Source organism: Mastigoproctus giganteus, chromosome 11, assembly GCF_048544385.1.
Source record: "Mastigoproctus giganteus isolate SK-2022 chromosome 11, ASM4854438v1, whole genome shotgun sequence".
Classification (NCBI taxonomy): Eukaryota; Metazoa; Arthropoda; class Arachnida; order Uropygi; family Thelyphonidae; genus Mastigoproctus; species Mastigoproctus giganteus.
This window is the reverse complement of record NC_143585.1, coordinates 41065292-41172849: the sequence shown is the minus strand read 5'-3', so window position 1 is coordinate 41172849 and position 107558 is coordinate 41065292. Positions and strand designations below refer to the sequence as shown.

At 37.5% G+C, this 107558-nt stretch overlaps 2 protein-coding genes across 4 annotated transcripts in view; one reads left to right on the top strand and one right to left on the bottom strand.

The window, feature by feature from the left end:
- Window positions 1-17603: 17603 nt before the first annotated feature.
- Window positions 17604-77752, top strand: LOC150077944 (uncharacterized). Of its 3 annotated transcripts, none has more exons than XM_090384884.1 (4): window positions 17604-17677; window positions 17885-17963; window positions 23709-23829; window positions 58620-58768. In XM_090384884.1, the coding sequence occupies exons 2-4, from the start codon at window positions 17886-17888 to the stop codon at window positions 58766-58768; spliced, it is 348 nt and encodes a 115-aa protein (XP_090241010.1). In that variant the 5' UTR covers window positions 17604-17677; window position 17885. The 3 variants fall into 3 exon arrangements, with proteins under 3 accessions (XP_090241010.1, XP_090241011.1, XP_090241009.1); XM_090384885.1 differs by lacking the exon at window positions 58620-58768 and adding an exon at window positions 77592-77752 and having other exon boundaries at window positions 17608-17738; XM_090384883.1 differs by having other exon boundaries at window positions 17608-17738.
- A 17325-nt stretch (window positions 77753-95077) lies between these two features.
- LOC150077943 (ADP-ribosylation factor-like protein 3) overlaps window positions 95078-107558 on the bottom strand; it is a 39329-nt gene continuing 26848 nt past the window's right edge. Inside the window, exons 3-4 of the mRNA XM_090384824.1 lie at window positions 95947-96128; window positions 95078-95644 (exon numbers count right to left, since the gene is read on the bottom strand). Of these exons, the coding sequence (XP_090240950.1) occupies window positions 95450-95644; window positions 95947-96128 (377 nt within the window). The 3' untranslated portion in view covers window positions 95078-95449. The remainder of the gene's footprint in view (window positions 95645-95946; window positions 96129-107558) is intronic.

Genomic DNA, 107558 nt, shown 5'->3' with positions numbered 1-107558 from the left:
TGATCAAAAGAAATGCAAAGGCTATCCCTGGATACAAATAGAAACGTTTCAGAGGTAAGATGAACTAAGCAAATTATCCTTTCCTTCACCCTTAGTTTACAAATACCCAAGATATCTGTATTGAATATAATCATCAAAATCCTGAAATCTTAAATAAGAACCTTTATAAGTTCAAAGTAGTTTAAAGGTTGTTCTCTGAGATGTCTATCTGAATTTTACATAATTGTGTATTGGCCTTTGCATTATATAATGGAAAATGATGCAAGAAAACAAGCTTATGAACATAGAATTTGAATATGGTGAGTACAGATAGGACAAAAGGAGTAGGGTTATCCTCTTGGTTTTAAGAAGAACAAATACTAAGGCACTACACCCACTTAATATGATTGACCAGTACAATATAGAGTCAGCTTGGTATGACATAAACATTGTTGGCACTAATGATATTAAGAGTAAGAGACCGGCAGAATTACTTAACAAGTACAGGTCACTGTTGAAAAAAAAGCTGTGAATTAGGGTTGAATTTGAGAGTGTCTGCAATTCTGCCCAAACACGATAGGAGGGAGTATATGATGAGAGCCTTGTCGATCAATTCAGCCCTGGAAAGATTGTGCAAGGCTCAAGGGGTAGAATTTTTTTCAGCCTGGTCTGTACTTGTTAACAAAAGGGACTGATTCTACAGGGATGGGATACACTTAAATAGAAAGGGTGCAAGAATATTTGCTGATGCTATCGAGGCAGTATTAGGTGGGTCGGAAAACTGCTAGCTTGGGGGAATACAAGGATTAATAGATTAACAGTAGCCACTGGCAGAGGTAAAAGTAATTCTTGCACTGCTTCTATTGGAATGGGCAGAAGCCTGGAAAACAAAATGCAGGATATTTCAGAGACTGCTGGGAGTCATTGTGGTACAAGTAAACACATGGGATGTGTTAGGGTAGCTAAGAAAAAGAACAGGTGCATGTATACTTGCGTGTACGCCAATGCTAGGAGTTTGGTAAATAAATTTTATGAATTTGAGGTATTGCTCAAAGCATCAAAGGCGGATATTGTTGGGATATCAGAGATGTGGTGTCACACAGATATAAGGAATGAAGACCTGGAATTTGCGGAGTACAACATCTATAGGAAGGGAGGAGGGGGTTATGCTATTAATTAAGAAACATAAAATCCAAGGGAGTGAAGCCAGTTGATATCGCTGGACAGTGCAGTGTCGAGTCAGTTTGGTGTGACTTCATATAATGGGCACAGATGATTTAGTCATGCGCAAGGTAATTCGGAGGTTAATCCTACTTGAGGGAGATATAACAGTCACTTGGAGACCAAAATTGAGGTTAGGAGTGTGCTATAGGTATGGTGAGTATAATGAGAAAATGTACAGGGAAATAGAGTGAGCCAGTAAATCAGAGAGTCCTATAATGGGGGATTTTAATTTCCCAGATATTGACTGGAATTTGTGGGTTGGTCACTCACACACTAGCAAGGCTTTTGTGGATTTATTGGATGATTGTTTTCTACATCAGCATGTTTGGGAGGCAACTAGAGGGAGTAATACTCTTGATTTGATTATCAGTAGTGATTCTTCATGCATTAAGAATCTGCAGATAAAGGAACCACTAGGCGGCAGTGATCGCAGTGTGCTGAAGTGGGATTTACTCAAAGAGAACTACCATCAGGGGTAAAGGGAAAGGTTATTGCTTTCGTAAAGGCGACTACGATGGTCTGAGACAGTATTTAAATTCTATACAGTGGGACCAACTGATGATGTTACCAACAGCAAATTCAAAATGGGAAGCATTCAAAGAACTTATCTTGGAAGCTACTAGGCTTTACATACCAAATAAGAAATAGTGTTCAGGGTTTAGGCCTAAATGGATGTCAGATGAACTAATGAAACATATGACAGAGAAGAAAAATGCTTGGGATACATCTAAATTAACACTTGACACAGAAGCCTATGATAGATATAAGTTATCTGTAACCAAGTTACAAAGGAGGTTAGGCAGGCGAAGGCAGATTACGAGAAATCTTGGGCAAAGGATGCATAGAAAAAGAGTAAAGAGTTCTTTTCTTATGTAAACTCTAGAAGGAAGGGGATAATTCAGATTGGTGAACTTGATATCGATGGTTCAACTGTTGATGATCCTGCTCAGGTAGCTAACAAACTAAATGAATATTTTGCATCGACATTCACACATGAGTTATTCAGTGAGGGGAATGCCAGAGGTGTATTCAACTCTTGATGGTGAATTGGTGAACTTGATATCGATGGTTCAACTGTTGATGATCCTGCTCAGGTAGCTAACAAACTAAATGAATATTTTGCATCGACATTCACACATGAGTTATTCAGTGAGGGGAATGCCAGAGGTGTATTCAACTCTTGATGGTGAATTGGTGAACTTGATATCGATGGTTCAACTGTTGATGATCCTGCTCAGGTAGCTAACAAACTAAATGAATATTTTGCATCGACATTCACACATGAGTTATTCAGTGAGGGGAATGCCAGAGGTGTATTCAACTCTGGCAGTAAGCTAGATAATCATGTAATAACTGAGAGTAAAGTGGAGGAGAAATTGTTGAAAATAAACACAAAGAAAGGCACCTGGGGTGGATGGGATCTATCCAGTTATATTAAAGGAAGTAAGCAAACACTTAGCCATAATTATGAGATCTTCCTTGGACTCAGGGGAGATACCCATAGACTGGAGATATGCAAATGTGACCCCAATTCACAAAGGAGGATCAAAGGCTGACACAAGTAATTATAGGCCTGTGAGTTTAACTTTTGTTCCAGGAAAATTAATGGAGGCACTGGTTAAAGAAGCACTGCAGGGTCATGTAGACAAGACTTCAGTTATAGCCCGGACACAGCTTGGTTTTGTTAAGGGGAAGTCTTGCCTGACCAATTTGATTAGATACTATGATGCAGTCACAAAAGAACTGGATGGGAAATAACTTTGATATTATATACTTGGATCTTAGAAAGGCTTTTGATACTGTTGCACATGGAAGACTGCTGCACAAATTGGAGCAGTGTGGCATTGGAGGCAAATTGCTGCTATGGATAAAGGGGTGGTTGAGGGGAAGAAGACAGAGTGGTAATCAATGGACACTGCTCATCGTGGACTAATGTTATTAGTGGAGTCCCTCAGGGTTCAGTGTTGGGTCCATTATTGTTTTCTGTATTTATAAATGATATATCAAGCTTAATGTCCAAGTTTGCAGACGATACGAAGGTTGGCAGGGTTGTCAAGGACACTACTGACACTATGCTGCTGCTGCAATAGGATCTGTAAAGGCTGAGCAGATGGGCTGAGAGGTGGCAAATGAAGTTTAACATTGACAAATGTAAAGTACTACATATGGGAAACAGCAACCCCAGAGCAAAGTATCAACTCTCTGATACTACTCTGACAGTGGTAGAGAATGAAAAGAACCTGGGGGTAATTGTGCAGGCAGAAGTTCTCTGAGCAGTGCAGATAGGCTGCAAGAGTAGCTCATGGTGTCTTATGAATGATATACAGGAATTTTTCTAGCAGGGATAGGGAGGTGATTATTCCCTTGTATAAGGCAATGGTCAGGCCACACCTTGAGTACTGTATACAGGTCTGGAGGCCCTCAGGGTTCAGTGTTGGGTCCATTATTGTTTTCTGTATTTATAAATGATATATCAAGCTTAATGTCCAAGTTTGCAGACGATACGAAGGTTGGCAGGGTTGTCAAGGACACTACTGACACTATGCTGATACTACTCTGACAGTGGTAGAGAATGAAAAGAACCTGGGGGTAATTGTGCAGGCAGATATGAAGTTCTCTGAGCAGTGCAGATAGGCTGCAAGAGTAGCTCATGGTGTCTTATCAATGATATACAGGAATTTTTCTAGCAGGGATAAGGAGGTGATTATTCCCTTGTATAAGGCAATGGTCAGGCCACACCTTGAGTACTGTATACAGGTCTGAAGGCCTCATTTCAAGAAGGATGTAGAGATGCTGGAACGAGTACAGAGAAGGGCAACAAGATTAGTGAATGGAACAAAGGGTTGCTCTTAAGAAGAAAGGCTTAATTTTTTTGCAAATTAGTGTCTGGAGACTAGGCACCGGTGAGGTGATCTGATAGAGGTGTATAAAGCCTTGAATGGTTTGAGCATGCTCAATGCTGATAGGATTCTGCCTCTTGCACAAAATAATCACCTGAGAGGGCATAAATTCAAATTGAGGAAAGACAGATGTAGGATAGATGTCCGGAAATTTGTCTTTAGCCAGCGGGTGGTAGGTTGGTGGAACGTACTTCCATCCCTTGTTGTGGAAGTTTATAGCCTAAATAAATTTAAGGCTCAGCTGAACAGGTATTTCGAATGAACGGAGGGGTGAAGTGGGAGTTTTTTTTTTTTTTTTCTGTTCTGGCTGATGCTGCATAAGCTTGCTTTCTTGCATCATATGGCTCTACTAATGCTAATGCTAACATCAGAAAAACAAAAATGAGAATAGGAGTTATAGGCCCAAATGACTGATGAGTAAAATGATGAGCTACACACACACACAGTGGACCAATAAACCAGAATGTCTCGGTGGAAATTTTAGTTTTCCAGATATTGACTGGAACCTATGGGTTGGTTGCTCGCACAGTAGCTAGACTTTTCTGGATGACTTGCTTTTTAGATATTTTGATGTGGCATTTACTTAAAGGTGTAACTAATGTCAAGAGTAAAGGGAAGGGATTTTATTATGTAAAGGTGAATACAGTCATCTTAGTTTTTAATTCTTTTCAGTGGGACAAGCTGATGATGTTACCAACTGCAATTCTAAGTATCATTCAGGGAATTAATCATAGAAGCTAAAAAGTATTTCATACCAAGAAATGTTCAGTGACAAAGCTACCATGCTGCCAGATCTGCCACCATGGGGTAGAGGGTTGCCAAGGAGTTAAGGGGCCCAACAACTCTGATTTGGTATGGCTGCTAATAGTCACATGAGTCTGTTAGGCAATCTAGAAACAGAGGGGTCGAATTTATAGTTTTGCCATTGGAGATATTATTCAAAGTTTGAACCAAAATGGATGTCAGATGAACTGATGAGACTAGTGGTAGAGGAGGAAAATTTATGGCATGGTTATAAATTAGCAGATATAGGAACATACAGCAAGTACAAACTAGCCTTGCAGTCAGGTTTCTAAAGGGCAGTTAGGCAGGATAAGGCAAACTGAAGTATTTGGCTAAGAATGCAAAGAAAAGAACCAAACAATTTTTTGCTTATATTAACTGTGAAGGAAAGGGTTGAACCACATTGGACATAGATGTGAATGGCATAATTATTGGTTGCTAACAAGCAAGTACTTTGCATCAACATTCACGTGCAAAGAAATTTTTAGGGATGGGGATACTATCCCTAAACATTTTGCAGGAGTTCACCTGATATAATACAATTTAGAGTAATTCCTTTACACTTAGGTTTTGTTGCTTTTAACCTACAATCAGTGCGAAACCTACTTTTAAGTAAGTTTCACACTGATTATGAATACCATACTTCCACAGTATATAAAAAAAAGGCCTACAAGACATTTTTTTGTGGTTTAATTAGTTTGGAGCAATGTTCCCATGGGTTTTATTCAAGGAACTTGGAGATTCTCATCCAGTAACAAATAAACTGACCATGGTGTACAAGTGGTTTGCTATGCAGAGTACACTAATATCTATGGATCTGGCTGTCTTTGTGAAAAATCAAAAAGGAAATTTGCTTTTAAAGCAAAAAACAGTACATATATTACCCATGATTTATACATTGGCTTTGTCATACTGAAAGATGCTGGGACCCTTGCCAAAAGGAAGTGGATATAACCACTTTCCTCCCCACACTGGGTGGAAAACGCCCAGGTCCGAATACTATCGGTGACAACGATTTTGTGAGCTTAGCTCACAATGTGGCTGAATTAGTCGACTTCTGGCATGGGCTACATCTTTTTCCAAAGGTAATGTGGTTTTTTTATCCAGCAAACAGGGAATCGAGCTCGATACATGCACTTTACGGACAACATGCAGATGCCTCACAGCCTTAGTTGCTCTGTTACAATGTGCAGGATGGTGGGTGCATTTGTAGAAGTTAGTAAAAAGGTAGAGAGTGATTTTTTCAAACTTTTTGGGAAGAAGGCTCAAAACCAGCTACACACACACACACAAACAGCAGTTAGTCACATGAACATCAACAACTTTGAGAAGCTTATTCCAGACCATTGCATATCTGTGTGAAATCTCACAATAAATGAACATGGGTGATGTAAAGACTCATTTACAATCACTTATCTTTCGAAAAGCATATGCAAGATAGTTGCAAAGAGGATAAAATTTGATAATAGATTGAGTGGGTTTTATTACTCGTCTAAGCATCGTGAACATCAGAAAATCAAATGGCAGGCATGAATTTTGGTCACATGATTATTCACCGAAAAGCTCATTAATAAAAATATCTTAATTGCAATATTCAAGTAAGTACATGACATTATCGTCGCACATGGCAAAGTGGAATAATGTTCAGGTGTGCTTTTTTTCAGGCTGATCCCTTTCTCATGATACATATTGGAGGACAAAAAAATACCACTGCGTGGATAGCGGCGATACCACTACATGAGTAGCACAGTGGTATCATCACCGAGTGGAAAATACCCGGGTTCGAATCCCATCGATGATGCGAGGAACTTTAATGGGCTTTTTTCACTCCGTGACTGAGTTAGTCTCAGGCATAGATAGCAAGGTTTTTTCCCCCAGAAACCCGTTACTGGGGGGAAAAACCCTTGTCTGTTTTTCGTCCAGCAAAACAGACAAATCAATCATAGAACACACTCAATTAACAGACATAAGACACATAGCACAGCAGATGAATTTAATTATTCAGATGGCCTAAAAATAATAGTGTTATCCCATTTAGGTCCACCTGAGAATCAACCTCTGCATATTATGCCTGTGAAATGCATGTTTTCTGGTCAGTTTGCCTGTTTTATTGAACAGAGTTTCCAGGGAAGAGGAACCATGCTGGTTATGCCTGAGACAGGGAAAGAGACAGAGTGGAAAAGCATATTAGCGTTCCTCTCGTCGTTGACGGGTTTCCAACATGAACCTCTTCCACCCAGTGTGAGGAGGACAATGATTATGACCACTGCTACCTACTTGGACACCGTTAGAGAACAGTATACTTTTTGTATAAATGAACTAGCAGCTGATAAAAAAAAACCATTGTTTTTCTTGAAGCATAGCAGGAATCACGGTTAAGAGAGCACTAAGCAGGATATTTAGGTTATTCATGAATTATAATTTATTTGGGAATATTTCTTAAATTGTAGTTAGGACAAAATGAGGACTTGTCCATTGCCAATTACTTTTCAATAGAGGCATATACTTTCTCAATTAGTGGCAATTCACAAAAAGACCTGTAAAGTTCATTTTGAGATTGATCCTTATAAAATAAGCAATTCTGCAATTCTGCCCAGACACGATAGGAGGGAGTATATGATGAGAGCCTTGTCGATCAATTCGGCCCTGGAAAGATTGTGCAAGGCTCAATGGGTAGAATTTTTTTCAGCCTGGACTGTACTTGTTAACAGGAGAGATTGCTTCTACAGGGATGGGATACACTTAAATAGAAAGGGTGCAAGAATATTTGCTGATGCTATCGAGGCAGTGTTAGGTGGGTCGGAAAACTGCTAGTTGGGGGGAGACAAAGACCAATAGATTGACAGTAGCCACTGGCAGAGGTGAAAGAGATTCTTGCACTGCTTCTATTAGAATGAGCAGAAGCCTGAAAAACAAGATGCATGGTATTTCAGAGACTGCTGGCAGCCATTGCGGTACAAGTAAACACATGGGTTGTGTTAGGGTAGCTAAGAATAGAAACAGGTGCAGGTACACTTGCGTGTACACCAATGCTAGGAGTTTAGTAAATAAATTTGATGAATTTGAGGTATTGCTCAAAACATCAAAGGCAGATATTGTTGGGATATCAGAGACGTGGTGTCACACAGATATATAAGGGATGCAGAAATGCAATTTGGGGAGTACAACGTCTACAGAAAGGATAGACAGGATAGGAAGGGGGGAGGGGTTATGCTATTAGTTAAGAAACACATAAAAACCAAGGAAGTGAAGCCAGTCGACATCGCTGGACAGTGCAGTGTTGAGTCAGTTTGGTGTGACATGAGCATTGGGAGATCAAAATTGAGAGTAGGAGTGTGCTATAGGCCTAATGACTCTGATGAGTATAATAAGGAACTGTACAGGGAAATAGAGTGGGCCAATAAATCAGAGAGTCTTATAATGGGAGATTTTAATTTCCCAGATATTGACTGGAATTTGGGGGCTGGTTACTCACACACTAGCAGGGCTTTTGTGGATTTATTGGATGATTGTTTTCTACATCAGCATGTTCGGGAGGCAACTAGAGGGAGTAATACTCTTGATTTGATTATCAGCAGTGATTCTTCATGCATTAAGAATCTGCAGATAAATGAACCACTAGGTGGCAGTGATCACAGTGTGCTGAAGTGGGATTTACTCAAAGAGGTAACTACCATTAGGGGTAAAGGGAAGGGTTATTGCTTCCGTAAAGGCGACTACGATGGACTGAGACAGTATTTAAATTCTATACAGTGGGACCAACTAATGATGTTACCAATAGCAAATTCAAAATGGGAAACATTCAAAGAACTTATCTTGGAAGCTACTAGGCTTTACATACCAACTAAGAAATATTGTTCAAGGTTTAGGCCAAAATGGATGTCAGATGAACTAATGAGGCATATGGCAGAGAAGAAAAATGCATGGGATACTTACAAATTAACACATGACACAGAAGCCTATGATAGATACAAGTTGATATGCAACCAAGTTACAAAGGAGGTTAGGCAGGCGAAGGCAGATTACGAGAAATCCTTGGCAAGGGATGCAAAGAAAAACAGCAAAGAGTTCTTTACTTATGTAAACTCTAGAAGGAAGGGGATGAATCAGATTGGTCCACTTGATATTGATGGGTCAACTGTTCATGATCCTGCTCAGGTAGCTAACAAACTAAATGAATATTTTGCATCGACATTCACACATGAGGAGTTATTCAGCAAGGGGAATGCCAGAGGTGTATTCAACTCTAGCAGTAAGCTACAGAATCTTGAAATAACTGGGAGTAAAGTGGAAGAGAAACTGTTGAAGATAAACACAAGAAAGGCACCCAGGGTGGATGGGATCTATCCAGTTATATTAAAGGAGGCAGCAAAGGAAGTAAGCAAACCCTTAGCCATAATTATGAGAGCTTCCTTGGACTCAGGGGAGGTACCCATAGACTGGAAATGTGCAAATGTGACCCCAATTCACAAAGGAGGATCAAAGGCTGACACAAGTAATTATAGACCTGTGAGCTTAACTTCTGTTCCAGGAAAATTAATGGAGGCACTGGTTAAAGAAGCACTGCAGGATCATTTAGACAAGACTTCAGTTATAGCTCAGACACAGCATGGTTTTGTTAAGGGGAAGTCTTGCCTGACCAACTTGATTGGATACTATGATGCAGTCACAAAAGAACTGGATGCAGGGAATAACTTTGATATTATATACTTGGATCTTAGAAAGGCTTTTGATACTGTTGCACATGGAAGACTGCTACACAAATTGGAGCAGTGTGACATTGGAGGCAAATTGCTGCTATGGATAAAGGGGTGGTTGAGGGGGAGAAGACAGAGAGTGGTAATCAATGGACACTGCTCATCGTGGACTAATGTTATTAGTGGAGTCCCTCAGGGCTCAGTGTTGGGTCCATTATTGTTTTCTGTATTTATAAATGATATTGATGATGGTATATCAAGCTTAATGTCCAAGTTTGCAGATGATACAAAGGTTGGCAGGGTTGTCAAGGACACTACTGACACTATGCTGCTGCAACAGGATCTGGAAAGGTTGAGCAGATGGGCTGAGAGGTGGCAAATGAAGTTTAATATTGACAAATGTAAAGTACTACACATGGGAAAAAGCAACCCCAGAGCAACGTATCAACTCTGTGGTACTACACTGACAGTGGTAGAGAATGAAAGGGACTTGGGGGTGATTGTGCAGGCAGATATGAAGTTCTCTGAGCAGTGCAGACGGGCTGCAAGAGTAGCTCATGGAGTATTGTCAATGATATACAGGAATTTTTCCAGCAGGGATAAGGAGGTGATTATTCCATTGTATAAGGCAATGGTCAGGCCACACCTAGAGTACTGTATACAGGTCTGGAGGCCTCATTTCAAGAAGGATGTAGAGCTGCTGGAACGAGTACAGAGAAGGGCAACAAGATTAGTGAATGGAACAAAGGGGTGCTCTTACGAAGAAAGGCTTAAGTTTTGCAAATTACAGTGTCTGGAGACTAGGCACCAGCGAGGTGATCTGATAGAGGTGTATAAAGCCTTGAATGGTTTAAGCATGCTCAATGCTGATGGGATTCTTCCTCTAGCTCAGAAAAATCACCTGAGAGGGCATAAATTCAAATTGAGGAAAGACAGATGTAGGATAGACGTGCGGAAATTTGCCTTTAGCCAGCGGGTGGTTGGTTGGTGGAACAGACTGCCATCCCTTGTGGTGGAGGTTGATAGTCTAAATAAGTTTAAGGCTCAGCTGGACAGGTATTTTGAACGAACAGAGGGGTGAAGTGGAAGTGGGTTTTTTTTTTTTTTTTGGCTGATGCTGCATAAGCTTGCTTTCTTGCATCATATGCCTCTACTAATGCTAATGCTAATGCTAATGCTAAATACACTCACTGGCCAAAAAATTAAAAACCTTTGTTCAGTACTCAGTAGAGTCACATTTTATCCGAATTACAGCCTGTACATATCGTCGCATGAATTCAACTAGTTGTAGGAAAGAGTCTAGCTCTAGTTTTCTTCATTCTTCCATCAAGGTATTTGTCAGACGCTCTATTGTGATTGGTAGAGAACTGCGAACCCCAACTACCCCTTCCAACATATCCCATGCATTCTCGAATTGAGATCTGGAGAATTAGGCGCATGGTAGATGTTGGAAATGTTCTCGAAATTCAGATAAACTATTTGCACGCTGAATAGTTGTGTCGTCGACTTGAAACAATCTATAGCAATCCGGGTAAAATGAATCATTGCAAGGCGAAGTTGATCCGATCTGACAGAAAGATATTCATTAGACGTAACTCAACCTTCTAACGGTACAAGCCGACTTAGTCCGGAATAAACTAACATACCCCAAGCCGTGATACTACCCCCTGCCACTTGAGTAGTGGAATAATACACTCTGGATGCATGGCTTTATAAGGTCCACGCCACCCTTTCACCCTATTATTGGTTCACAAAAAGTGTAAATCGAGATTCGTCAAATATTTGTTCACTATTCATTCGAGCTTTTACAGCTTCGTATAGGAAAGTGATTACCAAATTCCAGGTTCTGGCCCTCATGGATAACATAATTGGTATAATCACTGTCCTTCCCACATTGTGTGTAAAAGACCTAAGTTCGAATATTGAGTCGAATTCTTAAGAGCTTTTTTCGCAATCTCGCTGGGTTAATCTCTCACAGCCGAGGACAGCGTGGTTTCTTCTCCCAGAAACGTAGACTTTTCGTCCAGAAACAGAATATAGACCACAGAATTTATAGATATAATACATATGGCGCATTGTGGTCTAAGTCACTGATGCCCTCCATGGTCTCCAAGGTGGAGGTGCCCAAGAACATGCAGTTACTGTTAATTGAGGGTTCCTGGACCCGAGGCTACCTAAACCTTCATGGGAACCAACGCAAAAACTGAGTAATTTATAAAAATGCAAACATTTTTACATCGTGATACATTCCCATAAATAGCCACACATTACTTTTGCTAGTCACTATATGTGTGTGAAGTAATAAGGCCATGTTGAAAGTTGTTTTGTCTAATTCTATTTTATCTCCGCAATAGGAAAGCAGTAATCGAGTTTCCATCTCATTCCCATAGCTTCGGTCAATCCACTTCATGGAAGCGACACTCGATAGGGTCAGCTAAGCGTCGCGTAAGTATAGCTCAGGTATACGGTGGCAAAATCTGTGGGTGCCAGTGAGTAGACCGGAATTAGGAAGGTACTTTTGAGTAAAATTCGAGCTGATTTCTGCGAGTTGACTCTTGTCAGGAAATGGACAGAGGTGAATAGACTTTGAATGTAGAGAATGCCTTTGTACAACCCACCGCATATCGATTAGTAATTTGCTCCTCTCTCTCTCTCAATAGATTTCTCAAATAAAACGTGTCTAATTACGAGGACAAGGGAGCCTAGATTTGCTTTTCCCTACAAAAATAGCCTGTTAACCAATCCAAAGATTTCCATCAAAAAGGGGAGAGGGACATATATAAATTGGGAATAGGGGGAAAATGGGATTCAGGAAAAGTTAGCTTGTGTAGGTACATACGTATGTGTAAGAGCGGAGAAGAAACCTGGTAAAAAGAGAAGTTAGATAAGGACGTCTTCAATGGCCAATGTTAGAGAGTGCGTATTGCCCTGCCAGTCACACTGGAGTTTTTTGGGTAAGTCCGTCCCCTAGTTTATTGACCGGTTACCTGGAATTATTAAACAGCCACATCTACTATATCCCCTGCCTAATACAGCATACTAACATCTCTCCTCCCAGATACATACACTGAGTAATGTTCGCTTCACAATGAATTACTGTTAGAGAATATTGTCAATTGTACTGACTAATGATAGTTATATTTTCAGCCATTAAAAAATTATATGACATGTCAGCCTTACAGTTACCTATACATTTGTATTTACAATAGAAACCTATCTATGATGAGACCAAGAAAAACTAATTGTTTACAGAAGATCAGATGAAGAACACGGACGTTTTGGGGAAAAAAAAAAAAAAAATATATATATATATATATATATATACATCATGATACCTTTATTCTTTACCTGGTAAAACTTAAAACTATGGCAATTGAATTAGTTACTTTTACAAGACATAATTATTAAGTTGTTAAACAGCTATTGTGTAATTTGTGCATATATAATAAACCAAGTTTTATTTGTTTACCCCTTTTGCCTCTTGACTATTTTCTCAATACAAGCAACTCATAGTGCTGAATAAGTTAATTAAAAGAATCATGATTACGCTGTGCTTTGGAGCCCAATTATCTAGAAAGGAGCCCAAAGTGTAGTCACAACGCAATCTAGAATAATCTCCGATGTTGCAGATTATTCTCGATGTCAACCGAGTAAGGCCTAGAAAACGAGGTTTGTCCTAAAAGAAACCATTAGACTTCCATATTAATCCAAGTCCTTCTGGATCTAATATTAGTGTTTGGGGTTTGCCGAAAGTAGTATGGTGTCCGGCAAATGCTACACTATAACAGAAACGACTTCGGAACAAATTTTTCTCTAGGTCAAAGTAGGAGCTATGAACTCAGGCAATTCTATTCCCCCTCCATTCGAAGAAAAGTCCTGAGTGCATGCTAGCATCATTGTCCCAAGATTCTCTTTGTTGAAGATGCAAGAGGCCATACTGCACATTTAAAATTATTGTTTATGAGATAAGTTTCTAAGCAACACTGACTATAAGCGAGAAAACATTCATTAGAAAGTTGAAGAAATTATCTGGATTTGCTTCGTTTCCTAAAATGTGCTGCAATGTTGAATTCATGTAGACGTCTGAGAGGTAAAACTGTTTTTTGTCTTTCCTGTCGAGAAAATAGTTAAACAAGTAAAATATGATAATGGATGAACAAGCTTAATGAAGGATCTGGTAAATTAGTCATCTTTGAGACTTTGGGCAGTTCCTGTTACAAAAGCTAATCAGATTTAGTATATTTCAATATAAGGAATTCGATATTAGCATTATTATTGGTAGTAATAATTGATACAAGAAAGCAATATAAAATATCAGACAAAAAAGAAACTTTTTATATCGCTTGTTCATCCCCTCCAGTAGCTTGGCTACTTCTTCCTTGAATTTGTTCAAACTACCCACTTCCACAGCAACGGATAGAAGTTTGTTCCAACAGTCAACCACCCGCTGGCTAAAGGCAAATCTCCGCATATCAGTCCTGAAACCATCCTACCTCAATTTGAATTTATATCGCCCGACATGTGTAGTCTGAGCAAGAGCAAGAATGCTGTCAGCATTGAGCTTGCTCAATCCATTCAATGCTTAAACACCTCAATCAGATCACCTTGCAGGTGATCTGACTGCTTAGTCCCCAGACGCTGCAATTGGCAAAAATGAACACTTGAGACCTTGAAACCAAGAGGCATGATCACCCATTTGTTCTCCTCACCTAACTTTTTTTTTTTCGCACGAGAAACAAAATTAAATTTGGAGTCGAAAATGATTCCAAGATCCCTATATGAATTTACAGTTGGAATTGCAATCTTGTTGACTGTTATTACCAATTTGAAGGAGGGTTTCAAATTCAACTAAAAGTATTAGCATTAGTTGAGGCATATGATGCAAGAAAGCAAGCTTATACAGAATCAGCCAAAAAAAAAAAAAAAAAAACCCTTCCCATTTCGCCGATTCGGTCACTCCAAATGCTTGTCTAGTTCAGCCTTATTTTATTTAAGCTACCAACTTCCACAACAACACAAATGGAAGTCTGGTCCAGCAATCAACTAACAACTACTTGCTGGCTAAAGGCAAACTTCCGCACATCTATTCTACAATTGGAATCTATGCCTCTTCAGATTCTTAACCTGAGCAAGCGGAAGTATCAACATTGAGCCTGTTCAAACCATTCAAGACCTTATACACCTCCATCAGATCACCTCGCAGATGCCTAGTCTCCTGTTTGTATGTTTCCGATTGTCAAAATATGCTTTAATGTAAGAACATTAAGGTACTGAGTACACTGCTAACGGTTTCATTTCTGAGAAGGTAAGGATAAATTATATGAGTATTTCCGATATGCTCTAGTATGGACAACTTTTTCACTTAATTGATTTCCAGCACTGCAAAGCTTCGAAGACTAACTTAGCCTTAATGTCGGACAAAAAAAAAAAAAAAAAACAGCCCTGAGTCACTTCCCAGTTTTGTGTAACAAATATAACTCATGACCTTGAATGCCTTTAACTCATGACCTTGAGTGTCTTTAACTCATGACCTTGGTAATCAGAAATTAAAACTTGGAATTAACCCGGACTTTACGGGTAGCCCGTGTACATAATCACTCTCCTCCCCACACCGGGTGGAAAATGCACTGGTTCGAGTCTCTTCAATAACGCGAGGAATTTTTATGGGGTTTTTTTCTGGAACCATTGTCGCGACAGCCTAATTCAGTGAGGTTGAACAGATATTTATTTAAAGTATACCCAGTAAAATAAAATAAAATAAAATATAATTTTATTTTATTTTACTGGGTATACTTTAAATAAATATCTGTTAAACTATGGACCCCAGTACTCCAGGCCCATTTGTCACTATTCAGTGAGGTTGAGTTTGTTGGCTTCAGGGGCGGATTACCTGGTTTAAATCTCGGAAACTCGGATTTTTCTTCAAACAAACAGATTCTGTCTACCCGTTTGTTCGACGAACAAAACAAAACAAACAGGCAGACAGAAGCATACAGGCAATTTGCGGACACCATATCTGTATTACCGCCTCATATCCTCACTTGCTTTGGTGCTTAAATACAGATATGTCATATACAGTATACACTGGTGTTCAAAGAAAGTGCATCACCTAGGTATTTCACATTCCTAACCCTTTTTCGCGATGGTATGTTATATTAATGACTAGGATCACAAATGGAAATATAAACAAAAGATATTTATTAATAGTTGAGGCAAAGCTAAGTAATATTTGACAGATGTACTCTCAAATTATTCCAAAATGAGCATTTGCAAGCGTTATACAACAGCTTTAGTAAACACGACAATTATGGCTGAAATGTTATCAGAAGCCCTCAATTTGCTTCAGTTTACCATTTTAAATGGAAAAAAAATGAAAAGTTCACCAGGTGCAAACTAATATTTAGTTGAACTGCCTCTGGCCCTGATGACAGCAGCACACCATCGAGGCATTTAACAAGATCAATTTCTGAAGATAATCAACTGATAGTTCGTGGTTTCAAACTGGAATTATCGCTTCCTGAAGTTCAGGAAGGGTCTTTGGTTTCTTTCTGGCGACAGCAGATTCCACACGATGCCAACAGTTCTCTATAGGATTCAGGTCCTGGCTGTTTTCTGGCCAGCTAAGAGTTGTAATGGATCATTCTTCCAACCATTTTTTCACCTGTAACAAATGTAAACACATTGCTGTCGAACCTCTAATGAAGAAATGAAGCTCAAGTAACTGCAGAAGTGCCTACTTACACTTTTCGTCCGATGACAAGGAGCAGAGTAGTCCTGAAAGATGCAGTTACTTGACAGGTTGAAATGGTCTCTAATTGTTGGCAGCAATTTTCCTTCCAATATTGCCAAGTATCCATTGGCATTTACGGAACCTTTTATAAACTGCATGTGATCTATTCCGCGATACGAAATGCACCCCATATCATTTGGCTGGTGGTAGGGAATTTCACTGTAGACACAATACAGTCTGGATGGTATTCTTCACGTCTACGGCGAATCGTTTTTCTCCCATCAGAGCCGTGCAGTTTGAATTTCTTCTCATCCGAGAAAATAACTGACTTCCACTGCTCGGAGGTCCATTTGACATGCTCCTTACACCAAAAAAATCGTGCCTTTTTCATTTTTTGTGTGAAGAGAGGCCTCGTCTTAGGACGACGGGCTACATATCCATTTTTGAAGAGGCATCTTCTGACTGTTACTGCAATTGCTACCACTTCTGTATGTTCTTTCCATTCTCTTTTCAGTTCACACGAAGAATCTTTATGGGTTTTAAGGCATAAGCCCTTCAAAACGAGGTCCTGCTTTGGCGTAGAGACTCGCTTGCGTCCGGTTCCTTTTTTCCTATTAGCAGAACCAGTACTCATGAGTTTGGATAGAAATCTACTCACTGTCGACTGACTACAAGATACTCTATAAGCACTATGACGGGAAGAACATCCTTCCTCATGTAAAGCAACAATTGCACTCTTTCTTTGTGGCGTCAACTGCACGTAACTCGCCATCCTGACACAAGCTAGGAATGACTGCAACTTTTGCAGAGCGTGCTTATATGCCAAAGGTAACAACTGATGCAATAATACGCCATCACCTACGTGTGTCAATCTTATCTGGTGAAATCTGTAAGAAATATTGTCATATACTTGTGTTATTCGGACGACAATTACAATTTTAAGAGGTCACGCACTATCTTTGAACACCAGTGTATCTATGAAAGGCGCCTCCATAGCCACGTGGGAAGGAGCTGCAGCAGCAGCAGCAGCAGTGCGTAGCATACGCTTCTTGATTAGACCGGGGTTCGAGCCCGTCACCACCAAATACGGAGGATGAGGAAAGGTCAGAGAATGACCACCGCATTTCCCCGAGCAATATGGCCTTAGTTGTTAATGCTCCTAAAAACCAAATAACTAACTATCTATGAAAACTGTTTAGAGACAGTTTATATTATTTATTTATATTTTTTTTCTTGTTTTCATAGTGCTGCCATCTTCCGATTTTATTGTATTAGTACTTCTGTAAACAAATAACGTAATAACGCGTGAAGCTTATTTTTCGAACCAGGTGATCGTATGGCAATCACAAACCGGACACAGAAATGTGTGTAATGTGTTCATTTGTGAGAGATTAATAAATTAAGCCAGTATGATTTTATAATTAGGTATTGATTTTTAATGGATTAATTGATGATAATTTTAGTAATTGCATAACAGTTCTGTTAATAAATTGCTAGTATATATGCAGTACATTGCACATCACCTACGTATATATATATCTTATTTTTATTTTTTATGCTGTCTTGTTTAGAATGGCTGAACACCAATCTTCTGATCTGACTAATGAATCAAGAAAGGATTCTGAGAACCCTCAGCCAGAACAGAGTGAGGTAATAATTTGTTTTTTGTGCATTAGATCTTTTTGCAGTATCGCGCGTTAAATCAAGGGCTCACAGAATAGGTGCAGTTATACACAGCCTTGCACTAACGTCTTCAGGTTCTGAGTTCAATTTGAAATTTGGCGACCAACGTTTTCCATTCAACCCTGTCTTCTGCACTAACAGGTGAATAAATATATTATAAGATAATTTCATCATCGCCCAGCATACCAACCGGCAGATGAATACATAATGTTTGATTTTTTTTTAGTTGTGTATTTTATAGTGTTATTTTTGAATTTCATTCAGGGTTATTCATTTTATTTTTCATTCAGTGCGATTTAATTTTCTAAATTGAAAGTAATAAGACTGAACTACTGTTGTACAAGTTCCTAGTTCACGAATATCCAAGCCAGACCTGCTCTTCATTATATGATTTTATTTTATTTGTTAATATTATTATATTAGTATATGCTTATATTTAACTTTTAGTTTCACTTAATATGCAATTCCTACACCCATTACATTTATTCAACTATATTAATTAAACTACAGTTCTCCAGTCGGTGGGGACCTCCCCTAAGTCCAAGGATGCTCTCATAATTATGGCTAAGGGTTTGTTTAGTTGCTTTGCCGACTCCTTTAATATAACTGGATAGATCCCATCCACCCCAGGTGCCTTTCTTAGGTTTAACTTCAACAATTTCTCCTCCACTTTGCTCTCAGTTATTACAAAATAATTAAGCACTCTGCTACAATTTGAATGATTGATAACCTATTCTGTGAGCCCCTGATTTATTCATACCTATTAAGAAATATTATTCAAGGTTTAGGCCTAAATGGTAATCAAATGAACTAACAAGACTCGTGACAGAGAAGAAAAATGCATGGGATGCATATAAATTATCAAGCAACTCAGAAGCCTATGGCAGATGGCTATGGCTAGTCTGTAATCAGGTCACAAAGGAGGTTAGGCAGGCAAAGGCAGATTATGAGAAATCTTTGGCAAAGGATGCTAAGAAAAACAACAAGGATTTCTTTACTTATAAACTCTAAAAGGAAGGGAATGAATCTGACTGGTCCACTTGATATCGATGGTTCGACTGTTGATGATCCTGCTCAGATAGCAAACAAACTGAATGAGTATTTTGCATCTACATTCACACATGAGGAGCTATTAAGGTTTGAAAATGGCAGAAGGTTATCAAATTGTAGCAGGGTGCTTAATGATTTTGTAATAATTGAGAGCAAAGTGGAGGAGAAATTGTTGAAGTTAAACATAAGAAAGGCACCTGGGGTGGATGGGATCTATCCAGTTATATTAAAGGAGGCAGCAAAGCAATTAAGCAAACCCTTAGCCATAATTATGAGAGCATCCTTGGACTCGGGGTAGGTTCCCACAGACAGGAGATGTGCAAATGTATCCCCAATTCACAAAGGGGGATCGAAGGGTGACACGAGTAATTACAGACCAGTTAGTTTAACTTCTGTTCCGGGTAAAATAATGGAATCACTGGTTAAAGATGCATTGCAGGATCATCTAGACAAGACTGCAGCAATAATTCAGACACAACATGGGTTTGTTAAGGGAAAGTCTTGTCTGACAAATTTCATAGGATATTATGATGTGGTTACAAAGGAACTGCATGCAAAAAATAAGTTTGATATCATATATATTTGGATTTCAGGAAAGCTTTTGAGACTGCTGCGCATGGAAGACTATTGTACAAATTGGAGCAGAATGGTATTAAGGGTAAGTTGCTACAATGGATAAAAGGATGGTTGAGTGGAAGAAGACAGAGGGTGGTAATCAATGGGTGCTGCTCTTCATGGACTAATGTTATTAGTGGAGTCCCACAGGGTTCGGTGTTGGGTCCACTGTTGTTTTGTATATTTATCAATGATATTGATGAAGGTATATCAGGCTTAATGTCGAAGTTTGGAGATGATACAAAGGTTGGCAGGGTTGTTAATGACAGTAATGGCAGTGTGCTACTGCAACAGGATCTAGAAAATTTGGGCAGATGGGCTAAGAAGTGGCAACTGAAGTTTAAACTTGACAAATGTAAAGTACTGCATGTGGGTAGAAGTAACCCCAGAGAAATGTAACAACTGTGTGGTACTACACTTAAGGTGGTAGAAAATGAAAAAGACCTTGGAGTAATTGTGCAGTCAGATATGAAGTTTTCTGAGCAATGCAGACAAGCTGCCAGGGCAGGTCATGGGGTTTTGTCAATGATATATAGGAATTTTGCAAGCAGGGAAAAGGAGGTGATTGTCCCTCTGTATAAGGCAATGGTCAGGCCATGCCTTGAGTACTGCTTACAGATCTGGAGGCCTCATTTTAGGAAGGATGTCAATTTGCTTGAGCGTGTACAGAGAAGGGCAACAAGATTGGTGAGGGGAATGAAGGGATCCTCTTACCAAGAGAGGCTTAAGTTCTGCAAATTGCAGTGGCAGAAGACTAGGCACCTGCACGGTGATCTGATTGACGTGTATAAGGCTGTGAATGGGTTCAACATGCTGCATTCTGATGGGATCCTTCCACTTGTTCAGATTATGAACCTGAGGGGGCATAAATTCAAATTAAGAAAAGACAGATGTAGATTAGATGTGCGGAAATTTGCCTTTAGCCAGCGGGTGGTTAATTGCTGGAACAAACTTCCATCTGTCATTGTGGAAGTTGATAGGTTGAATAAATTTATGGAGGAACTGGACAGGCATTTGGAGGGAATGGTGTGATTTTTTTTTTTTTGGCTGATGCTGCATAAGCTCATACACTTGCTTTCTTGCATCACATGCCACTTCTACTACTATGGGAATGGTAAGCCACACCTTGAGATCTGGAGACCTCATTTTAGAAAAGAATGAGTACAGAGAAGGGCAAATGAGCAACTGCTCTCTTCCAAGACGAGCCTTGGAAGGAAAGAGTCGCTCATTTTTGTAACCAGATTTACAAGTTACCTTCGTATTGGCCCGTTAATAGTATTGCACAGTTAATCCAGAAACATGGCCAGTGCAGTGGCAGGGTGTGTGTGTGTGTGTGTGTCTTGAATATTTTCCTTGTAAATCATGTCACTTAAAACTCCACGTAATGTCTGTTATGCATTACATTACGTACGAGTTCATTGGGTTTGCAATGGATGCTGATTAATTGGTGTATGAGTTTGGATCAGTTTAAGAGAAGGAATAGGAGAAAGTAGATTTATGAGTGTCAGTTCAAAAATAGAATTGAAATTAAAATATTTTTATCACGGGCTAGTTTGTTGTTTGGTTGTTTTATGGGACTTTGACTACTTTATTCATAGTACACCAGTTTATTATAGATGGTAGCATTTTATATCTGAATAAGTGTGTATTCACAAGCTGATTTACATATTGTGCAGACCTAAAAATTAAATTATAGTTAAAGCCTGTAGTCAGTAGCATAGCTAGGGTTGTCGACACCCAGGGGCAACATGCCTTCCTGGCACCCCCCCCCCCCCCGAATGTGATAGATAGTTTCTTCAGTTTGTGCCTCTGAAGCTCGGCACCTGGAGCAGTTGCCCTCTTCTGCACCCGCCATTGCTACTGCATGCCTGTATTATCAATATGTTAACAAGAAATTTTATAAAATCCTTGTCAGTTTGACATTCACCTTTGTAAAACCATATGTAAATCTAATAGCAGTTGTTTAAAGTGGGATTAGAATAGTGAGAAATTAATTCTGTAGAATATTCCAAGGTCTGTCCACTTCCTCCTTCCTAGTCAGAAAGTGAAGAGCAAAAATTCAAATATATCTCAGAATCACTTGATGTGAGCTGCTGCATTATGAATCTAATGCATATATAAATGAGCACAGATTCACAGGTACCATGGTGCAAGAATTATCAAAGCAAAAATGTCCCAATTTTGTTTTTGATAAATACTGATAGAAAGAAAATTAAATTATATCAAATAATAATATTATATAATAGTAGAGAACCACCATATGCTATTTCTTACATTTCTGACAAAAGTGACTAGCACTGAAAGGTCATTTATTAAATTAAAAATAATAAAAGACTACAAAAGAAATTCTAGGGCAAACCACATTAAACATCTTGCTATACTAGCTATTGAACACAAAAAAACTGCCAAAATGAACCTTAAAGAACTAATTTGTGATTTCAAAACATAAAAGCAAGGAAGATGAATTTTTAAATAAGATAGTATAGAACAGGGGTTTTCAGATTGTGATACTGCAACACACTAAAATTCTAAATGAATTTTACAACCCCCCACCCCCTTCCTCCATGAGTATTGTAAACTGTCGATTATATTGAGGTTAAAATTGGTAATAAATAAATAAATAAATATCCCAGTAACTTTGATAGCTAAGATTTTACTGAAAATAAACCAAAAATATCAAATTTAGACTCCTGTAGTAAGAAATATAAATATGGTTAGCAGACATCAAATAAAACTTCATTAACCTTAGATTTTTTTTACCATGACTACACCTACCAATACTATGATAAAAATAAAAACAAAACATAATAGCATAAATAGCATGTGACTGGGAAAAGGAGCTTGTGTCTTGTGATTTGGTTAATGAAGTGAGTGTTAATACATATCTGAGATTTAACTCTTATTTTTAATGTGAACGAAATTGATTTTTTATACATTACACATTTAATCATATCTAGCTGCGACCCCCCCACGGGGATCGAATCCCACAGTTTGAGAAACACTGGTATAGATTATTGATGTACCAACTTTTTTAACGGCGTTTTATCATTTTTGTTTTTTGAATATTACTTAAAATGTGCATTATAAATAATATTTTAAGAGTAAGAGATCGGTGTTTCATGTTAATAAAAATAGAGAGAGGCTCTTCAACAGTCTTTGAATAGGAGCCTAAATATTTCAGCTTTGCCACTGCATAGGCATCAATGTATCTTGCTTTGTAGACCCACTCTGTCATTAGCACCCACTCTGTCATTAATTGACAGATATGAATTACATGCTGTTCTCTGTCATCACAACAGCAGTCTTATCAACTATCCGTTTAGAAACTGGCCATCTTCCTCTGCTGTGGCATACAAACTACCTGTCTTCTCAAACATGCGTCTTGCATAACTAATTGCTTAACAGAAGCCCACATTTTAATCTTTTCTTCTGGCAGTATTCATGAAGAGCAACCAGAGTTGTATAATAGAGCTTAATTAGCAAAGCTCACTCCTATAATGCAGATTTGATGAATTTCCACTTCAGTTCTTTTTTCACCCATTTAGGCACCTCCGTAGCCAGGTGGGCAGGAGCAGCAGTGCATAGCACACGCTTCTTGATTAGACCGGGGTTCGAGCCCGTGACCACCAAATACGGAGGATGCGGAAAGGTCAGGGAATGACCACCGCATATCTCCGGAGCAATATGGCCTTAGTTGCTAATGCTCCTAAAAAACCAAATAACATTTTCGCCCATTCCCATAGCTCATCCCCAAAGCATATCGTCAGATTGTAATAATTTGCATAATTATTCTGTACAGCACCTTTTCCTCCTACTGGTGCTTTACAGAACTAACTTTTTCACATTATTCCTTTCTGCATTGCCTGACTATTGTGTATTCCAAATTTCAGTTCTCTCTAATTAGTAATTTTCTGCCTTCGGGCCTTCAAAACAATGAGTTTAAGTATAATTGCTGTATACTAATTAAGTCAGACATTATGTTATAATCTGGTTAAAATGTATTTTAGTGACATAATAATTATCTTATTTCACATGATATTATTTCAGTTAAAGAAGTACAGTGCAAATGATGACAGTGAAGAATATAGCCATACCAAGTTGTTGGCTGAAATTGAAGTAATGACTGCACAGCTCATGGAATTACAAGAGGAAGTGAGCAAGCAAAGAGGTAATGCCTTGTCAAAAAACCCTTGAAGGTTGGGAATAGGATACATCACAAATTCTTGTATGACCTGATCAGTACATTTACTGAAAGAGCAGGAAAGAGTAGATGGTGATAAAATCAGATGCACCAGTTCATTCTAAACTACTGTAAATAATAAAGTAGCATACGTTATTTAAAGTAGTATTTAAAGTATGCTACTTTATTATTTAAAAAATTAAAAATTATAAATAAAATATAAAACCATAAGAACTTGCAACAGATTTTTTCTCTCTTTAACAGCTGTATAACACCTTACTACCTCTTAACTCTTGAGTGAGTACACTCAAAAACATAACATGAATAATTTTTCATGAATAATAAATACAACTATGAATATTTTTTTAAATTTAAAATTTTATTTTAAATAAATTTTAAAATAAAAATGTGGACTAGCACACCTTGTTCTAGTGGCTACTGCTATAACTTGCTTTGAGTAGATAGAGAATATGATAACAAAAAGTTAAGTGTGCATCATATATTTGGAACACTTCAGCTTTGTTGTGGTCAAAATTCAAATGATGATGCATGGACATTAACTTTAAATTTATATTTAATGACTGAAGAATTAACTTAAAGTACATATTTATTCAAATTCCACAGTTATTAGATCTAAGCTCTACACTTAAAACCCAGTCAGTGTCTGTGTGGCATCTCTTGAATTTTAACCATAATGCAACTTACATGTTGTTTATATCAAATTTATAAGACCTGCCTGCATTCACCTTAGAAAAATGCTCCTAAATTCTCATATCATTTCAAGAAATAGTTTAAAATTGTGCACTTTACAGTGTCATACTCTATTTTAAAATTTTGAAGGATACAACTATGAATAATTTTTTTAATTGCAAACATATATTTTTAAATAAATTTTTAAATAAAAATGTGCACTAGCACACCTTGTTCTAGTGGCCACTGCTATAACTTTCTTTGAATAGATAGAGAATATGATAACAAAAAGTTAAGTGTGCATCATATTTTTGGAATAAAGGCAAAAAATTGTCTGAAATTGTGCATTTTGAATACCATTGTTTATTGTAATAATATAATGGATCCAAGTACAAACTGAAAGCAAAACAAAAACTAAAAGTGTTCACTCTGATATCCCTCTAGTCTGCTGTGTCGGCGTAAAATTCTGAAGTATAAGCATAAAATAAATCTGCAAAATGCATGTAGTACAGGAAACTTGAAATTTCTCACCGTTTTTTTTTCCTGGTCAATAAATATTTATATATTATAATTATAACCTTAGGTTTTTTTTAATTATATAATTTAAATACTGATTTTCAGTTGCAATTGCCAATTTTACCTACCCACCCTTCTTTAAAAGTAAATTATCATGTGTCTAGTCATAGCAGTACATTTTTGGAAAAAAAAAGCAAAACATTTTTTTAGTAATATATGTACTATTATCCTTCTGTTCTAACCACTTTCCTAAAACATTGCCTTTCAAATAAAATGATAAGAATACACACAGATAATCTTCTTTAATAAGAAAAAGGAAAAGTAACCATTTCTAGTAGCAGAGCTTAGTGTTTCACCCTAGCAACAATTCAAAATTTCTCCTTCCTATATGTGGTCTCTGTCACTTAGGAAGTGGTAATAATCACTACACTGCAGGAAGCATAACTAAAATGATTGATAACAACAAATTTCATGACAGAGGACATGCTTCATTTCACTGTTATGCCACCAAATGGGTTTCATATAGTTTTTGCCAAAAGTAAGTTTACTTGTTATTTGATTTTTCTGTGATAATATTTTTGCAATCCTAACACAATCAGTGATACATATCAAAAGTAAAAACATAATTCAAGGAATGTTAAAATTGATGTTACCGTAATAGATATATTGTTTAGCTATTTATTTTTTTGGTGCACTTTATGTAATTTGAGAAATGAAATACAGGAGACTGATGTGAAACATGCATATCTGTTAAAGAAATTTAAATTCTCAACAGGTTCATCATCATCATCAGCCATTTTCAATCCACTGCAGGATGAAGGCCTCTCCAGCAACTTTCCAGTTCCTTCTGTTTTGAGCACTGGCCATCCATTTACTACTCAAAAACTCATGAATTTCATCTATCCATCTCCGCCTTTGTCTTCCAGGTTTTCTTCTAGCTCCTCTTGGGTACCATTCTGTTATTTTCTTAGTCCATCTGTCATCATGTCTTCTAGCTATGTGTCCTGCCCAAGACCATTTCAGTTCTTTAGTTTTGATAAGAATGTCCTTTACTTGAGTTTGCTGCCTAATCCATGTGTTTCTCTTCTTATCTAACAGTCTGATTCCCAATATAATTCGTTCCATTCTTCGCTGTGTAGTTCTTAGCTTCTCTTCCATTCTTTTGGTGAGTGCCCAAGTTTCACTTCCATAAGTCATGGTGGGGAGTATACATTGATTCATTATTTTACGTTTCAGACAAACTGGGATATTTCTCTTCAGTATGTGACTATATTTCCTGAATGCTATCCATCCAAAATTTATTCTTCTCTTGACTTCCAGCCATTTATCATTATTACAGCTAATAACTTGTCCCAGATAAGTATATGACTCCACCTTTTCAATTACTGCTCCTTCAATCATTATTTCCCTTTCCGTGGCATACTTGTTCATCATTACTTTTGTTTTAGCCATATTCATCTTTAGTCCAAAATCCTTACTAACTGTGCATAACTGATTAAGATTTTCCTCTAATTCTTTGGGATCGTGGCTTATGACCACAATGTCATCTGCAAATCGTAAATGGTTTAGGTACTCTCCATTCACATTGACTCCTTTCTGCGACCAGTCTAATCTTCTGAAAGCTTCCTCAAGGGCAGCAGTAAACAGCTTCGGAGATGTGTCTCCTTGTCGAACTCCTTTCTCGATTTTAAATTTGCTACTGTCTTTGTCTAGTCTAATAAAGGATGTAGCACTCTCATATATTTTCTTCAAAATCATAATATATGGAGTATCTATGCCTTGTCTTTCCAGTGCCCGAAACATTGCCTTATGCTGTATGGAGTCAAATGCCTTTTCATAATCCACAAATGCCAGGCATAATGGTGTTTTATATTCATTTGCTTTCTCCATTAGCTGTGATATTACGTGAAGGTGATCCATAGTTGAGAATCCTGTCCTAAAGCCAGCTTGCTCTTTCGGTTGATTCTCATCAAGTATTCTTTCTAATCTGTTAGTAATGACCCTTGTGAACAACTTGTAGATATGGGATAATAAGCTAATTGGTCTATAATTTCCAATTTCTGATTTATCTCCTTTCTTATGCAGCAAAACTATGATTGCATTATTCCACTGCTTAGGCATCACACCTTTTCTAATGCACTTTGTGAAGAGCCTTGCCAGTTTTTGTGTTATGTCTCTTCCTCCCAATTTTAACACTCTACAGTAACTTCATCTTCCCCCGGAGCTTTCCGATTCTTCATTTTCTTCAATGCATGTTCTACCTCATCAGGAAGAATATCGGGTATGTCGTATGTGTTGCTACTTTGCAATCCATCTTCCCCACTGCTGGTATCATTCCCTCGCTCCTTGTATAATTCTCTATAGTAGTCTTCTGCTATTTGAATTATGCCTTCTCTGCTGTTTATAAGTACACCATCGCTATTCTTCAGTTTCAGTATCATTTGTCTTTCTGTATTACTGCTCATGGCTGCTGATTTAAATCCTTTGTTTTCCCTTAATGCTTGTTCTACTTTTCTTGTGTTAAATCTTCTTATGTCCTCTCTGAGTCTCTTTCTAATGGCTTTGCATAACTCAGTATACTCAATTTTCTCCCTGTCAGTGTTTTTCTTGCTCTTCATTTGTCGTCTTTGGTTCATCATGACAAGTGTTTCTTGACTAATTTTTTCTTCTTTGGATTTCTGTTTCCCTATAGGTTTCTTGGGCTTTATCACTTTCAGAAAGTTGTAATAGTCCTCGTCGATATCTTGGTCTTGAGCAGTCTGCAGAAGCTCAAACTTGTTCTTCAGTTCCAGTACATACTGCTTTTTCTCCTCCTCTGTTATTTTAAAGACCTTTGTATTATTTACTCGAGTCAGTTTTTTCCTTTCCTTTCCTACATCTATATCAAGTGTACATCTTACCATTCTGTGATCACTTCCAACATTTACCTTATTCAGGATGGTAACATCATTCACAATATATCTTCTGTTAGTGAGGATGAAGTCGATTTCATTAGTTGTTAATCCATTTGGACTCTTCCATGTCCACTTTCTGTTCACCCTTTTCTTGAAAAAAGTGTTCATTACTGACATTCCTTGAGATTCTGCAAATTCCACAAGTCTTTCACCTCTTTTATTTCTTTCACCAATTCCAAAATTTCCTATAGTTCCTCTTTCTGCGCTGTTTTGCCTTTTTCCAACCTTAGCATTGAAGTCCCCCATAATAATAGTGTAGTGGGTTTTCTGTTCATCTAGAAGACTCTCAATTTCAGTGTACATTTCTTCAACCTCTTCCTCATCATGGCTCGATGTTGGTGCATAAATCATTATAATCTTTAGCTTGTACCTCTTAGAAATCTTGAGTATTAGTCTTGATACATCACAAATACATCAAAAATTCACAAATACTCAACAGGTTATTCAACATTAATACTGATTAATGTCCACATATCATCATCAAGATATCCTTATTGATGTATGTAACTGCCTTTTCTATGTAACAAGTCAGTCTTCTTGAGCCTGTTTAGTCAAAAAAAAAAAAAAAATAGATGAAGGGCAGACCTAAGTTTGGACTCTATCAAGAGGCTCAGTATTTTTCTGTAGATGTAGCTTCTAAACTTAAACGTTATATTGCAATGCAGTCAGTCTCACTATTGACTTATATAATGGGGACTGTAACTTCCTCTCTAGATGCCAAGGTAAGGTAAATCATTAATAAAACCCATACCTTCTCGACCACCTTTTTTTACACAGAATGGTTACCTTCATTTCTGATAACATCACAATAGCCACATCTCACTCCTTAGCTACACCCTTCAGCTCTACCCTATGTGTTTTATAAGTTGTATTCGAGTTATTTCCTAAATGTAGAATTTTACATTTGGCAACATTAAAATGTGACTGCCATTTCTTTGATTATGCATGAGGCCTCTCCATATCACTTTTATGGAGTTCACCCTGACTTATATCAGCAAATTTGAACATTCTCTTTTTCTTTTGGGAAAGCCCAAAAGGAAAATAGAAAAATAAAAAAGTTACATAAAAACTTAATAAATTATATTACATCAGTGCCTAAGCTTATGATTGGTTAGTCAATCCAGGTGTATCTGTCCTATTGTGTTTTTCAACTAACTCACTCTCTCTCTCTCTCTCTCCCTCCCTCTCACACACACACACACACACACAGCCTACTGAGTCCCTGTCTGCCTTTGAAGCCCATTTTAAAATTTGTATCAACAGCAATAAAATATTTTTACCTGCATGACAAATGCAATTTAAAAGTTATCTTTTGATTTGACTGCGCTGTTTGCTTTATTAAAGCACCATTGATGTAAGAAGCTTATGTAATCCTTTCAGCTAGCCTTATACCCAATTTTTTGTACTATTATTATAAACAGTATGCTGTGGCATTTGAAATGACTGATTGTTTTGTTTAATGATATCATGTATGTTTACATAAAAAAATTCATTCTGCAGTTCTTACTTGCACATGATCTGTAGTAAATGATAATCACTGAGCATAACATATTTTCTTATTTGCCTGTTTATTCATATGATTATTGTGGCAGAGTATTCATTAGATATTGATATATGAAGCCTCTGAAAATGTAGATTAAATGATGTGAGGAAACACTATTGCCACTACGAGTATAACATTTGATTTTTGCAATGCCTGTGGTACTCTTAACCAGTAAAAAAAAAAAAAAAAAAAAAAAAATATATATATATATATATATATATATATATATTAATAGAAACTATTTCTGAGCAATCATGTTATAAGCATTATGAGATCGGTTTTATATTGGTTTTATAAAAAAAAGGTAGCTACTGCTGTTGTGATTTTTCATTTTTATAATTCTCATAATATCCTTTACTAGAAAAAAAAAAGTATAGAAAATAATTCAAGAACAGATAATTAACTGATGATGTGGTATATGTTTCTGAATTTTGTGGTATAAACATCACCTACATGAGAAATTTTTTATTTAATTTTAGTAACTACAGTATTACGAGAATTATATTTTAGATTTTTTAGAATTAGAGTGCATGTAGTGATACTGAATAGTAACAAAAAAATTGAATAATCTTCATATGCAGCTGCACTATTGAACATTTCAACTTTTGGTAGAAAACTATCCCACATGTCTACTTATGTTATGAAAGTTAAGTTTTTTTTTTAATAGCTATTTCTGCTATGAATAAGATATTTTAATGTTTGTATATTATTTCTGATCAAGGAAGGAAAAAATAATCAGAAAAAAATCTATTTTCTTATCAACAACCACATTATGTTTGCAGCAGTTGAGGTGCAAAAATCAGTTAGTATGATCTGACATGTTTGAAGACTTAATTTTTTTTTAATTACTATTGATGCTATAAATGTGATATTTTATTTATAGCGTTTATGAAATTGGCAAATAGGAAAAAAAAAAAAAATTATGAAAAATATTCTAAAACAGATGAACTATATAAGATGTGATCAAAAGTTTGGGAACTGACTTTGTATCTTAAAACAATGGTATTGTAGCAAGTTTCAACATGTCAGGTGACTCATCTAGATGTAGTAACACGAATCACCTATTTATCTGCAGTCAGTCTGGATTAGCACGTGTTGAATAGGTTTATTTCATCGTGTTTTAAAAAGAGTGATGTTACTGAGCAGTGAATTTGTATTAAATTTTGTTTCAAATTAGAAAAAAGTGCAACAGAAGCTACTGAAATGTTAAACACAACTTTCAGAGAAGATGCTGTCTGTCGTTTAAAGACTTTTCAGTGGTTCACAAGATTTAAAGAGGGATGTTTGTCCATTAAAGGTGATCTGCTCTCTGACAGAATTTCAACACCTAAAACGAATGTTGTGATCAACACTAAACTAAACTATCTCAGAAGTTACTAGTAAAATTGGTATTTATTATGGGACACAGCAATCAATTTTAACATTTGATCTGGAAATGTGGCACATTTCAGCTATGTTTGTGCATTGCATCCACACTGATGATCAGAGAGCTGCAAGTTCTCCCATCTCAAGATATGACTCTAATGTATGTATGGCTATGATATATCTATGGCTGTGACACAGAAACAGAGGTCCTCTCAGTGGAAGACTTCGTCTTCTCCAAGGCCCAAAAAAAAACAAGCCAATACATATGATATTCTTGTAGCCACTGACCTAATGGCAAATAAAGCACAAAGTTTATTGTCAACAATACCAAATTTTAAAGAGATAACTAAAGTCTGCCCTTATATAAAGTAAATAGAGTAAGTATAGGAAAACTCCAAAATGTCATTCAGACAGTAGGTCTCTTTTTCAGACAAAGTTATCACAAATGAATTACACAAAAATCACTGGAAGAAATTTTCAAAAGTGAAAAATGTAATTTTTAAGTCTGAAATAGTATTAGTAGTGGCATGTGATGCAAAAAAGCAATTGTATGAGCTTATGCAGCATCAGCCAAAAAAAAATCACACCATTCCCTCCAAATGCTTCAACTTCCGCAACGACAAATAGAAGTTTGTTCCAGCAATTAACCACCCACTGGCTAAAGGCAAATTTCTGCACATCTATTCTACATCTGTTTTTCCTTAATTTGAATTTATGCCCCCTTAGGTTTGTAATCTGAACAAGTGGAAGGATCCCATCAGAATTCAGCGTGCTCAACCCATTCAAGGCCTTATACACCTCATTCAGATCACCGTGCAGGTGCCTAGTCTCCAGCCACTGCAATTTGCAGAACTTAAGCCTCTCTTGGTAAGAGGATCCCTTCATTCCCCTCACCAATCTTGTTGCCCTTCTCTGTACATGCTCAAGAAAATCTACATCCTTCCTAAAATGAGACCTCCAGATCTATACGCAGTACTCAAGGCATGACCTGACCATTGCCTTATACAGAGGGACAATCACCTCCTTTTCCCTGCTAGCAAAATTCCTATATATCATTGACAAAACCCCCATGACCTGCCCTGCCCTGTCTGCATTGGTCAGAAAGCTTCATATCTGAGTGCACAATTACTCCCAGGTCTTTTTCATTTTCTACCACCTTAAGTGTAGTACCACACAGTTGGTACGTTTCTCTGGGGTTACTTCTACCCATATGCAGTACTTTGCATTTGTCAAGGTTAAACTTCAGTTGCCACTTCTTAGCCCATCTTCCCAAATTATCTAGATCCTGTTGCAAGGATCTAGATTATTGTCAGGGAAACGGGGAACATGCTTTGTAAAAGAGATAGGTGGAACAGGACCAGGGTATGTCTGCCAGGGGCAAAGGTTGATGACGTTGTAGAGCGAATATCATCTTTTAAGGGCACAAAAGGTGATATAGTTGTACACGTTGGTACTAATAATATTAAGAGTAGGAGACCGGCAGAATTACTTAACAAGTACAGGTCACTGTTGAACAAAAGCCGAGAATTAGGGTTGAATTTGAAAGTGTCTGCAATTCTGCCCAGACACGATAGGAGGGAGTATATGATGAGAGCCTTGTCGATCAATTCGGCCCTGGAAAGATTGTGCAAGGCTCAAGGGGTAGAATTTTTTTCAGCCTGGACTGTACTTGTTAACAGGAGAGATTGCTTCTACAGGGATGGGATACACTTAAATAGAAAGGGTGCAAGAATATTTGCTGATGCTATCGAGGCAGTGTTAGGTGGGTCGGAAAACTGCTAGCTTGGGGGGAGACAAAGACCAATAGATTGACAGTAGCCACTGGCAGAGGTGAAAGAGATTCTTGTACTGCTTCTATTAGAATGAGCAGAAGCCTGAAAAACAAGATGCATGGTATTTCAGAGACTGCTGGGAGCCATTGCGGTACAAGTAAACACATGGGTTGTGTTAGGGTAGCTAAGAATAGAAACAGGTGCAGGTATACTTGCGTGTACACCAATGCTAGGAGTTTAGTAAATAAATTTGATGAATTTGAGGTATTGCTCAAAACATCGAAGGCAGATATTGTTGGGATATCAGAGACGTGGTGTCACACAGATATAAGGGATGCAGAACTGCAATTTGGGGAGTACAACGTCTACAGAAAGGATAGACAGGATAGGAAGGGAGGAGGGGTTATGTTATTAGTTAAGAAACACATAAAAACCAAGGAAGTGAAGCCAGTCGACATCGCTGGACAGTGCAGTGTGGAGTCAGTTTGGTGTGACATAAACATTGGGAGATCAAAATTGAGAGTAGGAGTGTGCTATAGGCCTAATGACTCTGATGAGTATAATAAGGAACTGTACAGGGAAATAGAGTGGGCCAGTAAATCAGAGTGTCTTATAATGGGAGATTTTAATTTCCCAGATATTGACTGGAATTTGGGGGCTGGTTACTCACACACTAGCAGGACTTTTGTGGATTTATTGGATGATTGTTTTCTACATCAGCAGGTTCGGGAGGCAACTAGAGGGAGTAATACTCTTGATTTGATTATCAGCAGTGATTCTTCATGCATTAAGAATCTGCAGATAAATGAACCACTAGGTGGCAGTGATCACAGTGTGCTGAAGTGGGATTTACTCAAAGAGGTAACTACCATTAGGGGTAAAGGGAAGGGTTATTGCTTCCGTAAAGGCGACTACGATGGACTGAGACAGTATTTAAATTCTATACAGTGGGACCAACTGATGATGTTACCAACAGCAAATTCAAAATGGGAAGCATTCAAAGAACTTATCTTGGAAGCTACTAGGCTTTACATACCAACTAAGAAATATTGTTCAAGGTTTAGGCCAAAATGGATGTCGGATGAACTAATGAGGCATATGGCAGAGAAGAAAAATGCATGGGATACATACAAATTAACACATGACACAGAAGCCTATGATAGATACAAGTTGATATGCAACCAAGTTACAAAGGAGGTTAGGCAGGCGAAGGCAGATTACGAGAAATCCTTGGCAAGGGATGCAAAGAAAAACAGCAAAGAGTTCTTTACTTATGTAAACTCTAGAAGGAAGGGGGTGAATCAGATTGGTCCACTTGATATTGATGGGTCAAGTGTTGATGATCCTGCTCAGGTAGCTAACAAACTAAATGAATATTTTGCATCGACATTCACACATGAGGAGTTATTCAGCGAGGGGAATGCCAGAGGTGTATTCAACTCTAGCAGTAAGCTACAGAATCTTGAAATAACTGGGAGTAAAGTGGAGGAGAAACTGTTGAAGATAAACACAAGAAAGGCACCCGGGGTGGATGGGATCTATCCAGTTATATTAAAGGAGGCAGCAAAGGAAGTAAGCAAACCCTTAGCCATAATTATGAGAGCTTCCTTGGACTCAGGGGAGGTACCCATAGACTGGAAATGTGCAAATGTGACCCCAATTCACAAAGGAGGATCAAAGGCTGACACAAGTAATTATAGACCTGTGAGCTTAACTTCTGTTCCAGGAAAATTAATGGAGGCACTGGTTAAAGAAGCACTGCAGGATCATTTAGACAAGACTTCAGTTATAGCTCAGACACAGCATGGTTTTGTTAAGGGGAAGTCTTGCCTGACCAACTTGATTGGATACTATGATGCAGTCACAAAAGAACTGGATGCAGGGAATAACTTTGATATTATATACTTGGATCTTAGAAAGGCTTTTGATACTGTTGCACATGGAAGACTGCTACACAAATTGGAGCAGTGTGACATTGGAGGCAAATTGCTGCTATGGATAAAGGGGTGGTTGAGGGGGAGAAGACAGAGAGTGGTAATCAATGGACACTGCTCATCGTGGACTGATGTTATTAGTGGAGTCCCTCAGGGCTCAGTGTTGGGTCCATTATTGTTTTCTGTATTTATAAATGATATTGATGATGGTATATCGGGCTTAATGTCCAAGTTTGCAGACGATACAAAGGTTGGCAGGGTTGTCAAGGACACTACTGACACTATGCTGCTGCAACAGGATCTGGAAAGGTTGAGCAGATGGGCTGAGAGGTGGCAAATGAAGTTTAACATTGATAAATGTAAAGTACTACACATGGGAAACAGCAACTCCAGAGCAACGTATCAACTCTGTGGTACTACACTGACAGTGGTAGAGAATGAAAGGGACTTGGGGGTGGTTGTGCAGGCAGATATGAAGTTCTCTGAGCAGTGCAGAAGGGCTGCAAGAGTAGCTCATGGAGTATTGTCAATGATATACAGGAATTTTTCCAGCAGGGATAAGGAGGTGATTATTCCATTGTATAAGGCGATGGTCAGGCCACACCTAGAGTACTGTATACAGGTCTGGAGGCCTCATTTCAAGAAGGATGTAGAGCTGCTGGAACGAGTACAGAGAAGGGCAACAAGATTAGTGAATGGAACAAAGGGGTGCTCTTACGAAGAAAGGCTTAAGTTTTGCAAATTACAGTGTCTGGAGACTAGGCACCAGCGAGGTGATCTGATAGAGGTGTATAAAGCCTTGAATGGTTTAAGCATGCTCAATGCTGATGGGATTCTTCCTCTAGCTCAGAAAAATCACCTGAGAGGGCATAAATTCAAATTGAGGAAAGACAGATGTAGGATAGACGTGCGGAAATTTGCCTTTAGCCAGCGGGTGGTTGGTTGGTGGAACAGACTTCCATCCCTTGTGGTGGAGGTTGATAGCCTAAATAAGTTTAAGGCTCAGCTGGACAGGTATTTTGAACGAACAGAGGGGTGAAGTGGAAGTGGGTTTTTTTTTTTTTTTTTTGGCTGATGCTGCATAAGCTTGCTTTCTTGCATCAAATGCCTCTACTAATGCTAATGCAATAGCATACTGCCATTACTGTCATTAACAACCCTGCTAACCTTTGTATCATCTGCAAACTTTGACACTAAGTCTGATCATCAATATCATTGATAAATATACAAAACAACAGTGGACCCAACACCGAACCCTGTGGGACTCCATTAATAACACTAGTCCACGAAGAGCAGCACCCATTGATTATCACCCTGTCTTCTCCCTCTCAACCATCCTTTTATCCATTGTAACAACTTACCCTTAATACCATTCTGCTCCAATTTGTACAATAGTCTTCCATGCGCAACAGTGTCAAAAACTTTCCTGAAATCCAAATATATATGATATCAAAATTATTTTTTGCATCCAGTTACTTTGTAATCACATCATAATATCCTATCAAATTTGTCAGACAAGACTTTCCCTTAACAAACCCATGCTGTGTCTGAATTATTTCTGCAGTCTTGTCTAGATGATCTTGCAATAATGGTCTTTTCTATTCTCTTTTGGTCTCATATATATTTTTATGTTGTTGTATGATCACCCCCTTAGTATATCAGACTTGGTTGCACTTTTTGCATTTTACCTGGTATTTTTTTCATCTGTTATTTTTTGTTACATTTTAAAATTCTTACTTTGTTTCCCCCTTTTAATAATATCATCTACAGTTTGAAATACTTTTTAATTCTGAAGTTTGTAATATTTGAAATAAAAATTATTAGATACTTTATCCTCACTAGAGGTGCTATCTGTAGGTATTTATATTTCTGTTGCTCATTTATAGTTCATTTTTACAGTTTTAGTTGCTTCCTTGAACAAGAATTTATTGCTGACTTGTTACCAATAGTGTATAGGCTACAGCCACTTAACTTGGATCTTAGTATTTGTAATGGAAAATGATGCACAAAAGCAAGCTTATAAAGTATCAGCTAAAAAAAAAACCTTCTCCATCATCTGTCCATCCAACTCCAATAATTTGTTTAATTCTTTCTTGAATTTATTCAAACTACCAATCTCCTCCACAACAACATGTGGAAGTTTGTTCCAACAATCAACCACCCACTGGCAGAAAGCTAACTTCCACACATCTAACCTACAACCATCCTTCCTCAATTTGAATTTATGTCCCCTCACAAGTGTAGCTGAGCAAGAGGAAGAATCCCATCAGCACTGAGCTTGGCAAACAGATCACCTTGCAGATGTCTAGTTTCCACATGCTGCAGGTTACAGAACTAAAGTTTTTCTTAGTAAGGCCACCCTTTTGTCCCCTTCACTAATCTCATTGCCCTTCTCTGCACCCAATCCAGCAGAGCTACATCCTTCCTAAAATGAGGTCTCTAGACATGTTTCTTGCACTTAAGATGTGGCCTAACCATTTCCTTATACAATAGGATAATGACCCCTTATCCCTGCTAGCAAAGTTTCTGAATATCATTGACAAATTCCCATGAACTATCCTGGCAGCCTCTCTGCACTGTTCATAGAACTTCATATCTGAGTGCACTATTACTTCCAAGTCTTTTTCATTTTCCACCATACTACACTAATATACCCACTGTGTGGTACTACACAGTGGATATGTTAATCTGAGATAACTGCTACCCGTATGCCGAATTTTTCTAGATCTTGTTGCAGTATCATACCGTCATTACCCACTTGCAAACCTTTGTATCATCTGCAAACTTGGATGTTAAGCCTGATATAAATTCATCAATATCATTAATAAATATAAAAAAAAACAATCAGCCTAGCATCGAACCCCGGGAGGGTCCACTATAACATTAGTCCACGAAGTGCTAATGTTATTAGCAGAGTCCCTCAGGGACCATGTGATAATGTTACCAATAGCAAATTCTATGTGGAGGTGATTATCCCATTGTACAAGAGGGCACATTATAGCCTTAGTTGCTAATGCGCCAATAAAACCCAAGAACCAACCATTGTACAAGGCAATGATTAGGCTGCATCTTGAGTAATGTTTACAGGTCATTTTAGGAAGGATGTAGAGCTACTCGAACTGGTACAGAGAAGAGCAACAAGATTGGTGAGGGGGCATCGAACCCTGGGAGGGTCCACTATAACATTAGTCCATGAAGTGCTAATGTTATTAGCAGAGTCCCTCAGGGACCATGTGATAATGTTACCAATAGCAAATTCTATGTGGAGGTGATTATCCCATTGTACAAGAGGGCACATTATAGCCTTAGTTGCTAATGCGCCAATAAAACCCAAGAACCAACCATTGTACAAGGCAATGATTAGGCTGCATCTTGAATACTGCTTACAGGTCATTTTAGGAAGGATGTAGAGCTACTTGAACTGGTACAGAGAAGAGCAACGAGATTGGTGAGGGGGAACAAAGGAGTTCTCTTGCTGTGAAAGTCTTCAGTTCTGCAAATTGCAGCATCTAGAGACTAAGGCTTTGAATGGATTGAGCAAGCTCAGTGCTGATGGGATTCTTCCTCTTGCTCAGATTACGCACAAGGGGGCATAAATTCAAATTGAGGAAGGATGGTTGCAGAAGCATAAGAATTGGTGTCTACACTTTAGAAGATTACTTTGAAGAAAATCCATTCGAATAGCTGGTAAGCTTTTTCATTTTCCAAATATTTATTCAGTCCCCAAACCTTTTATTACATTTTGCATGTGTTGAAATGGTGGATTAGAAATAAGCTTTTTCAAAAATCCACAAGGCTTTAATAACAAAGGAATGTGCACCTGATTTTATTACCATCTACTGTCTTCTATAGTTGGACAGTACATGCAAGAATTTTTGAGGTAATCCTTTTTTACTATGTATTATATATAAAATAATCAGTATATAATGTAATTTGGACTAATGCAATTTATATACTATTTTATTTAACTCTTCAGGAGATAACAGAGAATGTTCCCAGCAATTTACTCCCACCCCTTTCCCCTGTGAAAAAATATCTGATCATAGGTGTGTATTTAACTTCCAGATGTGGTATGAATTTTCAGTTGACAGAAGTGACATTTTTTTACACATGGTCGGGAGCAGGAACAAAATCAAAATGATCACAGCTCTGAAAAAAGCATATCTCCGATGATTTTAATCACTGGCAAGATTTTATAACTTGCAGTAGAAAAGAAGTTTGTTATTGATTTCTTTTTTCAGTACCATATTTGCAGTGCATATGAAGTGTACTCTGGTACCCTCAAAAGGGGTGTTTTTGTTTTGATATACCACCTAGAAACAAGATGGTCATCACAGTTTTTTTTTTTTTTTTTTTATGAAAACACCAAACAAAAGGTATTAGAACCTATTGTACTTAGTACTATGCATGGGGTTGACAATGAGAAGACAGAGGAACATATTTGTTGACATTAGACATGAATTTCTGTATATTGTATATTTCAGAAAATACATGTGAAAGAAAGTAGTTCCAGAAAACAGAAGTTGAAGGGATAAATGAGGAAGAAGAAAAGTTCGTTCTGTGAGTTTGAAGTTGAACAGTGAATGGGCATTGGTTGGTAGTAGCACGTGAAGACTGATTTGGAAGAGAAAGAGAGGGAATTACAGAAAGCAATTCAGAAGAACAGTACATCTATGAGACAGAGAGAGAGAGGAGAGACTTTGTAAGAGACACATCATTAATTAATCTGCCTGCTCTCTTTTGAATGGAGTCTAGAAGCCTCAAAGAGGTTTGGGTGCACCCAGTGGCGTGCTGGAGCCGGCTCGCGTTGTTAAATTTTCAAGAATTTTGTGATCCAGTTGTTAAACTGATAATGGCTATAAACTGTACGTCGGCACGCATTTCATCCACATTGGCTAGCGGCATTTGACCGATAAGTTTGTATAAGGTGACATGGAAAATTCAGCCAAGGTGTGCTTATTTTGGTACCCTTTGTGTTTCCTTTCCCCTGCTCCTAATATTGGTTTTTACAACTAAGGTTGAGACTGATATACTAAATGAGAATTGGTTGCATATGGATGAAAATCCGGGTGGCAACTGAGATGGAAGCTCACTCAAATGAAAAAAAAAAAAAATCCTTTCCCCTGCTCCTTTACACAGTAGCCTGTATAGGGATTATCAACACTAGCAATTTTACAATAATAATATTTCCAAAAAACATCCAATTAATTTTGCTTGGGCAGCTTCTTCTTCAGGTAATGACATTCCCATGCTCGACATCTGTCAAGGTTTCCCATTTCTGGAATTGTTGTGAACCCCATGAGGTCATTACCCTAAGAAGAAGCAGCCCAGGAAAAATTTAGTGGATGTTTGCTGATAATGAAATTTGTTTATACTTTTAGGGGGGTTGTAATTCACACAAAGGGAGAAACTGCTGCACGGTTTCCAAAGAGGGCAGGGGTTGTTAAAATAGGGTGAGGCAGTTGCTAAACATTTATCAGCACACCACTGGATGCACCACTAAATGTGAGAAAAATATTCCAGGGTAGGGTGGATTTGAGATTAGTACAGAGTGAATAGTTGTTTAAGAGAAAAATAATACCAAGAGCAAAACAAAAACCCAATCTTTTAGCTGCATGGGAAGCAATATTTGTGATGCACATATAATATCAAGTCAGGGTAATCATTAATAGAGATATGTGATAATGTCTAGAAATCTGAGTGTCATCAAAAATAAACATAGGAGCAGTAGAATGCTCTTTGCAAGATATAAGATAGGACTCAGTTTTAGGATTGAAACTAACTAAAGTTATGTTTAGTTAAATTACCTGTAGATCAGCATTTAAGGAAATGGTGGTGAATGTACAAGAAGTTGAAGCTGTTTTTTTGTTTTTTTTATGTAAACCCCAAACACGAAATGTATTAGAACCTATAGTACTTAGTACCATGCTTGAAGATTGAGAAGACAAAAGAAGATATTTGTTGACATTGGACTTCAACTTCTGTAGACTAATTTTCAGGAAATACGTATGAAGGAAGGTTGTTCCAGAAAATGGCAGTTGAATGAATAAACAAGGAAGATGAAAAGTTGGTTATGCAAGTCTGAAGTTGGACAGTAAATGGATGTTGGCAGTACCTGTTCAGACTGTTTTCAAAGAGAGAGTTCCCACATCTGGGAACAATATTCCATAGTAGGGCGGATTTGCGATTTGTACAGAGTGAACAGCTGTTTGGAAGAAAAGTATAACGCCAAGAGCAAAAGAGAAAACCAAGTTTTTTAGATGCAGAGGAAGCAATATTTGAAATGTGCTTGTGCCAAGACAGATTAGAAGTCAGGGTAATCCCCAAAAGAGATACATCATTTTGCTTAGAAATCGGAGTGTCACCAAAGATAACTATAGGAGCAGAAGAATCCTTTTTGCGAGATATAAGAACAAGACTGAGATTTAGAAGGATTTAAATCAACTAAGTTGTCTTTGCCCCACTGGAGAATTACCTGGAGATCGGCATTTAAGGAATTGGTAGCAAATTTTCGAGAAGTTGAAGCTGATTGAGCAGAGCAAGGTTTCTCAAAATGGAAAGTGGAATGCAACGTGCCATCATCGGCAAAACTATGGATAGGATTTCCAGTCAATGGAAGAAGGTCATTAATATACAAGAGGAAAAGAGTGAGGGCAAGAACTGAACCTTGGGGGGACACCGGCATTAGTGGAGAAGTTAGAAGACAGAGAGCCATCTACCATCACCCTCAGTGAGCGATCAGAGAGAAAACTGGATAACCAATTACAAAAAACAGTTGCCAAACCATAAGATGGAAGCTTGTTTAGAAGACCTTTATGCCATACATGATTGAAAGCCTTTGAGATGTCAAGAGCAACTGCTTGTATTTCATCGAACTTTTCCATTGAAATAGTCCATAAATGGATAACATAAGCCAGAATATCACCAGTGAATCGACACTGACAGAATCCATACTGGCGATCTTTGATCAGACGGAAGGTTTCTAGGTAGTTTAAGAGTTGGCGGTTAATTGATTTCTCCATTTAGAAAGAGTAGAAGTAATTGGATGGGAGGGATTTGTCACCCTTTTTATGAACTGGCTGGATATGAGCAAATTTCCAAGCAGAAGGAAAAACACCTTTGGAATAAGAGAGTGAAAAAAGGCAGCAAAGAACAGGAGTAAGTTCAGAAGCACAGGTTTTAAGAACAAGTGGAGAAATACCATTGGGACCTGGAGCTTTCTTAGCATCAAGATTCATCAAAATCATTAGAACCTGAGTGGAGCATGGTGGGAGGTGTTTTACCAAGATCATTAATACATGAGTTGGAAGAAAAATGGAATGCTAGCAGGTCAGCTTTATCCTTGGCTGAAGTGACAACAGAACCATCTTGTTTGGACAGAGGTGGGAGCAGAGATGGGCAAAAGTTACAGCCAATAGCTTTGGCAAGAGACCAGAATGCTTGGCTACCATTAGGGCAAGAAGCAAGTTTTCTACTCTTAGCCTGTTCAAACTCTAGTTTGGACTGATTAATAACTACTTTACAATTGTTGCAAGCTTTGGTGTAGGCAGAAAATGAAATTGAAGAATTAGAAACAAGCCAATTATGATATGCAACAATCTTTTCTTGAACAGCCTTAGCACATTTATTGTAAAACCAAGGTTTAGATAAAGGACGAGATTTTAAAGTGGAGTGTGGGATAAAGGATTCTATTCCTGCAAGAATAATTTTACTGACACGATCTGAGCAAGCGTTGACATCAGAAGTTTTGAAACAGTAATCCAACCAAGGAAAAGAAGAAATCTCGCAGGTCATCCCATTTTGCATTCTTGTAATACCAAACAATACGAGTTTGGGAATAGCCAAGAGATAAAGGCTCCATTGGAGAAGAGAATCACCAAGTTGTGATCTGAGGTGCTTAAAGGACCACTCACTTCGACCATGTACTTAGAAGGGTTGTTTGTGAGAAAAAGATCAAGAGTGTTGGCTGTATGGTTAGGATGGTCTGGTATTCTTGTAGGTAAATGAACAATCTGTGCAAGGTCATTAGTAATTGCAAAAGCCTCAGCATCTCGACCAGCTGAGTCTGCGTGACTAGAAAATGGAAGCCAGCTGGAGTTGTGAACATTAAAATCACCAAGGAAAATTACTTCACTGTCAGGAAAGTTGGACTGGAGAAAGTCAAGTTGCAAAGAGAGGAAGTCAAAGAGCTCCAAGTGATTAGTGGAGTTGGGAGAACAGTAGAGACAACAGATGAATTTGACACAATGAGGTAGAGAGATTTTAAGCCAGAGAAGATCGAAAAGAGGAGATTCCAAATTACCAAGTCTCTGACAGGGAATATCAGAATGGGCATATGCACAAGTACCACTTTTGAGGCGAAAGGAATCTTACAGCAAATAATTTGGGCAACTGAGATGAGCAGTAGTTGAATCAACCGATAACTGAGATTCTGCCAGAAAAAGTATATGGGGTTTGGCAAATTGCAAGTGGAAATGGACATCGTTGAGATTAGATTTGAGACCATGTATATTTGTGAAATGAATTAGGAAGTGTTTGGGAGGTTTAGATATTTTTGCAGATAAGCTTACGCTATTAAGTTTTGACAATTCATGGTGTATTCAATAGTAAGAAAAAGTGGGGACATGCTGTATGAAGTAATGAAATCTTTGGATATGGCATACACATGGTAAGAATATACCCAGATCCTTGACATAACGTGGCCTTGACAATGCCCCCCCCCAAAGAAAAATGCATGCAATGCATATAAATTATCAGGTAATACAGATGCTAATACTAGGTATAAACTAGCCTGCAATCTAGTCAAAAAGGTGGTTAGGCATGCTGAGTTAGATTATGAGAAGTCTCTGGGAATTCCCAAGCTGGGAGATCAAAGAATGAAGTGGGTAATTACAGAACTTTAAGCTAGACTTCTGTTCCAGGGAAAATAATGAAGTCACTGATTAAAGAAGTAATGCAGGACTATCTAGAGAGGAATGCAGTTGTAGTCACAGCTTGGATTTGTTAAGCATAGATCTTATATGACCAGTCTGGATGGATACTATGATGCTTTGTTACTGCATTGTTGTATTCACTCAGACGGTGAATGTAAAAAATGATTTTGACATCATATACTTAGATTTCAGAAAAGCTTTTGATACTGTTCCACACAGAAAACTGCAGATTAGAGCATTTTGACATTAGGGACAAATTACTGCTATGGATAAAAGAATGGTTGAGTGGAAGAATTCAGAAAGTGATTGTCAATGGGCACTGCTCTTCTTGGACTAATGCTATTAGTGGAGTCCCACAAGGTTCAGTGCTGGGCCCATTGTTGTTTTCAATGTTTATTAATGATACTGATGGAGACATATCAGTCCTAATGTCTAAGTATGCAGATGATACAAAGGCTGGCAGGGTGATTAAGATACTAATCAGGGTGTGCTACTGAAACAAGATGTAGAAAAATTAGGCAGATGGACTGAGAAGTGGCAATTGAAGTTTAACATTGACAAATGCAAGGTACTGAATAAGGGCAGCAGTAATTCCAGAATAACACATCAACTGTATGGTACCACACTCAAGGAAGCATCAAATGTAAAAAGACCTGGGTAACTATTCAGTTAGACATGAAGTTCTCTGAGCAATGTGGACAGGCTGTTAGGAAAACTCATGGAATTTTATCAATAATATACAGGAATTTTGCCAGCAGAGATTATTCTATTGTAAGGTGATTATTCCATTGTGTAAGGCAATAGTTAGGCCAAATCTTGAGTACTGTATACAGCTCTGAAAGCTTCATTTCAGGAAGGATGTGGATCTGTTCTGTTGAAACAGGTGCAGAGAAAAGCAGTGAGATTAAGTGAGGCAAACAGAGGGGTAATCTTACCAAGGAAGACTCTTTCTGCAAATTGCAGCATCTGGAAACCAAGAAATTACAAGGAGATCTGGTTGAAGTGTTTCAGACTTTGAATGTATTGGGGAATTGAGGAAGGATGGTTACATGGTAGATGGTGAAAATTTTCTTTGGAACAAACTTCCATCTGCAGGTGGTGTTGAATAAATTTAAGGAAGACTAGATAAATTATTAGAGGGGACGGACAGGTGATGTAGGGAGTTTTACCTTTCTTTTTTTTTTTTTTTTTTTTTTTGCTAATGCTGTCTAAGCTTGCTTCCTTGCATCATTTGCCACTATTAATCACTCAGAGTAGTAAAAAATGAAAAAGACCTGGAAGTAATTGTGCAGCCAGATATGAAATTCTCCAAGCAGTGCAAACATGCTGCCAGGTTAGCTCATGGGGTTTTGTCAATGATATACAAAAACTTTGCTAGTAGGGATAAGGAGGTCATTATTCCTTTGTACAAGGATCACTCACCTTGACCACGTACTTTGAAAGGTTGTTCATGAGAATAAAATCAAATGCGTGTGGATTGTTTGGTATTGTAGTAGGTAACTGAACTATCTGTGTGAGGTCATTAGTAATTACAAAATCCTCAACATCTCAACCAGCTATAATTGTCAATATTAAAATCTCCAATGAAAATAACCTTGTATATAAGATCACTCAGCCATGATTAGGCTGCATCTAGAATATTGTATACAGGTCTGAAAGCCTCCTAGGCACCTGCACTATGATATGATTGAGGTTTTTAGGTCTTGAATGGATTGAGTAAGCTGAATGCGAATGGCATTCTTCCTCTTGCTGAGACTATACATATAAGGGGGCATAAATTTAAGTTGAATAAGAATGGTTGCAGGATAGATGTGTGGAAGTTTGCAGCAAGTGGTTGATTGTTGGAATAGGCTTCCATCTGTTGTGGAAGTGAATGCTTTGAATAAATTCAAGGAAGAACTAGACACATTCTTGGATAGGTAAAGGTGGGTGACGTGTGGGTTTTTTGTTTTTTTTTTGGCTGTTGCTATATAAGTTTGCTTTCTTGCATCATTTGTCACTATATACCCAGCTGCATAACATAACATGGCCTCACTAGTACTCCCTGCATACAAAATACTTGCACCCCCTTCAGGCACTATCTGGCATAGCAGAGGCAGTGAGATTATACACTAGCTGATCCAAATTCCTCCTAAGAAGTTACCAGTAGGTTCAGTGGACTATTTAGTAGCCAGCCTATGAACACTGTTTTAGTACTGTACCCTAAAAATGTAATGAAGATGGTATCTCACCATGATGCCCATCATAACCTCAAAAGACATAAATCATACTGCATAATGGAAGAGATGGGGATTTCTGAAGCTTTGCTGTGGAGATTAAACATGGGCTTCACCACTTCAAGCTTCCAATAAGCAAAATGGTGGTACTGCACCAGTTGATGAGAGGACCAAAATAATAAGCCTTTCAAGTTTTACCATATGGCCACCACTTAAATTATAAACACCACCTACACAGAACTTGTGTTTACAGTACATGCAATTTTATTATATGGTATCCAGATGGAGATGTTTTTTTTCAATGTACTCTCTTAAAGCAAAATGAATACCATGAATTATAATATATACTAAATTTACAGTATATATGAGAGTATCCAAGCATAACCAGATGAGGATAGTTTTAAATTGTAAAACAGATTTCAGTTAGAAAAACTCTATTGATGCTCAAAGTATAAACACCTAAAAGGTGTGATGGTAAATTACAATCAATTTAGTCAGAATAGTTTGAGAAAAAAAAACCAGTATTATTGTGAATGACATATTTTATACATGGAGGTAATTATAGTATTGTTGGCCAAGAGGAAAGGAAAGAAAATAGTGATAAATGTTGATGTGCTACCACTCAGTAAACACTCTAAACAATTGAGTAATTTTTTTATGCTTACTAGTAATATTTATGGTTATATATGAATGTATATTATTACTGGTGAGGGAGAGAGGTATTGGAGTTTAATCTCACCAGAGATTAAAATGATCACAGCTATACAAAAAGAATAGCCATGATCAGTTTATTCTCTTCATATCATCTCGATCTTGCCCCTGACCATGTGTAAAAAAAATGGCTTTGTTGTCAACCAAAACTGTATCATACCTGGCCACAATACCAAATTTCACAGTCTGGGTTCAAATCCTGTTACAAACTAGAGGAATTTTTAGGCCTCTTCAATTGCTACTGTAGGTTGGCAATCTCAAATGAGGATAGATTTTTCTCCGTGAGTTATTCTGAGGTTTTCAGCCTACTCAACATTCAGGTTAGCCTATAAACATAGTCTGTTTATGCAGACATAACACACTGGTGAAATGAAGCCTAAGATGCTAATGTATTGTAAAATAAATTTCAGTCAGAAACCTCTATTTGGAAGCCACAGTATAAGTATGCCTAAATGAAAATCAGCCTGTTCAGTTAAGTTACAGAAAATTTTTGTGGAAAAAAAACTATTACTGCGATTAATTAGATGTTATATAGGCTCGTTAACTGTAGGAGGGTGAGAATTAAAAAAGAAATTCATAAATAGCTGCCACTCTAAATAATCAAATTTTGGGGTCATTTTGACTCATGTGGCAACTTACATTTCAAAAACTGACACACACTTACACTTGGAGGATTAGTATTATTAATTATTTAATATCCCCCTCCTTTCTGAATTAATAGTCAGTTTTGTAAAGTTCTAACTGAACGAACTTTCTGTTTTGCTAAATGCTTCTATAGAGTAATGGCTGAGATAAGCACTTCATATTTCTTTCCATTTTTGTACTCTTGTGAATAACCAGTTGACTCAAAATTTTTTTTTAGAAAGTGTACTCTGTGTGGGACATTGGTATTGTTGATGTATATAATTCTTATTATTTTTTTACATCACTATTTATATTTTGCTATATAAAATTTAAAAATGTAATTATTAAATATCATTTTATAAATATACTGTGTGATAAATCATAACTTGGTGCTGGACTAGTATAATCTTACAACCGGTATTTTGTTTCTGTATATTTTTCTCCCTTAGCATAACGAATATATTATTTATTATTTCAGTAACGGTAAGAGATAAAAATGTATTTACAGTAGATCAGTGGTTCATAACCTTTTTTTTACTCGCCAACATTAAACCCCTTTCAATCTAATATTTTTTATCGCGAACCCCTTTCACAAAATATTTTTAATTCGAACCACTAAGCCTATATTCTCTGAAATCGTATAATACTGTATTTCTGAATTTTTATTATAAAATATTTCCAGTACTACATTTTTATTAGCGACATTGCATAATATTAAAAATTATTATTAAGCCACTAAAACAGGAGCTTTCGGCAGCAGCAGCTGCCGAAAACTTCTGTTTTATTTATTATTATAAGTATTATTTATACTTTGTAAAGCAGTTATTAATAAGTCCAAACTAGATTTCAAACAGGTCAAGAGTAGAAAACTTGCTTTTAGTCCAAATGGTAGCTGAGCATTCTGGTCTTTTGCCAAAGCTATTGGCCGCAATTTTTGCCCATCTCTGTTCCCATCTTTGACAAAACCAGATGGTTCTGTTGTCACATCAGCCAAAGATAAAGCTGACCTGCTAGCATCCTATTTTTCTTCCAACTCATGTATTGATGATCTTGGTAAATCACCTCAAACCATTCCCAGCACACTCCATTAAATGCCTCCTGTCGGCTTCCATCAAAAGGATGTCAGAAGGATTTTGATGAACCTGATACTAAGAAAACTTCAGGTGCTGATGGTATTTCTCCACTTGTTCTCTAAACCTGTGCTCCTGAGCTTACTCCTCTTTTGTGTCGTCTTTTTTTACTTTCTTATTCCAAAGGTGTTTTTTCTTCTGCTTGGAAATTTGCTCATATCCAGCCAGTTCCTAAAAAGGGTGACAAATCCCTTTCATCCAATTATCGTCCCGTTGCGATTACTTCTACTCTTTCCAAAGTAATGGAGAAATCAATTAACTGCCAACTCTTAAAACTATCTGGAAATCTTTCATCTGATCAACAATCGCCAGTATGGATTCCGTCAGTGTCGTTCCACTGTTGATATTCTGGCTTATGTTACCCATCTATCGACAAATTCAATGGAAAAGTTTGTTGAAACTCAAGCCATTTCTCTTGACATTTCAAAGGCTTTTGGTTGTGTTTGGCATAAAGGTCTTCTAAATAAGCTTCCATCCTATGATTTGCCAGTTGTTTTTTGTAAAGGGGTATCCAGTTTTCCCTGTAACCGCTCACTGCAGGTGATGGCTCTCTGTCTTCTAACTTGTCCACTAATGCTGGTGTTCCCCAAGGTTCAGTTCTTTCTCCCACTCTTTTCCTCTTGTATATTAATGACCTTCTTCCGTTGACCGGAAATCCTATCCATAGTTTTGCTGACGATAGCACATTGCATTCCGTCTTCCAGTTTGAGAAACCTTGCCCTGCTCAAACAGCTTCAACTTCTTGAGTATCCACTGCCACATCCTTAAATGCTGATCTCCAGATAATTCTCCAGTGGGGCAAAGATAACTTAATTTCAATCCTTCTAAAACTCTGTCCTGTCTTATATCTCGCAAAAAGGAGGCTTATCTTCGATGAAGCTCCAATTTCTAGGCAAGATCTTGGGGATTATCCTGACTTCTAATCTCTCTTGGCATAAAGCACATTACAAATATTGGTTCCTCTGCATCTAAAAAACTGGGTTTGCTCTCGACGTTACTTTTCTTCCAAACAGTTGTTGACTCTGCAGAAATCACAAATCCACCTTACCATGGAATATTGTTCTCACATCTGGGGCGGTGCCCTGAAAACCTCTTTCAGGCTTCTAGATTCCATTCAGAAGAAGGCAGTTAGGCTAATTGATGGCTCATCTATACCAATCTCTCCACTCTCTGACTCATAGACTTTCTGTTTCTGTTGCATGCCTTTTCTATAGATACTTGCATGGCACTGTTCTTCTGAATTGGCTTCTATAATTCATGCTCTCTCTCTTTCAAAGCAGTCCGAATGGGTGCCACAACCAGTCAACATCATTTTGCTGTCCAAGTTCAAACTCACAGAACCAACTTTTCTTCCTCATTTATTCATTCAACTTCTGTTTTCTGGAACAACCTTCCTTCATACGTATTTCCTGAAAATTACAATCTACAGAAGTTCAAGTTTAATGTCAACAAATATTTTCTTTCAACTTTTCAACCCATTCAGGACACTAAATACTATAGGTTCTAAAAAAAAAAAAAAAAAAAAAAGTACCTACACATAACAATGATCCTTGAGAATGAAGAAAAATTTAGTATGGAAAACATATTTAACATGATATACTGTAAGATAGTAAACTAATTATAAGGATTTATGGGGGATGTGGTTTCCTTCTTTGGCAATTTTTGCTTTTTATTTAATTTTATTTTACTTTATTGTTTATTATTAGTTATATTTTGTAGTTTGCTTAAATGCAAATTTAAGCAGATGCTATTACAGAATTTTTATTGCGAACCACCAGTTGGGAACCACTGCAGTAGATGAACAAAGTGTGGTGACTGTGAAGGCCCACTAACTTTATAAATTGTGTACTTTCATACTTTTCAGTCATCTCTTGAAGTGTTATAAAAATCACAAATAAATTCCACAAAGCCATGTCTAATTTCAGATACTCATCCTCATGTTGACTGTGGTTAAACAGTTGAGGAGGCTAATTTAAATGACACAAGGAATGTCAGGACATCACCTAGTATTTTTGCAAAATTTGAAGATTGTGCCTGGAAAAAAAAAAAAAAAACTACATATTAGTATTGGCCATATTATGCAAGGAAGTCCCAGGCTTTTGCTGCACCAGCCAGAAAAAAAAAAAAAAAAAACCATATTATTATTATTATTAGCCATATGGTGGAAGGAAGCCTTGAGGCTTTTGATGCACCAGCCAAAAAAATTCTGAGTTACCTTGACAGAGAGAGAGAGAGGGGGGGAGGGGGAGAACAAGAGTCAGAAGTAGAAGGGAATCACCAAGAAAGAGAAGAATGATGATATCCAGCTCAGGACCCTGGGTGTGCCATGCCCATACTTACCAGATATGAGCCCCTGGGATTAAATATATATACATAAATAAATAAACCACCTATGTGATTCCCTCCTCACCTATGTATCTATCTAGCTGACCTTTGAATTTCCCCAAGCTGTTAGCCTCAACCACCTATGGAGACAACTTATTCCAGTAATTAACAACTCATTGATTAAAAGAAAATACCTTCCCCAATAATCTGAATTTATGGTTCCTACTTCTGGAATTATAACAGTGAAAAATTTACCCTCTTTCATTCTACTTATTTTCTATTTATTTTCATGCTCTCAGAGCCTTATAGACCTCACTTAAGTTCCCCTCTAAGGTATCCAGTTAAGTTCTGTATCCCATAAATTCAGTCTTTTCTTATACGAGTGCTCTTTTGCTAATCTCACGAGACATTTCCCTATCTTTGGTTCCTTTCAAGAAATCTGATGTCTTTTTTAGATGCAGTCTCCATAATTGGACACAGTACTCCAAGTGCAGTGTTACATTTATCTCTAAACCCTGCCATAGGTTTGGGCTTGAACAGCTGTGGTCCTGTGATGCAAAACCTTTGATTGTGAAGTACTTACTAAATCAAGAACTGAAAAAACTTAAGGATTAGGTCTCAAACCAAGCCACTAAATGCTTCCAGATAGCACCCTATTAATGAAAACTACAATTATAATCATTTTTACATTGGAGAAAATGCTTAGCAGATATTTATTCAGCCCATACTTTTGAGCCATTAGCTTTTTACATCCAGTTCAGTCTTCCATTGGCATTGTTCTTTTCCCCACCACAATCTGAGATTCTCTATTCTAAGCATTTTAGCTGGCTACTAAGGGATTCCAGGTTATATTTCACTTATTACAGTTTTGTTTATTATTGGATTTATTCTTTAAATTCATAGAGTCTGAGGTTTCTTCATTTCTAAGTATTGGTGTATAGTTGGTTAAAAATTAGCATTAGCATTAGCAGAGGCATATGATGCAAGAAAGCAAGCTTATTCAGCATCAGCCAAAAAAAAAAAAAAAAAAAAAAAAACACCCACTCCCATTTCACCCCTCCGTTCGTTCGAAATACCTGTCCAGTTGAGCTTTAAATTTGTTTAGGCTATCAACTTCAACAACAAGTGATGGAAGTCGGTTCCACCAACCAACCACCCGCTGGCCAAAGGCAAATTTCCGCACATCGATCATCATCCGTCCTTCCTCAATTTGAATTTATGCCCTCTGAGGTGATTATTCTGAGAAAGATGAAGAATCCCATTGGCATTGAGCATGCTCAAACCATTCAAAGCCTTATACACCTCTATCAGATCACCTCGCCGGTGCCTAGTCTCCAGACTCTGTAATTTGCAAAACTTAAGCCTTTCTTCGTAAGAGCAACCCTTTGTTCCATTTACTAATCTTGTTGCCCTTCTCTGTACCCGTTCCAGCAGCTCTACATCCTTCTTGAAATGAGGCCTCCAGACCTGTATACAGTACTCAAGATGTGACCTTACCATTGCCTTATACAAGGGAATAATCACCTCCTTATCCCTGCTAGAAAAATTCCTGTATATCATTGACAAGACACCATGCGCTACTCTTGCAGCTCGTCTGCACTGCTCAGAGAACTTCATATCTGCCTGCACAATTACCCCCAGGTCCTTTTCATTCTCCACCACTGTCAGTGTAGTACCGCAGAGTTGATACGTTGCTCTGGGGTTACTGTTTCCCATATGCAGCACTTTACATTTGTCGATGTTAAACCTCATTTGCCACCTCTCAGCCCATCTGTTCAACCTTTCCAGATCCTGTTGCAGCAGCATAGCGTCAGTATTGTCCTTAACGACCCTGCCAACCTTTGTATCATCTGCAAACTTGGACATTAAACTTGATATCCCATCATCAATATCATTCATAAACACCGAAAACAACAACGGACCCAACACTGAACCTTGAGGAACTCCACTAATAACATTAGTCCACGTTGAGCAGTGTCCATTGATTACCACTCTCTGTCTTCTGCCACTCAACCATCCCCTTATCCATAGCAGCAATTTGCCTCCAATGCCACACTGCTCCAATTTGTGCAGCAGTCTTCCATGTGCAACAGTATCAAAAGCCTTTCTAAGATCCAAATATATAATATCAAAGTTATTCCCTGCATCCAGTTCTTTTGTGACTACATCATAGTATCCAATCAAATTGGTCAGGCAAGACCTGCCCTTAACAAAACCATGCTGCGTCTGAGCTATAACTGAATTCTTGTCTAGATGATCCTGCAGTGCTTCTTTAACCAGTGCCTCCATTAATTTACCTGGAACAGAAGTTAAACTAACAGGTCTATAATTACTTGTGTCAGCCTTTGATCCTCCTTTGTGAATTGGGGTTACATTTGCACATCTCCAGTCTATGGGCACCTCCCCTGAGTCCAAAGAAGCTCTCATAATTATGGCTAGGGGTTTGCATACTTCCTTTGCTGCCTCCTTTAATATAACTGGATAGATCCCATCCACCCCAGGTGCCTTTTTTATGTTTATCCTCAACAATCTCTCCTCCACTTTCCTCTCAGTTATTACAAAATCATCCAGCTCACTGCCAATGTTTACTTTACCTACATCATTCTCCTTCCTGAATAACTCCTCATGCGTGAATGTAGATGCAAAATACTCGTTTAGATTGTTAGCCACCTGAGCAGGATCCTCAACTGTTGAACCATCAATATCCAGTGGACCAATCTGATTCATCCCTTTCCTTTTCGAGTTCAAGTATGTAAAAAACTCTTTTCTGTTTTTCTTTGCATCCTTTGCCAAGGATTTTTCATAGTCTGCCTTTGCCTGCCTAATCTCCTTTGTGACTTGGTTACAGACCAACTTATATCTATCATAGGCTTCCATGTCACCCATTAATTTGTATGTATCCCATGCATTTTTCTTCTCTGCCACATGTCTCATTAGCTCATCTGACAACCATTTAGGCCTAAACCTTGAACAATATTTCTTAGTTGGTATGTAAAGCCTGGTAGCCTCCAAGATTAGTTCCTTGAATGCTTCCCATTTTGAGTTTGCTGTTGGTAACATCATCAGTTGGTCCCACTGTATAGAATTTAAATACTGTCTCAGACCATCATAGTCGCCTTTACGAAAACAAAAACCCTTCCCTTTACCTCTGATGGTAGTTACCTCCTTGAGTAAATCCCACTTCAACACACTGTGATCACTGCCACCTAGTGGTTCATTTATCTGCAGGTTCTTAATGCATGAAGAATCACTACTGATAATCAGATCAAGAGTATTGCTCCCTCTTGTTGCCTCACGAACATGCTGATGTAGAAAACAATCATCCAATAAATCCACAAAAGCCTTGCTAGTGTGCGAGTGACCAACCCACAAATTCCAGTCAATATCTGGGAAATTAAAGTCCCCCATTATAAGACTCTCAGATTTACTGGCCCACTCTATTTCCCTGTACAATATCTTATTATACTCATCAGAGTCATTAGGCCTATAGCACACTCCTACTCTCAATTTTGATTTCCCTATGCTTATGTCGCACCAAACTGACTCGACACTGCCCTGTCCATCGATGTCGACTGGCTTCACTTCCTTGGACTTTATGTGTTTCTTAATTAATAGCATAACCCCTCCTCCCCTCCTGTCCTGTCTATCCTTTCTATACACATTGTATTCCCCAAATTCCAGTTCCGCATTACTTATATCTGTGTGACACCACGTCTCTGATATCCCAACAATATCTGCCTTTGATGTTTTGAGCAATACCTCAAATTCATCAAATTTATTTACCAAACTCCTAGCATTGGTGTACACGCAGGTATACATGCACCTGTTTCTATTCTTAGCTACCCTAACACAACCCATGTGTTTACTTGTACCGCAATGACTACCAGCAGTCTCTGAAATATCCTGCATCTTGTTTTTCAGACTTCTGCTCATTTCAATAGAAGCAGTGCAAGAATCACTTCCACCTCTGCCAGTGGCTACTGTTAATCTATTAGTCCTTGTATCCCCCCCAACTAGCAGTTTCCCGACCCACCTAACACTGCCTCGACAGCATCAGCAAAAATTCTTGCACCCTTTCTATTTAAGTGTATCCCATCCCTGTAGAAGCAATCTCTCCTGTTAACAAGTACAGTCCAGGCTGAAAAAAATTCTACCCCTTGAGCCTTGCACAATCCCTCCAGGGCCGAATTGATCGACAAGGCTCTCATCATATACTCCCTCCTATCGTGTCTGGGCAGAATTGCAGACACTTTCAAGTTCAACCCTAATTCACGGCTTTTTTTCAACAGTGACCTGTACTTGCTAAGTAATTCCGCCGGTCTCCTACTCTTAATATCATTAGTGCCAACGTGTACAACTATATCACCTTTTGTGCCCTTAAAAGATGATATCCGCTCTACAACGTCATCAACCTTTGCCCCTGGCAGACATACCCTGGTCCTATTCCACCTATCCTTTTTACAAAGTATGTTCCCCGTTTCCCTGACAATAGAGTCACCAACAAATACTAGTTCCTGTGGGACCAGCGCATTCTGCCTAGGGGGCTGCTTCTGTGTTGCCTGATGACCAAGTGCAAGCTCTGGCGTTGATGTGGGCAGCTGAGAGCTTGATGGGCCCCTCAATTTATTTCCTTCGAGGGCATCCACCCTGTCCTTCAAGCTCTCATAAAGGCCCATAACAACGCTGAGTTGTCGCCTGATTTCCTTGCACTCCTTACATCGTGCACACACAAAGACATCCCCCTTGGCAGTATCATGTCCCGTACCCGACTGCTCCGCAAACATCAAGCAAACAGTGCATTTTAATAGACTGTGATTCAGAGGGCAACTGCCCCCCTCAGTTCTCCCCTGAACCACAGCACTCCCATTAGCTTGAGCCTTTTGCTTTGCTGCTCTGGTCAGAGTCATGATTCCGATTTAATTCAATAAAATTCAAAACAAAAATTAAATCCTTAAGTTATATCCCAAAACAGTTATGTTATATATATATTTTTTTCGGTATCTAGTGTTTTCTACGAGTTCCCTTTATACAACTTCCGTATCACGTGTACCACTATAGTTATGTATTAATTATTTGTTACGATTAAGTCGTTATATATATATATATATATATATAGAGTTAAAAGTACAATTTAATTGACAATAAAGTTTATCAAGATTAATAGATTTACTGATTAATTGACAATATTATATTATGCACTATACGACACTAAGCTTATGCTATCGTGTAAAAATGGCGGGAATCACGAACGGTATTTCTACGGACTCGTAAGTATTGATTAGCTACCAAATCTCGCTATCTCAATTTAGAATAAACTAAGGATCCTGACTAGGTCTATAATCTACTTATAGATGATAATTTGATATAACAGTTGGTTAATAAATCGACTAAATTTGGTTAAAAAAAAAAAAAAAAAAAATTTGGTTTGTGACACGTGGATTTGATACCGTTACCGATACTAAGTAATATCTACGAAATCTCTGTCTAAGTTAAACTTTAAACTAAGTATCGTAACTAGGAATATAAAGCTACTCTAGAAAATAAGTTAATATGACAATTTAAACTAATAAAGCAGAAAATAAATCAGGAAAAACTTCTCTGTTTGAAGAGCTTTAAGGAGCAATGTCCGCACAGGCTAACCTCGCACCCAGCCACTCTGTTCACCCAGCCACCTATCTATAAAATGAGTTCCATGTTCTACGTGTTTTTATTACAGGTTTATTTTTCTTATTTTTTTATTTTTTTCAGGCCTAATTTTCTAGCTGGGGTGGTCTGACATAGCTTGTCCAAGACATTACTTAAGCATATAACTTTGCATTAATACTAAGCAATATGAAGTATAGTACATTAAGCTTAGCATTGTAGTGTAATTTGTGGTTCTTACCACAAATTACAATACAACTTATAATAAATTATAAGTCCAATTTATTATTTATCACTTTTATCATAGATCCACTTTAATTCTTTATTTTCTGTGTATTTTATTTGTTTATTTATTTTTTTGTTATGAGTGGTACTATGATGAGTTATTGTTCTTCCATTTTAATTTACATTCCTTCAATCAAAATTTACATTTTGATTGAAGATTCCACTAAGAGGGTGGTGTTTGGGATATTTAATAGCTTGTTTCAAGGCCTTTCTTTCTTTGAGTTTTTAGTTCTCAAATAGTACTTTGTGATCATAGCCCCACAGCTGCTCAGCCCAGATTTAAGGAATTATTGAAATACTTTCTCTTTGGGGATTTTTTTTTGTTAATTGAGGCCTTATGATTCTTCATGAAGTGGTGAACCAGAAAATGAAATGCTTCTTTATATACAATTTATAACCTATTTTATTTGATTTGTGGTGTCTATCTTTATTCCCAAAATTTGCACCCTTAAAAAACATTGACTGCAGAAAAAACAAGAATGTCTAAGCAAACAGTGTGCACTTCATTAGTGTCTTCCTCCTTTTGATTTAAATGCAGTTGTTATTTGGTTTTTAGGAGCATTAGCAACTAAGGCCATATTGCTCTGGGGACATATGCGGTGGTCATTCCCTGACCTTTCTGCATACTCCGTATTTGGTGGTCATGGGCTCGAACCCTGGTCTAATCAAGAAGCATGTGCTATGCACTGCTGCTCCTGGCTACGGAGGTGCCGTTAAATATGGTGTGGTGAAAAATATGTACAATCATACAAGCCCATGCAATGGGGAAAGAGAAGGACCTGACGGAGTTTGAATAAGGAATAGTTTGCAGCAGTAGGAAAGGGGGAGCCAGCATCTCAGCAACCACAGACATTATTGGTGTTTGGGAGCAGCTGCAGTGAAGGTGTAGTGGAAATAGTTCAAAGAGGAACAAACAACCACCCAACTTGCTTGGAGTGGGAAATCACCACTGGTTGACAGTTGAAGTGAACAGCAGTTGGTATGTGCTGTGCAAGACAACTGACAGCTCATGAACCCGTAATTAATGGTAGACTACAACCAGGGCACATAGAGAAATATTTTTGAGCATGCCATCCAGCTGGCACTCTTGCAGATAGGCTTATGTAGGCAACCTATTCGTGTACCTACGTTGTCCAACCATCATCGACATCTCTGGCTGCGGTGGACATGGAGCGCTGTTCCTGGATATTGTATGACTGGAAAAGAGTTGCCTGGTCTGATGAATCAAGGTTCCAGCTCCATCATGCCAATGGATGGGTGTGTATTTCACAGAGAGCAGGTGAACATCTGCACCCAGACAGCATGGTTGGCCAAAAACAGGCCAGCAGTGGTGGTATTGTAGTTTGGAGGATGTTTTTACAAACATCACTGGATTCCCCCTTGAACACTGGCAGATCCTAGCTTAACATTGTTTCGGGCCAGGTTTTGTCCTACAGGGTAACTGTGGACTCTTGGACCCTTTCAACAAGACTGCCCCATGTCACAAGGCCCACATGTTGGCGCCTCCATAGCCAGGTGGGAAGGAGCAGCAATGCATAGCACACGCTTCTTGATTAGACCGGGGTTCGAGCCCGTCACCACCAAATACGGAGGATGCGGAAAGGTCAGGGAATGACCACCGCATATCCCGGAGCAATATGGCCTTAGTTACTAATGCTCCTAAAAACCAAATAACAAACAAACAAGGCCCATAATGTGCAGGAGTGGTTCGAGAATCATGTCCAAGCATTTCGTGTGCTTCCCTAGCTGTCAAATTTCTTTGACATCAATCCCATCAAACATTTGTGGGTGGAACGCAACATCTGCCAGTCCACACAAGTGCCTTGTGCTCAGTTATGTCCAGCTGGTCCACGATACCTGACACCTGCTATGGTCTCATGCAATCGATGCCATGCTGGGTGCAAACAGTTATCAAAGTGAAACGTGGCCCAAAATACTGTAGATAGGTGGTCGTAATGTTTTGGCTCATGAGTGTATATATTTCATATAGTCCCTGATTTTTGTTTTTCATAGCCTATTTTTATATTATTTTAAAATTACCCAGAGGTGTGAATAAATTACTTAATTTAAATATCGAATTTTAATATCTTATATGTAACTTTTCTTTCTATGTCCTTCTCTTTCAATGTCATTAAAGTGGATTGTGCTCTTCTGAGTGTTGACTTGGCTACCAGAATGGATCCTCCTCACATGAGGGAAAAATTAGCTCAACTTCAGCACAGTTATCAGGAATGTGCTGATTGCATACTTAAAGAAAATGAAGAACAATCTGATAAACAAACATGAATATATCTATTTTACTCTTTTTTATTCTGAACTACTATATATGTTGCTTATTAAAAAAAAGCAAAATATGACATTTATTATATATATATATATATATCTCTGCTTTAATACCCATTTAATTTTTTTTTTAATTTATTGCTGTACTGCGCATTTCATTTAGCTTATTAATAAAAATAAAGTGTTAAGTTAAATATTAGTCTCTTCTTCAACATACTATAGATAGCATGTTGATTTATTCATAATTAAGATTTATTCATAATTCTTTATGATTATAAATATGAATAAATCTTTCAAAAAAACAATGACAGGGGCTTGCCTTTGATTCAACTGTGTACAAGTGGAGTTACAGATGAACTAAATAACTAGAAAGATGGTTGATAGATATAGATTTACAGTTCCAGATCATGAATAAAATTAGAGTAGACTACATGTGGTCATGGGTTGTAATCTAATGCACTACTTATTATGCAAGACTGTACGAGTATCTGAATGTAAATGAGATAGTAGGGCAAATTCTTTTTGTTGTTTTGCAGTGCAATCTGCTCACATGTGGCAGCTTATATGAAATCTCAATAGTAGTAAAAAATTAGTATTTTACATAAAAGCCTAGAGGAGGGGTGGGCTAAAGGCATTAATCCCATTTCTTTTTTTCAAAATTAACTTTTACTTAACTGCTGTTTTAGAGAAATGGGATTAGACAAAAGCTAATCCAATTTTTGAGCACAGAATGGGATTAGAAAAAAGATACATAATTTTTCATTATTTTCATAACACATGAGAATATGTATGAATGAATTTTGCTTATTGCTTGTTTTTTGGATAAAAGGTTCCTAAAATTATTTTAACATACACAAAAAAAATTTATGTGTAAAGTAGCTCAGTTTGTGATTTTTTTTGTTTTTCAATTGAGAACCTTGACAGCTTGCACAAATATTCTTCAGGTAATGTATTTCTTGCATGATTATTTGCTTGTGTCATTTTTCTCTAGATGAATTTGTTATGGGAATTGTGAGAATTGTTGGAGGAATTTGGTTGGTTCTGGCATTTAAACAACTGGTATTTCAAAAGTTGTGGTACAGCTCTTGTGACGTTTGCATCAGTGAAGGCATATTTTATTTCAAACTGTAGATGCTTCATGTCTGTTAAAGTACCATAAGTACAGGTTAACTGGTTGAAAAAAAGCAGTTGTGAAATGTTCTGAAAACACTTTGAAACAAGAAGCATCAAGAATGAAAAAAAAAAACAGTCAGAGACATCAAATATTTTGTTCACTGATTAAAATATAATGTCATTGTTTTGTACGCCAAAGTTTTGTAGCCACATGCTCCTCTAAGCTTTTTATGAGGCTTTGATAATAGATCTGCTTTACGAATTTTGTCTATCACATCTTTCTTTTGCATGTTTAACTCTTCATCCATTCATATATTCTTGAGAAAAGTACAAAATGACTTTTCATGTCCATAAATTTTAAATTGCAGAACATTAAAGAGGATGGAAATGTGGTCAAATAACTTTTGATAGATACAAACAAACTAACAAAATTCATAGTTTTGAAGTAGTTCAGCAGGCCTTCAGCTTCAGACAGAGTCACTCTATTTTAGTTATCAGCATATCTTCAATCACAAAATTGCCGAACTTTTGATAAAAAAAATTCAAGTCTTACTGATTTTAACAGGAGGCCTTTCTTTTGCTATTCACTACCAATCAGGCAATGTATGTTTATTGTGTCATGTCAATACATAGTGCTTAACCTGCCAGCAGATGCACTCCAAGTAGTAAAAAAAAGGGAGGCACATGGGACTTGCGAGGATCCCCAACTTTGTTTTTTTAATTTTGAAAAAAACATTTTTTTTTTTAAATTCTTCTTGAGTATACCAATGTATGATCTTTTTTGAATGGATTGCATTAATTATTATATGTAATATTTTATTTTTAATTAAAAATCTTGTTTTTTTAAACTGTCATTTTCACTGAAAGAAAAATTTTTATTAGTTCTAAAAATAACTAAACCCTCAAAAACATAAACATGGAAGTATTAGTTACTTCCATTTTCCAGTTTATAAAATCACTGAAGGCACAAAATTTAAAGGCATAATTAAATTTTGTGCTGTTATTTCTGCTTATATATTACACGCATGACCTGAAATAGGCAGAAACTTTTATTAATATTTAACTAATTTATTAATTTTGTCAATCAGTTCTGCCCTGGACAGATTATGCAAGGCTCATAGGGTAGAAATTTTCTCAGCATGGTCTGTGCTTTTTAACAGGAGAGACTGCTTTTACAGGGATAGGATACACTTAAATAGAAAGAGTGCAAGAATATTTGCTGATGCTATCGAGGCAGTGTAAGGTGGGCCAGAAACTGATAGCATGGGGAATATGCAGACTAATAGATTAACAATAGCCACAGGCAGAGGTGAAAGTGATTCATGCACTGCTTCCATTGAATTGAGCAGCAGCTTTGAAAGCAAGCTGCTGGGAGTTATCATGAAACAAGTAAATACATGGTCTGTGTGTTAGGGAAACAGAGTAAGAACAGGTACATGTACACCAATGCTAGGAGGATGGTAAATTTGATGAATTCAGTGTAGTAGTAGTAGTTGTGGCATGTGATGCAAGAAAGCAAGTGTATGAGCTTATGCAGCATCAGCCAAAAAAAAAAAAAAAAAAAAATCACACCATTCCCTCCAAATGTTATTATTATTATTATTATTAGCCATATGGTGCAAGGAAGCCAGAGGCTTATGCTGCACCAGGCAAAAATTTTTAAAAGGAAGGCATTTTGACACCACAAATGACGTTATCAGTGCGGCTAATGCCTGGTTGGAGGAGCAAACTTCGGACTTCAATTCCAAGGGACTAAAATGCTTGGAGGACTGATGTAAAAAGTGCATTGATATAAGGAGGGAATATGTTGAATAAAAATAGCTTTGATTTTTTTATTTCTTTTTTTTTTTATGTTAGGCTAAAAACTTTTCGACCCCCCCCCATAAGCTAGTCTGTAATGAAGTCACAAAGGAGGTTAGACAGGCGAAAGCAGATTATGAGAAATATTTGCAATGGATGAAAAGAAAAACAGCAAAGTGTTCTTTACTTATGTAAACTCTAGAAAGAAAGAAAGGGATGAATCACATTGGTCCACTTAACATAAATGGTTTGACTATTGATCATGCTCAGGTAGCTGATAAACTGAATGAGTATTTTGCATCTACATTCACACACGAGTTATTCAAGGAGGGGAATGCCAGAACCGTAGCAAACTCAATAGGGAGATAAGTGATTTTGTAATAACTGAGAGCAAAGTGTAGGAGAAATTGTTGAATATAAATATAAGGAAGGCACCTGGGGTGAATGGGATCTATCCAGTTATATTAAAGGAGGCAGCAAAGGAAGTAAGTAGACCCTTAGCCATAATTATGAGAGCTTCCTTAGATTCAGGGGAGGGAGGTTCCCATGGACTGGAGGTGTGCAAATGTATCCCCAATTCACAAAAGGTGTTACAAGTAACTATAGACCTGTTAGTTTAACTTTTGTTCCAAGGAAAATAATGGAGTCACTGGTTAAAGAAGCATTGCAGGATCATCTAGACAAGACTGCAGTAGTAGTTAAAACATAGCATGGGTTTGTTAAAGGGAGGTTTTGTCTGACCAATTTGATTGGATACTGTGATGTGGTCACAAAAGAACTGGATGCAAAAAATGATTTTGATATCATCTACTTTGGATTTCAGGAAAGCTTTTGATACTGCTGTACAAATTGGAGCGGTATGGCATTAAGGGCAAGTTGGTACAATGGATAAAGGCAGTGGCATATGCAGTAGGGCTCACAATACCAGTCAAGATCTTAATACTGGTATTTCTGTATTTTTAATTTATGAAACTGGGATACCGGTATTCCAAAAAAAAAATAAAAAATTTCGCAATAAATTTTGATGACAATCAAGTGTAATAAAGTAAAGAAAAAAGAAATAATTACATGAATTCGTGTTTTTAATCAAACTTTTATTACAATAATAAAGATTCTAACAAAAAAATTATATTATTAAACATACAGTTATTCTAAAAACAAAAAAATATACATATTGAGACTAAATTTGGTTATGTCTAAACATCCACACTACCTGTCTGAATAAAGTGAGCTCTTAAGAAACATAAGCAATCAATAGTGTTAATTTTAAATATATATTATATATTTAAAATTATATAATATAATATAGCTAAAATTATGTTAATTTTAAATATACTTATTTAATTAGCGGCAGAAAACGTCCTTTTGGATTCTGTGCTGGTTGGTGCTATTGTACTGAGATAGTTGTAGTTGAGTTGCAGTTTACCCTCCCGCCTTATTCCCTCATCTTCAAAAAATCTTATTTCCTTTTTATCAAATATGAAAAATATTTCCTTTTTATGGCACTATATCTGTATTAACGAAAGAATGAGACTGACGTTTAAGCTTGGTGAGTAAACCAAATCTGAGTTGTTGGGGAGTTATTTATTAATTTTTATTTCCCTGTACCTTACTTAGTATTGCTGTCAATGGCCATTATTATGATTTTTGTACAGCAGCCCCCCTCAAGTACTAAGGCCCACAGGCTACCTGACTGCGTTAAAAAATGAGAATATCCAGGAGCTGAGGGATATTCCCACATAACACACACACACGAGTATATATATTATGTGAGCTGTCAGTTTCTCAAGAGAAATGACACAAATATAAAACAAAAGTCATTTATCATACAAAACTACTTACAAGTATATACATAACTGGTATTCATTTTTCTCATTTTATCTGTTAATACATGCTACCATTTTCATAAAATTTCTCTCAAATAACAATATCAATTCTCTTCACAACAGCAATCCATAAGTCGCTAACTTAATACTAACAATTCCATGTAATTTCTCTTAATTTATCAATATCAATTTTTTTTACAACTTCAACCAATAAGCCAGCTCAATACTAAACATTTCCTTATTTCTCGTAATTTCTTCAACTTCAACCTTACTCTAAAATAATCTACCACTTTATCTAAGTACCATTTCCAATACATTAGCATTAGCAGAGGCATATAATGCAAGAAAGTGAGCTTATGCAGCATCAGCCAAAAAAAAAAAAAAAAAAAAATGATCCCATTTCACCCCTCCATTCGTTCCAAGTACTTGTCCAGCTTGGCCTTAAATTTATTTAGGCTATCAACTTCCACAACACAGTTCAGACTCGCAGTGGCATATCCAGATATCATCTTAAGGGAGGGCATGAAGTTCTCTGAGCAGTGCAGACGGGCTGCAAGAGTAGCTCATGGAGTATTGTCAATGATATACAGGAATTTTTCCAGCAGGGATAAGGAGGTGATTATTCCATTGTATAAGGCGATGGTCAGGCCACACCTAGAGTACTGTATACAGGTCTGGACGCCTCATTTCAAGAAGGAAGTAGAGCTGCTGGAACGAGTACAGAGAAGGGCAACAAGATTAGTGAATGGAACAAAGGGGTGCTCTTACGAAGAAAGGCTTAAGTTTTGCAAATTACAGTGTCTGGAGACTAGGCACCAGCGAGGTGATCTGATAGAGGTGTATAAAGCCTTGAATGGTTTAAGCATGCTCAATGCTGATGGGATTTTTCCTCTAGCTCAGAAAAATCACCTGAGAGGGCATAAATTCAAATTGAGGAAAGACAGATGTAATATAGACATGCGGAAATTTGCCTTTAGCCAGCGGGTGGTTGGTTGGTGGAACAGACTTCCATCCCTTGTGGTGGAGGTTGACAGCCTAAATAAGTTTAAGGCTCAGCTGGACAGGTATTTTGAACGAACAGAGGAGTGAAGTGGAAGTGGGTTTTTTTTTTTTTTTTTTTTGGCTGATGCTGCATAAGCTTTCTTGCATCAAATGCCTCTACTAATGCTAATGCCGGCCAAATTTGAGTTTTTTTTTTTTAGAATGCCTTCTGCATTAATTTTCTTTAATTTTGAATTTTTGGTTAAGGGTGGCATATGCCCTCTCTGCCCGCCCCTGATTCAGAGGACTTACCTTCCTTCTCTTTCACAGCAGGATTCCTTTGTGCAGATTCCTTCCACAGAGTGCAGTGATATCTCTCTCTCTTCTTAGTTGTACTCTGTGTTCTGCTGTATAGCTCTTCCAGTACTGTCTTATTTTGGGAACAGTTCTCTGTTAATACTGAAGGAAATTACCACAGCAGTAGTAGAAGCCAGTGCCCTGGCTTCTACTACTGCTGTGGTAATTTCTGACTGGCTTGTTATTCAACTTCCTGATTAACTTCTAGCACAAGAACGTGCCCGGCAGAACTCTTCTCTGTATAGCTGGACACTCCCAGAACTGAAACCAGAACTACCATTGCAAATCTGCAACCCCTCTGAACAAAAACCACAAACCCCTCTTTTTGTGCGAGCACCTTATTTATTTCCTTCTCATTTATTTATTTATTCAATTGATTGCAAGTTACAATCGCTCTTTGTACAATTTTTTTTTTTTATACGCAAGCTTATGTGCAAACCCCTCTGGAGTTTGTTCGCATTTACGTATCTCTCAGGCGCCTCCATAGCCAGGTGGGAAGGAGCAACAGTGCGTAGCACACACGCTTCTTGATTAGACCGGGGTTCGAGCCCGTCACCACCAAATACGGAGGATGCGGAAAGGTCAGGGAATGACCACCACATATTCCCGGAGCAATATGGCCTTAGTTGCTAATGCTCCTAAAAACCAAACAACAAACAAAAAAAAAAACAAACGTATCTCTCCCTATCTAATTTAAACTTGACCTACTCTTCTTCCTTTGGTGAAAAAAACAGAATATTTTTGCCAGACAATGAAACGCTTTCATCTTTTACCTTTAGATCACCTGTTCACAATATTTTTAAACTGCTCCATACCGACACCCTTTCCTAAAATGCACTGTGTCGCATCCTCAAGCAGCGGCATAACAGAAGGATTAAACTATTGTTCAAAAGCTTTTAATTTTAACCCTTCTGCACCTGCCATGCCATTGTTCACCATATTCCTTGATTGCCTTACCAAGCCTACTCCCACTAATGGAAATATTTCCGCAATGATGTTTTCATTATTCCTTAAGTGCTTTACTTCCACACACACACTATACTTACTATATTTGTATGAGAGAAATATATTTGTAAGATTTTTGTCTTAGTTTCATGACGTTTTCAGGTTTCCGTTGCATTTGTATTGTGTATAACAATCCTTGTGTAACAAATTCTGTGATATTAATGATTTATTGTTGTTGATTTTATAACCTTTACATGAATAAATCATAAACAATTATTTTTTAAATTAGTACCAAAAAAATGGTATTTTTGTATCAATACTGGGATTTCAAATCCTAAATAAAATGACAGGGATCCCGGAATCTCATTATTGTAAGCCCTAGTATCCAGGTATCATCGTAAGGGGGGCATGCCGACCAGGCTTTTGGGTTTTATTTTTTTAGAAAGCCTCCTGCATTCGTTTTCTTTAATTTCAAATTTTTGGTTGGGGGGGCATATTGCCCCACTGCCCACCCCCGAAATATGCCCCTGGATAAAGGGTTGGTTGAGTGAGAAATGACAGAGTGCTAATCAATGGATACTGCTCTTTGTGGACTAATGTTATTAGTTGAGTTCCCCAGGTTCGGTGCTCGGCTGATTGTTGTTTTGTGTATTCATCAATGATATTGATGAGGGTATATCAGGCTTAATGTCCAAGTTTGCAGATGATACAGAGGTTGGCAGGGTTGTTAATGATAGTAAAGATAGCATGCTACTGCAGGATCTAGATAAGTTTGGCAAATGGGCGGAGAATTGGTGAAATTTAATATTAACAAATGCAAAGTATTGCATATGGGTAGCAGTAACCCAAGAGAAACATTCCAACTGTGTGGTACTACACTCAGGGAACTGGAGAGTGAAAAAGACCTGCAGGTAACTGTGCCGTCAGATATGAAGTTAGCTGAGCATTGCAGGTGGGCTGCCAGTGCAGGTCATGGAGTCTTGTCAATGATATATAGGAATTTTGCTATCAGGGAAAAGGAAGTGATTATCCCGTTGTACAAGGCAATGGTCAGGCCACACTGTGAATACTGTGCACAGGTCTGGAGGCCTCATTTTAGGAAGGATGTAGAGTTGCTAGAACAAGTACAAAGAAGAGCAACAAGATTGGTGAGGGGGAACAAAGGGGTGCTCAAGATAGGCTTAAGTTCTGCAAATTGCAGCACCTGGAAACTAGACACATGCGATGTGATCTGATTGAGGTGTATAACACAGCATGGGAATAAAGTCTGCTGACAATTATTTGAGGCTTCCTGCAAGAAACTTTTGAGAACCATGCTCTCTCCCTTCTTCCTTATTCAGGGAACCTTGCTCCCTCCCTTCCTTCCTTATTCACAGGAACCATGCTCCCTCCCTTATTCTTGCTTTTTCTGCAAGAAACCTTCCTCGCAAGGTTTCTTGCAGTTCTAATATTAATATCAATTATGTAAGGTAATACAAATACAAAATGATAAAAACAAAAGTTTAGAATAAATGAGTTTATTTACTTAAAAAACTTATATTTATATACTAATCAGAGACCATTGCCAACAGGCATACTGTATAAGAAGTTCCTGTTTCAGAAACACTGTTCGATTAACTGAAAAACTCCAATAGCATTGGCTGTCAGGCTTCCTTCTTCATTTCATCCAACATTAGATTATATGGAGCCAGCGCGCTGTTAATGTCTCTTTTCATTGAATTTCCACGAGCATAGTCAGCATTAAGATTCTGCAAAAAGTCAGTGCAATATCATCCTCTTCATGACTGTTTACAATTTCCATGACGTCATTAGGCAGAAAGTCAAAAGTCATAGTGTTTATTGTCAAGCTGCACTGGGAGTCATCGAAGCCATCTCCCAAGTGATATCTTCAGCAATATCTTCTACAACTGCATCTTGGATGTCTACTGCTGGCTGCAGCATGTGAATACATTCTGGCCACAGTATCTTCCAACAAGCATCCACTGTACATTCTTTTATGTCTGTACACGCACCATGAGTGTTGTTAATTGCATCCATGAATGTGTAAGACTTCAAAAAGTCACAAAGATTTACCTCTATATTTTCCAATGTTGCATTAAAGGTCTGCTTTAAATATAATATTTTAAATGTGGAAATGATGCCTTGATCCAATGGCTGAATTAACAAAGTTGTGTTTGTGGGCAAAAAGATTTTCATTCATGATTTCATTTTCATTTCACTTTCATTCATGATTTCCAAGTGCTGCAAATGACTTGTGGAATTATCAATTAACAACAGTGCCTTGTATTGCAAATTCTGCCTTTTACAATATCTTTTAACTTGGAAAAAGTCCTTTACAAACCAGTCATCAAACATTTATCCTGCCATCACCCAGCTATGAACCTCCAATGGATAGGCAGGCTACTTTTTTAACATTTTTCAAAGCTCTGACATTTTCTGATTTATAAATTAAAAGTAGCTTGCACTTAAAATCTTCTGCATTTCCCAGAATAGCAGATTTAACCACTCATTAGAGACCTTAAATCCTGAAACCTTCACTTCCTCCTTAGAAATAAAGATCCTTGCTGGCATCCTCCTCCAGTACAGACCCATCTCATCTGCATTAAATACCTACTTCAATGAGTAGCCTTCCCTCTGGATTAAATTTAACAATTCAGCAGAATATTGGTTGGCACTTGCATATTTGCTGCTAAACTTAATGTTGTGCATATTATAACACTTGCAAAACTTGTCAAACCATCCCTTGCCAAAAAATGGTGTGCACCTATGGATTCATTGATTCCAAATGTACATCCTAGAGCCGATGCATTTTCTCTGGCTTCAGTCCTTGAGATAATTTCAAGCTTCTCCAAGCTCATCATCTGCCTTTTCTCCTTCATAGGTCCAGGAATAGTGGTCACATTTGTAATTTTTACTAGATGCAGAAATTACATAAAACAATTTTAAATATTACACATGGGTTTAAAAACAAAACACTTATGATAGGGATGCTCAATGATGGCTAGACTAGGTCCTCTTAAAAACTTGACATTGCTCATAAATCACAGACCAAGCAAGTACATAATGAATTATTTCTCATTCAACTGTATGTCAAACACCCTCAGTATCATGTTCCAATAGTGTTATTAGTACGATTAGTCACTACATATTTTGAAAGAGCGGCATGCAGTAATTTATGTTATGTGGACAATTTTTTAACCATGATTTCATTTGCCACTTTTTTTTTTATAAAATTCATGTATATCTGAATTTGGCTTCAAATACAAAAATACAGATATCTAAAAATAATTCAGGCAAATTTGAACTCAATCACATAGATCTCGCACACATGGACTGTCTAGTGTATATTGTGTGAAGAGCATTGCATGTTATGCAGGATTATAAACAGCATAAAAGAAAAAACAAGACTACATAGAAAAGTACAAGAGAATTTTAATAAGAAAATAAAGCAGTTACATAAAATTATCTTTGGAGGGGTTATTAACAACCTGACATTTCTAGAGAAGGAAGCAAGGCAGTTATCAAAATGATTAATAATAAACTCTCTCCTCCCAAGATCATTTTATGTAACATCTTTCTTTCCTTAGTAAATTTTTCTTATGATTTCTACCTAGTCTTGAACCCTACCTCCCAGAGGGCAGCCTATTACAGACCTTCATCAGAGTAGGCAGTCCTAGCTGCACAGAAGGGGTGGAAGCTAGTTGAATTTCCAGGTGATTTTCTATTGGCCGGTTGTTGTTGTTGTTATTTGGTTTTTAGGAGCATTAGCAACTAAGGCCATATTGCTCCAGGATATGCAGTGGTCATTCCCTGACCTTTCCGCATCCTCCGTATTTGGTGGTGACGGGCTCGAACCCCAGTCTAATCAAGAAGCATGTGCTACGCACTGCTGCTCCTTCCCACCTGGCTACGGAGGTGCCCCTATTGGCCGGTTGCTAAGAGGCCAGTCATACAACACAACTGGCTATGCAGGGATGCTACATCAAAGATGAAATTGGTAGATTATAGGAGAATCCCAGGAATCACCCAACCAATGAATACAGTCCCATGCCACAAGGAAAAAGGCTCTTACTGTGGAGTAAGTTGTTAAAAATATGGAATTCACTTCAAATTATTGTATTTATTACTGCAGATTGCTTATCTCAGAATATTAAAACAAATATTCTTGGGAGGGGTTCTAGGTGTCCCTTAAAACCTTACAGCAGAGTAAGCCCCAGGGCACAAGTTTTGAGAATAAGTGGAGAGATTCCATCAAAACCTTAAAATTTCTTGGCATCAAGTGCATTCAGAATTCTTCTGTCCCATCAGAAGACCATGGGAGGCATTTATTTGAATGTGTTTTATGGTTGATTTACCAAGATCGTTGATCGTTATGGTTGATTTACCAAGATGGCTATGGTTGATTTACCAACATCACTGATGCACGGGTCAGAGAAAAATTAGGATGCTGATAAGTTTGCTTTATCTTTAGATGAGGATGCATCAGAATGCATTGGAGGTGAGAGTATGGATGGGCAGAAGTTGTGACAAATAGTTTTAGTTTAGTTGCTTCCAATAGTTGTGACTAGCAACCAGAATGTTCAACTACCATTTGCACAAGAAGCAAGTTTTCTGTTCTTAGCCTATTCCAAATTGAGTTTAGATTGATTAATAATATTTTCATAAGTGTCGTGATCTTTAGTCTAGGCAGAAAATTAAGAAAGTAACAAGAAAAATAACAGTCTAATTATGATATGCTGTGTTTCATCTTGAACAGCCATAGAACATTTTTTGGAAAACCAAGATTTAGATAAAATACCATCACTATAGAAATAATTTCACTGGCATGATCTAACCAAACATTAGGATTAGTAAATTTAAAACAGAAGTCCAACCAAGGAAAAGAAGAATATATCGCAGCCGACCATTAACATTATGTACTTAGTGCTAGTGGTGACAAATGATGGAAGACTACAAGCTTGTATTATTTTTTACTTGTTATTATACTTATTTTTTTTTTGGCATCAGCCAGAAAAAAAATAACAACTTCCCATATCATCTGTCCATCTCCTCCAATAGTATATCTAATTCTTCCTTGAATTATTTTGAATTCTTCCTTCCTTGAATTGAGTTATTCAGACTACCCACTTCCACAATGCCCTCATTAGTAGCACACTTGGTAGGATCGCCATCCTCCCCACACCGGGTGGAAAAGACCTGAGTTTGAGTCCTGCCAATGACGAGGAATTTTTGTGTGCCTTTTTTACAGCATGGCTGAGTTAGTCAGTCAGTCTCAGGTAAGAGTAGCATGGTTTTTTATCCCAGAAACTCAGGTTTTTCGTCCAGCAAACATAAAATCAACCTCAAAACACAATTTACAGTCAATATACAAGGAGTAATATGGCCTTAGTTGCTGATGCTTCTAAAACCCTACTACTACAACAACAATGGAAGTTTGTTACAACAATCAACTACCAGCTGGTTGAAGGCAAACTTCTGCACTATCCTTTCTCAGTTTGAAATTGTGCCCTCCCTCCTCATGTGTAGTCTGAGCAACAGAAAGAATGCCATCAGCATTGAGTTCACTCAATCCATTCAAAGCCTTAAACACTACAATAAGATCACCTCACAGGTAAATAGTCTCCAGATTATGCAACTTCCTGGACTTAAGCTTGGCTTGGTAAGACCACCATTTCATTCCCTTCACCAAACTCACTGCCTTCTCTGCACCCATTCCGGCAGGTCTACATCTTTTCTAAAATGAGGCCTCCAGATCTGTATGTAGTAACCCAAGATGTGGCCTAACCATTATCGCATTTGGGGTCAATGTACGAAGTTTGTAGGGTTGCTGGTGAGGAAAAAATTAAGGGTTTTGGGAATGTGATTAGGTTATAAGGTATTCTAGTAGGTAAATTAACAAGTTATGTCAGGCATTAGTAATAACAAAAAACTCAACATCTCTACCAGTTGGGTTCATGCAGTTAGAAAATTAATGCCAGCAGGAGTTATGAAAATTAAAATCACCAAAGAAAATTCTTCACTGATAAGAAAGTTCTACTGGATAAGGTCAAGTTTCAAAGAAAGTAATCAAAAAAGTTTCAATTTGTAGGGTTGAGAGAACATGAATTTCACAGAATGGACTAAACTGATTTTAAGCTGGAGGAGATTCCAGATTAGGAAGGGTTTGGTAAGGAATGTTTGGGCAGACATACACTTAAGGACCAAATTTAAAGCAAAACAAATCATAGAGCAAATATTATGACAAAAAAAGAGTGGCAGTTGAGTTAACTCATATTTGAGATTCAGAAAAAATAAATGGGGTTTGGCAGATTATAGGCACAAATGGACATCACTGAGATTACAAATATTGGGTGATGCCTGTCATAACCAAAAAAGACACGGCCCATACTGCATGGTAGAAATGATGGGGAGATGTTGAGGCTTTGTTCTTTTTCACTATTTCAAGCCTCCAATAACAAGTGGTGTTACAACCAACTGATGAGAGCCATCTACAACCTAGTAATGCCTAGTGACACAGACATTCACAGCTGTTCTTCTGTCTTGACCTCTGCATACATTGGTTCATAAGAGAATTTTTAGGCACACCGTTCTTAGATCTGAATGAATGAAGGAAAATTTTTCATTGTATTAAATGATACTAGAATGAAGGGGCATGTTCCAGTTAAAGGGGAAGAATTATAGACTGGATTATGGGATGCTTTCCTTTAGCCAGCAAGTTGTTAATTATTAGAATTTTGCCTTTATCCAGAGCCTTTGTTCATAGTTGAAATGAGTTTACACCTATTGCATGTGTGCAAGTAGGAAGTTTGAATAAATTTCAAAATGGATAGGGCATATTATTAGAAGAAATGGGCAAATGAAGTTGGTAATTTTTTTCCCATTGATGTTTTGTAAACTTGCTTCATTGCATCATTTTGCCAATACTAATACTCATTTTAAGGAGATTGGCATGGTTCAGATATCAGCTCTGTCAATGGTTTTGGGCACTATGACATGCAGACTTTCTAGCCATAGCCTCAAAGAATAACCCCTCCCCACAAATATATTGGTATGTTTTCACTGTATTATTATACAGGCCATAGGATGCACAAAAGTTAGCCTTTTGTTACATCAGCCAAAAATAAATAAATTTTGTCCATATAACCAGTATCCCTTTAAATCACTTTTTTTCCATCTCCAGACGGTCCTGATTCAGTTTCCCCTTAAGCCTCACTGTCAACCTCAACCATCCTGAAGGCAATTATTCAAGTAGTCAGCTGATGACAAACTTCCCGAGATGCAGTATATTAGTTTCCCCAAAAATTTATATTTATGCACTCTGGTTTTTGTATTCTGTTTCACTCTAAAAATTCCATCATCATTTAATTTGTCCCCCACCCAAATATACATCAGTCAGATCTCAGAGAACATTTTTCCAAGCTCTGTAACCCATACCAAATCTCTCTCATATGGATACCCCTTTGCTATTTTGCACTAGTGAGCCACCCATCTTTGGACTCTTTCAAAGGCCAGTGTCTTTTCTTAAGGCAGCCTTCAAATCCAAACACATATTTCAAATGAACTCCATTACTTTCCCTGCTGATGAGGTTAAACTGTGCTTGTTGTTTGGATTTTAGGAGCATTAGCAACTAAGGCCATATTGCTCCGGGAATATGCGGTGGTCATTCCCTGACCTTTCCGCATCCTCCATATTTGGTGGTGACGGGCTCGAACCCCGGTCTAATCAAGAAGCGTGTGCTACGCACTGTTGCTCCTTCCCACCTGGCTACGGAGGCGCCGAGGTTAAACTAAGTCTATAATTACACATATGATTCTTGGGTGTCCCTTTGTGTATTGGTGGGGTTGGCACTTCTCCAATCCAAGGAGATTACCCCTGAATCTAACTGTGATCTTAACAATTAACTCTAAAGGTTTGGGACATTCTTTTCGGCCCCTCTTTCAAAAAGATTAGTAAATATCTTTGTTACTTGGGGCCTTACCCACTTTCAAACTCAGTATTTTTCATGTGAAACATCCTTAGGTGCATCAACTGAGTAAATCTGATTGATCATGGAAAAAAAATGCATCACAAAAGTGATGTTATTCGCAGCTTCTGCCAGATGCACTTCCCACACTCCCACCACTAGTCTGTGCCAAGCACTCACTAGTAGTGAGATTAGAGTACATGACGCATTTTTTGTTACTGGTATATCCTTAGGAAGAGGTTAGTGAAATCCAAGCCAATTGACCATGAACGACCACAGTGAAATAGCCTAATTACCCATTTGATTGTAGCCATTTGTTGAATAGTATGACTGTAACAATACAAATATTTGCAGGGGAGTTTCACATAAAAGCATCTAGTGCACGTGCTCTGCACTCATGTTTTTTTTTTTTTTTTTTTTGTTACTGTCTTGTGTAATATTACATAACCTACAGTGTTCAGATATATTACTCCAATATCCCAAACCCCAAAAGGGTCTTTTTGCTTGAAGATCAATTTAAAAGTATCTGTTCAACTCACCAGAAATGTCTGCTTGATTATCTAGGATTCGATTCAACAAAGATCCTATCTGGTTTACTCTACTCCTTTCCTTTTCGTATTAGATAGCAATGAAACTCCTTATTCCCATTTTTTTTTTTTTTTTTGGGTCTTTTTAGCTTTCTCGTCCTCAGCCTTTTCCTGCCAACCCCCCCACCCTGGGTGGGGGTTTGGCAGGAAAAGGCTGAGGACGAGGCAGGGGGTTTGGCAGGTCTTGATATAAATCAAATTATAATTATTACACAAACCTGAGCTGCTCGTTACTCTATAATTGCCCTGTCCTACCTTTTCCTGTTCTATCAAACTCACTAAATTCTTTTTCATCCACCTTAGCATCCTCCTTGTATAGTACCTCCTTAATGGAATACATGCAATAGCGGTTTTTATGGCACTTAAAAAGGATATATGAGGAAATACTCATGCAGTAAATAGTAAATATATCACAGAACCAGCAATGTTATCACACCTATAGTTATTTAAATTGCAAAATAATTTTTAGTTGTATTCTGATTTATAATGTAAATGGACACAGTTTCCAGTATGCAAATTACCATCTTCAGATTGAATCCTTGTGATAGAAGAAATTATTCTAAAAGTTTAAGTGCCTATAATGCAATCATTTCTCTATTTTATGCATGTCAATTTTATTTTATTTAATGCAGATTTTTCTCTATTTTGTTAATTTAAAATATCAAAAATGAATCATTCCGTATACTTCATTATCAGATGGAGAGTTGGACACAGAGTTTACAAACTTATTAATTCCTAATAATCTTTCTTCCCAAATTTTTGAGGAAAAAAATTACCATAATTTCACTAAAATTACAAGACTATTTTCTGCTCTTATTTTTGATTAATACAGCTCTTATATTACATATTAGCATTAGTAGAGGCATATGATGCAAGAAAGCAAGCTTATACAGCATCAGCAAAAAAAAAAAAAAACCTTCCAAATTTCTGCACATTATTCTACAACTGTCTTTCCTCAGTTTGAATCTATGACCCCTCAGGTTTGTAATCTGAGCAAGAGGAAGAATCCCATCAGCATTGAGCCTGCTCAATCTATTCAAGATCTCAAACACCTCAATCAGAGTGTCTTGCAGGTGCCTAGTCTCCAGAAGCTGCAATTTGCAGAACTTAAGCCTTTCTTCGTAAGCGCACCCCTTTGTTCCCCTCACCAGTCTTGTTGCCCTTCGCTGTACTTGTTCTAGCAACTCTACATCCTTCCTAAAATGAGGCTTCCAGACCTGTACACAGAACTCAAGGTGTGGCCTGACCATTACCTTATATAAGGAGATAATCACCTCCTTATCCATGCTTGCAAAATTCCTGTATATCATTGACAAGCCCCGATGACCTACTCTGGCGGCCTGTCTGCACTGCTCAGAAAACTTCGTATCTGACTGTACAATCATCCCTAGGTCTCTTTCATTCTCCACTACCCTGAGTGTAACACCACCCAGTTGGTACATTTCTCTGGGGTTACTGCTACCCATATGCAGTACTTTGCATTTGTCAACATTAAACTTCAGTTGCTACTTCTCAACCCATCTGCCAAAATTTTCCAGATCCTGTTGCAGCAGAATACTGTCATTACTGTTATTAACAACCCTGCCAACCTTCATAACATCTGCAAACTTTGACATTAAACTTGATATACCTTCATCAATATCATTGTTAAATACTCAAAACAACAATGGGCCCAACACCGTACCCTGAGGGATACCACTAATAACATTAGTTCACGTACAGCATATCCCTTAATGCCATACTGCTCTAATTTGTACAGTAGTCATCCATGTGCAACAGTATCAAGAGCTTTCTTGAAATCAAAGTATATGATATCAAAATTATTTTTTGCATCCAGTTCCTTTGTGACCACATCATAGTATCCAATCAAACTGGTCAGACAAGACTTCCCTTTAACAAATCCATGCTGTGTCTGAATTATTACTAACATCTTTCAAACTGATTGTTTGTTATTTGGTTTTTAGGAGCATTAGGAACTAAGGCCATATTGCTCCGGAATATGCGGTGGTCATTCCCTGACCTTTCCGCATCCTCCGTATTTGGTGGTGACTGGCTCGAACCCCAGTCTAATCAAGAAGTATGTACTACGTACTGCTGTTCCTTCCCACCTGGCTACGGAGGCGCCTTGAATTATTACTGCTGTCTTGTCTAGATGATCCTACAATGCTTCTTAACCAGTGACTCCATTATTTTCTGCTTGGAACAGAAGTCAAACTAACAGGTTTGTAATTACTCGTGTCACCCTTTGATTCTCCTTTGTGATTTTGAGATACATTTGCACATCTCCAGTCCATGAGGACTTCCCCGAGTCCAAAGATGCTCTCATAATTATGGCTAAAGGTTTGCTTACTTCCTTTGCTACCTCCTTTAATATAACTCGATAAATCCCATCTACCCCAGATGCCTTTCTTATGTTTAACTTCAACAATTTCTCCTCCACTTTGCTCTCAGTTATTACAAAATCACAGCTCCCTGTTAGAGTTTGATAACCATCTGGCCCTCTTCTCCTTGAATAACTCCTCATGTGTGAATGTAGAAGCCAAATACTCATTTAGTTTGGCAGCTATCTGAGAATGATCATCTACAGTCAAATCATTGATATCAAGTGGACCAATATGATTTCCTCTTCCTTTTAGAGTTTATATAAGTAAAGATGTCTTTGCTGTTTTTCTTTGCATCCTCTGCCAAATATTTCTTGTAATCTGCCTAACCGCCTTTGTGACCTGATTACAGACTAGCTTTTATCTACCATAGGCTTCTGTCGCCTGACAATTTATGTGTATCCCATGCTTTTTTCTTCTCTGCAACGAGTCTCATTAGTTCATCTGACATCCATTTGATAGTGTAATTAATTATTTTGAATAAGTTTATATAAATAAAATTATGTTGAAGTTACAGGAAAATTTACCTAGAACAGTATTTCTTAGTTGGAACAAAAAGTTTAGTAGTTTCCAAAATTACTTCCCTGAATGCTTCCCATTTAGAATTTGCTGTTGGTCCCATTGTATAGAACTTAAAAAAATCTCTGAGACCACTGTAGTCACCTTTACTTTACGAAAGCAAATAATTATATATTATTTTTTTTTTAAGTTCTTTTTAGATTCAGATTAGATTACATTTTAGATTAGCACTTAATTATTACCTTACGAAAGCAAATTATATATATATATATATATATATATATATATTAATTAATTACATGTTATACATATATGAAAAAAACTGATAAAAATTTCTTGCCTTTTATCTCTAGCTGCAGAACTGAAAGAACCCAAAGAATAGCTACATACAGAAAGAACTGAGAAATAAAACAGACATGAAAAGGGAAAATTTGCCAAGGAAAATAAACCTCAATTTTCTTCATACCTTATTTTCTTTGTACATTTCTGACTTGGAAATAATTAGGAGGCTATATTGTAGGCAAAAAATTGTTAGCTTTTTAAAAATATATAATGCAAATATAAAATTACAATTGCTTTTTCATTGGCTATTTATTACAATTACATATGAAGTGTATATATTATATGCTTAGAACTGTACCTGTGTAAATATTGCCTCTTAAAAAACAATAAACGACATTTGTCAAGCAACTTATGAAAGAAATCTATAAAAGGAAATCACATGGAAATTAATATGAAGATCCAGGCTTAATTTCAGCTCACAAGACTCCCAACCTGGAAAGTATATTAGATTATCTTGGCTAACAACTGGATTGAAAAGTTTTATTTTCTGCGATATCCAACATAAATGCTCCATTTACAACTGAGTTTGGTATGCTGCCTAACTAGGTTTGTATAAATTAAAAGATGCCCACTTTTTGCACTAAAATATTCCTACATATTGATATAGTAAACCTTGCTTTAACTAGGACTATACAAGGGTAAGCCCAGTCCACCAAAGCCAACTGTTCGTTAAACTCAAAAGAAATATTGCTGCCAAGTTGTTAGAATGATATGAAGATTCTTAGCACTGAACTATGAAATAAAAACATTAAATGTTGTTGTAATACTAATTTTACTGCACTTAATGGTTGTATGGAGAAGAACTTGAAATTTTGCCATGTCACATAATGGCAACTTAACTAAAGCTCATTTGATTCTGAGGAGGTACTGCAGACCCTTGGTAGAGGGCTAGTAGATGTCACCCTGCTAGCTGAACTGTTCAGCAAGATGATGGAAGGAGACAGGAAGAAAATTTTTGGCTCCCAGACTGAAAGTATTTTAACTAATGATAAATATAAGCAGACTGAGGCAATTACATCACTGGGTCCTATATAGATAGAAAACTTGCTTCAGTGGGTGCTGTCCATTATTTCAGAAGTCTGTTAGATTGAAGTCCATTAAAGCAAGGATTATTGTATTCATGCATCTCAAGTTTAATGCTAAAGTAGTGATATGTCATTATTTCGCCAATGAACTTAAAATGCTCTTGGATTCATTGGATTAGCTATCCATTGCCTAACAAAAAAATCAGGTGGAAATAAACAAAGCTCTCTTTATTTAATGCTTATATGACTGTACTTCATAATCAAAGAATTCATGGTGGAAATTATCTAACGTATAGTACATGGAAGTCACTTGTGAAATCTGTCTTCTTTTTCAGACTTTACAAATAGAATAGTTTACTTCCAACCAAAATCTAATGTGGAATTGACTGTTAATTTAATTAGCTGCATTTTAATAGGAATGCTTTTAAGTTACCTTTGTAAAAGAGTTTCTGGAGCTTTACCGTGCCTACAAATACTAGTGTGTGTGTATTGAAATTGAGGTCACACTTTTCTCTACAGAAGCAGAAAAAGTTAATAAAATTTAACATAACCTTTAAATTTTCTATATTGTCATGAATGACTAACTAAACATAATAACAGATATCTTATATCTGGCTTCTTCAAAGTTTAACTTTGCTACCCATGATCATCTCTACATGTGATTTAAGTAAATAAACCAGAGGTGAATTTAGAAATATTTAAGCAGCCACTGAAAAACTTATTTTTAATTGATAGTGTAATTAATTATTTTGAATAAGTTTATATAAATAAAATTATGTTGAAGTTACAGGAATATGTGTTTTTTTTTTTTTTTTTTTTTTTTTAATTAATAATTTTCACTAAAAGAATCAAGCTTGTGTTTATTGTATTAACTCAAGTTTCCATATGACATTGCATACAAGTCTGAAGAAGATGATCACTTGCCTTCTAATTAACTAATTTTTAGCAACTTACATTTTTACATTTTCTTGAGGAATACCTGCAATAAAGCTAGTGGAAAATTTTAAGTTTTTCTTGTGCTTCACTTGGTTCAGGAGTGCTATGCTGAAATGCACAAGAAAAAACTTTCAACATATTAACTGGCATACTATAAAAAATGGCTTTTGAAACCACTGCCTTTTACAATTTTGTGTAAGTAATTTTCAAATCTGTAAAGATAACTTCAAGACCAAATACAAGCTACTTTTAAAAGTAAAGTACAAGAGCCATACCACAAAAGCAAATGCATGGAGTTAAGATTCAGCCCATGGGGTTTCATGCACTCAGCATCATGAGTTATATTACTCACACAGTAATTAACATAAGAAAGCACAAAAATTTTACCAAAATAAGTGGTATAATTAAGTGGGAAGACTACGAAGAGATGATTTATAGGTATACTGTGGGCTGAGCATTGTTATTACCATAACAACCAGTTATGCAGAATGATTCATAACCTGTAGTGTCTTAGCTTTCCACTAATCCATCTGGTTGTATTACCAAACTGAATTTTCCACATGATAGTGGAATAAAAACACAACTACATGTTAAAGGCTGCTGACTGGATTTATTAATATGGAATTCTGATATTTACAAAGCTTTACACTGGAGCAGCTTCTTTACTACCATCTTCAGAAACTAAACAATTAAATTTATTTACACTTGTAATATAATAATGTAAATTTATTTACATTATTAAAGACCAAAACAATATGGAAGTATAAAAGCAATAAATTACAGTTATATCAAACTGTAAATTACAACATCTGGAAACTAGGTACCTGTGAGGAAAGCTGACTGAATTGTTTAAAACTTTAAATGGGTTTTTGAGTAAACTAAATGCTGATAGCACCCTTATTATTTCTTGGATAACATATGCAAGAAAACAAATTCAAACTGGAAAAGAATGGTTTTAGGATAGATATGAGAAAATTTTCTTTTCAGTCAGCATAAATGATTGTTGGAACAAACCAACTGGTGTTGTAGAGGAGAGTAGTTTGAATAAATTTAAAGGATTGAACAAATTATTAAAAGGGCTGAGTAAATGGAGTAGTGTTTTTTTTTTTGGTTAATGCAATATAAGCTTGCTGCCTTGCATCATTTTGCCACTACTAATACTAATATGTAAAATATTTCCTCACATCCTGCAAGAGTAAGGAAAGATAATACGGTCCTTATTGCATGCTGTCAAAAGAATTCCAGGTCTGAGATGCAGTTTACAGGCTGAAGTGTCAGTGTAACAAACACCACGTTAAGCAGTACTACCCCACCCAAGGCTGAGATCTATAATCAAAGGACACTCCAGGGCAAGGTTCGGGAATCTGGCAAGGAGCAGTGCTAAACTTCAGTTGCCACCTCTCAGCCCATCTGCCCAACTTTTCTAGGTCCAGTTGCAGTAGTGTAATATCATTAGTGTCATTAACAACCCTGCCAACCTTTGTATTGTCAGTAAACTTGGACACTAAGCGTGATATATCTTCATTAACATCGTTGATAAATATTGAAAACAAAATGGGCCAAAAACCCTAGGGAATTCCACTAATAACGAGTCGATTCCCTCAAAGGAATTAAAATGGGGGAGCCCATCAAGCTCTCAGCTGCCCAACTCAATGCCAGAGTTGGGTAGCTGAGAACTCTTGTACACCAGGCAACACAGTTGCAATCTTCAGGGCAAAATGTACTGGTTCCACAGTAGTTATTGTCAGTGACTCAATTGTCAGGGAAACAGAAAATATATTGTGCAAAAAGAATAGGTGGAATAGGACCAGGGTATGTCTGCCAGGGTCAAAAGTTGATGACGTTATAGAGCAGATATCATCTTTTAATGGCACAAGAGGTGATATCATTGTACACGTTTGCAAAACATTAAATGCAGGATATCTGCAGATTTACTTAACCAATAGGTCAATGTTAAAAAAAAAGTCGCGAGTTCAGGTTAAATTTGAAAGTATCTGCAATCCTGCCCAGACATGATAGGAGGGAGTATATGATCAGAGCCTTGTCAACAATTTGGCCCCGGAGAGATTGTGCAAGGCTTATGGGGTAGAATTTTCAAAAAGTCGGCAAAACACATCTCACCACTGGGTCCTACTGTGTACACACACACAGGGTGCAAGAATATTGGCAGATACTACCAAAGCAAATGTTAGGTGGGTCAGAAAACTGCTAGCTTGGAGGGATTCACAAACTAACAGATTATGTAGGCAGAGATGGAAATGATTCTTGGACTGCTTCTATTGAAATGAGCAGCAGCCCAGAAAGCAAGTTGCTGGAGATTTCAGGACCTGCTGGTAGTCATGAAACAAATAAATACATGGGCTGTTGCACGTACACAAATGCTTGGAGTATAGTAAATAAATTTGATGAATTTGAAGTGCTGGTCAAGACATCAAAGGTGGATATTGTTGGCATATATCAGAGACTCGGTGTCACACAGATATAAAGAATGCAGAATTGGAATTTGGGAAGTACAATGTGTACAGAAAGGATAGGCACGGAGGAGGGGTTATGCTGTTAATTAAGAAACAAAATCTAAGGAAGTGCATCCAATTGACATAGATGAACAGTGCAATGTAGAGTCAGTTTGGTGTGACATAAGCAAAAATAAGAGTAGGAGTGTGTTATAGGCCTAATGACTCGAATGAGTACAATGAACAATTATACAGAGAAATAAACTAGGCCAGTAAATCAGAATGTCTTATAATGGGGGATTTTAACTTCCCAGATATTGACTGGAACTTATGGGTTGGTCACTTGCACTAGCAAGGCTTTTGTGGATTTATTGGATGATTGTTTTCTAAAGCAGCATGATAGAGAGGCAACAAGAGAGAGAGAGAGAGAGAGAGAGAGTTGCCTCTCTAACTCTTGATCTGATTATCATCAGTGCTTATTCGTGCATTACCAATTTGCAGATAAAGGAACCGCTGGGTGACAGTGATTACAGTGTGCTGATGTGGGATTTACTTGTTGTTATTTGGTTTTTAGGAGCATTAGCAACTAAGGCCATATTGCTCCGGGAATATGCAGTGGTCATTCCCAGACTCTTCCGCATCCTCCGTATTTGGTGGTGATGGGCTCGAACCCCAGTCTAATCAAGAAGCGTGTGCTACGCACTGCTGCTCCTTCCCACCTGGCTACAGAGGCACCCAGGGATTTACTTAATATCAGGGGTAAAGGGAAGGATTTTTGCTTTCATAAAGGTGACTACAGTGGTCTCAGTACACAGTTTTTAAATTCTATATATGGGCCAACTGATGATATTACCAACAGCAAATTCTAAATGGGAAATATTCAAGGAAATAATCTCTGAAGCTACCAGGCTCTTTATTTCAGCTATTAACAAACACCCAAATGTATGTTCATATGACATACATTTGGGCATTTAGGCCCAAATGTATGTCAGATGTACTAATGAGACTCGTGGCAGAGAAAAAAAAATGCATGGGATGCATATAAATTATCAGGCGACACAGAAGCCTATGGTAAATATAAGCTAGTCTGTAATAAAGTCACAACTGTAATAAAGTCGCAAAGGAGGTTAGGCAAGTGATGGCAAATTATGAGAAATCCTTGAAAAAGATACAAACAGCAAAGACTTCTTTACTTATGTGAGTTCTAGAAAGGAAGGAGATGAATCAGATTGGTCCACTTGATATCAGTGGTTAATTACTTAAGTAAAGTATTTTGCATCTACGTTCACACATGAGGATTTATTCAAGGAGGAGAGGGCCAGATGTTTAGCAAACTCTAACAGGGAGTTAAATGATTTCGTAATAACTGAGAGCAAAGTGGAGGAGAAATTGAAGTTAAACATATGAAAGGCACGTGGGTGGATGGGATCTATCCAGTTATATTAAAGGAAGTGGCAAAGGAAATAAGCAAACACTTAGCCATAATTATAAGAGCATCCTTAGACTCAGGAGAAGTCCTTACAGAATGGAGATGTGGAAATGTATCTCCAATTCACAAAGGGGGATCAAAGAGTGACACGAATAATTAGAGACATGTTAGTTTGACTTCTGTTCCAATTAAAATAATGGAGTCACTGGGTAAAGAAGCATTGCAGGATCATCTAGACAAGACTGCGTAATAATTCAGACACAGCATGGGTTTGTTAAGGGGAAGTCTTGTCTGACCAGTTCAATTGGATAATATGATGTGGTCACAAAGGAACTGGATGCAAACAATTATTTTGATATCATATACTTGGATTTCAGGAGAGCTTTAGATACTCTTACTCAAGGAAGCCTACTCTACAAATTGGAGCAGTGTGGCATTAAGGGCAAGTTGCTGCAATGCATAAAAGTATAGTTGAGTGGGAGAAGACAGAGTGGTAATCGATAACACTGCTCTTCGTGGACTAATGTTATTAGTGGTGTCCCCCAGGGTTCGGTGTTGAGCCCATTGTTGTTTTGTATTTTTATCAATAATATTAATGAATGTATGTCAAGCTTATTGTCAAAGTTTGCAGATGATACAAAGATCGGCAGGGTTGTTAATAATTGTACTAACCATATGCTGTTGCAACAGAATCTGGAAAAGTTGGGTAGATGGGTGGAGAAGTGGCAACTGAAGTTTAACATTCATCAATGCAAAGTACTGCATATGGGTAGCAGTAACCCCAGAAAATGTACCAACTGTGTGGTACTACACTCAGAGTAGTGGAGAATGAGAGACCTAGAGGTATTTGTGCTGTTATATATGAAGTTTCCTGAGCAGTGCAGACAGGCTGCCAAAGTAGGTCATGGAGTTTTGTCAATGGTATATGTGAATTTGGCAAGCAGGAATATGGAGGTGATTATCCCCTTGTATAAAACAATGGTCAGGCCATTCCTTGAGTACTGTATATAGGTCTGGAAGCCTCATTTTAGGAAGAATGTGGAGTTGCTAGAATGAGTACACAGAAGGGCAACAGACTGGAGAGGAGAAGAAACAGATGATCTTATGAAGAAAGGTTTAAGTTCTGCAAATTGCAGTATCTGGAGACTATGCACCTGCAAGGCAATCTGGTTGAGGTGTATAAGGCCTTGAGTGGATTGAGCAGGCTCAATGCTGATGGGATTCTTCCTCTTGCTCAGATTACAAACTTGAGAAATAAACAAACTCAGATTACAAACTTGGGGGAATAAACTGAAATTGAGAAAAGATAGTTGTGGAATATGTGTGTGGAAATTGATAGCTTAAATAAATTCAAGGCAGAACTACACAAACATTTGGAAAGAACGGATAGGTGAAATTGGAAGGGTTCCCCCCCCTCCTTTTGGTTGATGCTGTATAAGCTTGCTTTCTTACATCATATGCCTCTACTAATACTAACATTAGTAGAGGCAAATGCTAATGCTAACATTAGTCCAAGTAAAGCAGTGTCTTCTCCCACTCAACCATCCCTTTATCCATTGTAGCAATTTCCTCTTAATGCCATACCTCCAATTTGTACAGCAGTCTTCCATCTGCAACGGTATCAAAAGGTTTCCTGAAATCCAAGTATATGATATCAAAATTTATTTTTGCATCCAGTTCCTTTGTGACCACATCATATTATCCAATTGGACTGGTCAGACAAGACTTCCCCCTAACAAACCCATGCTCTGTTTGAATTATTACTGCAGTCTTATCTAGGTGATCCTGCAGCACTTCTTTAACCAGTAACTCCATTATTCTCCCCAGAACAGAAGGTAAACTAACAGGTCTGTAATTAATCATGTCACCCTTTGATCCCCCTTTATGATTTGGGTATACATATGTACATCTCCAGTCTGTGAGACCTCCTCTGAATCCAAGGATGCTTACATAATTATGGCTAAGGGTTTGCTTACTTCCTTTAATATAACTGGAATGATCCCATCCACCCCATGTGCCTTCAACAATTTTTCCTCCACTTTGCTCTCAGTTATTACAAAATCATTTAGCTCCCTGTTAGAGTTTGATAAACTTCTGTCCTCCACTTCCCAACATATTTCCTCATGTGTGAATGTAGATGCAAAATACTCATTCAGTTTGTTAGCTATCTGAGCAGGATCATCAGCAGTCAAACCAATGATACCAAGTGGACCAATCTGATTCATCCACTTCCTTCTATAATTCACATAAGTAAAGAAGTCTTTGCTGTTTTTTGTTGCATCCTTTGCCAATGATTTCTTGTAGTCTGCCTAACCTCCTTTGTTACTTCATTACAGACTAACTTATATCTACCATAGGCTTCTGTGTCACCTGAAAATTTATATGCATCCATGCATTTTTTTTTCTGCCCCAAGTCTCATTAGTTCCATTTGACATCCATTTAGGCCTAAACCTTGAATTTTAGTTGGTATGAAAAGTCTAGTAGCTTCAAAAATTAATTCCTTGAATGCTTCCCATTTAGAATTTGCTGTTGGTAATATCATCAGTTGGTCCCATCTATAGAATTTAAAAACTGTGTACTGAGACCACTGTAGTCACCTTTATGAAAGCAAAATCTGTTCCCTTTACCCTTGATGGTAGTTACATCTTTAAATAAATGCCACATCAGCACACTGTGATCAATGCCACCAAGTGGTTCCTTTATCTGCAGATTCTTATTGCATGAATAATCACTGCCAGTAATCAGATCAAGAGTATTACTCCCTCTAGTTGCCTCTCAAACATGCTGCTGTAGAAAACAACCATCCAATAAATCCGCAAAAGCCTTGCTAGTGTGCAAGTGACCAGCCACACATTTCAGTCAATATCTGGGAAGTTAAAATACCCCATTATAAGACATTCTGATTTACTGGCCCACTCTATTTCTCTTTACTGTTGTTCGTTGTACTCATCACGGTCATTAGGCCTAAAGCTCTCCTGCTGTTATTTTTGCTTTCCCAGTGCTTATGGTCACACCAAACTGATTCAACATTGCTTTGTCCACCCATGTCAACTAGATGCACTGCCTTTAATTTTGTTTCTTAACTAACAGCATAACCTCTCCTATCCTGGTGCCTCCATAGCCAGGTGGGCAGGAGCAGCAGTGCATAGAACACGCTTCTTGGTTAAACCGGGGTTCGAGCCCGTGACCACCAAATACGGAGGATGCGGAAAGGTCAGGGAATGACCACCGCATATCCGTGGAGCAATATGGCATTAGTTGCTAATGCTCCTAAAAACCAAAATAACAACAATCTCTTATCCTGTCTATCCTTTCTGTACACATTGTACTCCTGCAATTCCAATTATGCATTCTTAATATCTGCCTTTGATGTCTTGACAAACACTTCAAAATCATCAAAGTTAATTACTATACTTGTAACCTTGGTGTACATGGAAGTATACATACACCTGTCCTTAGTCTTAGTTACTCTTACACAGCCCATGTATTTAGTTTTCTATAACGACTCCCAGCAGTTCTTGAAATCCCCTTGCTTTCAAGGCTGCTGCTCATTCCAATAGAAGCTATGCAAGAATCACTTTCGCTTGTGGCTATTGTTAATCTATTAGTCTGTATATCCCCCCCCATGCTAGTAGTTTTCTGACCCACATAATACTTCCTCAATAACATCATCAAATATTCTTGCTCCCTTTCTATTTTAAGTGTGTCCCATCCTTGTAGAAGCAGTCTCTCCTGTTAACACTCTGAGAAAAATTCTACTACCCCATGAGCCTTGCACAATCTCTCCAGAGCCAAATTGATTGACATCCACAGTAAGCTGGAGGAAGTGAATATTGAACTAGTTGTCTCTCTACTGCACTGGCAGTAGAAGGACACTACAGATGCAATTGAACCAAATGATTCCATAAAACAGCTCTGAAGGAGTTGGAAGGTACCTTTTTGAAAAAAGCAGTGGTTTAAGATGCAGTGTGTCAGTTCCTCTCTAAATTGCTGCTATGGATAAAGGGGTGGTTGAGGGGGAGAAGACAGAGAGTGGTAATCAATGGACACTGCTCATCGTGGACTAATGTTATTAGTGGAGTCCCTCAGGGCTCAGTGTTGGGTCCATTATTGTTTCCTGTATTTATAAATGATATTGATGATGGTATATCAAGCTTAATGTCCAAGTTTGCAGATGATACAAAAGTTGGCAGGGTTGTCAAGGACACTACTGACACTATGCTGCTGCAACAGGATCTGGAAAGGTTGAGCAGATGGGCTGAGAGGTGGCAAATGAAGTTTAACATTGACAAATGTAAAGTACTACATATGGGAAACAGCAACCCCAGAGCAATGTATCAACTCTGTGGTATACACTAACAGTGGTAGAGAATGAAAGGGACCTGGGGGTGGTTGTGCAGGCAGATATGAAGTTCTCTGAGCAGTGCAGACGGGCTGCAAGAGTAGCTCATGGTGTATTGTCAATGATATACAGGAATTTTTCCAGCAGGGATAAGGAGGTGATTATTGACAAATGACAATATTCTTTGAGAACTCAAGAAGTGCAGCTATCATCTCTGCTGTGGTACCTGAAAAATGTGCACCAATTACACCTCTTTGGAAGCCCACATGATCATTTCTCACTGCTAATTACCTTATTTCAGCACTAGCTGGGTCATGTGGCTTTATAAGTCTTTCCTGTGCACACCATGTGATCTCTTTGATTTACATATTTTTGCATAGATTACTGAATATAGTCCAAATTGCCATGGTACTAATCAAGTGGACAGGCAGTGTAACAAAGTAATAGTTGAATAATCCAACATTTAACACACCAGAAAATACAATATGCATATAAGTGAGCCAATTTGCACACTACGCATTTCCTTTCTGCTTTGATATGCCAATACTGTCAGTGATATGTCAGTGTTTTTATAATCACAATAGGTCAAACAGGTTGCATTCAAAAATGTTTTTAACTTATTTCTCAGAATGCATTTTCCCACATAAAAGTGATGTTTCAATACAAAATATTATTTTCATGAATGTTGATGTGCTAGATGGAGATTGCACCTCAGAGCAATAAAAATTCTTACCATACTAACCTTGAAGTAAACACAGTAACATATAATATGCAATTTTTATAATTAAGGCATATTTGCATTGTGTAATTTACATAAATTATGAGACTATTGCTAGCCAAGAGTAAAATCAGGGAACACTGATAACATTATGTAAGAAAATATGGTTCTTTATATTTAACTGTTTCTTATTGTGCTTTGTATGCTGAATATAATATCATTGGTTTTTCTCTGGTGTCAACATTTTAGCAGTAATTGAAGGTTTTATGTTTCTGCAACATTTATATGTATTATATCCAACCGAGATTTGAATAGGCTGGTCAAATATAATATTACAGCTGTTTCTACACGAGAGAAGATCTTTATCTCCAGATTAGGCCCTGCAACGCAGCCCAGTAACATTAAAGACATGCGTAAAACTGAGTTTGGATTAACAGTGGAAGTTAAACAATTAAAGACGAGGCATCCTGCTTACGCCTCATTTGTTGTCACATGCCCAATGGGACAGTCCTTGTTGCTACTGAATTTTCAGGACTGGCGGTAGGATCACTGGTTAAACCATACAGGGATAGATGGATGATAAGATCAAATAGACCTTCTGAAACGTCACAGTAGCAACCAAATCCTCCCCATTCTCTGAGATGGGCCAGGACTGGCAGCCTGCGGTGTTTTTTCCAGAACGTTCGAAACATTTCCAACAAGCTTCCCGCACTACAAACCTGCATGATTATGGCTGACTTTGACTACATTTGCCTTGTTGAAATGTGGTTATGTAATAACAGACAACTAAACATTCTCACTAATCCGCTTAAATACAAATGTATTGGCACTGGAAGAACTAAAAAATGGGGTGGAGGAACCATGATCCTGTATAAAGATGAATATCAGTCTTCAAAGGAACACCTCTCCAAATCAGATAATTTTGAAGCCACCTGTGCTACCTTTTTCAATGGGAAAATAAAATTACAAATCTGCCTTATATACTTGCCTCCTGAGCACACCAGAGATTCAAGAAATGAACTCCTTGCATGGCTTACCATTAAACTCAATCCAGCTGTAGATACGATCCTTTTAGGAGATGTTAACATGCCAATTCCAAAACATACCGACACAAAAAGAAATCTTGACTATTCTTGCACAACTAAATCTCAAACAGCTGGTTACTCCAGCAACTAGAGAGAATCAGCGGTTATATGTTGTCTATTACAATACACTCAGCATTAGATTAGCAGATAACTTGTTTCGCTTTAAATCAGACCACAATCCCATAGCTGTAGAGACCACACTCAATGTTACTAGAACCAATCAGAGGGACAGTGGAAATTTAACGGCATGCAGAGAACGACCTTTTCTTTAAAATACATCAAGCCAAACATCATTCTCAAAGAACTTCGAGAATACAAATGGCAAGAACTAAGCACGAAGCCAGCAGAGGAAGCTCCCCAGCTACTGACCTTAAAGCTCACAAAAATTGCCTATGAAGAAGCATCGAAGGTTATAAGGATAACCGGGAAATCCAAAAACTGGTTTAATCCACAGATAAAATATGTTTTTCGTAAAAAGCAAAGACTTCACAGGAAGTGGCTGAAGACAGGACATCCTAACGATCACATTCTGTACAAAAAAGAGAGTGCTCACTTTATAAAGCTGAAAAGACAAGCATTACGCAGATGTACTATCAAAGCTCAAACAAGGAAAAAGGATTGTTCGGGATAACAGAAAAAAGGGTCTCATGACTGCCAAGGTACTTACCGAATGGTCCAAGAAGACATTTGGACAACCTCCCGTGCCCAACCAATTAGCAACAGAAGAAAACAGGAAGAGGATAACTGATCTCCTTCACCGAATCGTAAAAAAAGAAGAATCCGTTTCAAACTTACCAGGAAAGACACCTCTAATAACCATCACAATTACCAGAGAAAACCTCATGAAAGCCATAAATGAACTTCCTAATAAAGCAACTGTTGGTCCTGATAACTTCCCTCTTTTCATGGCAAAAATCAGCAGCTCTTACATTGAGGTGTTGCATCACACTTTCAATCAAATCATTCAAAAAGGTACTCTCCCCTGTATATGGAACAACTACATAGTCAAGCCCATTCCCAAAATAAAGAAACCAAAAAACGCCAAAGACTATAGACCCATAGCCATAAGTTGCACCATCTTGAAAATTTTTGAGAAGACCCTTCTCTCAGTTCTCACCCAACACTGCTTCGGGTATCGTCCTCTGCACCTACACTCCATCTTATCTGGAAGATCAACCATCACAAATCTCCTTGAGACCCTTTTCCAGATGCAGAAAGCTCTCAACAATAAGGAACAGCCCGATATTATCTTCCTAGACATATCCGCAGCTTTTGACAATATCTCGATAACGGCTCTGGAACAAATTTTATCTTTCTACTTCAAAATACAAGGCAATCTCCTGAAGATTTTATGTAGCATTCTGAAGGAAAGACGCCTCATATTCCGTAATGACGATTTTATTGCCCATTACTCCATTTCGCAGGGAGTGCCACAGGGAGGTGTTCTCTCCTCACTGTTATTTTGCTGCAGCTCTGGAACCATTTTTTGCATCTCACAAAGACAACTTTATTACATATGCTGATAACCTGAAATTCTTCGTCAAATCTAAAGATCTATAACAAGTTAAGCAAACAAATCAACAAGCCAATAACACAATAAATGAACTGGAACATTACCTCGATTGTATAGGACTATGTTTAAACCCAAGCAAATCCACCCAGATGGCAATTACAAAGAAAAAGAGCAGGAACAATATCTCTATGCTGGTTAGTGGATGCAAAGTTCCAAAGGTTAAATCGCACGTAGACCTTGGCCTAAAATGGGATGAGGGACTAACATTCTCCGAGCACTTTGATTACATCAAAGCTAAAACATATGCAGCGCTCTGGACTGCCAAACAGGAGTTAATTGGCATTAGAAACCCAGATCTTGTTAAAAAGTATACCTTGAAATGTCTACTTCCCATCCCACTGTATGCGTCACAGATTTGGTCCTCTGCCCCACCGAGCAACCTGAAAGCGTTCCTTAGTATTGAATACTGGCTCTTGAGATGGCTGAACAGGATCTCGAACCACCCATTTACTATCAGGCAGAGGTGCCTCCGTGGCCAGGTGGGAAGGAGCAGCAGTACGTAGCACATGCTTCTTGATTAGACCGGGATTCAAGCCCATCACCACCAAATATGGAGGATGCGGAAAGGTCAGGAATGACCACCGCATATTCACGGAGCAATATGGCCTTAGTTGCTAATGCTCCTAAAAACCAAATAACAAACAAACAAAAAACTATCAGGCAGAGGGTTGTGATAAATGGTTATTCCTCAGATTAGGTTGACGTAAGAAGTGGAGTTCCCCAAGGATCAGTATTAGGATCACTGTTGTTTTTAATTTTCATAAATGACATCAATGAAGGGATAGAGGGCATGATGTCTAAATTTGCAGATTATGTAAAGATTGGTAAAGTAGTTAATGATCATTGCCAAGCAAAGCTTCTTCAGAGTGACTTAGATAGACTTTAGGAATGGTCAGAAAAATGGCAGCAATGCTTTAATCCAGCAAAGTGTGAGGTACTGCACGGGGAACAGTAACCCCAAACACTTGGCAGAGTTGAACTAAAGCCGATAGTTGAGGAAAGGGAGTTGGGTATTATGATATGGTCAGATATTAAGTTCTCCGAGCAGTGTAGACTGGTTGCAAGGAAGGCCCATGGTGTCTATCGATGATTTATCGAACAATTGCGAGTAGAGATAAGGATGTCATAATAATCCCATTATATAAGGCTACTGTTAGACCACACTTGGAATACTGTGTTCAAGTATAGAGACCGCACCTAAAAAAACAATGTACTTCTCAAAAGGGTCCAAAGATGGGTAACTCGCCTGGTGAGATCGGCAAAAGGGTGTCCACATGAGACAGAGCTTGGAAATTAGGCACCTTAGTGGAGACTTGATTGAGCTGTTTAAGGTTCTGAGAAGCATAAGCTAAATGAATGAAAACAAAATTTTCATGGTTATAAATGATTCCAGAACAAGGGGCCATAATTTCAAGTTATGGGGAGAGATGTTTAGACTGGATTACAGGAAGTTTTATTTTAGCCAGCGAGTTATAAATACTGGAATAAGTTAAATACATAGGTGGTAGAGGCTGACAGTTTGGGGAAATTCAAAGGTTGTCTATTTTCTTCTCTTATTATTTTTTTATTGTTATTATTTTATTTATTTTTTGTTATATCATTTTATTTATTTTTGTTATTTTATTTTTTTGGCTGGTGCAGCATAAGCCATAGGCTTCCTTGCACCTTGCTAATACTAATACTAAATTAAGAGGTGATAGAGAAGCCTATGGTAGATATAAAGTTATAATCAGGTCACAAAGGAGGTTAGGCAAACTAAGGCAGATTATGAGAAGTAATAACTGGCAAAGAATGCCAAGAAAGGTGGCAGATATTTTAATTGATGATGATACTGCTCAGGTTGCTGACAAACTGAATAGGTATTTATGCATCTGCATTCACACATTTCACATGCATCTGCATTCACACATTCTTTAGGGAAGGGTATGACTGAAGTTTAAAGACACCCAAGGCAGACAGAATCTATCCAATTATATTAAGGGAGGCAGCAAAGGGGGTAAGCAAACCATTAGCCATAATTATGAGAGCATTCTTGAGTTCATAGGAAGTCCTCGTGGACTGGAGAGGAACAAATTTACCCTTAATTCACAAAAGTTTAAGTTGTTAAGTGTTACTAGATAAGTTGGGCATATGGGCTGAGAAGTGGCAACTGAAGTTTAACATTGACAAATAATGCAAAGTACTGCATGTGGGTAGCAGTAACCCAAGAAAAACGTACCAACTGTGTGGTACTACACTCAGGGAAGTGGAGAGTGAAAAAGATCTGGGGGTAACTGTGCGGTCAGATATGAAGTTAGCTGAACAGTGCAGACGGGCTGCCAGAGCAGGTCATAGAGTCTTGTCAATGATATATAGGAATTTTGCTAGCAGGGACAAGGTTGGTTGGTTGGTTCTTGGGTTTTATTGGCACATTAGCAACTAAGGCTATAATGCACCAAAACACAGGGACAAGGAGGTGATTATCCTGTTGTACAAGGAAATGGTCAGGTCACACCTTGAATGCTGTGTACAGGTCTGGAGGCTTCATTTTAGGAAGAATGTAGAGTTGCTAGAATGAGTACAAAGAAGGGCAACAAGATTGGTGAGGGGAACAAAGGGGTGCTCTTACCAAGAAAGGCTTAAAATGCAGCACATTGACACTAGGCACCTGCAAAGTGATCTGATTGAGGTGTATAAGGCCTTGAGTGGGTTGAGCAAGCTCAATGCTGATGGGATTCTTCCTCTTGCTCAGATTACGAACCTGAGGGGGCATAGACTCAAACTGAGAAAAGAAAGTTATAGAATAGATGTGCAGAAACTTGTCTTTAGCCAGCAAGATTGCTAAAACAGACTTCCATCTCTTGTTGTGGAAGTTGATAGCTTAAATAAATTTAAGGCTAAGCAAGACAGGCATTTGGAGTGAATGGATGAGTGTAATTTTTTTTTTTTTTTTTTTTGGCTGATGCTGCATAAGCTAGCTTTCTTGCATTATATGCCTCAATTAATGCTAATAACCCTGTTTGCCTTCACGTCAACTCACTTTTTTTTCTTCTTTACTTTCCATTTCACCTCGGTAACTATCAAACAGTCATAGCCACAAACTTTTAAATTTGTATTTGGTTCTTACTGCAGCCGTAATGTCATTTTCAATTCTAGGTTTACAAATAGTGCAGGCTGCACTTGAAAGCTCCCTATTGCCTCTGTTTCAATGATCTGAATATTTCTAATGTGTGTGTGTGTGTCTGTTCTGAATCGAACAGTTTTAATCTGTATTAATCAATTTTAATCCTCGCAGTAATTTATAACATAATGAGCAACTCAGTACTGTGGCTTCTTTCATGTTATTCTTTCAAAGCATTCCTCCCATTATCAACTAAATTTGAAGCCAGACCCCTTCACACAAAACAAATCTACTTGCCCACAAAGGCCATGGACCTAATGTACAAAGTGATATTACTTTAAATTAATTTAAAATATTACTACCTTAAAGTGGACAACTAAAAAAACACTGAAGGTGAAAAGATGAAGTCTGTAAGGCGGTGAGTGAAATGAACAGCTTCATTCTGAACCAATAATGCACCATGCAGAAACAATTAAGACAATAACCAATTTTTAATGCAGATTTGGAAATGTAAAAAAATAAAAACATGCATATAAAATTATTATTTATAAATATATATATATATATCTTTCATTTTTAGTCTGGTGGACACCATTAATATCAAATTAAGAAGTTGTCATATTCAAATATATTAAGTGTATTTATATTTTTAGTGATTCTCATGTAATGTGCAAAATTTCCCATTAAATATGAAGAATAAATTAAAACTGTTAAAATCAAAACTTAAAATAAATTATGAATACAGTTAGGAGTAGTAAAATTTTATTTTACTCTTACAGACCCTAAAACTTAGTTTCTTAAATCTCACATAAATGTGTGAAAATTTTAGGTTTCAAGAATAAAATATTTTCAACCAAAAAAATAGGATCTACTATACTACTCCTGGTTTTATCTTTGTAGTGCCCTTCTTCCTGCTATAACAGGGATTGTTTGCACTTAGAGTTTCATTATTTACACATTTAGAAAATAGATTATACTTAAAAATAATAAATATTTATATAAATCTACAAAAAATCAGGGATGACTATTTACATGAAAAATGTGTTACTTCACGTAAAGGGCCAAAACCGAATGGATGACAATCTGATATGGCAAAGTTATTGTTCCACTGTAATGGCAAAGGCAAAGATGGAAAGCTACACAACAATGATATTACTGCACAAAAGGCTTTTGCATAATTGTGTATTCTGAATCGAACAATTTTAACTCAATTTTGCCTCGCAGTAAGATTTAATAATGAGCAACTCAAAATCATTATTTTAGCTCTTTTCAAGCTTTCGTGTTCAGATTCTCCAAGAGGCACCTGAAGGGGCCAAACTTCTACAACTTTATGAGTCTTCATCAAATCTTCATAATTAAATGCTTCACTGATATCCTCTGGAGGTAGGGCATTTGGTAGATCCTGCAATAATAGAAAACTGTATCACGGTCTTGTCTAACTACTCTGATATTAGCTTTATTTATGAATATTCAAATTTTTTTTTTTTTTTTTCAAAGTAAATGGTTCACATAAATTCATAATACAAGGTAAATATAAATACAGAAATGCAATTTTGCTTATAATCTTATTTTTATTTGTTCAGAAGAATATGGATACTAATTCAGACCATTTGATCTCTATAAAGTTAATAAAAACATTTTTTCTCAATTGTGTATTCTAATAAGTTATACTGGCTGGCTTCTCAGTTAACCATATATATTTACCTGTTTGTTTGCAAGGATTAAAAGTGGCACCCCTCTCAGTTTGTCATTAGAAACTAATGCCTGCAGTTCAAGTATAGATTCAGGTAACTTTGCATCATCAGCTGAATCAACTATATATACAAGGACATCAGTGTCTTGAAAAAAGTTGGACCAGTAGGCACGAACATTTTTAGAACCTCCAACTAAAAGAAAACTCATGAGATTAATTTATGTATTTAAATATTCTATATATAACTACATATACATATAACTTGGTTGAAATGATGCTATATATTGATATGCAGTGTAATTGAATAAATTATGGATGATGTACTAAGGAAGGGGGGAAGGGGAAAAGGGCTGGTAAGAATAAACAAATTTTCACTTTTAAATCAACAGAAAATTGACCACTTCTAAAGAAATTTAAGCTTAATAAAAGCTATTAGGCTTAGCATGGCAATAACTGTCAACATAATATATCAGTCTTTATGTATTTTTTGTGCACAGTCATTCTCAGAGGCTTATAAGTCACTGTGTTCCAATATTTTGTGAATATTTGTTTTAAATCTGCAAGTGAGTTCAGCAGAATTGCCATAAAGATAAAGTTGTCCTTAATGAAGAACAGGTTGCATACTTGAATATGATAAAGCTTTTCCTCAATCCAATTTTTTAATAGTTGTTGATCATGAAATATGAGATTTATCATGATATAATTAATGCTCTAGCAGGCACCCTAGTGTACTGGCTACAAAAAAGTGCACAGTGTAATGATTTATCTATCTATCAGAATCCTGTTAGTGTGAATTTCAGCATTCCTCCAGTATGGCATTCACTTTTGATATGAATCATTATTTTTTAATAAAAAAAAAAAGTAAAACCATAAAAAATTCTCTATGGTTCCTTGTTTGTGTATAAAGTGTGATGTTTAATTGCTTCTGTTAATTTACCACAGAACTTCAGCTTCAATTTTTTTTGCTTGCTTTGCATCACCAAACATCAGAATTTTCTAATTTTTTTTTTTTTTTTTTTTGGATAACAAGAAAGCTGCTACCCAAAAAAGGCTATACAGTAAACCCCTGCTATTCGTGGGGATTACGTTCCTGAAAAATGGCAAGAATACCGAAAACACAAATACTGAGTTATGGCTTCCATAGTAATAAAGGGGTTCTGTTCCAAAGTATGAAATATATAAGAAAAACTAGTCTAAAATTTTGTCTATGTATGTATTATATGTACCTTCATAATATGACTATGTACATAGACAGTACGTAGTGAAATGCAAGCATAAGGCATCAAAATGGAAATGAGAAACAATTTAATATTAAATGTAATATTTATTAGAAATTTCAAACAAATCTTTCAATCCAGCGCCTTTGCTACAGCTAAAAAACTTATCCTGCCAGTTCTATCACCAGTTTCGCTTAAGTGTTGATAAAGGAGTTTTACCTTTTCACGAATGATGAGTGAACTTAACAGAATTTTATTTTGAGTTCAGTCTTCTAGCCACAGATTTAAAGCTTTTTCCATTTTTTATAATTTAACATCACGAGTTACAGAGCAAATTTTTGAAGCAATTAGCGTGTTTTCACGGACACTACGGTGGATTTTTTCTTCTGATTTCTTGATTGATCGTACCATTGACTTATTGATTTTATAATGTTTTGCCACTGACGAGACACTTTCACCATTAAAAATTCTGTCTAATAACTGAATTTTACTCGCTAATGTCATCACCTTTGATTTTTTCAAAATTACCTTGTTATTCGTAGCCATATTTTTGTAAGGGTTAGAAAAGAATTTGTCCACAATAAAGTCACTTTATTCCGTTAAAACACTCGAAAAAGTCTGTTTACACTAACACACTGCAAAACGGTAGATTTTTCACTTTTGTAAGCATATCAATTAATAAATTGATAAATTTATTCCATTTATAAGCATATAAATTAAAAGCAAACGATGAAACTTTCCATGACAAGCGCATAACACATACTGAACAAGGATTAGAGAGAAACATCCACGCTTGCGATTTTGTCACCCCTCTCCCCCCACCCACTGAGCACTGTTTTGACCGGGAAAGATGATTTTAGCCACGCCCATGTTCTTTTATGGCAGAAAATGTTCACGGCGATTTAAAATTCACATTTTTTTAGGTTTCATTTTATATTAAATAAGCAACCGCAAATACAGATACCGCAAATCATCATCAGCCATTTTCAATCCACAGCAGGATGAAGGCCTCTCCAGCAACTTTCCAGTTCCTTCTGTTTTGAGCACTGGCATCCATTTACTACCCGCAAACTCATGAATTTCATCTATCCATCTCCGCCTTTGTCTTCCAGGTTTTCTTCTAGCTCCTCTTGGGTACCATTCTGTTATTTTCTTAGTCCATCTGTCATCATGTCTTCGAGCTATGTGTCCTATCCAAGACCATTTTAGTTCTTTAGTTTTGATAAGAATGTCCTTTACTTGAGTTTGCTGCCTTATCTAACAGTCTGATTCCCAATATAATTCATTCCATTCTGCGCTGTGTAGTTCTCAGCTTCTCTTCCATTCTTTTGGTGAGTGCCCAAGTTTCACTTCCATAAGTCATGGTGGGGAGTATACATTGGTTCATTATTTTACTTTTCAGACAAACTGGGATATTGCTCTTCAGTATGTGACTATATTTCCTGAATCCATCCAAAATTTATTCTTCTCTTGACTTCCAGCCATTTATCATTATTGCAGCTAATAACTTGTCCCAGATAAGTATATGACTCCACCTTTTCAATTACTGCTTCTTCAATCATTATTTCCCTTTTTGTGGCATACTTGTTCATCATTACTTTTGTTTTAGCCATATTCATCTTTAATCCAAAATCCTTACTAACTGTGCATAACTGATTAAGATTTTCCTCTAATTCTTTGGGATCATGGCTTATGACAAATGTCATCTGCAAATCGTAAATGGTTTAGGTACTCTCCATTCACATTGACTCCTTTCTGCAACCAATCTAATCTTCTGAAAGCTTCCTCAAGGGCAGCAGTAAATAGCTTCGGAGATATTGTGTCTCCTTGTCGAACTCCTTTCTCGATTTTAAATTTCCTACTGTCTTTGTCTAGTCTAATAAAGGAGGTAGCACTCTCATATATTTTCTTCAAAATCATAATATGTGGGGTATCTTTGCTTTGTCTTTCCAGTGCCCGAAACATTGCCTTATGCTGTATGGAGTCAAATGCCTTTTCTAATCCACAAATGCCAGGCATGATGGTGTTTTATATTCATTTCCTTTCTCCATTAGCTGTGATATTACATGAAAGTGATCCATAGTTGAGAATCCTGTCCTAAAGCCAGCTTGCTCTTTTGGTTGATTCTCATCAAGTATTCTTTCTAATCTGTTAGTAATGACCCTTGTGAACAACTTGTAGATGTGGGATAACAAGCTAATTGGTCTATAATTCCCAATTTCTGGTTTATCTCCTTTATTATGCAGCAAAACTATGATTGCATTATTTCACTGCATAGGCATCACACCTTTTCTAATGCGCTTTGTGAAGAGCCTTGCCAGTTTTTGTGTTATATCTCTTCCCTCCAATTTTAACAACTCTACAGTAACTTCATCTTCCCCCAGGGCTTTCTGATTCTTCATTTTCTTCAATGCATGTTCTACCTCATCAGGAAGAATATCGGGTATGCCGTATGTGTTGCTACTTTGCAATCCATCTTCCCCACTGCTGACATCATTCCCTCACTCCTTGTATAATTCTCTATAGTAGTCTTCTGCTATTTGAATTATGCCTTCTCTGATGTTTATAAGTACGCCATCGCTATTCTTCAGTTTCAGTATCATTTGTCTTTCTGTATTACTGCTCATGGCTGCTGATTTAAATCCTTTGTTTTCCCTTAATGCTTGTTCTACATTTCTTGTGTTAAATCTTCTTATGCCCTCTCTGAGTCTCTTTCTAATGGCTTTGCATAACTCAGTATACTCAATTTTTTCCTTGTCAGTGTTTATCTTGCTCTTCATTTTTCACCTTTGGTTCATCATAACAAGTGTTTCTCGACTAACTTTTTCTTCTTTGGATTTCTTTTTCTCTATAGGTTCCTTGGGCTTTATCACTTTCAGAAAGTTGTAATATTCCTCGTTGTCTTGGTCCTGAGCAGTCTGCAGAAGCTCAAACTTGTTTTTAAGTTCCAGCACATACTGCTTTTTCTCCTCTTCTGTTATCTCAAAGACCTTTGTATTATTTACTCGAGTCAGTTTTTTACTTTCCTACATCTATATCAAGTGTACATCTTACCATTCTGTGATCACTTCCAACATTTACCTTATTCGGGACAGTAACACATTCACAATATATCTTCTGTTAGTGAGGATAAAGTTGATTTCATTAGTTGTTAATCCATTTGGACTCTTCCATGTCCACTTTCTGTTCACCCTTTTCTTGAAAAAAGTGTTCATTACTGACATTCCTTGAGATTCTGCAAATTCCGAAAGTTTTTCGCCTCTTTCAATTCTTTCACCAATTACAAAATTTCCTATAGTTCCCCTTTCTGCGCTGTTTTGTCTTTTTCCGACCTTAGCATTGAAGTCCCCCATAATAATAGTGTAGTGGGTTTTCTGCTCATCTGGAAGACTCTCAATTTATGTGTACATTTCTTAGCATTAGCATTAGTAGAGGCATATGATGCAAGAAAGCAAGCTTATTCAACATCAGCCAAAAAAAAAAAAAAAAAAAAAAAAAAAAACACACACACCACTCCCATTTCACCCCTCCGTTCGTTCGAAATACCTGTCCAGTTGAGCTTTAAATTTGTTTAGGCTATCAACTTCAACAACAAGTGATGGAAGTCGGTTCCACCAACCAACCACCCGCTGGCCAAAAGCAAATTTCCGCACATCTATCCGACATCTGTCCTTCCTCAATTTGAATTTATGCCCTCTGAGCTGATTATTCTGAGCAAGATGAAGAATCCCATTGGCATTGAGCATGCTCAAACCATTCAAAGCCTTATACACCTCTATCAGATCACCTCTCCGGTGCCTAGTCTCCAGACTCTGTAATTTGCAAAACTTAAGCCTTTCTTCGTAAGAGCAACCCTTTGTTCCATTCACTAATCTTGTTGCCCTTCTCTGTACCCGTTCCAGCAGCTCCACATCCTTCCTGAAATGAGGCCTCCAGACCTGTATACAGTACTCAAGATGTGGCCTAACCATTGCCTTATACAAGGGAATAATCACCTCCTTATCCCTGCTAGAAAAATTCCTCTTTATCATTGACAAGACACCATGAGCTACTCTTGCAGCTCGTCTGCACTGCTCAGAGAACTTCATATCTGCCTGCACAATTATCCCCAGGTCCTTTTCATTCTCCACCACTGTCAGTGTAGTACCGCAGAGTTGATACATTGCTCTGGGGTTACTGTTTCCCATATGTAGTACTTTACATTTGTCAATGTTAAACTTCATTTGCCACCTCTCAGCCCATCTGTTCAACCTTTGCAGATCCTGTTGCAGCAGCATAGCGTCAGTAGTGTCCTTCAACCTCTTCATCATCATGGCTCGATGTTGGTGCATAAATCATTATAACCTTTAGCTTGTACCTCTTAGAAATCTTGAGTATTAGTCTTGACACCCTTGGTGATGTACTTTTGAATTCCAAAATGTTGTTTTTTAAATCTTTATGGACCAGAAACCCAACTCCACCTTCACTCTTTTCACTGTTTCCATTGGTATACAGCAGATTTCCACTTGATAAACTTATAAGTGATTCATTTCTTCTTCTTGTTTCAGCCAAACCGATGATATTTCAATTCACATTTTCTAATTCCTTTTCCAGCTCTAATATCCTGTCTTCACCGATGAGTGATCTTACGTTATAACAGGCCAAGTTCAGTTTCAGTGCATGGCAGCCTGGTCACCCAGAGATTCTTAGCACCCTCTGCTTCCACTCTGATCCTCTCGCTGCCGTAAGAGGGAGAGTGAAAGCTGCTGGGGACTGAGGGTCATTTGTTTTGCCATACTATCATATGCTGGAGAGTTTGGTATTTTCCTCTTCACGCTGACAAGGCGTCTTGAAGAGAACCACTCTACACGTTCGTTGCCACCTAAGTGATGTAATAGGGCTTGCCATCGAGAAGGTGTGCATGAGTGGATTTTAGGGAGGCAGGCCAACTGGACTTCTCCTAAATCTTCTGTAATAGAGAGATATTGGATCCGTCAGTGTCTGATAACACACAGGATACCTATTCCCCTCTAAGCCCCTTATAACGCGAATAGTGGGGGTTTACTGTATTTAAATTGTGCATCCTTGGATTTTTTCCTTTTTTTTGCAACATCCACAAAAGGATTAAACATAATAAAGCAGAAAGGAGAGGATTCATTCTATAACATTATGCAGATAAGGCATAATGTTTTAGGATCTTTTATGAAGAACTGATATACGTACATGCAAGGGTTCCATTATAAATCAGCAATAAACTGGGAACAAGAAATAACACCCTTTTTAATCTCAAATGCTCTAGGTCGAATTACTACAGGAGGGAAGGAGCAGCTAACCATTCCTAAATGCTGAACTAGATGTATTCCTCTCATGATATTTGGCAATGGTCAGGTTTTTCTTTTTTTTTTTTTAACCTGTATGCAAGTGGGACCCTACTAGAACACTTTATAAACCATTTCCCATCTAAAAACAGATCAAAACATCATTATTTTCAGAACTCTTCAACAAAAGAAAAGATTCATTTCATACTTGAAATTTCATACAAGGAGTTGTTACTAAGAAATACTCTCAAAGTACACAGTCTCACCAGTCCTAGTTAATTAACCCAAAATGAGTTCTGTCCAAAAGCTGAAGCTTATCAATGCTTGATCTTTTGCCAGTTTCGAAAAAAGATTAGGCTTTCATTATTTAAGCTATCTTTAGTGGGGGGGGAATCACACAGGAACAAATGTATGATGAATGAATGTTCTTCAGCTATCTGATCTTAATACCCCAATACCTATACAATTTAGGCAAAGTTCATTTCTTAGCATTAGCATTAGCATTAGTAGAGGCATTTGATGCAAGAAAGCAAGCTTATGCAGCATCAGCCAAAAAAAAAAAAAAAAAAAAAAAAAAAAGTAACATAAATAAATAAAAATAACCACTTCCACTTCACCCCTCTGTTCGTTCGAAATACCTGTCCAGCTGAGCCTTAAACTTATTTAGGCTATCAACTTCCACGACAAGGGATGGAAGTCTGTTCCACCCACCAACCACCCGCTGGCTAAAGGCAAATTTCCGCACATCTATCCTACATCTGTCTTTCCTCAATTTGAATTTATGCCCTCTCAGGTGATTTTTCTGAGCTAGAGGAAGAATCCCATCAGCATTGAGCATGCTCAAACCATTCAAGGCTTTGTACACCTCTATCAGATCACCCCGCTGGTGCCTAGTTTCCAGACACTGTAATTTGCAAAACTTAAGCCTTTCTTCGTAAGAGAACCCCTTTGTCCCATTCACCAATCTAGTTGCCCTTCTCTGTACTCGTTCCAGCAGCTCTACATCCTTCCTGAAATGAGGCCTCCAGGCCTGTATACAGTACTCTAGGTGTGGCCTGACCATTGCCTTATACAAGGGAATAATCACCTCCTTATCCCTGCTAGAAAAATTTCTATATATCATTGACAATACACCATGAGCTACTCTTGCAGCTCGTCTGCACTGCTCAGAGAACTTCATATCTGCCTGCACCACCACCCCCAGGTCCCTTTCATTCTCTACCACTGTCAGTGTAGTACCACAGAGTTGATACGTTGCTCTGGGGTTGCTGTTTCCCATATGTAGTACTTTACATTTGTCAATATTAAACTTCATTTGCCACCTCGAAGCCCATCTGCTCAACCTTTCCAAATCCTGTTGCAGCAGCATAGTGTCAGTAGTGTCCTTGACAACCCTGCCAACCTTTGTATCGTCTGCAAACTTGGACATTAAGCCTGATATACCATCATCAATATCATTTATAAATACAGAAAACAATAAAGGCCCCAATACTGAACCCTGAGGGACTCCACTAATAACATTAGTCCACGATGAGCAGTGTCCATTGATTACCACTCTCTGTCTTCTCCCCCTCAACCACCCCTTTATCCATAGCAGCAACTTGCCTCCAATGCCACACTGCTCCAATTTGTGCAGCAGTCTTCCATGTGCAACAGTATCAAAAGCCTTTCTAAGATCCAAGTATATAATATCAAAGTTATTCCCTGCATCCAGTTCTTTTGTGACTGCATCATAGTATCCAATCAAATTGGTCAGGCAAGACTTCCCCTTAACAAAACCATGCTGTGTCCTAGCTATAACTGAAGTCTTGTCTAGATGATCCTGCAGTGCTTCTTTCACCAGTGCCTCCATTAATTTTCCGGGAACAGAAGTTAAACTCACAGGTCTATAATTATTTGTGTCAGCCTTTGATCCCCCTTTGTGAATTGGGGTCACATTTGCACATCTCCAGTCAATGGGTACCTCCCCTGAGTCCAAGGAAGCTCTCATAATTATGGCTAAGGGTTTGCTTACCTCCTTTGCTGCCTCCTTTAATATAACTGGATAGATCCCATCCACCCCAGGTGCCTTTCTTATGTTTATCTTCAACAATTTCTCCTCCACTTTGCTCTCAGTTATTACAAGATTCTCTAGCTTACTGCTAGAGTTGAATACACCTCTGGCATTCCCCTCGCTGAATAACTCCTCATGTCTGAATGTCGATGCAAAATATTCATTTAGTTTGTTAGCTACCCGAGCAGGGTCATCAACAGTTGACCCATCGATCTCAAGTGGACCAATCTGATTCATCCCCTTCCTTCTAGAGTTTACATAAGTAAAGAACTCTTTGCTGTTTTTCTTCGCATCCCTTGCCAAGGATCTCTCGTAATCTGCCTTCGCCTGCCTAACCTCCTTTGTAACTTGGTTACAGATCAACTTGTATCTATCATAGGCATCCGTGTCACGTGTTAATTTGTATGTATCCCATGCATTTTTCTTCTCTGCCATATGCCTCATTAGTTCATCTGACAACCATTTAGGCCTAAACCTTGAACAATATTTCTTAGTTGGTATGTAAAGCCTAGTAGCTTCCACGATAAGTTCTTTGAATGCTTCCCGTTTTGAATTTGCTGTTGGCCATATCATCAGTTGATCCCACTGTATAGAATTTAAATACTGTCTCAGTCCATTGTAGTCCGCCTTTACGAAAGCAATACCCCTTCCCTTTACCCCTAATGGTAGTTACCTCTTTGAGTAACTCCCACTTCAGCACACTGTGATCACTGCCACCAAGTGGTTCATTTATCTGCAGATTCTGAATGCATGAAGAATCACTACTGATAATCAAATCAAGAGTATTACTCCCTCTAGTTGCCTCCCGAACATGCTGATGTAGAAAACAATCATCCAATAAATCCACAAAAGCCTTGCTACTGTGTGAGTGACCAGCCCCCAAATTCCAGTCAATATCTGGGAAATTAAAATCCCCCATTATAAGACTCTCTGATTTACTGGCCCACTCTATTTCTCCGAACAGTTTCTTATTATACTCATCAGAGTCATTAGGCCTATAGCACACTCCTGCTCTCAATTTTGATCTCCCAATGCTTATGTCACACCAAACTGACTCGACACTGCACTGTCCAGCGATGTCGACTGGCTTCACTTCCTTGGATTTTATGTGTTTCTTAATTAATAGCATAACCCCTCCTCCCTTCCTATCCTGTCTATCCTTTCTGTACACATTGTACTCCCCAAATTCCAGTTCTGCATTTCTTATATCTGTGTGACACCACGTCTCTGAAATCCCCACAATATCTGCCTTTGATGTTTTGAGCAATACCTCAAATTCATCAAATTTATTTACTAAACTCCTAGCATTGGTGTACACACAAGTATACATGCACCTGTTCTTTTTCTTAGCTACCCTAACACAACCCATGTGTTTACTTGTACCCCAATGATTCCCAGCAGTCTCTGAAATATCCTGCATCTTATTTTCCAGGCTGCGGCTCATTCCAATAGAAGCAGTGCAAGAATCACTTTCACCTCTGCCAGTGGCTACTGTTAATCTATTAGTCCTTGTATCCCCCCAATCTAGCAGTTTTCCGACCCACCTAACATTGCCTCGATAGCATCAGCAAACATTCTTGCACCCTTTCTATTTAAGTGTATCCCATCCCTGTAGAAGCAGTCTCTCCTGTTAACAAGTACAGACCAGGCTGAAAAAAATTCTACCCCTTGAGCCCTGCACAATCTTTCCAGGGCCGAATTGATTGACAGGGCTCTCATCATATACTCCCTCCTATCGTGTCTGGGCAGAATTGCAGACACTTTCAATTTCAACCCTAATTCACGGCTTTTTTTCATCAGTGACCTGTACTTGTCAAGTAATTCCGCCGGTCTCCTACTCTTAATGTCATTAGTGCCAACGTGTACAACTATATCACCTTTTGTGCCCTTAAAAGATGATATCCGCTCTACAACGTCATCAACTTTTGCCCCTGGCAGACATACCCTGGTCCTATTCCACCTTCTTGTTATTATATTCTACATGAATTATATCCTGGGGAAAAGTTCATTTATTTTTTGACATTTATCAACTTTTATAGCTTATTCAGTTATAAATATTTATTAATCATTCTGTAAACCACAGCAATAAAATGTTAACTGCATACAGGACACTTGCAAAACTAAACATTTTCCCCTGAGAGAGGAAAGTTGTTAAATAACTTCTGAGCTATATGTTGTCATCTTATGTTGTGCACAATATAAATTGTTAATATAGTGCAACCTTGATATGATGCACCTCATTATATCACAAATGTGATATAATAGTGTGATCTTGTCCCCCAAAAAAGATATATAAAAAATGCAGTTTATGACAAAACAAATTTCACAACAGACAATGGAAGGAAACTCTACACCTCACAGAGCTGGAGCCAGCTACTGAAATGGTTTCCAACAGACCACTGAACTATTGTATTCTCTTCTGCAGTATATCTCAATTAGAAAATTAAACTTTTATAAAGAACAGTGGTTATCTGAAAGTAATTACTTAGATGTTCAGTTTCTTACCTATTTTGCCTCATTACAGATGCAGTAAAAAAAAATGCATTATTGAAATGTTAATTGCATACAGGACACTTGCAAAACTAAACATTTTCCTCTGAGAAAACCAGCTACCAAATTTATCAGTTGAAATATATTCAGTTAACATGTCATATGGTGCTGTTTACAACAGCACCATATGACATTCTTTTCAAGGATGAAATACATTTAGAATGGCAAAAACTGTTAAAGGCATAATACAAAACGTGCATGAATTAATGAACAGTTTACTAACATTAGAATTCTTCAAATTATACTGCAGTATAATTATGAAGAATAATTATACTTTTTCTATGGAAAAAGTTTCCAATATGTCTGTTTTCACCTATGTGATAATTTCCAGGTTAGGAAAAAAACTACATGCAGCTGCATCTATGAATACTTAGTCACAGCTGAATGACTGCATCTGTCATTTGAAGATCAGTAGTACCCATACTTATGGGTTGAGTAAGAACGGGAATGTGATCTGGAATATCTTTGATAATATGGAGATGGTGAGCAATTTCTGTAGCCACTAC

Excerpts from the sequence above, each read along its gene's own strand:
- LOC150077944 (XM_090384884.1), top strand. The coding sequence starts at position 17,886 with ATGGCTGAACACCAATCTTCTGATCTGACTAATGAATCAAGAAAGGAT. Across the intron at positions 17,964-23,708 it reads CTCAGCCAGAACAGAGTGAG|TTAAAGAAGTACAGTGCAAA; the intron begins GTAATAATTTGT and ends ATATTATTTCAG. Across the intron at positions 23,830-58,619 it reads GGAAGTGAGCAAGCAAAGAG|TGGATTGTGCTCTTCTGAGT; the intron begins GTAATGCCTTGT and ends ATGTCATTAAAG.